This window comes from Spermophilus citellus, assembly GCF_964194105.1.
Source record: "Spermophilus citellus genome assembly, chromosome: 11".
Classification (NCBI taxonomy): Eukaryota; Metazoa; Chordata; class Mammalia; order Rodentia; family Sciuridae; genus Spermophilus; species Spermophilus citellus.
This window is the reverse complement of record NC_138192.1, coordinates 22,388,219-22,532,397: the sequence shown is the minus strand read 5'-3', so window position 1 is coordinate 22,532,397 and position 144,179 is coordinate 22,388,219. Positions and strand designations below refer to the sequence as shown.

Here is a 144,179-nt window from a genome sequence, read left to right as displayed (position 1 = left end):
CCAAAAACCTCTACCTGTTACAAATGTTTCCATATATACCACAATTCTTTAGGAAAAAAAAAAGAGAGAGATAAAGAGAAATGGAGATGAATTCATAAGTACTAAATCCCTCTTTGGCCTTTTATTTTTCTTAAGCCTTTCCTGCCTCACACTAGCCTATTTCAAATATTGACTTCAAGGAGAGGATGGATGAGAACAGCCAATACTGAGGGCTCAGGTAACGGATACTGCTCACCCGATTTTAGAACAGGTTAATTCGGATATTTACCTGAAATTCACTCATGGCTTTGTACACCTTATTCTCAATTAATCACACCAATTCATACCATGTACCATGTACCATATACTGTATACTTGTAGTGCAGCAAATACAGAGTAGCATGGAATTTTTTTAAAATTATATAGATAGAGAGAGAGAGAGAGACAGAGAGAGAGAGAGAGAGTGAGTTTATGATGTGCTAAACATTGTGCTACATAATAGAAATTTCACAATAAATAAAACACTGAGGAGAGGAGATAACAGGAAATGTGCTCTTCTCTCTCTAGATTGTTTAATTGATGATTAAGAGAAAAAGTCTTCTTTCCAGAGTACCTAATAAATGGTTATCACATGATGATCCAGATTCAGACTGATGGTCAAGAAGAAACCAGTTTGGTTTACAGGATTACTTGGCCAATGATGACTAAAGACAAAAGCTTGGCATTGACTCCATGATTTGTCCCTCCATTGCCCATGGCAAGCAACACTAATCAAATACAGCATTTGGTCACCCATTCCACAAATTTGTGTTGCATATCCTACGTGTCAACCCAAGCACAGCAAGCACTCCAAGTAACAAGATAAACAAAGTCTCTGCCCTCTTGGAGCTTCCATTCTACTGAGAGAATAAGTAAATACATAAGAAAGATAATTTGCAGTTATCAGAGATGCTAGGAAGACAATTAGGCAAGGAAAGGAAATAAAGTATGGCTAAAGGTTTTTTAGCTAGGGTGGTGAAAGTCCTTTGAGTAGAGGTCATATTTGAAGAGAAACTTGACCACTAGCAAGGACAAGCCATGAGAAATTGGCTTTCCTAACCCCTCCTCAACACAGCATCTAGGCAGATATTACCAGTTAACTGGTGACTGGACATCTTGGCGTTATGAATGAGCCCTGTGCAAGGTATGCTGGGAGATGTTGAAGATTCAGGTAAAAAGCATTCAGTGTAGCTATGGATAAATGTTAAACAACACCAAATATCACCAGATTAAAGGAAGACTGGAAATGCTTGGAATGAAGTCTTCTTTTACCCTTTTAGAATTCAGGTTTACTCATCAGTAAAATAAGGTGGTTGGACCAAATGATTTATTTTTGGCCCTATAATCACTAATTGAAAATGAAGGTAAAGGGAGGTTTGGGACAATTGGAGAAATATGATGGATTAACTAGAGTAGGTTCTTTGAGGAGAAGGTCATTCAAGCTGTCTAAGGAGAAAAAAGATATAGTTGTGGCTTCTTGGTAACTAGAAGAGCCACAATTAGCCCCCAGTTTTACCAACAGCTTCCACTGCCAAAGCAATTTTTCACCTTGAATTCTGTATGAAAACTAGTTAGTGTGATCCTCTCAGCCATATGCATATTCAAAATCACCATTTATTAGGTACTCTGGAAAGAAGAATTTTTCTCTTAATCATATTACAATCATCTGATCATTTCAGTACACAAACAGCTACACAAAGCAAATCACATGTTATAAGATAAAAAAGAACGAGTTCTTGGGGACTGATCAGAAAGAATTCACCTTTCAAGCTGCCTGCTGACAGAAGAAACACTTTCAGAGGCCATAGGGGAGAATTATAGGTTTGCAAAATAATAATGAGCCTGCCTTGAGACTCAGGTGTTTATTTAAAATTCTTGATTTTGCTTCATAATAGCATTAAAATAGGACCCAAGTGTATGAAAAACATCTTTTTTCTTTTCTTTTTTTTTTCAAGCAGTAGTTCAATTATTTCAGGTCCTCAGTCATAACACAGATACTTGTATGTTACTATGATATTGTGAGTTTGGATGATAAATGATTGAAATTCATTTTGCGGGTACAAAGTGCTTCATAAATACTTAATCTCCAGAGTGACTTCAACTTACAGTTTCTGACTCCATTTGGACTTCTCTTTATCCAAGTCACACAGGGTCCCTGTTCCATTTGTAAATATTTAATGCTCCAACTGATCCTCTTCACAGATTCCCCTGCTGCCAGTGGGTACTGACTTGCATGCTGCCATCCAGGCAGCCTGGAGAGATTCAGGACGAGTCAGGAATGGTCTGCTGAGTAATTTAGAATCCTAGAATAGTTACTGTTTCTCTGGTTTCCCATGCTCTGAGGCAAAGATGGAACTATCTTGGTGATCTATGCCTGACAATACAGATGGATGTTTGCACAGGAGGAGTCCCAGAGCACATGACACCAACGCAGCCCTCTGGGTCCACTACCTCTGAGACCATTAATTGACCACTTCATAGCCTCTACCCTTCTGCCAGGAGCAAAACAAGTAGGTGACCAAAGGCTTGCTACTCTGCGAATATACAAGAGATAGCAATGCAGATATGGAAACTTTTTCCCCCTCCCTGAACCAACAAGAATAAAGACACTTACTTAGCCTGCTTCTAGCCTGGAATCCAGAGAGTCTGGAAGGCCAAGCTGGCGTCCACTGGCCAGAGAATTCATGTTTAAAGGGAGCACAGTAACAATACTACTGTATTCCCCAGGTCCTCAATCTTCCCAAGCCAAATGAAGGTTTGTGTCTATCTCTTTAGACTGTAAGGTTGTGGTTGACTGCTGAATAAGACCAGGATTAAATCTTATCTCTGACTCTGTTTATGTGACCTAGCCCCAATACATTTGTCTGTGCAATGGATATAATACCTACCTCACAGAGTAACTGTAAGAAACAAAGTAATGAAGACTGTGAGAGCAATTGTTAAGCAATGGTGATCTGTCTCATTTATAAAGAATCCTTTCACTTGATCATCCAACTCAGTCCTCCCTCCCCTGCCGCACAGTGAAGGTGCTCACTAAACACTGGTTTTATTACTTGTTAAATTTATGCTGAGAACATGACTGTACTTGCAGTATAGCCCAAACCCTATTGAAAAAAAAAATGAGTTTTTTCCTATCGAAGATGAATATCCAAGACTCATCAGAGTTCCTCACTCATGAAATCTAATTGGAGCATTCAGTCATGCAATGAGAAAGGGGAAAAGGAAAAGCAGACACCCCTAAGTGCTAACAGTCTACGTACCTCTTCCATTATCTTAGTGGTTTAAGACAACAATCATCTTATTGTATCTCATGAATTTGCAGGTCAGGAATTTGGCACAGTTTAGCTGGGAAGTGGTTAATTTCCACATAGTATCAGCTGAGGTCAGTCTGTGGTGTTTAGATAGGAATGGGATGGACTCAAGGGTCCAAACCAGCTTCACTCAAATTTCAAGGGAAAGAGTGGCTTAAGGTCTAGGTTCAACTGGAACTGTCAACTCGAGCACCTACCCATAACAATGCCAACATGGTGGTCTTGGGGTAGTCAGACTTCACAGGAAGTTGGGGCTTCAAGAGAGTATTCCAAGAGGCCAAAGAAGGACTCTTTTTTATTGGTTCTTTTTAATTATACATGACAGTAGAATCATTTTGACATAATTATACATGTAAGGAATATAACTTGTTCTAGTTCAGACCCCAGTACCTCTTCTTCCCCTTCCCTCTCCCTAGCCCCTGCTTGCTTCCCTGTATGTAATACTTCTTCTGACTGAGGCTTAGAAGTCATGTAACATGCCAGGTGCAGTGGCGCACGCCTATAACCCCAATGGCTTGGGAGGCTGAGGCAGGAGGATCACAAGTTCAAAGCCAGCCTCGGCAACTTAGTGAGTCTATAAGAAAATTAGTAAGACCCTGTCACAAAATAAAAAATAAAAAGGGCTGAGGATGTGGCTCAGTGTTTGAGCACACCTGGGTTCAATCCCTGATGAAAAAGGAGAATTAGAGGAAGAGGGAGAGAATGAGGCAGGGAGAAATTGTGCCACATCCCTTCTACCATATTCTATCCATCAAGCAAGTCCTTGAGACTGGTCCAGATTCAAGAGGAGAGGAGTCAAATGTCACTGTTCATTGGAAAGAATAGCAAAGACTTTGTGGATATCTTTCATCTACCTCAATTCCTGAGCCTCAGTTCTGCTTTCTCGTAGAATAGACTGTGGATACCACCTGGGCCATCCTCTCATCTTCCAGTTTTAATTCCAATGTTTTCACTATGTAATGAGGAAGCCAAGGGTGAGAGATCCCCAAGAAAACAAAAAATTCCAACAGGTTGGATGTGAGAATCCCCTAACTTTTCACCACCACAAAATATCAGGCTGTGTTCAGCCAGCTTTGTTTTTTGGGTTGTTTGTTTGTTTGTTTGCTTTAACCCTAAAATGGAAAGATTCCTCCCAGTGCCTGCTTCACAGAGATGTCTACGGTGGATTGGAGGCTACCTGGAGATGGCTTCCCCACCAAATGCACTCTGTTATGAAGGCTTTCCAGAGGGCAAGCCTGTTGAAAGGTGAAGGGGGGTCAGTCTTCTCAGGAGGACAGAAAACTGAGCAACTGAACAGATTGTGTCCTTTTGCAGGCAGTAGCTTGTGTGCAAGAGGACCCACACCTTGTCAGGGTCCCCAAGACCTTTGTGTTCATCATTAACACCTCGGGACTTACAACAACAAAAGCCTAATTTTTCAAATGCTGCATTCACTGTGGGCAGCTGTGGTTTTGTTCCACATCATCATCACTCCAGGACCTCGACTGAGGAAGCAGCTTCTGTAGAGAACATTGCCAGTTGTCTTGGCAGAGGAAGAGCGAATGGAAGGATTCTTAATTCTTCTGTCAGAGGGGACACCTGTCACTTACACTCATGTGTGGCTGGTTAAAGCAAGTCGAATAGTCACACTGAATTCAACAGGGCTTAATACAGAATCCTCCCTCCACAGGGAGATGCCCTGTAGAGGAGGGTTCCACAGTGTTTAGTGACCATGAAAATAATCCACCATAGCCTGTTCTCTAGTCAGCAAATACACAGTCCTGCTATCATTTGGCTCTTAAGGGTCCCCCAAAGGTAAGGACTTGCTCCCCCAGGGGTGCTACTAGGAGGTAGTGAAGCCTAGCCACGAGTTATTACCTCACCACAGAACTAAAAACAACAGGGCAAACAGATCCTGGACTAGAACCTCAAAAAATGTGAGCCACAATAAACCTTTTCTCTTTATAAGTTGGTTATCTTAGAATTTGGTTAAAGTGACAGAGAACTGACGCACACACCTATACTTCTCACAAGAGAACACACCCCTTCTCCAAGAGACCACCCAAAATGTCTGCATAGGCAGTGCTCTGAGCTCCAAGTCCAGGATCTGTGCTGAGGCAGGAGCATCTCGATAGCAGCTTTGGAGAGACCTCCTTTGGGTGGGGACACTAAGAGATGATAAAACAAGTCATCCACTTCCACACATGGACCCGATATGCAATTGGAGTCAGGGATACAATGAATACTCCCATTTGGAAAAGGAAGCCTGGGAGGCACAGAGCAGTGACTTCAAAGTCCCTCCAAGCAGACATTGTGAGGACCCTATAGGAGAAGGGTATTCCCTGCAAGTGGGGAAGATTCCCCCCTCGGCCCCCTTGGTTCTTTTCCTGGAGAGAAACTGCCCACTCCACTCTGACCTATGGCACTAAGCCTGAACCATATCTAAAAGGAGAGAACATGTTCTCCTTGGGGGACTGAGCAGGGCTCTGATCATGGCTTTGACCTACAGAAGGTTGGGGGCCTAAGGTATTTCACATCTCAAACAGGCACAGTCTCTTTCACCCCAGCTGTAGGCTCTCCTGTTCATAAGTTCTCTTAAAATGTTAATTGGTTTCTTATGTTTCAATCCAGCCAATCCCTGTAGGACCATGAAAGAGAATAATAAAATAACTTTTGCTTTAAGTCCCTTAGTTTTGAATCAGTTAGGCAGTGGTAGATAACTAAAATAAAAAGAACCGCAAATGCCCAGGCCCAACCCTGGGGAAACACCTTGGCCACATATGGTCCTGGGGTCATTTTCCAGCTTTGTCTGGGTCTACAATCCAGGCTTCCCTGCAAGGATGGAGATAAAGTGCTAGGTGGCCAGCCTGACCCAAGTTGGCAGGACTTCTCTGAGACTAGGGGACTAAGTACATTCAAAACACCCAACTCAGAGCCTCTGGCAGGCAGTGACTATAAACTGAAATGAAAGCGCTTGGGTAGGGAGTTGAAGGGATAGAGATTTCGACACACACACACAAAAAAAAAAAACACAAACGTTTTGCTAACTTCTGTTTGAAATGTCTGTTAGAGGAAAGCTGGGGCTTAAAGCTGGGTGAGTGAGTATTCAGTGCATGCAGAATGTGGGAGCTTTTATCAGCAACAGCAAGTCCTTTGGGCCAGTAGGGGGCAGCACCGTGCCTTGAACTACAAACTGGTCTGAGCTTTAGGTTCCCAGGAGAGGGTGATGCCCCAAACCAGGTGATGCTGGGATTACAATTTCTGCAAGCAGTTTCATGGGGCCACAGCAAACAGAGACAGTGGACGAAGTAGTCATTTTCTCCTCATAAAATCATATTCCTCCAGTATAAAGTAATATCCTCTATTCAGAAATTGTTATCCCTGCTTTTTTGTCATCAAAACATCCTTTCTTTTATGAATGAAGGAGACTATATATAGTAGAGGTCTGTTTTTGTTTATTATTAATGTTCTTATATGGTCAAATAAATAATGGCAACATCCTGGTGTTCCAGAATGTTTTTAGAAAATTACTTTTTTCGGTTTGTGAATCAAAATTCAAAGACCTGTTATCCTAGGATGTCAGAATCAGGCAGGAGAGCAGATGGCCTTCACCTCTGATCCCCAGGTTTTCTGTCCTGCCACCCACTGCTCCTTCCTCACCCCCACACCTTGGTCCACCTGTAAACTCAGTGTCCTTCTGCTTTCTCCTTGCCCAGCCAACTCCACCTGGTTGAAACTTATTCTCAGGAAAGGAAAGACTCTGCTATGAGCACCTTACACATCAGTGAGAATTTGATGGCTCCTTTCCTGTCTCAGGAACACTTGCCTTCCAAGTCTTATCTCTGATTTTAGAATACAGGTCTGTTTGGCCAGCTCCAGGGCTCTCAGGCATCAGCAGACAGAGGAAGATACCAAAGAGGAAGGCAGTCAGCAGGTGTTGAAATCCTGCATGGCAGGGCTTGAAGACCCCACTCTGCTCTATTAGAAAGTGAGGCAGGGGACAGTCTCAATGCAGGCAGACAAAGTCCTCAGAGCAGCTCCAATTGCTTATTCTTCCTTCGTCCTTCTGGAAAGTCACAGATCTTCCTCACAACACTGTGACTTTCAGGTCCTGATGACAAAGAGCCTTCCGTCTATTAAAGAATAGTGCAGCCCAGGTAAGAGGGCTAATGCAAATCCTAAAGGGCCTGCTTTGGTCATAAACCAAAGGGGCACTGTCTGAAAAAGCATTGTGAAGTCCAGTAGTAATTTCAGCAATGATAATAGCATACAAATCAATAGGCCTGTGCTGAGACCTGCCACAGGGGCACCATGCCAGCATTATGGGAACATGAAGAAGGACAAGAGGTAGCAGCTGCCCTCAAAGAGCTCTGACAAATGTGCCCAAAATTCCAAAGTTGAAAAAGAATAACAGAGGCTTTGGGAAACTTGTGAAGGCTCCGTGAGCTGGACCTAGAATACCAGGTAGGGTTTTGACAGGGAAAAGTGAAGAATGAGGGGACTGTTTGGCAAAGATGTTCTGCTCTAAGGTCCCAAGTAGAAAACACAGGCTGTGTCCAGGGCACAAGGGTCATTCAACATGGCCAAAATATCAGCCATGTTTCAGAAACCAGGTCAAAAGGCAGGGCTGGGAGAGCAAGTGGAGCTGGGACTGAGCGTCACAATGTACCCCTTGATGGCTTGGGTGACTTTATGCCTCAGCAACCTGACCAGAAAATATGGATAACAGCCCTTCCTAGTCAGAGAATTAATCCAGAGGGTTTTTAGTTAGCATTCTATTTTATTGAACAAACTCAAGTGTGCAAAAATGAAAATTTTCCTCTCATCTTGCTCATTTTCTGTTCTAAGCCCAGGACTGCTGCCGTAGGAGGGGTCTATGCAACCCTCAGCGGTCCTCTCTCTGTACTGGAGTCTACAGATCTCTCTCCCCACCTGATTCCCAGGTATGACTCACAACCACTGCCCGCCGCCCCAGATCCCCGTCCCTGTCTATGTGATGTTCCTCAACTGCATTAACAAAGAACCACACACAGAGAGGCTTGAAGTAACAGAAACATACCTCTCACAGTTCTGGGGACTGGAAATCTGAAGCCACAATGATGGCAGAGCTCCAATACTCTAAGCTAGAAGGCTCTTGCCTCTTCTAGCTTTTGGTAGTTGCCAGAAAGTCTTGGTGTGCCTTGACTTGTGGCAGCATCACACCTATCTCCACCTCCATCTCCACATGGCCTTCTCCCACGTATGTGGCTGTGCAGTCAGATTTCTTTCTTATAGAGACCAGCTACTGGATTAAAGACCACCCTAATAAGGAATGGCCTCATCTCAGTTATATCTGCAAAGACCCTATTTCCTTATCCCACCACATTCTGAGGTTCCAGGTAGGCATGAATTTGGGAGGGCACTCTTCAACCCAGACACTGAAATCCCCCTGAGAACTTACAGATATTCCTAGCTGGTTCGGTGCCTCAGGAAGCCACCTGGACCTCTGTCTCTCTGCTCTCGGGCAAGGGAGCAGCCTTCTCCTACCTGATATCTTCACTCCTTCTGTGTTCTGCACAGCACAGGAGTCCCCAGACCCACAAATCCACCCCTCCTAAAAGGAGCGTGGCTGAAGGCAAAGCAAAGAACCCTCTGCTGAGTGGCTCTCCAGCACCCCATCTTTCACTACCCATACCATCATTCTGTTCTGTCTCTCAACCTTGGAAAGTTTGATTTATTTGCAACATGCTCTCCCTTAAATATGTGCAATTATGATTTGTCATGGACTTTACTTTTGTTCAGTCCTAAACTTCTGAAACTCAAAGACCTCTTTGCCTTTACTTTTCCCATGCTTTGCTGGGGAAATGGGGCAAGAGGTTTCATAAGAATATATTAGTAATATGATGATTAAAAATTTGAAAACAGAATTGCACCACCTCAACTGCCCAGCTCATTGAGCTTATAGAAGGATCTAGTATTGTCTCTGGGTGTGTACATTTCAGTAAACCAGGACGACCGAACAATCAATCATCCAGGTTTGGTTTACTTTCACTTCTAAAGACAGGAAAGTACCAGTCTAATCAGGACAACATGGTCACCAGACAGTCATCATTGGCTACTCCCTCAATTCAAGAAGTCTAAGCAACTGGGAAGTTATGGCTTAGGGCTTAGAATCCCAAAGAGCGGGACAAACCAGGAAGTGTCTCCAACAAAGGCTTTGTTTTACAAGGTAAGAGGCTATAATTTCATAGCATGCCAGCCAGGCTGTGCAGAGTCAGAAGGTAATGGACATCAAGTGTCATAAGACCCAATAGTCATTGAGGACTTTTATAAAAGGGGCTGACAGCACAGTCTCCCTCACACCCCCCCTTTTCTATGATTCTATCCTCCCCTCTACACGTGGCCCCCCAGCACAAAAAGGACCCTCTGAGTTCTTTCATATTCTGAAGAATAAAAACATTATAGGTTTTCCTTTGGGTTTTTTTCTGAGCAGCTTTCTTCTTTGATTGTAACCAGGGCAGGCATCAAATTCTATAATACGTGGGAAACCAATTTGGATTCACACAACCTAAAACTTGATTCCTGGTGGGAAGGTACCATCTGGTGGATGTTTGTGAAACTGCTCATGTCTGGCATTTGGGAATGAGCATCCATCGAGGGCAGCTTGCCTATCAGATGCCAGTGGAAATATTACCCTAAGTTGGAATGAGAGTTTGGGATTCAAGGCAGACTGATTCTCTGAAATATGTGGCTCTATTTTTAGCTTCCAAATGTATTTTATAAAGATCTACAGGAAGAGTTTGCAGGCTCCCAAAACAAAAAAAAAAAGTGATAAATGTTTAAAAAGATGGAAATGATAATTATCCTGATTTGATCATTACACATTGTGCACATGTATTGAACTATCACACTGTGCCCCTTTAATATGGGCAACTATGATTTGTCAATTAAAAAAAATTGTTAAGTGTGAGCCTACCCACCAACAGTTATTCTTAACCAATGAGAAGCATTGAGCAGAATCTGTTTTCCCAGTTGATATTTAAATGGTTTTTCACTGTCTGTTCTCTTCCCCCACAAACATAAAATTCTTACTCTTCTATGTCTATGGAAAATTTTTTAGGCAGCTTTTTCACTGGTGTGATCAAAAGACCTAACAAGAACAATTATAGGAGGGGTCATTTATTCCGGGGCTCATGGTTTCATGGGTTTCAGTCCAAAGATGGCCAAATCCATTCTTTGGGACCTGAGTTGAGGTAGAACATCATGGCAGAAGAGGGTGGTGGATGAAAGTGGCTCAGGACATGGCACTAGGAAGCAGAGAAAGACAGCTCCACTCTCCAAGGACAAAATATAAACCACTAAGACATGCCCAAATGACCAACCTTCTGCAACCACACCCTACCGGCCTACAGTTACCACAATGCTAATCCCTATCAGGGAATTAATGCACTGATTAGATTGAAGCTCTCATAACCCAATCATGAACTCTGAACTTTCTTACATTGTGTCACACATGATATTTTGGGGGACACCTAATATCTAAACTATAACAGGAAATTTATCTTTAAAAGTTGACTCTTGAGAAATCTAATCATACCTCAGGCACACTGACTCCCCGCAGACATCACACATGTTGTGGATGTTTTGTGAGGGTCACCTCCTCAGCTTTCCACAGCCCCTTTCTCCTTGGCTGTGCACCCCCAGCAGCAGGGGGAACAGGAGAATCTTCCATATGTGTGAGACAGACCACACCCACAGTCAGTTGAACAGGAATGGCCTTCTCACCCAAACTGGGCAGTCAGATCTTCACTCACCTGAGATTTGGAAACAGTATTCAGAAACCACAATCTAGAGCTGCCATGCAGTAGCCTTCATATTCTGCAGAACAGGCTCCTTCTGCTATTAGCCCAGGAAAGCAGCCAGGGCTGAGCTGCTGAGAGAAGGTACCAGCCTAGAGCAGGGAGTGATCTGGAGAGACGCTTTTACTTCTGCTCTGGAGTATTCCATGTCCTCTGGCCTCATTCTGGCCCTTGGACTTTAGGAGTCATCCTACGTTTTTTGTTGTAGTTTGGGGTTTTTATTATTATGATGATTGTAGTTAGTTATACATGAAACAGAATGCTTTTAAACTCATTGTGTTTTAACAGGAATTCTTCCTTACCACTGTAGCAGGCTCTGTGGTTACTCACAGTCTAAAACAGACACACACACACACACACACACACACACACAGAGAGAGAGAGAGAGAGAGAGAGAGAGAGAGAGAGAGAGAGAGAGATACCTGCAGATTCTGAAGCCTAAGCTGGCAATTCTTACAGAAATTTTTTTAAAAACTTCTAATAAAAAATTCAAGCAACTTCATGCTCTATATAATTTCTAAAATCAAAAGTGAGATAAACCAACCTGCTCCAAGCCCTTTGAAGGTTCTATCAAGGGAGAGAGTGGAACCTCTGGGGCAACAAAGAGCCAAGTTTCTCAACAGGAAGGATCATCTTTCATGATGCATAGGTTTGGGGAGGAAGTGCATGGTGGTGGAAAAAGGAGGCACTCCCCCCACCACCATTCAAAAGAGTCACAAGGTCAGTGGAATGAGAGAGAACTGAGCCAGGGAAGATCTCCACAATCAGGAGACCTGGGAAGGGGTCTCTCAGCAGAGATTAGCAGGTGGGATGTTTACTAAGTATCTTGGGGATGTATACTGGAGGAGAGGGACATGAGCAGGAGTGGGTCCAGGGAGAAGCTGAGCTATGATGCAGGCCAAGAGCCAGTCCTTTATATGCCCCCAGGGAGTTTTGCAGTTTTAAGGACCTATCTGAGTTGTCCATGTAAGGTGTGAAGGCATGTGTGGTCTTTGTCCTTCTGCATCAGTCATTGGCTGTGGGTTTCCCAAACAAAGGCCATAACCTGGGACCAGGAGGAGTACTACTCTGGAAGGCTTCTTGCTTACAGGAGTCTACAATAGGGTAGCAAACCTTTCCCTGTAAAGAGTCCTCAAATTGGGGCTGGGGAGGTGGCTCAAGCGGTAGCGCGCTCGTCTGGCATGCGTGCGGCCCGGGTTCGATCCTCAGTACCACATACCAACAAAGATGTTGTGTCCGCCGAGAACTAAAAAATAAATATTAAAAAAAATTCTCTCTCTCTCTCTCTCTCTCCTCTCTCACTCTATCTTTAAAAAAAAAAAACAACACTGATTGTCCTAATCAAATCCCTAGATCTTAAAGTTTTTCTCTAAGCAGGATTAAAAAGAGTAATTTTACACTATGTACAACCACAAGAAGGGGAAGTTATACTCTATGTATCAATAATATGTCAAAATACAATCTACTGTCATGTAAAACTGAAAAGAATGAATAAAAAAGTTTTTTTAAAAATTAAAAAAAAAAAAAAAAAAGAGTCCTCAAATGAAAATCAGTGGGGATCCCAATGTGGTCTTTACTTTCTTAGGTCTCATTCCCACCAGTAGATGGCATCTTTTTCCTTCTCCTCTTTCTTACTCTCATTTTTTTTTTTTTATTGGTCATTCAAAACATTACATAGTTCTTGACATATCATATTTCACACTTTGATTCAAGTGGGTTATGAACTCCCATTTTTACCCCGTATACAGATTGCAGAATCACATCAGTTACACTTCCATTGATTTACATATTGACATACTCATGTCTGTTGTATTCTGCTGCCTTTCCTATCCCCTACTATCCCCCCTCCCCTCCCCTCCCCTCCCCTCTTCTCTCTCTACCCCCTCTTACTCTCATTCAATAAGAAATTGACACTGACATTTGCCTAAGGTAAATTAAACCATCCCCAAAAGATTGGGACCTAGCTAAGGAATAGGAAATCATCAAAATCTGTTCCATTTCAACTTTGGCTCCTTTGTCCCTTCACTTTACTATACTTCTTCCTCTCTTTCTTGTTTTCTACTCTCTGTTCAGTTCCTTGGTTTGAGTTTTTCTTTTCTTTGAGGATAAGCAACAGGACAAATTCATACTATGGGATAAATGGTTGTTAACTATTTTAGTCAGCTTTTTTACTGCTGTGACTAAAAGAACCCTACCAGAACATCTGTACAGGAAGAAAAGTTTATTTGAGGGCTCATGGTTCCAGAAGTCTCAATCCATAGACAGCAGGCTTCATTTTTCAGGGCCCGAGGTGAGACTGAACATCATGGCAGAAGAGTGTGCAGAGGGAAGCAGTTCACATAATGATCACAAAGCAGAGAGAGAGAGATTCCACTCTCCAGGTACAAATATATACCCCAGATCACTTCCTCCAGCCACACCCCACCTTCCTCCAATTACCACTCAATTAATCTCATCAGGGATTACTTCACTGATTAGGATAAGGCTATAACCCAATCATTTCTCCTCCAAACCTTCTTGCATTGTCTCACATTGCATTGTGAGCTTTGGGGGGACACCACATCTAAACCATAACACTAGCCATTCCAACTCAATCCAATCATCTGCATTCTTGCTGCAGTCCCGAGGTTGGTTCATCACGACTAAATTGAGATGACTGTCTATCTGGTCTCTTTTCTCCATTTCTTTTCTAGTTCATCTCAACCACTGAAACCAAACCAAGTATCTTTAAATATCACCTTCTCCATGTCATCATCTTGTTCAGGAGAGTACAGTGTCTCCCCAGTCCTTTATATGCCCAGTTCAAGGACAAACAGCACTGGATCAGGAATCAGAGACTCAAGAGACTCAGTTTAGAGATTAAATCTCAGTTTAGAGATTAAAAGCACAAGCCTTGGAGCTCAACTGTGTGAATCTCAGCTCCACCAGTCACTGGCTCTGTGACTTGGGGCAGCACACTTGCCTTCTGTCTCAGTTTTTCTATCTATTACATAGAGATGAAAATAGCAACTTGCGGTGAGGTCTGGTTATCACTCTTACAGCACTTTGAACAGCGGCTACAGTTAAGTGCTTGCAGTCTTTGCTAGTGTTAACATGTGTGTCTGGTGCTCACTGAGAATCTGAGTGGTCTTAACTTTGGACAAACCACATCACTTTGCTGAGCAGGGTCCCCAAAGTCCTCATCTTGAAATGGAGGGATTACCAGATCAGGCCCAGTGCCCCTACTCACCCCAGGTTTATGATTCTCTCATCTTGAGCAGGCCATTCAAGGCCCATTCATCAACACATATTTCTACTATTTTCAAAGGCAGTCATTTGGGGATCACCCTCATATACCTTCTACTCCTGCCCAGCTTAGGACTGTCCCTGATCCCCTCCGTGTGTTGTCAGTCTTACCAGATTATCAGGTACAAGGTTCACTTTCATCTTTGTGGGCACCTCCAGGGCTGGCACAGCTCCTACTACAGAGGTGTGGAGGAAGTGTTTTTTAACCTCACTGATGCCAAGCTCAGAATGTTTGGGGCCTCTTTCCAGCTATCCACCTTCCCAGACTCTACCTACCCCTCTGGAAAGACTCCTTTACAGAGGCCCTAGAAACACTGGTGTTTTCAATTGCCAGTTTAATTGGCCACCAACTGTCACAGAGTGTGAGTTCCCAAAGGCCTGGAGCACATCTCCTCCCAGGGGCTCAGGCTGTGCCTGTCCTACTTCAGGCAGAGGCAGTTCACTTACCAAAGAGAACCAAAACTAGTGGGAGGGGAGACGGAAGGCTGAAGCTGGAAGGAGCCCAAGTGTCACAGCTTCCAGTTTCTGAATTATCCCAGCCCAATCTTCATTGATAGAATATTAGAGACTTATAAACATTTAGAAAAACGAGGATCTTGAGTACAGTAATCTTCCAGAAAGAAGACAACATCCTAGACATATTATGTTGTTATTTTGCATGTTAATGACTACAAGTAGTTTGGGTTAGACCAGGGTAAGAGAAGAATCAACAAACATCTTAAGGCCCACAGGAATGGGAAGGGATGTGCTAAGTGACATTTTTTTCTAGAGGCATCAATGATAAAACCTGTAATGGTGACTAAGACCACCACAACATGGAGGAGTAGGACCCCTTGACCAGTGTCCTCTACCTAAAAGCTTAGCAAACACATTTATATCTGTTTCAGATATAAATATATATTTGGATATATTTGGATCTATTGCACTGGGAATAGTGAGAACACTTGCTATAATTTTCAAAAACTGTAACATCCTGTTATGGTTTCGGTATGAGATGTCCCCCAGAGAGTTCACATTGGGCAATGCAGGAAATGTTCAGAGATGAGAGGATTACATGAAGCAAGCTGGAACCTCATCAGCAGATCAATCTATTTGATAGATAAATAATTTGAATAGGTTACTGGGTGGTAACTGTAAGCAGGTGGGGCATGACTAGAAGAAATTGGTCACTGGGGTATTGCTTTGAACAATATCTTGTCCTTGGTTCCTCTGTTCATCTCTCTGTCTCATCTCTCTCCCTCCCTCGCCCCCTCTCTCCCCTCCTTCTTGGCTCCCTTCCTCTGCCACATTTTTATGCCATGATATTCTACCTCACCACAGGCTCACAGCAAGAGAATAGCGAATCATGGACTGAGATCTCAGAAACAGGAGTCTGAAATAAATTTTTTCTCCTCTAAATTGCTCTTGTCAGGTACTTTGGTCACAGTAGCAAAAAGCTGGGACACGCATCACTTGAAGAAGTACTCAGAGCCAGATGTGGTGGCACACACCTGTCATCCCAGCTACTTAGAAAGCTGAGGCAGGAGGATCTCAGGTTCAAGGCCAGCCTGAAAATTTAGTGAGAACTTGTCTCACAACAAAATATAAAGGGCTGGGGATGTGGTTCAGTGTTAAAGCACTTGCCTACCATGCACAAGGTCCTTGGTTCAATCCCCAGCACCACCAAAAAAAAAAAAAAAAAAAAAGAGGTAGTCAGATTTCTAGCAACTTCAGTCCTCCACAACACAGCCAGAATTGTGAAGGTCAGGTAAAAACACATCATGGCATCACTGCCTCCCAACTGATGTGCACTCAAGAAGCATAGGGTATTTCTAGTCTCAGCAATCTGTATGTTCACAAGCATCATGTCAATTGCAAAGCCAATTCAATCTGCTGGGAGCCCCTTTTGTGCTAGAGATATAATTCTGGAAATGAATGTGAACAAGAAGTGCTGCTAAATTCAAAGTCTGGCATTTCCCACTTTCGCCTTGCCAACCAAGCCAGCCAATGCTATTCTCAATTGTTAATGCCCTATGCAGTCCCTGATTAATCAGATCAAAGGACATGTGCCCAGTGTCTCTTGTTAACACATCCTAGTTTGGTTCCTAACCTAGGGCTTGCTGCCATTTGCCACAAATACAATAGAGTGGTTACAGATTGACTCTTGGTGGGGGAAGAGGATTCATCTCTAACTTCTAGCCTGGAGCAGTTGGTAAAGGCCTCCTGTCTAAATGTATTGTTTCAAAGTCCAGACTTCTGGATCCTAAATGCAATATTTTGTAAACCATACACATTCCAAGTAAATATAGAAAAAAAAATCTCGTAGTGCTAGGGGATGTAGCTCAGTGGTACAGCATTTGTCTATCATGAAGGAGGTCCTACACTTAATCCCCCTGTGCTAATATTTTTAAGTCTATTGAGGAGCCTGGATCATGCTGAGGACAGCTAGAGCTAGATATCAATCAACTAGAGCCCCTCACCCTGGGCTGCCTCACCCACCTCTCCCGTTCTATTGATTTTCTAGAAGAGAACTGATCCTTTATTTCTTCCTAAGTTGAGTGGCTCCTCTTTCACTTTCCATCCCACCAACTCTGTTCTCTTCTGGGTACTTGAGTCAAAAACCACCCCCTCACCTCTAGGCCTGGGCTCACAGGCACCGTCATGGTTTCTCAGGTAAACAGCCTAGCAATCTGTTCTCAAACCCTTCCCTTAACCTTCACATTACCACAGGATTCTTCCTTTCCTTCTTGCCATACATATTTCTTGAGAACAGTAAGTTACAATGATTAGATCTGTCTCATCACTCTCTTTCTGCACAACTCCTTGGAATCTACTTTAGTTCCCATTTTCCTTCCAAAGTTGATCACTGAAAGCAACCAGTGATCTTCACTTGGAAAATGTAACGACCTTTTATTCAGTCTTCCATCTGTCAACTCTGCAGCTGTATCATTTCTACCAGTTTTTTTTTTTTTAACATCCTTTGCTCTTCTGATTCCCAAGATACCCCACTGCCTGTGATTCTCACCTTAATGGGGTGACCACCATTTTCCTATTTTCCTCTCCCATTCTTTCTTGCTTGCACCCCACATGGCATTCTCCAATATCCCTGTCCTTGGCTTATTTCCTTCTTTTACCTTTCTTTCCTTTCCCAATATCTCAACATTCACCCTTCAGGTATTACTGTTAATCTTCACTTCAGTTCTAAAGATATTATTAAGCTAGTGGTCTCTATTTCCACCTGCATAGTGAATATCTCCATTGTTCTCTTTCTTACATCCCTCAAAAGCAATAGGTACCAAGGTGAATTCATCATGTTCCCTTCTCCTTCAGCTACTGACACCAACATCCATCTTCACCCTCACCCCAGTCTCCTCCATTACCAACCAACCTAAACAACTCATCATTGCCCTGCCTCATCTTTTCCCAGGTCCATTTACATAGTAAACCACATCAATGCCACCTGTGCATTAGCTTTCTCATCGCCTCCCTGCGTCCATGCTCCACTCTAATTTAAGGTCCTCTGATCTTTTCTCAGAATGACTGCATAGCAGGCTAACTTAGCTTGTGTATTTCGTGTTGACTTTTCCCTCTTCTTTTCCATGAATTGAGACAAGAATCCTGTGCATTGTTGGCTCCAGAAAAAGGCTTCCTGGTTTTTATGGAAGAAAAGACACTTAGTGTCTTTGAGAGCAACAAGAGGAGAGAAAGGATACATTTGAAGTAAAGGAAGGAGGAGAAAGACAGACTTTAAAATAAGTGGAATACCATTCAACAACAAAAAGCTAATACTAAACAAAACTGAATGAACTATAGGTTTGTACAATATGGATAAGTCTTACATAATCAATGCTGAGAAAAGGAGGAGGATGTGAAAGTATTCTAAGTGATCTCACTATGAAATTCTAGAAAAGGCAAATAAATTTATTGAGCTACAACCAAGAAGAGAGGCTTTCTTGGGGTAGGAAGAGAGTTAGCTAGAAGGAACGCAGGTGAACTTTCTGGAGCAATGGGAATGTTTTTTCCTCTTGATTAGAGTATGCTTATGTGAATATTCCATTTCTCAAAACAAACCAAACTCTACACATAAGATCTATAAATGTTGCTAAATGCAAAGATTAAAAAGAGGTCAGAGATTGGGAGTAAAGGGAAAAATCCTGGAGTGACACTAAGGACAGCACTGTCAGTAGATCATATCAGTTCTGAGGAGAGGGCTGTATAATGTTTTGGGAAAATGGACCCCACCTCCCCCAAATGTCCTATGCTCTAAACCACAGGAGGCCACAGGGTTCAAAGATGTTATTGGCAACCAGGACAGAGTGGAGATTAGGGGTTCATCCCAAGCCTCCCAGGCACCTAGTAATCTTCTCAGATGTGGGAATATCCTTGGGAAGGTAGAAGTACCAACTAATGTTAAGACTGAATTTCCCATGAGCCCACTAGACTGGAACTCGAAACTTATCCTGAATAAAGAAATGGGCATTTATTGCACACCAGACTTGGTTGACTTGAGTCACCTACCACACAAAGGTAAACAATGTCATTTTTCTCCCAAACAATTCTTCCTACCCATTTATGACAAGTTTATCTTTCTAGTCGTAGTTTGTGTTGGGTCTTTCCCTGGTTAATACTTTCAATGAAAATCTATACCTTAACCTGAAATTCAAGGTCCTCTTCTCTCTGCCCTTCCAAACTCACTAGCCACCACTCCTCAATGAGGGAGGGAGACGTACACTACTTAAAAAACACTAGTGGCCCCAGACAGAAGGAATTGTTTTAAATGCTTCTCCTGTTGCTAGGAAATCATATTCTTCAAGACCATAGTGGCTCCACACACCATTTGGCCCATGTTCACCGAAAGTGAACAAACTAATACTTACTTCACCCAAATACAATTTTAAATGTTAATATTCCAAAAGTTGGGATTTGTTCTAGCCATGTTTTTCATAATAGCCACACACTGTCAACCCTCACACACATGTGAACCTGGAGAAGAGGCAGGACAAAACTAGACTTTGGGATGAGACAGACAGGTTTGATTCCCAGCTAGCTGTGTGTAGCAGCCATTGATGGCTGTGTGAGCATGTACCTCACCTACCTCTCGCAGAGAATCAGTTTTGTTTCAAGTGACCCTGCTCTTTCACATGGTCTCTAAGAAAAATTTTTTAACCTATTCAACCTAGGAAGGACATGTGTACAATTCTAGATACTGAGATGTGAGGATGCTTCTGGAAGGCTTGTAGGATTGTTTCTTTTCACCAAAGAACAGATATAACTTCTGCATTTCATCATGTCTAGGTATGAGACCCAAGGCAGTTACCACTGTCTTTAAATGTCTGTTACCCAACAGAGCGGAGAGCCTCAGAAAGATGGGGAAAACTGGGCCTCCCATGATTAATCAATCACTAAATTAATTAATCCTGTAACTACCTACCGATAAACTACTTTAATTTGAAATGACATTCTTATGTAACTAATTAATCCATTTGAATTTGACTTTTCTGTAACTTGCATCCTAAAGGATCTAACTCACACACTCTAAAACATTAATCAAGTCTTTCCTCTTGGTAACTTTAATTTTCTTCTCTATAAATGGAATGAGTAATTCTTCATTTACAATTTAATATAAAAGTGTCTAAAACATTACTTAGCACACATTAGGTGCTCAATATGTAGTACCTTCTCTCATTTGGCAGCCTCATTTTCTGGATACACTCCTTTAAATATATTTTTATTCATCATTTTTTAAAAACCTATTCATGGAGTAAAATTTAATCTTTTCATGGAAAAATGATCAAAACCAAGACTTAAGATCAGGACTAAAAAGTTTATTTTTAATTTAATACAGCACATTCAGTTTCTACCTGTCAGATCTCCTAAGAGGAGTTCAAGATACAGGTTGGAGAATTTCTGGCAACATCTCTAGTCCTGAAAATTATACTCATTCACAGAAGGATCAGAGCAGGCAAGACTTCAAAGTAGGTGTAGAAAGAGGCCCAGCCAGGAGAAACAACACCCTGAAGACATCTAGGTCAGGACCTCCTTCAGCAGACATATAAGATAGAGTTGTGGTTTGTCCTCTGAGCGTCCATATTGGAGTCTTGTCCTTAGTGTGGTAGTGTGGAGGTAGCAGATCTTGAAAAGGTCCTTGGGTCCATGAGGGCATGATCTTGAAAGGAATTAGTTCTCCTGGGACCCCTGAGTTATTTCTCACATCAGGGTTGTTACAAGAGCAATTTGAACTTATGCAGTCTCTCCTGGCTTCCTACTTGTGATTTGTCTTTCATGTGCAACTTGCTGTCCACAATGAGGTCTTCCCCAGAGTCAAGCTGATGCCAGCACCAGGCCTTTGAATCTCCAGAACCATGAGGTAAGTAAAAGTTTTTCATCATACATAGCCTGCTTTAGGTATTTTATTATAATAATGGGAAAAAAAAAAAGCCAGCTAATAGAGATGGTGACCTATAAAGCAATGAGTCTAGACAGGGGAAGGAGGCTGACAAAGACAGCAACAAAGGGAAGAAGTATCACCACCTCACAAAGATTTTCTTCTCCAGAATGTGGTTTTGCTCTTATTCCCAGGGACAAAGGGAAGTATTCAGTTTGTACCCAAACTTCTACCCAGGTTGGGGAACTCTAAGACTATTCCCCGATGTTTGAGATGTCTGAATCTTTCAGCCTCAAACTTGGGGACATGAAAGGTAGAGAACGTAAAGGTTTGCAGGCCTGTGGGGCTGCCAAAGCAAGAGTGGGCTACACATGCCTCAGAGAACTGTGGGTCCGATGCCTGTAAACAGGTCCTCTCTCGTGGGTTCACCATCATTATGGGAGCCTAGGCTGGCTCTGTTGTCAGCAGGGCCTACCTTACCCCAATCTGGCCATAATAAAACTATAGGATTAAAAGTCAGATTGGCAGCAACTCCCCAACCTTTTGTCCCTGATGGTGGAGTGGGGAGAAAGGAGGGGAAAGAGGCCAAGTCCTGCTGGTCTTGGTCCCAGTTGCTAGAAAAGCCCAATTGAAGCAGAGTTTGTGGTAAGAGACAATTCTGAAATGACTTGAGACTGCAACATAAATAACCCGATTAGACCACAAAACAATGAATGAAATGAATTTAACAGAGGATACTGGAGTTCACTGCCCCCTAGTTCCTTCATGAGTTAGTTGAGGGTGGAAGATAGAATATCCCAGGTGCATATGTCAAGGAGGTGCTCCCAGTTCATCAAAACAGAGGCCAGAGGAAAGAAGAGATAGGAACACAGGTAGGTCCTGTGTCACTAGCTCAAAACATAATGACAATTTTAGGGGCCAAGTTTCAAATGACAAAGCTTCAGAACTATATATTAAGCAGTCAGAAACTGAGAACTACTATGGAAAAAGTGCATGAGTAAATTTAGTATATGAACTATAGCAAATCCTTTTTGGCTACTCAGAAGGCTTTCTCTAATACTCCCTACTTCTCTATTACTCCCTCCTTATGTAGATTTTAGAAATAGGCACAGTCTCTACATACCTAAGTTTCAAATAAGGAAAAGTATTACTGGAGACAGAATGACAAAGCTAGAGATCTAGCCTTTGAGAGGCAGAGATTCCCACTTCCCTCTACATAAAGGGTATGGCCCACCTTGAGGGCACATTTAGTAAATGGAAGCTGCTTTTTCTGTGTCCATATTCAGATCTACTGATTTTCAATGGTTTTCCTGAGTTATTGTTAATTAATGGTTTATTTCACCATGACTAGCCAAAGTAATAGATGAACAAATGTAAATATGTAAAGGTTTGGAAAAATAAATTAGGTTGGAGAGGAACCGTGTATTTACTCCTGCACATTTTCAAACTGCAATGACACTCTATATTTCCTAAGAGTGACAGTTTATCACCTCTTTTAGTTCCTGTGCATCTATTTCATCTCTAATGATACTATTAACGGGGAACTTATTTGTACTTACCAAAAATTATGACAATCATATCTATCCATTGACATTTAGGTGACTGCAGACAAATGAAGCTATAAAAAGCTTCAAATGCACAGTGCCTCCTTGCCTAAGGGTAATTTGTGCTATATTAGGCAGAGGTGCAATTGCTATGAAGAGGATACCACAGACAATTTGTTAATTTTAAAATCTGGGGAAAGTCCCAAGGGAATAGCTAAAATAGAAGCTTCTTTGATTCAATGAGTAAAGTATTTACTGAACATCTACTGTATGCCCAAATGATGAAAAATTACGTTGAGTTAAATATGAAGCATAGACTTCACCCTCCAGGAACAGATAATACTTTGTGGAAGAAAAATGTCTACATGGAAAACCATTAAAAGTAAAAAACAGGATACAGTACAAGGATAAATGCTATATTGTATAAATATACACATGTATATATTTAAAGCTAAAATTAAGAATTATCAAATGGAAACAATCTTTTCATGGTTTCATATCTGTGAAAACAAATGAACTTAAAAGTAGTGAAAAATTATTAATGCAACTGACTTCTTGAATGTTTATAAATACTGAGTTAAAATCAATTTTTCTATCCTGTGCACTTTACATATAGAATATGCTTCTATTCTACTCCAATCAGCCTAAAACCTCCAGAAGCAAACCTGTAGAATGATAAAATCAAATTTTCTGACCTATGACTATAAGGGAAACTACACATAAAAGAAGTGTAGAAAGTGAAAGATTTGAGGGGTTGGTGAAATTTAAATGAATTAGCATTTTAGTAGTAGTAAATGTGAAATGTTGTGTTTGAGAACCCTTCATCTGAAGCTCTGCACTTCTTTTGGAAGTGGAGCCACTTCTCAGTGTCAAAGTGAACTACATAAAAAAGGGATGGTTTGCTTTGTTTTTGCCAACACAATTTCACAGAAGTAAAATGTACAAGTCTACAAACAACAAAGTTTCTCAGTGAATAAGAAAGCAGTAGTCACACAAAGGGAGTTATGGCAAGTTGTAGCATGTCTTTGGGATAAATACTGTTTCCAGATAACTTCACAGCTAATTTTATCTGTCTGATGAAAGACAATACAGACTCACACTTTCTCAGTATCAGCTAATTTTTATTTTCTCACGTTTATTACAAAAGGAAACATACACTGCCTTGCATTTTGTTTTGTAATGCTTAGGGTTATATCCAAAATAGGCTACAAAGTACTCTGTATCTCAGGTCTAGCACAAAGGTATCTCCCACTGTTAACAGATGATTAAAAAAAAAAAAAAAAAAAAGCAAGAAACAGCAATATTTCAAGTTCTTCAAAGAAGGTATATTGGATCCAAGAAAACTAGGATTAGGCCAAGTTAAGTGGTAGATCAGGAAGCCACAACAAAAAAGTTCCTTAGATGCAAAACTGAAGGCATGTCATTCTTCCTCAACTGGAAGAAACATTCTTTTAACAGGATTTCAACAGAAATTTATTAAACAAAGTTGTGCCTACAAAGGGAATTCTTCAAAGGAAATAGACCACTATACAAAAGGATAGCTTTCTGTGGTTTTTTTTCCTGTTACATGAACAATATGGTACTTTCAAACCTACCTCTTGCAAATTATGCTTTTATGAAGGGTGACAATTAAGTGTTTCTTTCTGTGTTATCCTACCCTAAGGCGTACATTAATTACTTTAAAAGGCATAGTCTATTGAGTTCTTGTTGCTCAAATAATGTTCAATAATTTGAGCTCAAATCTGTTCTCATTAAACAATCACACCCATTATGGAGAACATAATGAAACCATTTGAATAGAAACCATTCTTAACCCCACAGTACCCCTTATGTAAAGGGCTTTTGTGTCATAGGAACACTTTCTATTTCATCTCATAATAAAATGTTAACACACTGCAAGGGTTATTTATACATTGGCCTGGTGGGTATACGCCAGAAAATATATAATACAAAAACTGGTTGTTCACAAGATTGAAAGACATGGAACTAGTCTCTCTATGCATTTAATAATTCTAGGATAAACTTCTCATCTGATAAAGCAGTTTCCTCCACCAAATCATAATAAAGAGTTCATCAGTCAACATTTAGATTACTAGAAAAAACACATTCCTAAAGAGTATTCGCCATGGCCTATTTATCAGCCACGCTTGCCAAACAGGCTCTTCTCTCTCAGGGATTATACACAAGACACATAGAGGCAGTAGTGATGACAAATGTCAGTGAGGACCCTCCTATAAAAGATTAAATGCAAAATCTTTTTTGATTTCCCTCAAGTGAGAGCTCTACTTCTGGGGCTCCCACTTGAGGCTGGGAGCAAATTCACAACCAGCTGCCTCTAAAAGCCAGGGTTTAGCCCATGCCTATAATCCCAGCAGCTCAATCCCAGAGGATTGGGAGGCTGAGGCAGGAGGATCATGAGTTCAAAGTCAGCCTCAGTATAAACAAGGTGCTAAGCAACTCAATGAGAAACGGTCTCCAAATAAAATACAAAATAGGACTGGGAATGTGGCTCAGTGATCGAGTGGCCCTGAGTTGAATCCCAGTACCAAAACAAATGAAAATAAATAAAAACCAGGTTTAAAACCAAAGGTCAGAGGGCAGATTTGTTTTTGGTACAATGTGAGATACAGGAGGTTAGTTGTCATTCCAAATATGTGAGGCTATCTAAAATACTTTTGCACTGTCAGGAAAAAAAAAAAATTATTTCAGTTTTGAAAATAGTTAAGTGCCCTCATTGGCATTTAACCTCAGACAGCTTTTATCTGAATCTGAAGTGCCATTCCCCAAACAGACAAAAGCCTTGGATGAGGACATTTGTTAAGTGTTAGCTTTAGACTTCTGCTATTTAAGTCCATTTTGTAGATTTCATAAAGACACCCCTGGGAGAATATAACCACACACACAAGGGAGAAAAAAAATGCTATTTGAGTAAAGTAACTTTGTCTCATTTCTTTGCTTGCTATATAAACTGATATGGGCCCACATCCACTTACTTAAGGAAGTTAGTTTAAGCATTTCTGCTATTATGGCTCACTTCTGAGCTTAATAATGAGACCAAGCAGGAGAGCTGCTTGGGGAAGAAAATAACCTACTTAAAGATGTAAACAACAAGATGTGATTCTGCAATCTGATTTTGGGGTAAAAATGGGAGTTCATAACCCACTTGAATCAAATGCATGAAATACGATATGTCAAGAGCTTTGTAATGTTTTGAACAACCAATAAAAAAAAAAGGAAAAAAAAAAAACAAAGAGCATACAATGCTTGTGTCTCACACACCATAAATTCCAAGTTAGTTCCTGATACAATTTTATTGTAAGAAAAAAAAAATTATTACGGTAACTGAAGTATGTAGCAAATACTATCAAGAACTGTAAAAGCAGAACTTTAAGGATGAAAAAAGTCTTAGAATGTCATCTAATCCCTTATGTTCCTGACTCATGTTTATGACTTTGATCAGTTAAGAAAAAAAAGTTACTTTGAAATTTTCTGTGCAGAAATAACTAACCAATTTAAATTATTAGAACAAAGAGGAAAAAATAAATATCTTGAGTTAAGACTTCAATGGTCAGTTCTGTGCTAAAACAAAACAGCCACTGACTAAACACATCTGTGCAACCATGTAGGAGTCAATCTGAGACATATAAACTACAAAATTCATGTAGTTCTAGATCATATTGCAAATATGAAAATAAATAGTTCCTAGACTTTCTTTTCTGGGGAAAAAACTTTCATATATTATCAATGAAACATTATGTGGCCCACTTTGTGGGTGTCTCAAATCTGTATGATAAATTAAAGGCAATTGTATCAATATAATTTAAGAGAAATATGTCTTACATTTACTTGGCAATTAACTTTTCACCTTTTCAATTACCTGTATAATTAAAGAGAAAATGTACAAAATCCAACCTTAAAAAATTGTAGAGGGCTGGGGACATAGCTCAGTGGTAGAGTGCTTGTCTAGCACGCATAAGGCTCTGTGTTCAATCCTGAGTACTGTAAAAAAAAAAAAATTATTACAGTAACTGAAGTATGTAGCAAATACTACTAAGTACTGTAAAAGCAGAACTTTAAGAATAAAAAAAGTCTTAGAATGTTATCTAATCCCTTATATTCCTGGCTTTCTATATGCAACAAATTACTTCAGTTCTCATTTAGAAATTTTAACATTTTGCTATGGCTTAAAAATCCTTTTAAAATTAAAGAAAAACATCAGTTTGTTAACTATTTGCCTTTGCTTGTAGCAAATCTAACTGAAGTACACTCATCTATGGATAAGAGAGCAGAGAGAGACATCTAGTGGATGGCTGCTATTCCTACCTCTTGTCAAATGTCTGAAAAAAGTCACTTGTTATTTTTATGTAATAGGTCAAATGAAAGTAGTCACTTTAATACTAGAATCCTAATAATTGAATGAAAAACCTCCTAGTTGGGCTTAAGAGGTCATTTCCTTCTTAAAAGTACAACTACTTTATTTATGCTTCCAGTGCTCTAAGAAATAATGTCTTAGTTTCAACTTTCCATTTTATAAGAGAAACAAGCAGGAAAAGATAGTACTTTTAAGACCAAATAACTGTATTTGAGACATTCCAGTGGTGGATAAATTCCTAGTCATACAACTAAAATGTAATCTGAACATGAACTCACTAGCAGATCCTTTATCTTGAGATTATTAAGACATAAAAAGGCTAATCCATTTTTCCAAGGATCATCTTGAAAGGGGTGAATTTTAAGACAACTATAAATAGACGTGTAATCAGGATTATTTGTATCAAATTCGTAAACTATTTAAATAGATGTAACCATGCCTGTTATTATATGTAATATATATAATGTGCATGTATAGACAATTATGTGTATATATACACACATATATACACAAACACACAAGTGTATTTTTTTACATGTGTACACATCTTTTTAACAGGATTGTTAGAATCAGAAATCGCAGAAAAGGAAATAGAAATCAGAAATGATATTTCTGATTTCTATTTCCACAGGGTTTCTCCCCTCCCTGCCACAATACTGAGGACTAAACCCAGGGCCTTGCACTAGCTAGGCAAGTGCTATGTGAGCATCTCTGCCAAATTCTAAGCATTGTGTATTTTCTAACATCACAAACTTCATTTTTATTTATAGCCTAAAATATGCTTTCCTACTTATAATTTCTCACTTATTCACTGGAAAGTTACGCTTTCTGTATTAGTGAGATATGAAAAGAGGAACATAAATTTAGCCACAATTTGAAGATACATAACCAAATGTGAGACTCAAATATGCCCCTCAGCCTAGACCAGGCAGTTAGAGGTCCTACAGTCTATTTTGTTAACTGAATGTCCTTTTATACTGAGATCAGTGTCACATAAGGTCCAATCCAATCTCAGACTCATCCACCTTAGGTTTAGCTATTAGTTCAGCACTTCAGCCTAGAACTAGTCCGGTAACTTGATACCTCCTTTTAGCAGCATGAAGCACAATGTTATGAGCTCTCTCAAAAGAATGGGAAAGAGACTACGAAATGTTGCAAAACCAATTTTGAGGAAAAAAATTAATAAACATATGCTATTCAGAATAAATGAAACAAAAATAATTGCCAGTAAGTACTATTCTGCAATTACTTATGTCCCTTCAGCGAGTCACTTAAAATATTGAGTGTCCCAACTATAAAATGTGAGTTGTATTCCATGAAATTCTCAAAATTCTACAATGCTATGTTGGTGTCAACTGTGTAAACCTCATTTTAACTTTTAAGTCTTTCAACCAATGTTTGGGGGTGGGAGAGAGCCTCCAGCCTTATCTTGCATTCTGTTTTTAATTTATGTTCAAATGCTTGTGTCTCCTCCAACTGCTATTCAGACTTTATTTTTCCCTACCTAAAACATCTTTTCTACCTATTTTTCCGTCTACCAAAATATTCATGTTTCAAATCTTCGGTAAGAGACATCAGTCTTTTCCAGCAGAAACTGCCCTGTAACATACTACAGTCATCTCATGAACAGACATATTCCAACAGTGTGTTATGGTGCATACACGTGAGCACACACATACACAAAAGTCTTGAGATTTTCTTATTGCCTAACTCTTTGAACAGTGAAATTCTTAGGAATTTATGTGGGAAAAAAATTCCATGTACTTCCAAAAAGAAAAGACTTTATGGCTCCAATTTTATTATAAACTTTCTAATAAAAGTCCAAGATTAACAATCTGCCATACCATTGAATCTTATTGGAAATTTATAATTGAGTCATTACCTTTAAATGAATTGGTTTAAAATGATCTGGATAACAAAAGAAGAAAAAAATCAAAATTGATCAATAAAAGCCAGAGCTAGGAAATAGTAGCGTTTCTACTGTTCATGTTAAATATTAAAAAAAAAAAAATTTCAGAGCATTTCAATTATCATTGTAATGCTAATTGAGAGCCACCATTTCCACTAGAGATTTCTAAACAACTGTATTCCTAGACAAGGATTTACTAAAATAGATCTACTTCAGAAAAGTTATGGACCTAATAATCCTTCATTATTTTATGTATAATGTCAATGTTTTGAGGCAAGAGAGAATAGAAAAATTTGTAAAATTTTACTTTTTTGATAAATAGGGAAACTTTAAAGAAATAAAAATTGTATATTCAGGGAATTGAAAGTATTAGTTTCAATATGAAAATTTTATTGGCTTCATTTATTCATCTGTCCAGCACATTAATTGAAGTACTACTCCATACCAGGTAATATGTAAGGCATTTAAGAAAACAAAGCAAGCAGATTTACTTTCTTCATCTACTGTTGGGGGTAAGAACATTACTACTAAATAGTAAAAATTTCATAAGCACACAAAATGCTAATTTTAAACATAGCCCCACTTTGTAACTTTCACCTTACTTAATTGGGTTTCTAATTGAAAACAACCACTACCACCACCATTTTTATGAAGAGAAATTCTAAGCCTAGTAAGATATCTTAAAGCCTATCTGCAAAATCTCTCTCATTCCTGAGAGTGTCTTTTCTATTACGCTAGTCTCTAAGCTCAGGAGCACATGTTTATTCATCTCATCTTCAATCTTTATACCCACTGTTTAAAATCACATTAGACAGTCAATAAATGCCTCTGGGATTGGAAGCCTAAAACTTGATGCAAAATATTAGACAGTACTATTGAGTTTTAGTGTTTTAATAAAAGTTTAACTTACCTTTGCTTCAATGTTTTAGTTTTAAGGTAAAATAAAAATTAGTCACTAAAAAATAATGAAAACTGGAAAACAGTAAAAAATGATCATTTGCTAAATTAAAATAGGAAGAACAATACGTTTCTTCTAATTTGATTAAGTTGCCTTTTTCATAAATCATTTTTCTATTCCTACTCCTCCTTTAGTACTATGACCACTAAATTATTACAATCCTAAACTCAAATATGTTTCATTTAATTTTAGTTCCCAAGTTATCAAATGCGTCCGTTAAGCTAGATTATAGCTAGAATACCTCAAACAACCATATATTTTTAACCTTGGCGGGGCATTGGGGCGGGGGTGTCACTGAGTTGCTTAGCGCCTCACTTTTGCTGAGGCTAGCTTTGAACCAGATTCTCCTGCCTCAGCCTCCCAAGCCACTGAGATTACAGGTTGTGCCACCATGCCTGGCTTAACTTTTTTTAAAAAGATTCATCAAGACCAAAGGAAATTAAAGTTCTAAAAAATCATGGAGAGAAATATTTAGAGTATTGAAGAGTTATCAACAATTAGCAGAAATTCTTTTTCTCTTAAGTCTAAAAACTACTCGCTGACCTCTAACAAATCTAAAAAGTCTTCATAAAGGTTAACTCAGATTTGATATAGACCCAATACAAAAACAAAATATTTTCAGGACTTGGTATGAAAGTCCTGAAAGTTCTATATAATTTCTTAATAACAACTATCATTGGTCAACTATATACTAAGTACTTTTACATTACAATATATTCAATTTGAATGGGGGAATATTTTTACTCCTGGAATTTGCATTTATTTCAGGTTGTATATATTCTAGCTAATATATTTAGTGCCTATCAAACAACTTGAGGTTAAAATCTGGGTGCTAAAAGTTAAAGAAGAGACTTCAGATGGCTAACCAGAGTATTGGTAACCAGCGATTATAAACAACAAAAGTTCAGGAAATAGGGGTCACAGGAGACAAAATCAGACTAATAAGAAAAGCAGGAAGATACTGCACTTTATTACTGATAGATTAACCCAGAAGGAAGAAGAACAAAAACACTATTTACAATGGTACAAATAAACAACTACTATACAAATAATTTCCTCAGTAATTTAACAAATTAGTACTATCTTCAGGATTATCTGAAAGAATTAATTTCCTATCTGTATAGATATATTCTCTAGAACTTCTGTGTAGAAATTAAACAACAAAGGACATAATGGACTGTTACCTCTATATGTCACATTATGTCTGAAGATATTTCTAGAAACATCTCCAAAAGCAGTTGTTATGATCTGTTTACATAGCTTTGCAAACAAACCAAAAAGTCAAAGTGGGAAACGAGAGCAGATAACTGCTTTATCTCTTTATCAGAAAAAAAGGACAAATGTTAATCTTTTCCTCATGCTCTTCCTCCCTGTTCTGTTAGGATATTTGTCTTTTTTTCTGATGTTTAAAGATGTTTTTTATGTATTAAGGCTATCATCCAAGTAGTAATATTTTTCCCATTTTATTGTTTACCTTTCCATTATTTATAATGTTTTGAAATACAAAAAGCTTTATTGATAAAAAAAAAAAAAAAGAAAAAAAGGACAGATCAGAAGATAGTGATTACCTGCAGGATATGTCACATATTAATTAGTGTTTAAGGGTTAAATGTAAAACTTTGTTTACTTTTTTAAAAAGCAGGCATCAAGTCTGAAAATAAGTGTCTATTTAATTTCCCAGTGGCTCATAACTCCGGGAACTCAAAAAAGAAGAAATTAATAACATCTTTACCACCACAAATGAAGCAATGGAAAAAGCTAGGTTATATTCTTACAACTCATAGAAATTACAATATAATCCAAAATAACATTTCTATATATAAAGTCTCAGGAGTTCAAAGAATTTGTCCAAGATGATACTAGTATATCTGCCATGTTTTAAAAAACATAATGTTGAAGAAGCTATATCATCAATGAGTTGAATCAGAATAAAAATTCTGATCACTGGCCTTTTTGGTGCTTTTTTTAATGTCCCATGTCCATCCTGCTAAACACTGAGTCAGTATCACAGATTTTAGTTTATCTTAGATGAACTTCTACAAATTCACAACTGAAGTTTTTGTTAAGTTGAAAAAAATGTATACAATCACAGGGAAGATATTAAAACACACACACACATACACACACACACTAATACGGCTTCTTTCATTGTAGCTCACTCCTCTTAGGAGCAGAGCAAAAGAGACAACAAATAGGAAAGATTGGGGTTTTCTTGTTCCTACAAATAAATTTAAGCCTAAAGACAAGTTTTTGACCTTCATGTATTCATAGCAAATAGTTTAAAACATATGGTTTTGTAAACATGTCTTTCTAGCTTATCCATTTAATTACCTAACCATTCTAAGTAAAAATATTTATGACAATGCTAACAATAATTTACTGGGCCAGAAGATGAAATCTTAACTGCTTATTATGCTGTTCTGTATAAAAAGATTGTTGAAAAAGCAAAGTGCAGAACACAGTACACATTAAGTTCCTATTTGTGTAAAATAAAAGAGTTGTTTATTTCTACATGCACAGAAAATTTTAAGGAAACAACACATTCCTAACAGTATATGTAATGATAAGAAAATGAAATAGACTGAGTTGGGAAAGAAACTTATTTTCACTATCTACTCTTTGGTACTATTTCAATAGTGTTTTACAATGTCCATGAAATATTTTTTCAAGTAAAACAAAAAAATTGATAATAATTATATTATAACTACTCTAAGACATATAATCTATCCTTTACGCCCACACTGAAAGAATTAAGATTCAAAGAAATGACTAATAAGATTTAAGTTTCAAGACTTATTCTAAATAAAAACTGACACCTATTCCCCAAGTCTGTTTTTATACTAAATACAAGCAATAAAAACACTTTTATGTTCTTTAACTTTTGGATAGAGGCATTCTAAGCCTGTGTTTTATGAATAATGGCATTCAAGTATTCACTGATATTGCTGCTTAAATTCTAAAAAAAAAAAAGACTATTATAAATCTCCCATTTTATCCTTTTTACAAATAAATGATAAATTTAAAATTCCCGAGAAATTTTCTACCATATACATGATAGATTATTTAAATGAAGCCCACTATTTCTATAGGAACAAAAAAAAAATTGTATCAAATATTTAAACTCCAAGTACAATCACACTGCTTGTGGGGGGAAAAAAAAAACATTAGAAAAGGTAATTCAATTTTAATTTATTTTCATCACTTTTTCTTCATGATCCAGATATTTTAAAATGCAAAGAAAATTAACTTTCCATGATATATCAGGGACTGGCACTAAAAAAAAAAAAAAAAAAAAAAAATCAACTGCAAATGAGTTACACAGAAAATATCAAATGGAGATCCAGTTATCAAAATGAAAGCATCCAACATATTAAAAGTTCACAATTATTTGTACAGAGCACATTAAAAAAGTTAGCTTGCTAACCAACTGTTGTGATTTTAAAGAACTACTGCAGAGGTCTGAAGAAAATAGATTTATTAGTTAACTTAAAAAGAGATTAAAGAGCCTGAAACAAGTATTAAAAAGAAATTTGTGCCTTTATTAGAATGGTATTAGGCTTTAAATATACCAATTTTGGTAATCAAATTATTGTTTGTTTTTTTTTTCCTTTAATAACAAATGACACTAGAGAACTGCAACACTGGTCCAACAGCCTTGTCTTCACTTTTCTTTTAAAGCAAGAAACAGAATGCGAGTAATCAGAAAGCACTAGCAGGCATCAGTTAATCCAAGATACTAGCTTCTTAGTTCCAAAAGCACTTGCAAAGAAAACCACTGGTGGGAGAAAGGGGAAGAGGGTATGGAAACAATTCATAATAACTGGAATCCCTGCATACACCAAGTCTTATGAGGCTTTTTGAATTCATCCTTTACTTGGTCACTGTTTGTTCCTGAAATACTACAGTTTTTCTTTGACTTTTTTCCTCAAAGTATAAAAAGTATGAAATATAAACAAGCTCTTGCATTGCACACTTGGAAGTGTACAATTCAAGCATTATAGAGCTATCTACATACCGATAAATCCCATCAAATCTTGGATAATTCAATAATATACAAAATATCAGGGCACAGAAAGAACTAAAACCCACTTCTTTTTGTTACACATAAGATTCAAATATTCAATCTAAAGAAAAACACTTAATCATTTTGGCTCTCTTCTACATCTGCATGTTGATACACTTATTAAAATATTCCTGTATAATCATGTTTGGTCTTACTATTTCAAGTCAGGTTTAAAACCGCAAAACCAGCCATCCAGACAAAACAGGTAATGAGAAAGATTATCTCTTCTCCACTTCCCTAACCCCAATAACTATGAAGCCAATTACGACATGACTCCAAACACTGGATTGTGACGACAAATGCTAGGTCCAATTTCTTCATAATCCTTTTTGGTGTGGCATACTTGGTAGAACTCAGGCTGAAAACAAAACAAAAAATGTTTTTTAAAAAAAAATCAAAAATATACTAGTTTTCAATATGCTTTAAAATAGATGTTAAATCTAAAATGTTGACAAGTTCACAAATTCTAGAAATCATGATTTAAAATCAGCTATAAATCTGTATCAGAATGGAAAAGGGGCAAAAAATTCATGTTCCCCCACCATCCTAACATTTGTTCCTCCTAGGATTTTGAAATTTTTAGGAACGGCAAGTTGATTCTCAAATGTCCAGTCTGTTCTGCTGAAGCTTTCTCACATTATATTGAACCAACAGTTTAAAGAAGCAGCATCAGCCTATACAGTATAAACTATTTCTAGTCATATTATAAAAAGTTCGAGATCATCCTGCCTTTCTCACTCAAAGTATGATAAAGACAAACTGTTCCATGCTTTGTGTTACTTACTTTGCCAGTTACAAACCCAAATAGCTCATATGGCATAACTGAAGATGACTAAAATTAAGGCAGAAAGTTTTAAATGGTTTTAAATTCAAAGTTGTACAGTTCTTCAATAATTCAGATTAAAACTCCTTCATTTTAATAGTCCATGTACTATCAGTACAAAACACCAACATTTACTGTAATTGATATTAGAATAACTTTCAGTGCACTTTAAGGACATTTTGATTTGGGGACAGGATTCTTAAAATAATTCTCTGTATTCAATTTTGAACATCATACATCCCAAGCAATGAAACATAATATCTACCTTAATGTTTTTAAATATATGAAAAGAAAAAACAATGACCTTTGGAAGACTAAAGGTTTAAAATACTCCCCCTACCAACAAATCTTAAAATACAAGATAAAATGCTCACTTTAAAATAACATCGATCAAGTTAAAAATAAATTCAGGAACATAAAACTGAAATGTCTTCCAGTTTTAAAAATACTATGTAAACATGTATACAATTTTTTAAATTTTCTGTTATATTTAGATAAAACTTAAAGGAATTTGCTTTGTTCTTCTATAAGTACCTTGGGTTCTTTTTTTTTTTTTAACATCTTTTTAGTAGATGGACACAGTACCTTTATTTTATTTTTATGTGGTGCTGAGGATTGAACCCAGGGCTTCACAAGTGCTTCACACTCTACCAACTGAGCCACAGCCATAGCCCCTTGGGTTCTTCTATCTAAAAAAATTTACAAGTAAGCTTCATCATACTCACCGTGGAAGCCAGCATTGATCCTCCAAACCAAACCGCGTATCGCTGCATGTGGTGTGTAATAACTTGTACGTCAATAGGTTTTGGCTAAAAAAGACACAGTGAGATCATTTCAATAGAAAATTCAGAAAAGAATTTCTGTATTGTCATTTAACCTTATAAGTGCTATAAAAATAATATTTATATTAAATGCCTGTTACGTGTTATAAACCAGAAAAAAATAATTATTTATAGAGAGGAATGTTGAAAACACTGTTAAGAGGCAGGGATGAAAACAGGATAGAATGAATGGAGAGGAAATAATAGTATACACTTTATACGATTTTTTTGAACTGTTAATCATATTTTATTGTTTTGAGTTGTATATTTGAAAAAAGAATTATATGGTCAGGGTTAATAAAATGACTCTGTAAAAGTCAAATAAGTCTTTATCAACCTACATTCAGTAAGTGAACCAATACTGACTTTAAGACTACCTTTACAGCAACTTATACATTTTATGAAGCACCCTTGTAGAAGAGTCTGGAGGCTTCAAACACAAAGAAATGATATATACTTTTAGAGATGGAAATGCTAATTCCTTGGATTTGATCTTACACATTGCCCATATGTACTGTTTTACCACAATGAACCTCATAATATGTCCAATTCTTATCTGCCAGTTAAAAGTAAAATTCTAAACTACAATTAAAAAGCTAAAACTTTAAAAGGAATGTAATTCTTGGTGCAAAAAAAAAAAGTACAACAGAAATAAACCAAGTCATTTTTAAAAAACAATCATACTGAAGTGACAAACCCAAGTAACTTGTGAATACAGGATTTTTATTTTATATCCTCAGGTGGGTCAGTGGGGGGAGCAAATATTGAACTCCAGTGAGAAGGCTAATAAGTTTCATAGTGGTACAGATTTACAATTTGAAAATTATTATATACGTATTCCATACTTGAGCAAAAACATAAAATGTATTATGGATAATAGAGTTAGGTTTTTCACTATCAGGGTAAGGTCTTACAAATGTGGAAAAGTAGAAAGTAAGAATAAACCCATTGATATTCTGGAACTGAAAGACACATGGGGGAAAACACACACACACACACACAAAGCTCAGTCACTGAGGTCTAGATGTGACACCTTGGTAGCAGTGAGCAGCCCCAGCATTCAATTTTGGTTTCATAATAACATTTCCCACTAAAAAAGGGAATCCTGTGGGAGTTGGGGGAGGGCTGATTTCAGGACCAGAAAAGAGAAAGCACAAGATCAACCTAAAGCATCCTGCTTGCAAAGGAAAGGACAGACATGCATAAAACCTGGTGGGGCTACATCACAAAGACAAGAGAGTCATTTGAATGGTTCCTATTGTTCCAAACAGAGAAAATTTGAACATCAACATTAATGAACTAACTAAATGACTCCATAATGCTACTGATGATATAGTAATAAAAAGAGAAATCAAGACTTCATACAAGTAGGGATGGGCTCCTCCTAATAACAAAATGGAACTGAAAAACAGAAGGAATGACAGAATTTGTGAAACACCATATACATTTAAAGTTAAATGATATTCTATATCCTAAAGGTATTTTTTCTTTCTGGGTTTATAAGGAGTAACTTGAATTTAGTATAAATATTATTTTTATATAGTACATTTAAGGTTAAATGATATAGGCTAAGGTTAAATAATATTCTATATACTATGAGGCAAGTACTTCAGTAATAACAATTTAGGAAAGAATCACAATGGAGGCTATAAATAGTCATTTAAAACTGGATGCAAAACAGAATAATTACATAGTCTGAAAGTGTCTCCCCATAAAATTATTAACTTATTAACTGCCAAGTTTTCAATTCTGTGCACATAATAAATACTTAAAGATTATTTCAAAGTTACTATAAGTCATATATTTGCTGTTCAATATAAGTTTGTATAGGTGTTTCACATCTGGAACGATGGGACACAAAGGGTTTTAAATAGAGAGGAACAATAATAACTTCACACCAGGTGTCATGTCCAGACCTCATAACTTCATACTAGAAACCCGGCAGACACACTTTTAACAAAACGACCAAACTTAACACATAGGACAAATAAAATCATGCGTCTACTGACACAATGCACTAAAAATAATACAATATCCCCTCTTAAATTATTGCCAAAATCATGGGAAAACATCAAATAAACCCAAATTGAGGAACATTCTACAAAATAAATAAGCCTATTCTTTAAAAACTGTTAAGGTCGTGAAAAACAACAAACACTAACTATTGCACATTGGAAGGGCACAATAATTAGTGACACAATTTGTGAAACTTGCTTCATGTCTACATCTAGATTGTTCATATCGGCATGATTTGCATAATTCTCAGTGCAGAGAATTAAAATATACTGGTAAAACTTATCAACCGTGTGTGTGTGTGTGTGTGTGTGCGCGCGCGCGTGTGTGTGTGTGTGTATGTATTTGGGGGGGTGGGGGAAACAGAAAGATAGGTGGGTAGATGGAAAGGCATGCTGGATGAGTAGGTAGATGGATGGACTGGTTGGTTGAGAAGGAAATGCAAAAACAAAGTCAACATTTTAAAAATCTATTATATGAGCAGACTGCCTAAACAGTAAAAGCATGCCATTATGGTGATGGAGCTCAAAACATACTTTTTTTTTTTTTACTACACTATAAGGGATAAGTTTATTTATGATAATCCAAAGTTTAGGTATTGAAGACATCTGTTATGTAATTTTTTAATAAGAAGCTAAATGCTAGAGTGTTATATTTTACTTTTAAGACATTTGTAATGTTTGTGGTACTCTCAGATGAGTACCACTCTCTTCATTCTTGGAAATCTTCCAAATAGAATAAAGTGTGTTTTATATAGCAACTTATCCTCTGAATCAATGTTTTGCTTCAATATTTAACAAAGACAACACAAAAATATTTACTGAAAATTTGTCTCAGAAATATAGAAAGCAGACATCTGAGAATTTAAAATTAATTTTGATATTTTTATATCAATCCCAAAGGTCCAAGACATGTAACAAAGAAAATTTGGGGAGTCACCAATTTAACTGAGAACTATAAGCTTGCTATGCAGGAACTAGAGTCAGTTTGCAAAAGTAAGTTTGGCCTCTCAAATGAGCATTTCTTTGAACCCTGCTTCCTTTACCGGCTATAAAGATATTTTAAATTCTTTGGGGCCAGGGATATGGCTTATATCCTTAATTAGCATATATGGGTCAGATACCCACATTGCTCTCCTCACCACAAAATGTGGATCCATAATGAAATTATTTATATTTTGAAAATATATACATCTACACACACATCTATCTCAAAGCTATCATTAAGAATATTTTCCAGAATTACAGATAATATCCCAAAATAATCAAACAATCAAATCATATCATGGACATGAACCTCTAGTATTAAATCCATTACAATACCAGACATGTTTCTCTTATCTTTCAAAATAAGAGCAAAAGTTGGCAAGCATTTCCCATACTCATTACAATAATCAAAGTACCCTCAAGTTTCCCACCATTATTGAAAAAACTAACCTTTAATCTACCACCACTCAATTCTTCACTCAATTTCAGTCTGGCATCTACAGTTCTTTTCAAATCTCTTTGCAAGCGACGTCCAAAGTCCCTGAACATAGTTGACCCTCCAGAGAGGACAATATTCTAAATTATTGGAGAAAAACAAATAAATGACCTTTATTAAACAAAAAAGCTGAAGGTAAACATTATTAAAATTCAAGTGCATTCATTTCAAGAGAGGTATTTAATATTCAACAATGAACAAAAAATTTAAAGTTATTTAAAAATGTCCTTAAATACCAAATTTGCTACAAATACTGACCTTGTAGAGAGGACGTCTAACATCAATAGGACAATTCTGAATCACTTCATCTACAACTTCTGAGATAGGTTGTGTAAAGTCTGGATTAGCAAACTGAAAAATAAGTAAGTTTGGATTTATGAGAGAGCTAAGATTATTACTATAAATATCAAAAAAGAAAGAATCCCATTTAAAAAAAAAAGACTTAGAAACTATAAATTCTGTTCTGTAATAGATGCAAATAGGGGCTGGGGATGTGGCTCAAGCGGTAGCGCGCTCGTCTGGCATGCGTGCGGCCCGGGTTCGATCCTCAGCACCACATACAAACAACGATGTTGTGCCGATAACTAAAAAAAAAAAAAAATTAAAAAATTCTCTCTCTCTCTCTCTCTCTCCCTCTATCACTCTCTCTTTAAAAAAAAATAGATGCAAATAAACATGTTGAAAACAGATTTCTGAAGAAATGCAAATAAAACAATGGTGTTATGTATCATTTCGTAACCATATTAAACATGTAAAAAGTCATACATACAAAAGATGGTAAAAATGAGGAACAGAAACTCTTATATACAGTTAAGAGAATACACATCAATATAAACACTTTGGAAAACAATTTGGCAATAGCTAATAAAATTTTAAATGTACATAACTGCACTTCTTTAGAACAAACCCTGGAGAAACTCCCACGCGTGTAACACTATTACCTAAAAACAGCTTCACTGCAGACTCACTTACAAAAGTGGAAACTGTAAATCCATCAACAGAGGTTGAAATAAATTTACAGTCTATTCTCATTATTTACAAATTCTATATTTCATTTGCTGACTTGCTAAAATTTACTTGTAACTCCAAAATCAACACATGAAGAACTTTCACAATCTGTGCACAAGCACATGTATAGGACAGTTCACTCAGTTTGCTCTAAATGTCATTTAAAGATATGCTCACATGCAGCAGAGAACAGTTTAGATAATTATTAGATGGCATGAGAAGAATTTTATTTTCCATGATTACATTTGTGACCTTGGAACACCTTTTTTGACTTTCAGACTATGAAATCTTAAAGAGCCTTCAGTTCTCAAAACATTATGTTTTAATGATCCCATAGTGAAATGTTAACCAGAGTACCTGGCATTTGCTATATTAGGAAAAAAAATATTTCTCTCTCCCAAACCTGAACAAATTATTAAGAAATTTTAAATTTCTTATTGGTGCATATTAACTATTCAAGAAAATATTAACAATTTGACAGAAAATATTCTGTGCTATTTTAAAGTTTTTATCTTTTCAATTTATTAATACAGAACTTGTAAATTCTCCACATTGCCTTGTTCATCACACTCTTCAGTATTTACCTAAAACAGTAAAACAAATACATACATAAACAAATTAACCTTCCCAGAATTCTTTCCATTCTTGTAAGATAGTTTATCTGCCATATTATTCAGTACTTTAATAAGCCAAACCTAGGGTCTCTAACATATTTTTAGGCCTTTTCTTCCATCTTCAATGAAAGGGCTCAGTCCTGCCTTCAACTCGTCCCTGATAGGTTATAAAATATTGCTGTGGAGAATAGAAGAGACTATTAAAGAATTACCTTTTCTCGCTAAAAAATTGTCAGGAATAGTGAACAAACCAAATAAACATAGTGATCCAAATATGTCCTACACCTGAGAATTTATAAGTTTAAAACTTGGGACAGCTTCAAAATCTTATTTCCTTTTTTTTTAAAAAAAAAAAAGAAAAAAAAAGGCCAGGTATGGTGATACACACCTGTAATCCCAGCAGCTTGGGAGGCTAAGGCAGGAAGATCACCAAGTTCCAAGCCAATCTCAGCAACTTAGCAAGACCCTGCCTCAAAAAATATTTTTTAAAAAGAGCTGAGGATGTGGCTCAGTGGTTAAGCACCCCTGGGTTTAATTCCTGGTACAAAGAAGAAGAAAAAAAAAAAATCAAAGTGCCAAACCCATTCCTCCTAAAACAGTTGCTTTTAGTAACTTAGCAAAATGAAGATAAATTTCTTACTTTTTCATAATTTTATCTTCAGTATTCAAGTCCTGGACAGTTCAAATGCTAGTACTTCCATATAACCCAAAGAAAATGCCAAATAAGTGACAAGGAAACTAGAATATAGAAGTATCTAAAACTATAGGAAAAAGAATCTTAAAACTCACTTGGGAAGTGACATAGTTCATATGATACAAAAAAAGGGTCTATTCTGGGAAAATAGAGAACTAAACATATATATCTGATTTTCTGTCCCAAAACTCTACTGAAAGAATTGTGAAAATAATTCTTTATAAAAAGACAAAAATCTAAAAAATATAAACAGAACAAAAAAAAAGGAAATACAGAAACAAAATTTGGTAAGCTAGAAAACAGATGCATAAGATGTTGCGCATCCTCCAAACACTTAGGAAACCATCAGTGATATATAAGAGAAGTCAAGGAGACATCATCAGTGATGTGAAACAAGAAATCAGCCATTTTATATCACAAATTCCTCCAAAGAACAAACGGCATCTGGTAGCCAGGAAAGTGAGGTGGTAGATAAAAGGCAGGGACAAAAATTGGTTGAAAGTCTCTGAGATCATTAAATAAAACCCCAGATGGTCTCAAAGTAAGCCCACTAAATGCCTCCTCCTCATTCAAGGAGAAAACTTAATTATGTTCTCTAAAAGGAAGAAAACTCTGTTTCCCTTTAGAAAGTATGTCTGAGAACAGAGAGGGTGGGTTTAAGTGAAGATATGCAGCCTACTGCTGTCAAAACCACACACACACACACACACACACACACACACACACACACACACACTAGCCCTCTTTTCCTATTTGGCTGCCAACTTTTATACTCTAGACAGGAGACTTCCCTAGGAACCCCAAAAGAGTTAAACACACATATGACATTCCCCTAAAGAAAAGGCTATATAGTTGACAAGTCCCACCTACAAAGCTCAGGTCTCCAGTCAAGACTTTAGAGTCCCTTCCTAAGTAAGTGTCATGAAAGTCTTTACCACAAAAAATATGGTAACTGAAATACAGAAAAGGCAACTTGAATATAAACTATGCAACTTAAAAAAAAAAACTATGATTAATATCCTTATAAAGCCAGAAGATATGAGAACCATGAAATAAGAAGAGAGTAGCATAAAAATTTAGCAAAAGTCTGGGCTGGGGAAGCTCCGAGAATTAAAATGGCTGCCAGAAAGGGGGGGAAAAATTCACACAAAGGCTGAGTAGGTAAAGGTGCAGAAATTACCTTCAAAATGCTAGGGTACAATGCAAAGATCCTACAAGCATCTGCAGAAAAAAATATTAAAAAATAGGTCCTATACATAGAAATCAGAATTTTTTTAACTTCCAATGGCTTCAAAATCCTGAAGGAAAATTATTTCCAATTTAAGATTCTAACTCCAATATCAAGCAAGTATGAGGACAAAATAAATACATTTAAGACATGTAAGGTATCTTAAAAATTTTCCTCTCCCATCCACCTTTATTAGGAACCTTACTGGCAAAGAATCTCCACTCAAAAAGAAGTACAGCGTATGAATGAAAAAGACGCAGGATATAGAAAAAAGGAATCCACGAGAGAGAAGAAAAGGAATCCCTGGAACAATGATGAAAGAATATGAGGCTCTGTATCAAGTGCAGAAAGAAGCAGCTTTAGACTGGGTCATATTATGTATTCCAGAAAATAGATGAAAAAACTCTATGCTTCTGAATAGCCTGAGAAGATATTTCAAATCAAATAAAAACTGACTAACAACTAAAAAGTACTTGAATTGTAATATAATCAAATAGTTCACAGTATATAGGCCATCACCAAACAATCTTCTAAGAATAAAAAAAGGAGAAAACATGTAAGACACTCCTAATTTTTGCTAAAATTTGCTTAATTATTTAAACAATGTACATACACATAACTCACTTTTAAAAAACAACTTCAGGGGCTGGGGTTGTAGCTCAGTGGTAGAGCACTTGCCTAGAATGCACAAGGCACTGGGTTTGATCCTTTGTACCACATAAAATAAAGGTATTGTGTCCATCTACAACTAAAAATATTTTTTAAAAAAATTTCTTACAGAAGAAACTGCTTTTAAGGAAAGTAAACCTATGGAGAATAAAATGCTTTAAAGTTTATTAAAAATTTAATGAAGGGAAAATGTATACCAAATGATACAGGCTATTTAAATTAATGGTAAAATGATATAAGAAACCTTAGTAGCATGATAATACAGTTAACTATCTGATTCCTAAATAATATGATACAGTCAAACATACTTTATTATATATCTAATGTTTCAAGGCTTTACGCAGTCAGTATATTGTCTGCATGTATGAATATGCAAAAAAAAAAATACAATCTATCCCACTATTATAATGTACCAATAAAAAATAAATTAAATCTTAAAACTTTTTTAAAAAGAGCCAAGACATTAAGCAAAGCTCATTTGTCAAAAGCAGTCCACTCAAATGCTTCATCCTTTGAAGCCCAGATTATCTCCTATTTTCTATACTATTATCTATCTTGTCATAATCCTATTCTTCTGAGAACTTGATTCAGAACATTCTGCAATTCTTTAATCCCTAACCTCAAGCTGAGGTTTTAATATCTTTTTCCAATACTTCAACTATAACACAATCAATTTTTCTTGATTCAAGTGACCCTGAATCCACTTCTATTGTAACCACTCAAATAGGGAAATGTGCCCCATAGGAAAATGTGCCCTAACTTCCAACTCCATATGGTTTATCTTTCCACTGATCTTGAATCCCCCCCTAAAATAACAAAAGAATTAAAAGAAAAGGTTAATGTACAAAGACAAAAGAGGAGGCAAAGAAACAATGAATAAAAAATTTCAATCCTTCTTAGAGAAAAAGGGAATATTACAGCCTAATTGTTGCTATAGAGGCAAAGTGGTAAAGAAGTGAAACAATTCACCTGTAGAACTTTCCAAAGCTCAGGGATTGAAGGTATAAGAAACCATACCATACATGCCAAGTACAGTGTTTCACACCTGTAATCTCAACAGCTTGGGAGGCGGAAGCAGAAGGAACTCAAGTTCAAAGCCAGCCTCAGCAACTTAGTGAAGCCCAAAGCAATTCAGTGAGATTATGTCTCTAACTAAAATATAAAAAAAGGGCTGGGGATGTGGCTCAGTGGTAAAGCACCCCTGGGTTCAATCCCTGATATAAAAACAAAACAAAACAAAAAAACATACAAGTAAGACTTTTAAGAAAATTCAAAAATAAAAATTATTGAGTAGTAGTTTTCATAGGATATAGAATAATACACTTAATAATAACTAGGCAGTTATTATTTATAATAACTAGGCAGTTAAGTCCAACCTCAAGGAATAAATGAAAAATTAATGAATAAACAGAAATAAGAAATAAGGGAAAAACTTGGGAAGAGCTGAATTTTAAGAGATAAAGAATCACATTTTTATACTTGCCTCAAAAGTGAAAAAGTCAGATATATAATATTATAAATACTATAAAATGATTGATTTACCAAACAACAATAATCTAACACAAGGGACAGGCTGAAGGGAAAAAAAAAAACCCTACATAAAAATTAACTTACATAAAAGGAGATTAGTAGTAACACTGGGTATATTAAAAAACAACAATACAAGTAAGTATTTGGAAATCTAGATGTGATTACCAAGAGTAATTGTTAAATAAGCACTAGTGAATATTCTGTAGAACGTAAAGGAGTTAAAGGGTTTGACAAGTTTAAAATATTTTTGGTTTAAACTTGCCAGTGTTACCTGACCTTTAAAACTATGTGCATACACCTTTTTAATTATTTTTTTATGAAACTGTAAAGAAAATGTGTCATCTGAAATCTTAAAGCTCCAGTATACTAGTCTGAGCACAATTCCTTATCATTCTAGTGCTCATTCATTTGCTGCCAATTTATAATTATATGCCAGTCCATCATGGTCTCCAATCCCTGCCTGCATCCTTCACTACCTCTAATTCTACCTTCTAGATTCACTCTGTCATTCTCTGTGCTATTAACATTAACTCTGTCATGTCCTTTTGCTCTGTTCCCATACTGACCCAAGAGACAGGAACTAGTACATGACTGCAAGTTTGGAATACCAAATCTCACTACAGTGAGTAAAAAAAAAAAAAAAAAAAAAAAAAATTACTGTCCTACTATCATTAATATGCATTCAACAGTCACCCTCTCAATTTCTCTAAAAAAGTGATTATGAACATTATTATTTTCTATCATCCCCAATCGTATGCCCAATCTCTTCTCCCAATACATCAGCCTGATTCCACTTCATGGAAAAAAATAAAACTATGAACTATAAATGACAAAATTCCTCAACTGGCTACCACTCTTTTAACCATGTCACTTCCACATTTTCCTGTACTCACATCCACTCCTTACCTCCCATCACTGGAATAAAACCCTTTCAAAAAAATTCAAAACTAGTCTCAGACTTATTTTCACAACTGACTTCTTCCTAGTTTCCAGTACCTACTATCCTTTCTGTTCAGTCCAGAAAGCCCACAATGCTAACTTCTAAACCTTTACCTCTCAAGATGCACCAAGCTGACTCACACCATTTCATTGAAACTATTCCTCTAGAATCACCAATAACCTGAATGCTGAAAAACCCACATGCATTTCACAAGTGTCTTCTAATATTAACTCATGGAAACAAATAGCACTATTCAAACTTCGTCCTCAAAATAATTCACTTCTCTCATTTTTGTAACTATCACCCTCTGTAACTGTCAGTGTTCTTTGAAGGTTCCTCTTACTCTGCCTATCCATAAAGTGCTGGGTTCACTAGGGTCAGATTCTTTACCTTCTTTGACTCTGCACCTTTCCTTAGCTAATCTCTTCCATTGTGCCACCTCATCGTGATAAATTCATGTCTATCCTCACCCCAGGACAAATACCTTTAGTTCAAAACCCTCAGAACTAAAGTGTCAATTTTTAAACCTCTTTAAAGATGTGTATACTAAATTCATCTGTTTCTACCTCACCTACTCCTTCCTTTTCAGCATTTGCAATTTCTTTGGATGGCACATCTAGTTGCTCAAGTCATAAACCTCATTCATAATCAGATTCTTCATATTCTTTCTCCCCTCATATCTATAAGCAATTATTAAGTCATATTGACTATTCTTTTCTCACTTTACTTGACTATTATCTCTTTTCTCACTTTAATTGACCTATGGTCATTATTTATCTGAAAAACTACAATAAACTCACTGGTTTCCAAAACAATTCACACCTCTGTTCCAATCCATCTAACCCAATGCTGCCAGAGTAACCTAATACTGTATATTAATCTGTGCCACTTCCATGCTGAAGATTTCTGACTATGAATTCAGCAAACTCCCTTGAAGAATGTATTTGTCATTTACAACCTAGTCCACAAAATAGCTATCTGGACCATCTCCTACCACTCTGTTTCTCTGTAATTATTATTATCATCTAGCTCTTTCATGTCCTAGACCTCTGCTCAGCTTGTCTTCTCTGCCAGAAATACATATTCCTAACACACATGCCTGACAAATATCCATTCTTAATCAACTGGATCTCCCAAGCAGACTTAGATGCTCTCTATTCCTCAATATTCCCCTCAATATTGTTACTGTGTTTATTCAGCATGAAGAACAGTTATTTTTTAAGTGTTTAAATCACACTTAAATGTTTAAATCACAATATTCCCTCAAAAAACACATGCATTCATTAAAGCAACTATACCTATTTAAATAATTTATGTCATTCTTTGACTTTAATAAGCATAAGATAATTTTTTCATCTTTGAATACCCAATGATTAAAGTTAAGACAATAAAAATTATATCCACTTAATATTTGCTAAGTGAATAAACACTTAAAAAATAACTGTTCTTCATGCTAAATAAGCACAGTAACAATATTAGTGGTTTTAATAAAGTTAAATTTCTGGTACTAAATTATTAAAATAATTTTATTATTATTAAAATCACTTATTTCATTTCCTTAATATAGTCTTTATGTTACTAAGATTTCATAGAGAGAGACTGTTTTGCTACTAAATACTTCATGAGAGTCAAGTGAAGATTCTTTGCATAATGGTCATTTTACCTTAAAGCAGTGTTTTCTAGAATCTTTCCAACATTTTAAATGATTACAAATAATTTAAGAGCCTCTTCATTTCCCATGCTCTCCCATGAATCCCATAAGCCACTAAAAAAGAAAGTTTTACTTTTTCCAAATGTGTTTTAGAAGAAGTTTTTTTTTCTCAAAAAATATAACTCACTATATTTTAGTATTCTAAACAAAGTTTCTGAGATTAATGCTCTCTGAATATCTTCCAGTTGATTTTCTGCTGAATATTTCAAAGCAAATCCATCTTCCAAAAAAACCTTACCTCTGGATGAAAAAAGATTTCAGGTCCCAAGAATCTCTCATAGCCAACATCAATGGAAAATTCTTTCTTTGAGATAGCATTGATTCCAGTATACTGCTTAATCCACTTTGATCCATCTGTGTCATACTTGTTAAACTCTTTTACCAAATCTGGGCAGACGTAACTATAGCGTTCCTTAAAAAACAAATAAAGAAACAAAAGTAAGTTTTCCTATTGCTTTAGGGAAAGTACAAGGATGGCATATAATTAATAAATGAGAATCAAATGAAAAAATAACTTCAGAAAATAAAATTAGGGAGCAGAAATAGAAAACTATTTTGTTAAGATATTAGATGTGTAATACAAATAAACAGCTCATCTATATTTAATATGACTTCACATATAAACAAAATTAAGACTTGCAAGGCTAAAGAGTCAAACTACTATATTAATGTTACCTCCGGAAAACATTAATATTTTCTATTTCAATAATTATCAACTGTGTTCTAGAAAGGAAAAACAAAGTATACAAAGAGAAAAATAATTAATAATTGCTACCATACAAATTAGTTATAGATTCTCAATATCCAACTGGAACAAAACCAGATTTTTGTACTAAGTAAATGAATAAAGAAAAAAAACGATGAAAACATGAACTACTCTGTTTTGCTATTATCTGCAGGACTGAATTACTGCATATCTGGTTATATGTCTTAAAGTTTCCATCAAAAATATAATTCAAAAACATCTCATTTACAATTAACAAACTCCTGACTACTAGCCTTATACGTTGACGGTTAATTTTAGGTGTGTCAACTTGACTGGATTTAAGGATAAGCAGAGAATGGGTAAAGTACTATTTCTTCATATCCATCTATGCGAGTGTTTCCAGAAGACTGGTGTGTGACTTGGTAAATTGAGTGGGGAAGGTCTGTTCCCAGTGGGTATGTGTATCTGGAGAGGTGTGTTTGTGGGGGTGTAGGGGGGAGTTTCAACATTCAGTTGGCAAGAGGCCCAGATAGAACTTAAAAGCAAAGGAAAGACAATTTCCTGTCTCTCCTGTGTTGATGGGACACCTCTTCTCTATTGCCCGAGGACATCAGACACCAGGCTTTGGACTCCAGGGACTTGCATCAGCAGCTCCTCTAGGTTTCCAGGCCTTTGGACTGGACTTAGAGTTACACCATCAGCTACCATGGTTCTGATGCCTTTGGATTTGAACTGAGCCACACAACCAGAATCTAAGCAAACCCAGTTTTCGAACAGCCTGTTGTGGTACTTCTCAGCTTTCATAATCATGTGTACTAATTCCTCTAATAAATCTCCTCTCATATTATCTGTATCCTACTGATTCTCTCTAGAGAATCCTGAATAATATTCATACATTTAAAATAATTTACTTATCAAGAATTCTATCCAACATAAATACTAACATCATTGTTAATAATTAAAAGACAAAGTGAAAGAATACTACAAAACGATGGAATCTCCATACTGCTTTCCATAGTGGTTGCACCAATTTGCAGTCCAACCAGCAACGTCTGAGTGTACTTTTTCACCACATCCTCGCCAACATTTATTGCTGCCTGTATTCTTGTTGACTGCCATTCTGACAGGAGTGAGATGAAATCTTAGAGTAGTTTTGATTTGCATTTCTCTAATTGCTAGAGATGTTGAACACTTTTTCATATATTTGTTGATCAATTATATTTCTTCTTCTGTGAAGTGTCCATTCAGTTCCTTAGCTCATCTACTGATTGGGTTATTTGGTTTTTTAGTGTTAAGTTTTTTGAGTTCTTTATATATTCTAGAGATTAATGCTTAATCAGGAGTGCATGTGGTAAAGATTTTCTCCCAATCTGTAGGCTCTCTCTTCACATTATTGTTTCCTTTGCTGAGAAGACGCTTTTTAATTTGAATTCATCCCATTTATTCTTTATTTTACTTCTTACACTTCGGGAGTCTTGTTAAAGAAGTCAGATCCTAGGCCAATCTAGTGAAGATTTGGGCCTATTTTTTCTTCTATTAGTTGCAGGGTCTCTGTTCTAATGCCTAAGTCTCTGATTCACTTTGAGTTGATTTTTATGCAGGGTGAGAGACAGAGGTTTAATTTCATTTTGTTACATATGAATTTCCAGTTTTGCCAGCACCATTTGATAAACAGGCTATCTTTTCTCTAGTGAATGTTTATGACACCCTTGTCTAGTATGAGATAACCATATTTATGTCTCTGGTTCCTCTATCCTGTATCATTGGTCTACAAGTCTATTTTGGTGCCAATACCATGCCGTTTTTGTTACTATAGCTCTGTAGTATAGTTTAAGGTCTGGTATTGTGATGTTTCCTGCTTCACTTTTCTTGCTAAGGATTGTTTTAGCTATTCTGGGGTATCTTATTTTTCCAAATAAGTTTATTGATTGCTTTTTCTATTTCTTTGAAGAATGTGATTAGGATTTTAATAGGAAGTGCATTAAATCTGTATAACACTTTTGATAGCATGGCCATTTTGACAATATTAATTCTGCCTATCCAGGAGCATGGGAGATCTTTCCATCTTCTGAGGTTTTCTTCAATTTCCTTCTTGTATGTTCTGTAGTTTTCAACGTAGAGGTCTTTCACCTCTTTTGTTAGATTAATTCCCAGGTATTTTGTTGTTGTTGCTGTTTTGAGGCTATTGTGAATGGAGTAGTTTTCCTAATTTCTCTTTCAGTGGATTTATCACTGATGTATAGGAATGTGTTTCATTTATTGATGTTGATTTTATATCCTGCTACCTTGATGAATTCATTTATTAGTTCTAGAAGTTTTAAAATCAGTATACTACAGTAATGCAGCTACGTCAATGTTTATAGCAGCTCAATTCACAATAGGTAAATTATATGGAACCAACCTATGTGTCCCTCAATAAATGAATGGATAAAGAAAATGTGGTATATATACTCAATGGACTGTTACTCAGCTTAAAGAAGAGTGAAATTATGGCATTTGCCAGTAAATGGTTGGAGTTTGAGAATATCATGCTAAGCGAAATATGCCAATCCTACCAAACCAAAGGCTGAATGTTTTTTCTAATATGAGGATGCTAATTCACAATAAAGTAGAGGGACACTAGGGAAGAATAGCATTACCTTAGATTAAGTAGAGAGAAGTGATGAGAGGGGAGGGGAGGGGACGGGATGTGGGAATAGAAAAGATACGAGAATGAAACAGACATTATTACTTAATGTATATATGTGACTACATGACCAATATGATTCTACAACATGTACACTCAGAAAAATGAAAAATTATATCCCATCTATGTATGATATATAAAAGTGCATAAATGTATTCTACTGTCATGTATAACTAATTAAAACAAATAAAAAATTTTTTAAAAAGATGGAAAACTTGATAATCTTATATGAAGTCTTTCCCCAAAATCTGGAAGTAGGAATTAAATGGTAATTATGTTCCTTAAAAAACATTCAAACTGAACATCAGTTTTCCCTGGAATAAAATTCCATCCCTAGTAGCTTTTTTGTTTTGCTTTATTTTAATATCAAAAAATTTCCAAAGTTGAAACAGCAGTGTGCACATTAATTTTTTATATATTGGTTACCAACTCAGGGTGACTTCTAGAAGCCATTTAGTAATTTCTTTATAATGAAGAACTTCATTCACCTTCATTGCTAAGGTTTAAAAAGCAAAGAAAATTCCATAAACACACAAAGAGGCAAATAAATGAGGTTATTTTTGTGAAGGCAGTTTTGCTTTTACATATTCAAAACATAACAGATTGACTGAAATTTCAATTATATTGGCAAAGAATAAATTTGAAAAGCAATGCTGAGTATTTTGATAGTATGCATGAAAAATTGATATAATAAAGAAGTATGTAAAAAGAAAATGAACAAAATAACTTATACAGCCTTCACATCTTTCTTTTGTTTTATACCTTTTGAGTCAAACAATGTATTTCATACTATAGTCCAATTAATGATATCAAAGTTATTTTAACAGCAGAAAACTGTTTAGGATTAAAATGAAGAATTCAACGAATACATTAAGACGTAATAATTCTATAATTCATTTTTAATAAAAGGAATGATCTCAAAAATGTATGTTAAAGTCATTTGTTGAAACATCCTATGTTAGGGGGCTGGGGCTGGGGCTCAGTGGTAGAGCATACACCTAGCATGTGTGAGGAACTGGGTTCAATTCTCAGCATCACATAAAAATAAAATAAAGGTTAAAAAAATCCTGTTAGTCCTCTCAAATATGAAATAGGGAAATAATATGCTATGAGTTTATAATCCTCAAAAATTTCCTTGCAAGAAATACAGAGATAATAATTAACAGTATTCATAACTAATTGACAAAAGATTTTTTAAAGTGTTGTTCCTCACTGAGAATTTCCTTCATGCTAATGTCACACATGTGATTTTAATTTTTAACCAAATTACACTTTTGTTACTACAGTTTACCTTTACTGCCTTTGCAGTTTCCAGGGATTGCTCTGGAGGGATGCCTACTTCTCGGTCTCTCAACAGCTGCTGAATAAAATATGTTATATCTCGTCCTGCGATTGGAATGTGTTTAATACAGCTGCCAATCACATACCCTTCAGCCTAGATGAGAGGGAAAGATACCAAGTTTACTTTCAGTGTCTTGAGAATTATTATAATCTAAAAAACAAATCATTAAAGAACAATTTCTTAAGTTGATATATTTGCATACTCAAGAATTGCTTTATCACAGAATTCTTCACCTCAGTATTCTCAACTACATTCATCATACTGTATCATAGAATTTATAATACCACACAGAAATTATGAGTACAAACGGCCAACAACTTAGGTTTATTCTTCAATTGACAGTGGTTTATAATCCTGATTAAAATGAGTCAACATTAGCCATGGTGCATGTCTGTAATCCCAGCAGCTTGGAAGGCTGAGACGGGAGGATCTTGGGTTCAAAGTCAGCCTCAGCAGAAACAAGGAGACCCTGTCTCTAAATAAAATACAAAATAGGGCTGGGGATGTGGCTCAGTGGTTGAGTCTCCCTGAAATCAATCCCCAGTTTCCCCCAACAAAAAAAAAAAAAAAAGAGTCAACATGGTTTAAACAGTAACCGTGTATCAGAACATTTTATATCTTCTATAAATTCAGAAAAAAAAATATATATATATAGTAATTATATCACCAAAACACTGATCATTAACTTAAGTGGTCACTGTTTTCCTGATGAAGCACTCAATTCACAAGCCTAAGGCAGTTCACACAACCTCACAGTGCTAAATTAGCTAAATTCTGTAGAACAAACAAATGCACAAATATACTGATATTACTCACAAGTATAACAAAATGTACAAAATTAAATTTCAGTACAAAAGAACATTAGGGGTGTCTTAACAGAATACTAGGCATCAGATTTATCCTTTCAACTTAAAATAGAAAATTAAATACATTCTATTAAATACAGGTTTTCAGACATTAGACAACAAGCAGAATAGTGTAGTGATTCCTACTAAGAAAAGGGAAACAAACAAGGTGAATGCTCTGCTAATGTCTGGGAAAGGAAGACCCACACAGAGCTTGATGGTGTCAGGGATACAGAATTTAGAGTTAGGGGAAACCAAGGTGGCTAACATTTGTCAGTCATGTTACGGAACTTAAGGGAGTATCCCATTTCAGATGACTAGTTAATCAGTATACTCATGTGAGAAAATCATCAAGGACAAAGAAGAGGAGCAGACAGAAGGGCCTCCAGAACTCACACATTACCAGAATAGTTCATGTTCCCCCTAGCCAGAGCTTAAAGACACTCCCAAGCATAGGACATCATGTAGTGTTCAGAAAGGTATTGCCTCCAAAACAGGGACAAATCAACCCTAGACAAAAGCCTCTTCTGGACATAGTGCCATTTAAAAGGAACGCTTGAAAGGACCAAACTGATTCCTAGTAACTGTGCCCCAGGCTAAGGCAACAGGATGACAAGATTGAGGCCACACACTGGGCACTTATTGACCCCGTCTCAAAACAAAAAAAAAAAAAAAGAAGAAGAAGAAGAAGAAGAAGAAGGGGGGCTTGGAATGTTGCTCAAAAGTACAGCACTTGCAAGTACAGAAAAGAGGTGACATAAAAATATGTGAAGAAATAACGAACACTTTCCAAATGTGAGCTGAGCACAGAATTCAAGACCAGCCTGGGAAACACAGCAAGGCTCCACCTCAAAAAGGGGGAAAAAGAAATATTAAAGGACACAGTTTAAGAAGAAGAAAAAAGTAATAGATGGAAATCTGGGCGTTCACAAAGGTATAAAGAATACTAGAAATTAGTATATTAAAATGAGAAAATAAGAAAAAAATTATTTTTCCAAAATCTGTTTTAGCTATAACTGACTAGTTATTATGGGCTGAATTTTACCTTCCAACCACTTCAAATTCTTTAGGGTCTTTAAAGAAGTCATTAAGTTAAATTGGAAGTAATTAGGGTCATTTCCTTTAATAATATGACTTGTGTCCTTATAAAAAGAGATTAAGACACAGATACATGAAAGGGAAAAGACATATAAAGACAAAAATAAAAATAAAAATGGTATCTTTTTATAAGTCACAAAGAGAGGCCTCATTAAAATCTAACTCTACCACACACCTTGATACTGGGCTAACATTTTGTAATCTAATTACAAAATTTTAATAATCACAACAAAATTTAAGGCATGATACCTAAAGTTTTTAAAAAGTGATATTAATTCAAAACTTAGCTTTGATGTGTTATTTTATGTTCTGTCCAGCAATTTTTAAATATACTTACCACAGGAATAACATGAGTGACACCATCTCCACTGTCTATTACCGTACCAGTCAATGTCCGTTCTCCTACTTGTCTTGAGGTCCAGGATGCAGCTAAGGCAAGAACAGCCTTAAGCAAAATGCATTAAGACAGGTAAAAAATAAAAACAAAAATAAGAGTTATTAGTAAAAAATAGTTAAATGGAGAACTTTTATTTAATTTTAAATGTAGAATTTGTAGAAAGAAAATACATAAATTTTGCATTATGCAATAAAATTCATTGAGAAATTTACAGATTTATTTTTGTTTTAGGAGCATATTTACAAATTTTAGTGAAAGTAACTTTTCTCCTAAAGTGAAAACATAAGGAGCAATAATGTAAAATACTATAGTACTAAAGTACCAGAACTTAAAATATATTCACATGGTCTAGCCAGTTACAAACCACAACGGTAAAAAGGATACAATCATCCAACCATCAGAATTAGCAGTAAATAAATAGCTGTAAGTAAGTACTGCTCTTAAAAACAACAGCTTTGATTTTGTTTAAAATGCAGCATACATTTAGAACTATGTAACAAATACTTTTTAAATGCCACTGCAATATTTGCTAAGAAGCAAACAACAACTATATTTCACCAATAAAAGAAAATGTCAGGGGGGGGAATAGTAAGCAAAGGTGACAAGATAGCATTTTTCTATTAAAACAAACAAGCCCTTGGCATAGCAACAATTCTTTTTAAAAAATTATTTACAGGAAAAACAAAACAAACCAAAAAAAAAAAACTACCTAACAAGAATTTTTAAAGGATTCTTTTTTTAAAAAGTTCAAAAATTAAGAAATTATTAAAAGAACTAAAAAAGGTCTTCAACTCAAGACTGAATGCCTTACAATAAAGTCCCTGATAAAGTATACATAACTCCTTAAATACTTTTAGCAATAAAGCATAAAAGGCAGCTTATTACCTTTATGGGCTGCATTAAAATTAAAAAGTTCTTTGCTATCCAAGCCAAAATAATCATGCCAATAATTATCATTTACTGGTACTATCTACCCTGGAGTTTTAAAAACTCCAAGTTCAATCTCAGGAAAAAGTGAAGTCAGACAGACCTCAGCTCATATCAAGCATTTAACTCTGAATGAGCTACCTTTAAGTTTTAGGTTTTTTGCTTCTACAAAAAATAGAGCACAAATAAATATAACTATTAGGGATGATGAATTGATATAAAGCACTTGTGATATGTCAGGTATTACATATGTTACAGAATTAAAAAACAAGAGGAATGTCCTAATACTGAGGGGTAAGAGAACAAAGATAAATGAACAACTTGTGATGAAATATTATAAGTCTTCATTATATACAAGATACAGGGGGGGCACAATGAGTAAGTCATACCTAAAGGTAAACTAATTAAAAAGACTATGATGGCCAGGCATAGTGATGCATGCCTATCCCAAGCAACTTCAGAGCCTGAGACAGGAGGATCACAAGTTTAAGGATAGCCTCAGCAACTTATAAGACCCTGTCTCAAAATAAAATTTTAAAAGAGTTAGGGATATACTTCAGTGGGTAAAGTGACCTTAAGTTAAATCCTCAATAGCCCCCTGGGGGGGGGGGAGGGCTATGATAAACACAACGTTACAAGGATAAGTGAATCGTAAAGTTCTGGGTATGGAGTATAGGAGGATACGCTGGATAAATATTAGTTTCCTTATTTCTGTTCTATAAAAGCTCTTGAAATATCCAAAGACCATTAATTTACTTACTTTAATAATTCTCCTTTTCTGACTAAATAGATCCATTTCCTATAATATTGTTTATAAATTAAACTCAGGAGAGAACTATGGTATGCTTCTGAGGTTATATTTAAGCTTTCATAAAAAAAAGAAAAAATTATGTTTTAGGAGCAGAGTAAACCAGATTAAAATTTAAAAGTCAAACTTAAAAAATAGAATTTATTACCTGCACAGCAATGTACAAGCCTGGTACATTGAAGGACTCAAACATTATTTCAGCAGTATATTCCCTGTTTTCTGGAGTATTCAGTGGAGGTTCAGTCTACATTGAATTGGATAACATTTTGAAGAAATGATATTAGACTGTCCTAATAACTTTATAGATAATTTTTAAATGATAAATGATTTATATCAAACATAATACGTAAAAGGCATTAAACTCATAGGTACAAGATACAAAAACCAAAGGAAAACTACAAAAAATTCAAACAAAATATTATATAAAAGTAATATGGCTATTTACACTTTAAAAAACTGAAACGCTGTTATCACCTCACTCAAATAGATTAAACATTGAGAAGAAAGGTGGGGGGACAAAGGGAATGAGGGAGAGAAAAGAAGAGAGAAAAAGTAAAGGTGGACAGATCAAATCATCTTAACACAGTACTGACCTCTAAGCAAACAAATATCATGGTACTTGTTAGTGGGAGAATCCCTATCTAAGTAATGTTTTAAACAGAACAGGAGTTTTGTCTAAAACTGTAGCAAATAAACTGAGATTCCATGGACTTAATGGAAGAACTTCCTGGAAAAATGTTATATTGTTACATAACCATTAAGAGTATCAAGTAGAGATGTTTACACAGTTCTCCTTTTTAAATTATGTAGATAGCATAGGACATTCAGAAACCTCATAAGTTAAGTCTAGATCAGAACACATCCTCGTGAGGCAAGAAAGAATTTTGGGAATAGCACTGGCAATCATGGTCCTCATGTTTATATCATGGTTCTCAAGCTTGACACTAGGTATACCTCCAGTACTTACGAAAATGATTTAAAAATCCAAACCTTTGCAGTATCTCAAACATTTAAATGTAAAAAACAAAACTTTTAAATTTAAGAAATACAGAAAAATTCTTTCTCACTGTAAGATAAGGAATGATTCCTTAAATTCAAAGAGTCCAAATTACCAAAAGTCTTAATGACAAAACTCAATTACAAATTAAATATTTTTCTGTTTTGAAAGTCACTATAAAGTAAAAGACAAGTAGACTTCTTCCATATGTAAAGCCTTTAACAGGTAAACTCCTTGTTCTATTTAAACTCACATAGAAGAAATATGCAACTGCATTAAAAAAATTAAAGATTATTTAGTATATATAAAATTAAACAAACTAAAAACAAAGATAATTAAACTCCAAAAGAGAAAATTTCTATAACAAAATATAATCACAGAACCTCACAAAAGAAAATATGCAAATAGCTAATAGGCACATGAAAAAGTCGTCATCATTAGTCATCAGAAAAATGCAAATTAAAACCAAAATGAGAAGTATTATACACCCACAAGAATGGCTAAAATTAAAGACTGACACACCAAATGTTAGGTAGAATGTAGAAGCAATCAGATCACCAACATATTGTTGGTGGGTGTGTTAAAAGGTACAACTTCTTAGAAAAAGTCCAAAGAGTATCCTACAAAACATGCATCGGACCTATGATACGGCAATTCCATATGTACATATTTACACAGGAGAAGGGAAAACATGTCGACAAAAAGACTTATAAAAGAATGCCCACAATAGCCAAATTGTAATAGTCAAAAACAAGAAACATGCTGAGGGAAGGAAATTCTACTAGAGAGCACATCTTCACTGATTCCATTTATATGAAACTCAAATAAAGTCAAAATTAATCTCAAACTAGAAGAAAAAAAAATAGTTTGCCTCTAGGGCATAGGGGGCAAAAATTAACTAAGAAAGGGCATGAGAAAACTTTCCAGGTTGACAATCATGTTAGATATCTTAATAAACATAAAGATGTATCCAACATCAAAACCAAAGATAGAACAAACCACATCATGCATCCAAGTCTAGGAAGTTAGTATTTCAATAAATAAATAAATAAGAGAAAAAACATATGTGTTTAAATGAAATAACTATCAGGGGAAATTTTTTAAATGTTATTTATTTATTTACTTTAATTATTTATTTATTTATTTTGTAGTTGTAGATGGACAGCATGCCTTTATTTTATTTGTTTATTTTTATGTGGTGCTAAGGATCCCACTCAGTGCCTCACACATGCCAGACAAGTGCTCTGCCATTGAACTACAGCCCCAGCCCAGTCAGGGGAAATTTTTTAAAAAACAAAAGTATTTTCCTCTGAGGAATACAAATCAAGAGGCGAAAGATGTGAGAGAGAAAAAGTGCTATTTCTTTGTTTTAAGTCATATAAAAGCATTTGATTTTTTTAAAGCTATGAACTTAAAAACCACCATTTTGATAAAATGAAAAAGGTTTAAAAATTATTTTGTATTTTTGCTTCTGAGAAGAATCAAGGAAATGATAATCAGTCTATTTTTAAAATAGGAAAGGACCATAGGTTTATTACTTTTTTTGAAAAAAAAAAAGAAAGTACCTCAAGTTTCCAACATTTTTCTCAACATTACATACTGACCGATCATAAAAATTGCGTATTAATTATCAAAGTTCTTAAATGCCTATACTCTGGTTTTGGACAAACTACTACCCTACTGGAACCAGTAATTAGATGGTCTTAAACATGACAGTTTTATAACAAATCCTTTTAGATATGACAATTTAACAAACGATAGATAAAGTATGTCCTGGTGAAACAGGTATGACATAAATATTCCCAGTGTTTCTTCAAAACTTTCACCAGTAAAATGAATAATCTGTACTTACCAAAAGAAAATAATGGTCTTCAGGTTCTGCCCTTAAATATTTAAAGATCACTTGCTCCATAAACCTTTCCATCAAGTCCCAATCTTCAACTATACCATGGCGAATTGGCCACTTAAGACAAAAAAACAAAACACATTATATTAAAACAAAATTATATAAAAATTATTGAAACAAAATTACATAAAAACAAAAAATTATACTAAAAAATTAATGAAACTGCTAAAAAATACTCCAGGGAATATTAGATCATTAGTGGATATTAGTATATAGTTCCTTAGGTATGCTAATGATGCTGTATATCATCCTTAGGAGGTAGATACTTAATTTAGAGAAATAAAATTACTTCCATAATGTATATTCAGATGGTTCAATAAAAACAATGAAGTATATCAAATGTTAAAAACTGTTAAATCTAGATGGAACGTTGCTGCACTAGTTTTTGAGATTTTTCAATATTTTGTAATGAAAAATCAGTCAATTTAAAATTAAGCCTATAAAAATCACAGTTTATCATAATTTCTTCACTACTGTTAACAGAAAACAATTTACTTGTAGCTACTAAGTTCTGGATAATGAAAGTTTAAGGTAGATATACACACACACATTTCCATTTTTTTCCTATCCCCACCGTCATCACTGTAGTTCAAGTCACTAACATCCCTTGCATTAGCTACTGTGCAAGTCAATTATCTCATCTTTCCCAGAACCATGCTTACCTCCCCCAAATAATTTCTCTTCACTGTTCAAAGCACTATAAAATTTTCTTTATAAATGCTGTCTCATTAACCTTCACATCAATCATGAATAACTAATTATATATCCACTACCCACATGAATTTAAATGGAACTCAAAAAGGTTAAGCCATAATTTAGGAGTAGAGTTTACATGTCTGTTATCTCAGCTATATGGGAAGCTGAATCAGGAAAAATGGCAAGTTCCAAGTCAGCCTGAGTGACTTAGTGAGCCTATGTCAAAATAAAAAAATAAAAGGAAAGAGATATGGGGGTACTGAGCAATGTAGCTCAGTAGTATAGCACTTGCCTAGCAAGTGTAAAGCCCCACTCCACCTCCCCCGCAAAAAACAGTGAATAATATCACAGAGCTCTCAAAAGCAGCATTACCAAAACTCAAGTCCAAACAAGATAACTTAGTATAATTAGTCATCTAGTAAACCTACTGATGTTGCACACAAGGTGAACTCGTTATAACAACAATTTCAACATTCTTTCCTGGTCTACCTGTCCAGCCTCCTCACTTCTTTCTATTTCTCCACACTTCAGGCATGAATTAGTTTTGGGCTTTGGTATCCCTCAAACTTTACAGCCTTCTTAGATACTAGCCTATATGCCCTTAGGCAGAGACTTTGCCTGCCTAACTCACCCAGCAAATTTCTATTTTAACTCTTTAAGCCTCAGCTTAACAATTTACTTCTCAAGGGCTTTTCTGAATGTCCAAAATAGGTTATTTACTCCTGCAATATGTGCCTACAACATCCTGGGCTTCCCTTTTCCTAACCTCCACAAACTTGTAATAATTTTTTCAATATCTCCCTTTCTATCAAATTGTAAAAACCTTCAAGTCATGAAAGCAATTTTTCTTATTTATTAAAGTATTCTCAGCACTTGGCAAAGTTGCAAAGATTTTGATACATTAGGTAGTCATTCATTAACAAATAAATTATGAGAGAAGGGAAGAAAAAGAGTACAAAAAAGGAAAACTGAAAATTAGGCAAGATCAATGTCAAAGAAAAAGATGATAGTGGTCAAAATAGTGTTTATCTTTTGCAAGGGATGAAGTAGTAAGTGTGGGAGTAGACACAAGAAAAGCTTGTGGGTTACTAGATTTGTTCTACATCTAGAAACCGTTAGGATCAGCCATAAAAATTCGAAAAAAGATTATAAAAAGACAATAATAAATAATTTATGATTCAGAAAGAGGGAAGGAAAAGGATAGGAAAGGAAGATTAATAAAAAAAAAAGGGGGGGGGGTACAGAGCAGTATTTCCAGGGCACATAAGCTTCCAAATGGAGAGAAATGGCACAGACTGAAATAAAACCAGGAGGGAAATATCTCTAAATGTGGCAATGTGGAAATGAGAGGAAGCCAATCCATTGAGGACCCTGAAACCCAGTGGGCATAGCAAAGTAAACACTGCCCAATTAAATAGGTTAAAATTTTCCCGGGGTAGAAGCAAGAGCAGAGTTAAAGCATCAGGAAAGGAAGCCACAGGGAAGAAGAAATTTAATAACTGAAAATGAAAGACAAAATAAATCAATGTTCAATTGAGAGTTACGACAAAATCTCAGAAGAAAACAAAGTGGCCAGCCTTGAACATTCAGACATCATTAAAGAAAACAAAATAAGTAACCATTATCAGAATACACAAGAACTCTGGGACAACGTTAAGAGACCAAATTTAAGAATCACTGGAATTGAGGAGGATTGTGAGATGCAGGTAAATCAAATGGATAACCTCTTCAGGGAATTAACAAGAGAAATTTTTCTAAATCTTAAAAATAAGATGGAAATCCACATACAGGATGCATTCAGAACTCCAAAAAAACAAGATCAAAAAGAACTTTTCCATGATATAATACAATTAAAATACCTAACATATAGAAAAAGAATAGAATATTAAAAGTCTCAAAAAAAAAAAAAAAAAAAAAAAACAACCACATCAGGTCATATTTAGAGGCAAGACAACAGAATCACTTCTCTTTTCTTTGCACAAACTCTAAAATCCAGGAGGGCTTGGAGTAATGTGTTCCAAGTCCTGAGAGAAAATAACTGTCAACCAAGATGGCTACATCTAGCAAAGCTATCCTTCAAAATCAAAGGAGAAACAAAAAATTTTCCAAGATATGCAAAAACTAAAGGAATTCATGACTAGTAAGCCTAAGTGCCCTTCAGTGGATGAATGAATAAAGTAAATATATATATATATATATATATATATATATATCTCATACACACACACACACACACACACACACACACTACACACAGTGGAGTTTTATTTAGTCATAAAGAAAAATAAAATTATGTCATTTGAAGGAAGATGGATGGAACTTGGACCACTATATTAAATGAAATGAGCCAAACTCTGAAGGTCAAAGGTCACATGTTTTCTCTCATATGTGAAAACTAGAGAGAAAAAGGAAAATAAAGGTGGAGAGAGACAGGGATCTCATGAAAATCAAAAGGCAATCAGTACAGGAAATGAAACCCGTAGGTGCAGAAAGGGCGAGCAGTGGTAAGTGCTGGGGAGTGATATTGGTCAAATTATATTGTTATATAGTGTGGCTGTATGAATACATAACAATAGATTCCATCACATGTACAACTATAATGCACCAATAAAAAATGTGGAAAAATAGAAATTTTTATAGTTAAAGATGATGAGAGTATTAGGTCTGTAATAAAAGTTAAATTCCAAAGGGCATAATCAGTGAACTAATTTTTAAAAGAAAAATGTTATTTATTTATACAAATCACAGAAACATACCTTTGTTGCATATGTAGGTTTTTCTATTGCTTCATCACCAATGAAGAAGTCTAGGTCATCAACACCTTTCATGACCCTCCTTTGAGCTTGATCACCTACTTTTGCTGACTCCTTAATAGCAATACCTTTAAAATAAGTTATTTAAACATGTCAAGAAATTCATTTGCTTCAAATAAGATAAGCTTTTACATTATACTTCTTTCATTATAAAGTATTACAAAACATGACCTAGCATATGTAAATTATCAAAATAAGGCACAGAGGTCATGAGAAACCTGTGACAAAAATCATTTTCCACAATGAAATCATAACTTCCACTCAAGAGGCAAAATAAGTCTCAAATGTAAAAGCCAAAATTCAAAGTATTAGTGTGATTTTTTTAATCTTTTTAAAAACTACATTAAGATCCACTTTCATTCTGAATAAAATTATAATCCAAGTTCACATATACTTGATGAAGAATTAGAAATTAAAAGTGAAAAATACCAACAACAAATGAGAAGAAAAAAACTGCAGGGGGAATTTTTTTAAAACAAACTTTTCTTCATATCTCCCCCCTATTTCCTATTATCATATAGTAATTTAGATATAATAGAAATCTTTTAAACTTTGATCACATATACAAAAAGATATTTCAATTAAAGTAAAGAAAAGCAATTCTATCCTTAAGTATACACAAAAAAATAGGTATGAATAAAACAAAAAAACAGAAAAGTACCACTAACCTACAACCTTTAGACATATTTAAATCAACTATTTGATCAGGGTCACCTAAAATCCACTCCACAAATTTAAAAAGTACTCTCACATAATTGAGTCCTAGAAAACTACACGAGAAAAAGAGTGCAAAAGACAGATAGGTTTGTTCTGGAAAGTAAAAAAAAAAAAAAAAAAAAATCTATATGTATATAAGCTCTAAATTCATTTTCCCTTTTAGGGACAATTTTAACAGTGTATTTCTCATATATCACACATTTAAAAATATCCTCACTACTCAATGACAAAACAGTTCAGTATGCAATTAAGATTAATGATCCAGTTTGGGGTAAGCCTAATAATTTAACCTTATTCTCAACTTCATTGATTTTTGAGACTTAGGAAGCTTCCAGTACTTTGCATAATCATTTTTCCATTTCCTTGTTTTTATAAAAGAACAATACCAATTAACTGGATTAGACAAAGGGAAGGGAGAGGGATGGGATTAGGAAAGACAGCAGAATGATATGGATAACTTTCCTACATTCATACATGAATACATGACCAGTGTAACTCTACATCATGTACAATCAAAAGAATGGAAAGTTATTATACTCCATGTGTGTACAATGTCAAAATATACTCTACTATCATGTATATCTAAAAAGAACTAATTAAAAAGAACAATATTAAAAAAGATATTTAAACATAAAAATATTACTATGAAAATTAGTGGCACTCCCCAAATTAAACTGCCTAGGAGTTAGCGACACCAAGCAATGGCTCAAAAGCTTTCTTATCTGATGTGCAAAAGTCTTAGTATAGCAGTAAAAGAAATAAATCAGAAGTGTTAACTCTGTAATGTACAAAAATGGGAATTATTTGAAAGTGAAAAATACAAAAGTGTGTTCAATGAAGACAAGATACAATCTATGCTAATAAGAGCTCTATCAAATGTGATTTTTTTAAACTACTGAAAAATAGTTTAAAGTCAGCAAAAGGTAAAAAAAAATAGAGAAGAACAAAAATGCTCCATAGACAATGTACAAGAACAGTACAGTTTTAGGATATTAGAAAGCAACTGAGGTTGACATCTCTAAAGGTAAGATGCCATCTTTATGCTGAAATATGTGCATTCACCAGGGGTGTCAACAAGCACCAGTCCTGCAAACAACCACCAAATATGCAAACCAAAGGACAGTCTTTGCAGATTCATTATAGAAGATATACCACTTAATAACCAGAGAGTTACAGTGATTTCCTCAAAGCAGGAAAGTGTTTACTCATCAGCTTGTTCATTTTTTAATTTAAGAAAATATTTAGTAGATTTTGTAAACGGACAACTAAACAGAGAGCTGAAATAAAAAGGTCAGAGGTGCAGAAATAAGACATTTATAACCTGGCAAATCATACTTTTAAAGACCTGAATCTTATAGATTGCCAAAAGTGATTACTTCTTTTACTTTGCTTATTAAGAAATCTTCAAATCAACTAATTTGTGGATTAAAAGAAATACTTACAAGAAGGGATGATAAACTGTGGTTCTGTATTTCCAGCATATCCTAATTTTGTATATCTGCAAAACAAAGAGATTTATAAAGTTTCCCTAATATTGTTAATAAGTATGTTAATTCTTTGATTTAATTATGTTAATTTAATGAGATTTCATTGTAAATAGTACACAGAACTCCATAGTTGCAGTTCACTTAACATCTCTGCTTGCAAAATCATAAATGACCATAGTTTTCTTTGATGGGGGGAATGGGTGGTAGGGCTGAAGGCTAAGACACTAGGCATGTACTCTACCACTGAGCTATATACTCTGAGGCCAAATGGCCACAGCTTTTGAAGAAATTCTATTTCAAGAAACTAGTTCTGTTGGAAATAGTAGTGCATGCCTATAATTCCAGTGACTCAACAGGCTGAGGTGGAAGGATCATAAATTTGAGGCCAGGCTGGGCAACTCTGCAAGACCTTACCTCAAAAATAAATAAATAAATAAACAGGACTGGTTATGTAGGTCAGTGGGAGAGGACCACTGGTGTCAATCCCCAGAATCAAAAATAAATATTTTTTAAAAATTGATTCTACAGGGATATTGGTACCTGTGTGAAATAATATACAAGAAGATCATTTGCTACAATCTTGCTTAGAACAGCAAGACTGGAAAGCACAATAAAAGCAGAACTAGTTATATATGCTGAGGTTGTTCCACAGAATATTACAAAGCTATAAAAAGCAGATGGAGGAAGCTTTTAGGTACTGATATGAAACAATCTCCAAAATGTATTAACTAAACAAAAGCAAGGTACAGAACAATGTCTTAAGTAGGCTCTATTTGTATTTTTAAAAAGGGAAAGGGTAAGAATATACAAAATACATAATTATCTAGACACAGAACATTCCTGAAAAAATATATGAGAGATCAATAATTTGAGCTGTCTCCAGAGAATGGAAACAGGTAGGTGACAATGGAGAGAAATATTTTTATTGCATCTTATCTCACACCATTTGAATGTATTGCTACTAAAAAATTATAATTTTTTGGATTTCTATTTTTTCAACATTTTTATTGGTGCATTATAGTTGTACATAATAATAGGATTTGTTGTTACATATTCATACATACACACAATATAACAATAGAATTTGGTCAATATCACTCCCGGCATTTCCTCCACCTCCCTGCCTCCCACCACTTGGTCCCTTTCCTCTACTAAACTGCCTTTGATTTTTAGGAGATCCACCCCCATCTTTCTTTCCCTTTTTCCTCTCTCAAACTTCCTCATATGAGAGAAAACATAATGAATAACCCTTGACCTTCTGAGTTTGACTTATTTCACTTAATATGGTGGTCTCTTCTTCCAATCCAAAAAATAAATATAATTTTTAAATGTTTTGCCCACAGTGGATTCAGCCTATATTCTTCTCCTCCTCCTTTTTTGATACCAGGAATTGAACGCAGGGGCACTCAATCACTGAACCACATTCCCAGCCCTATTTTGTATTTTATTTAGAGACAGGTCTCACTGAGTTGCTTAGTACCTTGCTTCTGCTGAGACTGGCTTTGAACTCACGATCCTCCTGCCTCAGCCTCCTGAGCTACTGGGATTATAGGCATGCGCCATAGCACCAGGCAGCCTATATTCTCATAATAAATTAACAACAAGCAGTATATTGGGGGCTACTTAAGAAATAGCTGGATACTTTGGGGCTACATGGGGAAAACTATCCACCATGAGCAGGCTTTAAAGAAAAAGTAAGAATATTTTATATTATTCCATACTCAAACTCATTGCTAAATAATAGGAAGGTAAATTGTGATATCATTGCACTTTAATAATATCTGCAGATTTTTTTTTCTAATATAAAAAGAAAAATCCCCTTGAGCAATGAAGTTTAAGAACTGAGTGTGAGTGCACCTGTTGGTGGGGTTGTGAATTAGTACAATCACTATGCAAATCAGTATGGAAGTTCCTCAAAAAGACTAGGAATGGGATCACCACATAACCCAGCTATACCACTCCTGGGGTATATTAGTGATACATGCATACCCATGTCTACATAGCAGAACAATTCACTATAACCAAGATAAGGAATCAGCCTAGGTGTCCGTCAAAAGAAAAATGGACTTAAAAAATAGAACATAGGCTACACAATGGAATTTTATTCAGCCATTAAAAAAGATTAAAATTTTTCATTTACAGGAAAATGAATACCAGTTGAGAGTATTATGTTAAGCAAAATAAACTAGACTCTGAAACACAAGGGTTTTAGGTTTACTCTCATATGTGGAAGCTAGAGAGAAAAAAGAGGGGAAAGGAGGGGAGATCTCATGAAAATAGAAGAGAGCCCAATGAAGTTGAAGAAAGGGTCCAGGGGAAAAAGAGGAGAAGAAAAATTAGAGTACTAAAGAATGAAACTGATCAAATTATATGCACATTCAAATGTTACAATAAATGCTATTCACCCATATTATATATAATTATAGTTCTCCAATAAAAGAAATTAAAAAAAAAAAAGAGGGGCTGGGGTTGTGGCTCAGCGGTAAAGCACTCGCCTAGCATGTGCGAGGTGCTGGGTTTGATCCTCAGCACCACATAACAATAAATAAAATAAAGATACTGTGCCCAACTACAACTAAAAAAATATATATGTATGTGTATATATATCTCACCACTAAAATGAGGGGCAAACATACTGTTCAAACTGTGACATTGCTCTACTGACTAAACCTTCAAAGTCTCCTCACTATACATATTAAAAAATGATAATAGGGGCTGGAGATGTAGTCCAGTGGTAGAATGTTTGATTAGCATGTGTGAGGCCCTGGGTTCAATTCCCAGTACTATAATAAATAAAATATAAGCAAAACTTCTTTTTAAGGGAAACAAAAAGTCCCTTTAATATTTGATTCCTAACAATCTTTCCAGTTGCCCTAGATACCACATTAAATTTTCTAGCCACACAAACTGTTGAGAGCTTCTGAAGAGTTCAATTTATTTCACTGCACTGTGCCACCTAATAACACTGCTCCTTATATGACATGCTTTCCTTCCAACCTTGAATGCAACTGCTAAACCCTTACTCATCCTGCCAAATTCAGGTTCAGTTATCAATTATCTCTACATAAAAATATTCATAACTTCCCAAAATGGATGCCTGCCTCTACCCTTATAGATGCAATTATTATTTAATAATAACTCCTGAGTCTTGATTCTCTCATCAGTAAAACTAGAAAAAGTTAACGTGAGATTGTTCAGAGTATTAAACAAAAGAAAAAAGTTAAGCATTTATCATAGCACCTGACAGTACACACAATACATATTAACTGTAATTATGTCTTCCATCCATTCTCTCCAATTTTTCCATTCCTTTCACATTCACACAAAAGCCATGCAGGTACCTTAAATTTTAAATGCTTGTAGTTTTGATACAAATTTTTTTAAATTTTGAGACAACATCTAACTATTTTGCACAGGATGGCCTCAAACTCCTGATCCTTGTGCTTCAGTCTCCCTTGTAGCTGAGACTACAGGTTCCTACTAACATGTCCAGCTATGAATTACCTCATTATCATAAGTCAGTGTCAGTCTGTAGGATTCTCAGATCATAGTTTCTATATGATATATTTGTAATACCCTTTCATTACCAAATATTGTTTTATTCTTCCAACTCAGAATCTCTTATTAGTGCAAAGCCTTCGGGTGTGGAAAACACAGAACTTCTATAATGGATGGAGGTCAGCATAATTTAACAGCTCACACTTCAGTAGTTCTGAAAGTCAAGAAAAATTACTCAAATGCACAAAAATGACCATGATATGACACAAATAATCTGTTTCTACTGAATCCGTGAAAATTAGCTGTAACCTAGCTGAAATAAAGAGTACAGGATCAAATTTAAAGAGTACCCAAAACAGTGCAGGCCATGAGGCAATGACATGAAGTGGGGCTAACAATATACTTGGCTCCCAGTTAACAAAATGAAACTGAATATATGATACCCAAATAGATGCTTGTTTAATATAAAACAATCTGTGAGAAACAGAAACAATTTTAATTCATCTTACAGGAAATAGAGCAGGATTTCAGGATTTGGGGAGTTAGGCAGTGATTTTTAGAAAGATATTTTGTTCTCCTTTATAGGATTTCTAGAGGGAAAGCACACATTATCTCTAAACTGAGCCCTCCGAGCCCTCTTAAAAAAGTTTTCACAACAACATCCCCCAGATTCCTCCATGAAGTCTGTCCTGGTCATTTTAACTTATAACACATTCATTCTTTCAATAAAATCTTCTCTCAACCACATGCCAAACACATATACAAGCATAACTGTTACTGCTATGTGCATTACATGATACCAAGATATCTGAAAGACCATATTACAGTAGTAAGTCTCTTAAGAAAATTCCATATAAGTAACTAACCATATTGGATCAACATATTCCTAGTCCAATTCAAATTCCCTGGGGTGAGCATAATCAAAACAAATATGCTCTTCCTTAAAACTCAAAATTTTAAAAATGCATACAGAATTTAACTGTATGGATATACCATGCTTCATTTAATCATTTCTAATGTATTATAAATAAGAGCAAAGTGATTTTCCAATCTCAGGAAACAACTACGAAATATTAACTACCTATCATACATTAACTAATGTTTCTATTACCTTGGGTTTAAAACTTAAATAATATCCCCAAAGAAAAAACTTTGTAAAGTCTGTACATGCTGATTTTACAGACTGTTAAATTATAGTATTTGATGATGACCATAGAATAATATTTTCACCCATTCTTAAGAATTAAGAGGGAAACCCAAGAGCACTTAACCACTGAGCCATATCTCCAGCCCTTTTTAAAATATTTTATTTAGAGACAGGGTCTCCAGAGTTGCTTAGAACCTCAATAAATTGCTGAGGCTGGCTTTGAATTCCTGATCATCCTGTCTCAGCCTCTGGAGCCCATAGGATTACAGGCTTGTGCCACTGTGCCTGGCTACTAGTTTACATTTGAAAAGCTCTTATTTGGAAGTATTAAAAATATTTAGTATTTAATATCTTCCCTAATTTATATTTTGTTTTTCTTATAGTCATAAAATATGAAAAAAAACTATAAATAAAGTTTTAAAGCAAATTTTATGTAGCTGTACCCTATCCCCTCCAGTTTATTTGCATGTGCTCTTTTAATATTACTATTTTTTGTGTGCCCAGGTCAAGTTTGAGAATATGTTATCCAAGCTTGTCCTTTTTGACTCTGTTCTGCAGTTCCTTTGTATTTTCCTAGGCTCTTTACCTCTCATCTGCCCATTTTTTTTTTTAAACTTAAATCCTTCTTATCTTTTCAGGTATGTGAGCATTAAGTATTTTTTTATAAACATTAACATTCTTTTGAGATTTCTATAGTCCTATTCTGATTTTAAATACTTACAACACACATTTATTCTCTGAACTTTGACTCATGTTTGAGTATTTTTAAAACTCAAAATTTTTCAAAAATTTGAAGTTTGCTGATCAAATAAATAGTGATTCTAGAAAGTGATATTTCTATTTTTTGTGCTCTCTCTCCTGGAGAAGGTATGATTTTTGATGATTGAGCCTCTCAGACTCATTCCTCATATTTTTAGGATATGATTTTCTCTATTTCTTAGATCCAGAAACCAAATGCTTTTTATACAGTCTTAAGTAATTTGTTAAGTAATAAGTATAGTAATATATAAAACTTCATTTATAGTTTTTTTTTCACATTTTAGGACTATAAGGAAAACAAAACAGGGCTGGGGTTGTGGTTCAGTGGTAGAGTGCTTGCCTATCATGCATGAGGCACTGGGTTCAATCCTAGCACCACATAAATGTAAAATAAAGATATTGTGTCCACATAAAAAATTAAAAAATAAATATTAAAAAAGAAAAAGAAAATATAGGAAAGATATTAAATACTAAATGTTTTTAATACTTCCAAATAAGAGCTTTAATACTTCCAAATGTAAACTAACAGCCAGGCACAGTGGCACAAGCCTGTAATTCCAAGGGATCCAGAGGCTGAGACAGGATGATCAGGAATTCAAAGCCAGCCTCAGCAACTTATTGAGGTTCTAAGCAACTCTGGAGACCCTGTCTCTAAATAAAATATTTTAAAAAGGGCTGGAGATATGGCTTAGTGGTTAAGTGAAAACTAGCTTCCATTAACCTAAAACCTATTACGTTTTACTCTTGAAATAACTGCATATTATCCTCAATTAACATATTTCCATGAACTCTCAAAATTTTGACAGTCATCATTAAAAAATAAACTTTTTACAAGCAGATGGTAAAAGAGTTTGTCACTTTTTCTCTGACTAAAAACGTCTGTCTCATAATTGGAATCTGGTATCTTGAACTCTTTAAATTGCAATTTAAGAATGTAATCACTTCCAACTAAAAACTTGTTTTAAATTTTTTATATTAATGAAAACAGACTTCAAATCAATTAAATGTTTTTCATAGTATTTCTCTAGGCATGCATATGGACTGCTCTCCTAGTCATAATATTTTTCAGAATATGAAAAAATGCCAGTGAAACTTTTTTACCCTTACCTTTCTAAAAAGAACTTTAAATTTATAAATCCTGTCACCATGTTTTTACAAAGCCCTTGAGTTTTCTCTTTAGTTCTCAGTATCCAAAAAAGTCATTTTTGAATGCAACTTCAGAAGACAATATCAGAAAATCTTTTTTTAAAAAATAACTTCAGAAGACATATATACCAGATTATACAACAAATCTATAAAAAGGCATTCATTTAAAATCTCTTTCTTCATCTGGCTCAGCTGGTAAGAGTGATTGCCTTGCATGCACAAGACCCTGGGTTCAAACCCCAGCACCAGAAAAAAAAGAAAAAGAAAAAAAAAAAAAACACCCTCTTCCTTCCCTCAATCCCTTTTTTCCTCCAAGTAGTCTTTAGTAAAAACTTTTCCTTTGGATAGCTAATACATACTCTGATCTCATTTCCTCCTATTAAGATTTTAAATGGAATTAAAAGGCTTAGAATTTTAAATTTGCCATCTGGATCTCGGCATAATTGCATTTTACGGAATTCAGAGTTGGGACCAAGCTATTTACGCATATCAATCTACAGATTCATGTAATTCCCATCAAAATCCACCAGTGTTTTCCAGAAAAATATAAAAATTAATCCTATGATTCATGTGGAATCTCAAGGAGCCCCAAATAGACAAAATAATCTTGAAAAAGAACAAATTTGGAGATTTCCCACTTTCTGATTTCAAAACTTTCTACAAAACTACAATAACCGAAACAGGCATAAACACTAATTAACATATACACTAATGAACAGAATATAGAGCCCAGACACAAATCCTCAGGTTTATCATCAAATGATTTAACAAGTGTACCATACTTATTCAAAAGAGGAAAAAACATTCTTTTCCAAGAAAGGTGCTAGGGAAAGTGCAAAAGAATTAAGTTAAATCTTTACACCATATACAAAAATTAACTCAAAATGGATGAAAGGCCTAAACGAAAGAGCTAAAACTATGAACAAAACTCTTGAAGGAAAACAGTGGAAAGCTTCATAACACTGAATTTGGCTGTTTTTTAAATATGACAAAAGTAAAGGTAAGAAAAAAATAGATTAATTTGATTTCATCAAAATCAAAGATTCTAAGAACAAAGTGCAAAGGTAACCATGGACTAGGAGAAAAATTTGCAAATCATATATCAGAAGAAGATTAATATCTAATATAAACAACTATAATTCAACAAAAAAGCCCAGTTTTTTAGGTTTTATTTTTTCCATATTTTTATTGGTACCTTAGAACACATATATAATGATAGTATTCACTGTTATGTATTTTTTCCACTGTTACATATTTATACATGCTCAGCATATAACAATATAATTTGGTCAATAACATTCCCCAGTATTTTCCTTTCCCTCTTCTTCTCCCTCCCCCAGTTCCTTTCCTCTGCTCTACTGATCTCCCTTCAATTTTCATCAGATTTCCCACCACCACTTTTCTTTTCCCTTTTTCTCTCTAGCATCCACATATCAGAAAAAATAGGAATTTGGCTTATTTTGCCTAACATAATGTTCTCAAGTTCCATCCATTTTCCTGCAAATGACATAATTTCATTCTTTTTCATGAGAAAAGTCCAATTTTAAAAATGGACCAAGGACTTGAACAGCCATTTCTCTAGAGAAAATATACAAATGACCAATAAGTAAATGAAAAGATGGTCCCCATCATTAATAATTAAGGAAATATAAATCAAAATTACAATGAGATACTCTTCACATTGGCTAGGATGACTACTATCAAAAGCACATAAAGTATCAAATGTTGGTGACAACATGAAGAAACTGGAACTCCTATATGTTTTATTGGTAAAGTAAAATAATGCTGCCCCTGTAGAAAAACAGTGTCATGGTTCCTCAAAAAACAGAATTACCACATAATACACCAATTCCACTTCTGGGTATATACCCAAATAATTGAAATTAGAAACTTGAACAACTAGTTGTATACCCATACTCAACATTATTCACAACAAAAAAAAGGTGGAAGTAATCCAAGTGTCCATCAACAGGAGAATGACTAAACAAAATGTGATATATACATCCAACAGAATATTATTCAGCCTTAAAAAGGAAAGAAATTCTGACACATCTGTAACATGGGAGAATCTTGCTGACATTAAGTGAAAAACTACTCACAAACAACTATATGATTCTGTTTATATGGGGTTTGTAGAAAAGTCAAATTTACAGAGACATAAGAATGACAATTACCAAGGACCTGAAATGAATGAAAGGAGGAAGAATTATTGTTTAATGTTTCACTTTGGGAAGATGAAAAGGTTCTAGGGATGGATGATAGTATTAGTTGTTATATTTAACCACTGCTAAACGGGACTCCAGATAGGACAGAGGAGTGGGAGGGAAAACAGAAGGGGCATGGGGTTAGAAATGATGGTGGAATGTAATGGACATTATTATCCTAAGTACACATATGAAGACACAAATTGGTGTGAATATAAGGGGTTTTTTTTTATTTTGTTTATTCATTTTTTACATGATGCTGAGGATAGAACCCAGGTGCCTCACATATGCAGCAGGCTCTCTGCTACTGAGCCACACCCCCAGCACTCAAACATAAGTTTTAAAAGAAAATGTGAGATAATTTCTAACCCAGGAGTAGGGGAGGCTTCCAGACTATAACACTAGAAACTCCAAAAGATACAACTTTGTGAAAATTAAAAATTCCTTAAAAAAAAAAAAAACACTAAAAATAACCAAAAAAATGACCAACAGAAAAAAAATTATTTTTACTCAGAAACAAAGTTCATTTCTTTACTATATAAATACCTTAGAAGTTGATGAGCGCCAAATAGGAAAGGAAGAGATAAAGAAAGAAGTTAAGGCAAAAGACACCATTTGTAGAAAAAGAAATAAAAAGCTATTAAATGAAAAGATGCTCACTCTGTGAATTTAAAAAATGCAAATGAAAAGTATACTAAGGCACTTTCACACATTGCCAATTAGAATGCAAAATGCTATAGCCACTACGGAAAACACACACCATCTGGACCAGCAATTCTACGTCTAGGCATATTTCTAAGAAAAACAAATACATCTAGCTATGCCAATGTGTATACCTATGTTCACAACAGCATTCTTCATGAAGATTCAATGGTGGCGGCACAACAAATGTTTACTAACAAAAGAACAGATAAAGAAGGGTAGTTCATTCATATAAATCAAAATTATCCCACTAGTGAAAAACCAGGAAAATGTACTCATTTTCCCAGGAAAAGACCTTCAACAGAAGACAGTCTGAAAATGACCCAAATGTTGCAATTTTACAGTGGTGACATCAACTATGACTATTACAATGAAGTAAAGAAAAATACACTTATATTTAATAATATAGAAAGCATCATCAGAAAAAAACAAAATTATAAAAGAAACAAATGGAAATTCCTTAGGTGGAAAATGCAGTATCAGATGCGTGTTTATGTATATACATATAGATATGCATCTATATATACATAACATATATATATATATACACACACACACACACACACACACACACACACACACACACTTCTGATATTGTGTGTGTGTGTGTATACAGACACACACACATATACATAAAAAGCACTGAATGAGCTTATCAGTAGAATGGAGGTGATAGAGGAAAGAACTAATGAAGTTGAAGGCAAATCAGTAGAAATTATCCATTCTGAAAGAGAGGGAAGGAAGAGGGCCTCCAGAACTGAGCAGACAATGAAAAAATGACATATTTTAGTCCCAAAAGTAAAAAGAAAGAAGAAATGATGCCTAAAAACTCATAGTTTAATAAAAGAGATTTCTGAATTTAAGAGACTTAAGAAAATCTTAGCCAGATAAATACAATGAAAATCACAGGCACATTATACTGAAATTACTGAAAATCAAATATTAAGATTTTTACTTTATATGCGGAACCTAAAATAGTCACACTTAGAAAACAGAATATAATGATGGCTGTTAGCAACTAGGAGGAAAGGGATATGGAGAGAAGTTGATCAAAATATAGGCTTTCAATTATAACATGAATAGTTACGAGAGATCTAAGGCACAGCCTAGTTAGTAATGATGGACTCATACTTGAAACGTGCTAAGAAAGTATAAAGACCTTAAGTGTTCTCACCACACAAACAAAAATGTAATAATGTCAACTAATGGATATGTTAGTTTGATTGTGGGAATCATTCATTACACAAGGTATGCTTACTCAAAACACCATCTTGTACTTCTTAAATATATACAATAAAAAATAAATAAAAGGGAAAAAAAGAAAAAAAATTGTTCCATTTGACACATTTAAATAGTGATTCCCCAACAAAAATCTAAAGGTCTAATGCCTTCCAACTTTCTACTTCCTTAATAAATGGTTTGTATTTGTGTGTATTTTTTTAAAAAAAATTTTTAGTTGTAGATGGACACAATACGTTTATTTTTTTTAATGTGGTGCTGAGTATCGAACACTGTGCCTCACACTTGCTAAGCAAGCTCTCTACCACTGAGCCACAATTCCAGCCCCTTGTATGTATTTTTATATTGCTTTTAATTACATTTGTGTCACCAAAATATAGCTCAAAAATATTTCCAAACTTACCTGTGTTGTGTAATGTCTACTCTATGCCAGGAAATCATATTTTGTGGCTACCTTGAAATATCTCAAAAATACAATCACATCAAATTTTTGGTGTCAGTTATAAAAAGGGAAACATATATATGTGTGTAAAGTGGAAATATATCAATAACAATAATATTATATAATACTAGAACATGAATAGTTTTTCTCTTATAGAAGAAAAACACAAGAAATAGTAAATAGCAGTTATTGCCAACTCACAAGATGAAGGGAAGGAAAAATTTTGCTTTTTACATTTACATCATTCTGCTTTAAATGTTCTAACCATGTAGGTGTACTACTACTTTTTCTGAATGGGTAATATCCATGATGAAAATATTAAAAAACAATTCACAAAAATATAACTAAAGGGTAATTTTCCTTACCATGTGACTAGCACCTAGCCACCGAGTTGCCAGTCCAACATTCAATCACTATGTATTCTAAAGATATGTAATACATAGACATAAATTTACATTAACTTAAAACATGTCACTGGGCTTATTTAGGAAGTCAAATTATGAACCTATTTTACTTCTTTATACTTCCCTATATGGAAGAAACAAAGTGCTGTTTTATAAATGGCTTAAAACAAGACACCATAAACTGAAAAAGGCAAAGTTATCCTATGAAATTTTATGAAACTTATAAGAACTGGGAGAAATTAAACCAAAAAAAAATGTTCCTCTGTACCCTACAGAATCAAGATAAAGCTTCTGCACTATTTCAACAATAGAAGAAAAGAAAACTATACAATACTGATTTTGGCTGGGGGTGAGACTTAGAAAATGCTCAGAGATGGCAATATAGAGATTTCAAAAGCACTTTTAAAGCTATCAAAGCTTTGATGACTGAAAGAATAGCAGTAGAAATGTAATTAGGTTAGGTAAGAGGGGAGGCCTGAACTGGCAGAAATGAATAGTAAAAGATAAATGAGTTTTATCCAAGAAATAGTGAGTCTGTCACAATAGTAATTGACTCTAGGGTGGGGGAAGTGGATTTGGAGATAGTCATCAATAATGCTCTCTTGCTCTTAAAAAACAAAGAGATGAAAGAAATAAAGTATTAAGCAGTAAGCTGATAAGAATAGCTGACATGTTATTCATTGTATATTTCTAAAAGAAATCCACTTGCAGAAAAAGTGTTTTTAAGTAGAAAAACCAGTTACAATTGTAGTATAGAAAGCACTAGCAAAACAAAATTGAATATTATTTTTAATTCTGAGAATTCATGTTTACTTATTAAAAGCATACAGTTCACAAGGTACTTTTACTTAACACAAGGGTTCATATTTTTGCTTTGCAAAAAAATATCTCACAGCAAATAAATTATTTGAAGGCAGCAGACTGCTATTAATATTAAATCACTAAATGGAAATAAAATTTTTTTTAAATCCCATATCAAAAATAAACTGGAATAACAAGGTATAATAAAAATTATATCAAAGAGAAACAAATAAGTTATTACATGGAATACAGCAAATGCCACTACAGCCTACAAAAGGGAAGAGTAGCACTAGAATGAAAGATACCTTAATGATTTAGCACAACCTATCTTTGAAAATTTAATACCATACTGAAGTTGAAAGAATTCCACCCCAATATGATCTTGATATATCACAAAAATAAAGATCATATAAAATTTTTGCAAAAGATACAATTACCAAATTTTAAATGAAATTAAAGTCCCAATTAATTAAATTAATCCCAATATGTACTTCCATATCTAACTTTCAGCTTTGCCACCCTTTTCTTCATATTACACCGAAACTCAAAAAGGCAGTCTGGTATTAAGAACTTTAGGAGACCTTCAAGGATACATAAAATTATAAGAGGTTATGAGGGGCAAGGGGGAGGGAAAAAAAAAAAGGGAGAGAATTGAACAACAGCAGGGGAGGTAGAGAGGGAAGATGGGAGGGGAGGGGAGGGGAGGGGGGATAGTAGGGGATAGGAAAGGTAGCAGAATACAACAGTCACTAATATGCCATTATGTAAAAATGCGAATATGTAACAGATGTGATTCTGCAATCTGTATTTGGGGTGAAAATGGGAGTTCAAAGCACAATTTGAGTCTAATGTATGAAAGATGATATATCATGAACTATGTAATGCGATAAATAATCAATAAAAAAAAAAAAAAAGAACTTTAGTTAAAGAATGTAGTGAGTGTTCCAACAAGCAGTGGTGCAGGGCTTTAATCCCAGCTACTAGCGAGGCTGAGCAGGAAGACTGAAAGTTAGAGACCAGATTCAGCAACTTAGAGACCCTGTGACACATAATATAAACATGGTTGGGGATGTAGCTCATTTGCCTAGTATGCAAGGAGCCCCAGGTTCAATCCCCAGCAGGCCAAAGAGAGAGAGAGAGAGAGAAAGAGAGAGAGAGAGAGAGAGAGAGAGAGAGAGAGAGAGAGACAGACAGACAGAGACACAACATAGTAGCTAATTCCCAGGAAAATTTGCCAAGTAGACTAAGACAATATTAGCTATAAAGAGATATATTAATTGCTTAAAAATTCCCTCTAATATTTTCTCATTGCATTGAAGTAAATGTTTAATCTGCCACAAAAAAGACTCTTGAGTGGAAGAACCTGGACTCTTCTGTGTCAGCACCAACATCCTCCAGTCCTTTCAGGCCTAAACCTTGAAATCTGGGGAACAAATAAGCAGGTAGCAAATAATATGGACCTTAGAATCAAAAAAACAAGTGAAATGTTTGTTCCACCACTGACTACCCGTGATCATACACAGTCTACGATTGCAGACATGAGATCATAAACAAATTCACAATGCATAAGTAATGATACTAAAACTATGAGGTTATCATTGGAATTCTAAGAAATAACAGTGAATGGCACTAAGTATTCAATAAATATTTTCCTCCCCTTATGATTTTGTCTTTATCTAGAGACTTCCTTATAACCTTCAGTCCATTCCTATCATTATCCTTTCAAAAACTCTTAGCAATGTTTCCCCAACCCTTCTGCTGCTACACCAGGCCAACTACCACTACTAAAGACATAGATTAAAGCAGTCAATATATGCCCCATGAAAGAAGCCCATCACAAAGGCCACAAATTGTATGCTTTCATTTATATGAAATGGTCCCAGATAGGCAAATCCACAAACACACAAAGTAAATTACTGTTTATTAAAGATTGAGAGAAGAGGAAATGAAGATTAACTGTTAAGGGGTAGAGGGATTTTGCGGGGTGATAAAAATGTTCTAAAATGTAGTGTGAAGATGACTGAACAGTCTTGTGAATATACTAAAAACCACTCAATCATACACTTAAAGGCAAATTTAATAGTATGTGAATTGTATCTCAAAAAAAGCTGTTTAAGATTGACTAAAAAGCTTAATCCAGAATAATACTGTATAAATTCAACTTTTATGATTCTTAATAATATACACAACCTAAATTCATTTCCAAACCATTCTGTCCCATTTAAAATTCTTCTAAAATAAGGCAAGATAAGTATAAATGAAATAACCTACTTTTATCCCACAGCTCCTAACAAATATCTCAATCCCAAGTAGGGCAATTTCCTAACTAAACCCTCACCCAAATATTATGAAACTCCTTCCTGACTTCAATTCATCAATAAAATATTAATTAGGCATTATTAAATAGTATGAATGAGGCTATTAGAGAATGAACAGAGACATTATTTCTGCTATCATGACACTTTTAATTTACATCTTATAATGTGAAATCTTCTTCCCCTTTTATCTATCATTTCCTATTTATTGGTTTTCCAAGGATCTGATCAAGATCATCTCCTTCATAAACCACCCAAATAACACAGCCCTTATTAACTTCCCCAATTAAATACTCATAAGTCATTCTTAATTATTTCACATATATTAATTTTATCTCTGGAACTAAAAGCCTCAAGTCTAAAATCAGGCCTTAATTTTCTGTATATACTACAGTGTTCAGAACAGAACTGAGCGCATGTTCAGCACAAAACTGAAGTGATTACTTTCAATATTCCTATGTGATAACTGTAACTACAGCTACCATTAAATGATTTTAAGATTATTATTTTGCTGTAAGTTGCATGTTATTTCGAACCTTCATCAACACCTATATAAACAGATGTTCTATCTTTTTAACCCTGGGCAACTATGGCTCAGAGAAGTAACTGCTTCAAAAAAACCAGTAAAACTAGATTAAAATTCAAGCATCAATCAACCTCCAAAATCAATGTTTTACTTTTGTTTTAAGTTTGAGTGGTAACTTCCAAAATAAAACAAGAGAAATAATTGACAGTATAGGTTATCAAACTAGCTAGATGATATGTGGCAAGCAATTTACACTCTGTGCTAGTTTTCTCATCTATAATAAGGGAAAACAAGTACCTAGTTCATATGGTTAGGTATCTGAAGAATTAACATATGTAAAGCATTTAGAACAATGACTGGCAATATAATACACACTGTATTAACTTGGCTATTATTCTTATCATCATGAATCAACAAAAAGAAGTCTAAAGGTACTTTTCTTCTCTCATCATGTCTACAACAGATCATGTCTTCACACTGCCTATAAGATAAATAATCAGAGTGAGAGGAGAATTCAATAACCTCCCTCAGTTCCAACATATCTTACAAATTTAATTCAACTTAAGCACTTATTAAGCACCTACCATATATCAGGTTCTATAAATATGTCACTGTCTTGTATCATTGAACATTCCAGTCGAGGAACCACCTAGCATCCTCAACTCCAACCTTTACTTTCCCCACACCACTTTCTTTCCTCCCTCTGTTCTCTTTATTGGCATATTAATCTTATTTCTACCTATCAATATTTTACTCATTCCTGAAGATCTGCTTTGATTATTATCTCCACCAAGAAGCTTTTTTCTATCTTCCCTGGAAAATGCTGATTTCCTTTCCCAGGATTCCAAAAGTTTTACCTTCAGAACATTTATGATATGGCCTAATATTGTACATATACATGTGAGCTTCCTAACAGCAGGCACTATTTCCAATATGTCTTTATGTTACTCAGCACCACCAAAAGTATTCATTTACATAATTGATACTTACTAGATAATTACTGAAGACTAATTTTTCCAAAACAAACTGGATGCATAAACTATTTCTTCCCTTCCTAGTTTTATACATTTATAGACAGACGAGATATCCTATTATCTTCTGAAAACAAAAATGAGTGCAGCTCAATTCTTTAAATTCCAATTCTAGCTTATTGAAAAAAATCTGTAATTTCATTGCATTTTCAAATGGGTCCTTACTTTACAAAATATTCCATAATTCCAAAATTACTTACCATACCTTTATCCTAAGGAAAAATCCTTTATTATTCCTATCATCAATTATTCTTCAAAATAAAAACAAACTGCTCTTTATGGTGAAAACTTAAAAACTCACAAGATTTCACACTTTTGGAAAAGAATCATGTTAACTGAAACTGACAATTAACAACAGATCAAGCAGTTATTAAAACAGAAATAAGAAATTTTAGGCAACATAAAGAAAAATAAGCAATATACTTATTTCCTTATCCCCACCTATAATTTTTTTCTGCCAAAATCTAATTCTATTTCTACTCTGAGGGACAAACCACTGACTAAATCTTGGTATGAGACAAAAACCACATCATCCTATATAAAAGGAAACTGATACTAACCTATCACATTTATGTTAGCTACTATACAACACAAAGGGTGGCTGGGTGTGATGGTGTATGCCTGTAATCCCAGCTATTCCGAAGGCTGAATTACATCACATTTTTTCAATTATTTCTTTTTCCCTTCCCCCACCCCCATCATAGTACAGTAATCTTGTTAGTTGTATCCAAAATTTTCACATAGCCACAAGTTACGTTTTTCTTATTTCTTCTCATAGTTTTCCCATCAATTTTAAAACCTGCTTCACTTAAAAAAAAAAAAATCAAAGTACTGTTTTATTTAACTATCCTGAAACATGGTAGGCAGGCCATTCACCAACAAGACAAGAGCAATCAAGGAATATTTTCACCCCCCGTCCCAAGTAATGAAGTAAATGCTAAGAAAGAATGTCTTTTAAAAGATTAATTTCCAAAAATCTATATAGCAGTTCTCACTCCCTTTGAAGGGCATATTGGAAGCAATAATATTCCCAACTAGTCTTTTATATGAATAACAAATTAACCACAAAAAGGCAAAAAAGAAGACTCTAAAACTCTTTCCTTTGTTCCATCATCTACTTTTTTATTACAAAAAAAAATTAAGACTTTCAACAGAAAACACACAAGCTTTCACTAAAAATCTGTGTACTTTTTAGATAAAATACATCCAAGTAGGTCATGTATTCCAATGATAACAATCTTCTTCATCCTATTTTAGAAAAAAATTCTAATAACCCATGTGTTTCCTTTAATCCATATAATCATTATTTTAGAGCCAACTATCAAGTCCTGAGTCTAATAAAGAAAAATTACCTTTCTCAAAGTGATCTGAGTTCTATTTTTTTGACTTCCATTTGTGTTTATATAGTGAAAAATGACTTTTTATAATGCATCAGATTACTCATTTTCAAACTGCAGCTTCAGATATGTCTTCATTTTGAAGTTACATATAACTTCCAAATATATCTTTCCTAAATTAAATTGCCCTGAATTAATCAGCAAATGACAGTTTTATCACATTAGATACAATACATACCCTTCACAGTACTGAAATGGCCAATAAAAAATTCTATATCATCTAGCCTGCATTTGATGATACAGGTTAATCAAATCAATAAACTAATCACTAAGACCCCCTATATATTTCATATTTGTACTAACTATGTAAATATGTAGCAGCAAAGATATTTATTTTTTAAAGTATGGACATTTTAAATGAACATTCTTAAAAACTGGGCTAATAATTTAACCAACCTTGTTGAATACAATACATCCCAATTAGAGACAGTATAACAGTGAGCTCTGTAAGGAGACTACCTCAGAGTTCAAATTACAGACCTACTATTTAAAAATACCTCAGTTTCCTCATCTTTAAAATGATAATTATATAATGGTACCTCTTCATAGGGATTCTGAAAAGCTAATATTTATTTCAAAAACAAAACTTATAGAGGGACTAGAAATAACTAATTTTTACATATTCCATTTAATGTCTTTAAATAAATGAAACCCAAATATACAAATCTCTGAAACATTAACAAAGCATATTTTTACAAAAAGCATTCGCCCAGCTTGGCGGCACCTCCTTTCCAACTACTCAGAAGGTTGAGGCAGGAGAATCAAAAATTGGAGTCCAAAAAAAAAAAAAAAAAGGAAGAAAATTTTAAAAACATATATTATGTTAGTCCAGCTACTAAGATATTTGCAACTACTATAATTCATAAAAAATTTAAGAAAATTCAACAATAGTATCAGTTAATAACTAGAAACAGTCCTGGGAAGACATTTCTCAACTCTGAACCTGTTTCATTTGTAGGTGAAGTGAATTAAATTATTTCTCAAAAATCTTTTTTCAGCTCTATAATTTTATGTGAATTTCCCCTAAATCACTAAAGGAAGTTTCACAAATACACAATAAATACTATTTTTGCACTCTCAAAGTAAATTAATTTTTAAAATGCTTACAGAAGAAAAGTGTATTATATTTAATTAAAACACCTTCTAAAACTCAAATAAGCAAATACTATTGTAGACCAATACAAAAACATAGTTTACATTTTTACAGTCTAAAACTAATATTAAACTATAAAATCTTTAACAACTTAATTCCCCTTTCAGGACTTTATCCTCCTGGAAAAAAAAAAAAAAAAAAAAAAAAAACCTAGTCTCACTAAATACAAAGAAGGTATAAAGACCCATTTTCTCAAGAATATTTCATTTTCACAAAGGGCAAGTAACTTCAAGCAAGGAGAAAATATTTATAGATGGACTATTCAATATCAGAACAGATGAATATTCTTCTCAGGTATCAAGAGTGGGCAGAAAGAAGGATAAAAGGTAAGACAGACTACATCTTCCTTTCTTAGTTGCAAGGAATAGGTAAAAATAACTGGAATTTAAACCAATAGTTTGGGAAAAGTTTTTGAAAAAATTATTTCAAAACAAAATTATTAAAATTATACAAAATGGTCCTTAAAAAATTATGTACCATTTTGCTATAATACAAATCAATTATCTTTTGTTTTATGATGTAAAGGACCTCAAAGTTATAAAACAACCAACACACAAATCAGCACAAAAGTAATATTAATCATTATCATACTTTAAAGAACCAAATTTAAAACTTTAATCCAATAATATCATCTTATCTTTCATTGTTAAATAATTCATGGATATTTTAAGTGCTTGGTAAGCTACAGCACCCATTGTTATAGCAATATTATTACTTAATTGCTTTGCTCTTGCTTCTTTTTTCTTGTGGCTAATACAGATAGTGCTTATGGCTATTACAGATAGGTAGTCTCCCGGGGGGGGGGGGGGGGGGGGGGGGAAAGAAGAAGAAGAAACAACAGCTGTAAGTTCCAACAGAATTACAGGGGAGCATTCAAATACTTTTAATAGTTAGTGGATTTTTGTTGCAGGGAACATATTGCTTGAAGCTACATTTTAGCCATTCCACATATCTGCCTATACTCTTAAGCATTTAACTGTTTCTACATGTTGGGGGAGATGGAGCATGCTGGATAAGAGGGAGTCATCCCTACCATGAACTTTCCTCTTGATGAAAAGATTTTGCCTCTTAGAAAATGGGATGAAATAGGAGATGGACAGCATATACTGATGACTCACCACAAGCCACATGTGCTCACTCATTGTGATGCTCAAGAAGCTGAATCACACATCCAGGATATATTAAAGAAGGAACAATGATATTCAATCTTTTCTTTTTCTCTTTGAATTCTCATTTTGTTAGCTTCAAATTTATAAATTATAATGATAAATCCCCAAACTCCATCTTCATTCCTGAAGTTCCTATATTTTTAACTTTCTCAAGGCATTTCCAATTGTAGAACATTACAAATTCAACAAATTCCAATTTTACTCAGCTTTTTAAAACCAACTCCCTTATTGTCCCAATCACTCAAGCTTACAATCTTAAAATTTTCGTGGATGCCTATTTACAATTCAAGAATTGATGTCCAAGTCCTGACTATACCTTCTTCCCAATCTCTCAAATTAGCAAAAATATTCCAATGGTACAAAGAAATTTGGTAGACAGGCCAAGGACACAGGGGATAAGAAAATAAGCCAAAGACACTGTGTTCCTTTCCTTATGAACTTCAATTCAAAACAAAAGGGAGCCAACTGATTATAATTACAATATTACGATGTATTTATTGTGTTTTTTACTATGTGCCAGGCACTGTGTTGAAATATATATATACACATACACACACACACACGTTTATACATACAGTTATACCATGAAAAAAAAAGTAAGATAAATACTATGATCTCCAAATTAGATGGGGAAAAAAAAGACCTGCTGAGTCTGAAATTTACGAAACCATACAGCCAGTAAGTGACAGAGCATAGTTCTTTTTCAAATCATACTTCTAACCCCTTTGTTCTCTCATTCATTCATTTGTTCATTCAATAAAGGTATGAGTTCCTAATATGAAACAAGTCCTATAACTTCATCCCAAATCTCTTCTACATTTGATCCTTCTGCATTCCATTCTGGAAATACTCTTAAAAGCCCTACATTCAACATTCACTCCTCTACTTGAAGATTTTTATTCCCTATCGAGTACAACTCTTTTGCCATCAAAGCTTTACTGACATATAATACCTGGTACATAGTAGGTGCCCACTAAATGTTAGTTTCCTTTTACAATACATAATCTAAACTTACAGTATGTTATTACACATAGAATTCATATGAGAGGTGAGTGGTGTAACATATCACACTGAAAAGGCTGAACTATAAGCAGCAGCTGCTCCTCCCCTTCCAAACCATACATACATGCTTTTCCTTCCATTCACTTATCCAAATCCTTTTAAAAATTACTCAAATTCAACATTCACTAACTCAATTTCTTGACTTCTTGACCATAATGATCACTTAACTAGAGTTGAGGGAATTGCTACTACTATAGAAAAGTATGTATCCTAATATTTGATTAATTTTAGTTTTCTACCATCATTTAATTTTTTAATGATTTTAATTTTTGTTCAATGAAAATTATTGAAGGCAGACTACACTAGATGTTTTCATTATAATTCCAAAACTGCCTGGCCTGCTACAATGTATACAGTAAGCCTTAATTTGACAATATTCCTTTTTTAATACCTTTACAAGATATCCTCAAATTACTAACACTGCTCCCTGCCTTTATAACATCATAAATTAATTCCCTGACTTGAAATCAAAAATATCTACATGATTCAAAACTGCCAAAGGCTTAGCCTCTAACAAGAAGTCAGAAGTCACTCTTACTTTATTTGCTACAATACCTTAGGCAAGTAGCTTAACTTCTCTACACCTAAATTTTCTTGTCTATAAAATAGAAATAATACTTCTCAAGTTGATGTAAAAACAGTAATGAAATAATATAAACCATTCAGCACAGTGTGTGGCATAACTCTTGCTACTAGCTATTATTATTTTCTGAGGAACAAAACCTAAAAAGTAAACTTTTTCTAGAGATTAATAAGCAAGATATCAAATAAATAATCTAGGAATTCACATATTCATAAAAAAATTAAGAAGGATTCTGTCAAATTCAAAAGGCTAAGATTATTTTTATAAGATCACTCTAATCAGAAATCAAAAGAATTTACCAACAAAAATAAAGCAATATGTATAGTTCTAAAAATGGGTTCAGGCACCCCCTTAGTGTAAAAGAATCAACACAGGGTCTAAATACAAAACAGATGCAAGAAGTACCTTCAACCACCTGTTAACTAGATGACACTACAGTAATTTAAATTCTCTAATTCTATTTTTTCACTTGTAAAATGAAGCAAAAATGGAAGGTAAGATAAATAAAAAGCCTGGCTACCAGGTTCTCCACTAGTGGACCTTTCCCCTCTAAGCTTAAAAACTGAAATGTGTTTAAAAATAGGGCTGGAAGATTCATTAGGTACAATATATACACAATCCAAAGTGAATATAGGTTTTTAACACAAAATTGGTGGGCAAGAAAGACAACTGGACAGGAAAGGAGAAAGATTTTAGCTACATAAGATATTACTTCTCAATAAGACCATGTCTGTTACATTGAACGGCATGAAAAACATATCTCATCAAGGAATAAGAATTTCTATGAATAAGAATTTCTATGAATGCATTTGTTAACAAGATACAATGACTGTTTCTAACTATGAACATGGCTAGAAAATAGCATTATTATTAAACACTATATATAGAACTCATGTAAGAAACATGAACTTCACATGCATCCACCCCACTCATTTCTACTGCTCTCAAACAAGATCATCCTTATTTGTACTAAATTATAAAATGTGGTCACAGGATAAATTAAATAAGCTCTTCATCCACAAACTCCAACCAAATACTTATGCTTACGTTTCAAGACTGCTAAAAAGTTTAAGTAAACTACGGAAATCCTGTAATTCACTCTTCATCTGAATATATCTGAAACTGTATTAAGGCTTTATTAACCTCTGCTATTATAATCAATGGAAGTAATTTGCCAATACAGTGTTTATCAGGGATAAAGAAAAGACATAAAATGGAAAAGGAAATTCATAGTCCAAAACTCTATAACCAAGCTACAACATAATACAAGTACATAAAGAGTTCTCTTACTTGACTTGAATACTGGAGAAACTTGAGTGACAACAGGCAAAACAAAACAAGGTAAAAATTTTTGCGAGCGTTAAAAATTTTCTGATGTTTTAAAAATTGCTTTTCTCACCACTGTAACTTAGTTTTTGTTTGGTGCTGGGGATTGAACCCAGGGCCTCACACATGCTAAATATGTACTCTACTACTGAGCTATACTCACAGCCCCTATAATTTAATTTTTAAGCAATCATTTCTGTCATTGGGAACCTATGTGTCCAGATTTTATTCAGCAATGCTTTTCCAACACAGACCAAAAAAGCGCAAAGATTTGGTATTGATATGAAGTATTCTTTCTAAATACTTTCCAAAATGAGTATTATCTTTAATGACTTGAGCCTACGTGTTGTTTTATGCTGAATTTTGATGGAGGATACCTAATTTAAAGTTAAAAGTTCCACGTTTTCTAACCAAGTTTAATATGAATAGATGGCCATGTTTTGGGCCACATTTAGCCTAAATTATACAAAGAAATTAAATGACCAATCTGACTTACATTAATTTTTCACTTAGATTAAGTGGGTAACTGTAAATAGACCTGAGAGATGCATGTATTCTCTAAAGCATAGAAGAATACACAAACTACAGTTGCACAGTTTGCATGTAGGGACCAGACTATTTTGGAATGTAAAATCTAATGTTAGAGACATTTACCTCTGGTTCAATCTCTGGGACATACCCTCTATGTGCTAAATAAAGCCAAAGGTGTGTAACTCTAGGAGCTTTTCATTTTTGGAAAAAAAAAAAAAAAAGTCCTTTGAGAACAAAATAAATGAGACTCTTAAGAGGGAATTTCAGATTGTGACAGTTGGTAAAAAATGAGGGCAGGAGACTCCTATCAGTTTCATTCCTCTCTAATGATTGTCCACAACAATCTCCTTGTGACGTGAGAACAAAGTAGCAAAATAATAAGGTAGTAATGAGATATTAAAACAAAAATATCCAAGGTATAGACTGAACCCCTCTCCACATTCCTCATGGTCACTCAGTATGTGTTTTAAATCCAAGGCTGCCCTTTCAGAAAAGAGATAACTTATGGCAGTTAGGATAGATAAGATATCTAATTGACTAAAAAATAAAACTCTTAAATGGAAGAAAAAGAAGACAGGAAAAAAAGTAACATCCTACTTATGATGCTACCACTTTATCTATCAAGGTGATAATTACACCATATTTTTGGTAATCAGTGATTTTTAAAGCATTAATTATGTAGCAGTATTTATCACTTTAATACAACACATAGAAGTCCTACCTCACACAGGTGAAATCTAATTTTTAAACTAACCCTAAAATAAAACTATTCAACAATTATACTAAGAAGGGAGAAATGAAGGGGAAAAAAAGTATCTTTTCAAGGAAAAGATACTGTATGAAATGAAATTAACTTTAATAAAATGTTCACCAAAAAAAAAAAAAATTCCAAGGCTAAACTACCTAGTGCTTTCCAAGAGAAAATAGCAAGAAGTCATTTGTTTCCCTCTGCCAGTGTAGGATATTAGTAACTGCCACACCAACATAAAGTTATGAGAATGAAGATTAGAGAAATTTCACTTAGAGCGAATAGTGAGGGAGAAACCATCTTTTAATAAGGATAATACAGCAAGTAATAAAGGGGTGAGGGGAGTGGGAGATGGAATTGGCCAGGAGTGGAGTCGCAAAGAGGAGGTGGGTGGTCAAATGAAAGCCCCATTCTAGGTTCCCATTTGCAATTTCCTCCAGCCTTAAAAAAATTCGGAGCACTTTGGGGATTAGAGAGAGATAATCAACATAGGTTCAACTCCCACAAACATCCCACTTCCAACTTTCTAATATAAAGATGCCATTCAACATTAAAAATATGGACAGTCTATTCTGAAGACAGTGTGTTCTCTCTAAATGTCTTCTAATATAAAAGGAACAACCACTCTAAAGGTATTCTTTATTAAACTAGACATCTACCAGAAAGAAAAATTTGAAAATTAAACACATTCCTTTATTCCTCTACACCTTCCTTCTGCCTTCAAGATACCGAGACTGAATGAATGTGTGCAACTTAATTTTACAGGGGGCTATCCCTTTCCTCCCAGTGACACACACGAAAATTTTTAAGTTCAAAATAAATTGATACCTAGCACATATAATTACCCTCTTTGCAACCTGCTAAATTTTGAAAGTTCTAACAAGATGTAGTTCACGTTGGAAACCCAAAACTACCTTATAAGGCTATAAAAGACTGAAAGCAGGAAGCGGCTTTGACAAAACTAAGGAAGTTGCAGCGCGCTTGCTCACTAAGGGACTTTTTTGAAGCAAGAGAAGTAACACATGACATCTTTCTCTCTTGAATTAAAATGTGACTTGATTCACCCGGTAAAATCGCAGTGGGAGATGGAATTGGCCGGGAGTGGAGTCGCAAAGAGGAGGTGGATGGTCAAATGAAAGCCCCATTCTAGGTTCCCATTTTCAGAGTCCCGATTCTTCCCTTTCCCCACCCACACCCTGGGCAGAGTGTTGTCACAGCAATTTTGCAAAACCTACAAGAAGCGCTTCTCTTTTCTCGGTCCTCTGCCAGCCAGTCTCCGCGCTCGGTCCCCTAAGTCCCCAAGCCCACAGGCTGGAAGGGGCGCGGAGGAAAAGGAAAGCCAGGTGGGCCGGGCCCGGCGACCACCACCAAGGCGAGGAACACCGGGAGGCAGCGGCCCCACCTCTCCACGCGCGGCGCAGCCCACCGCGGTGGGGGAAGGGCTGGGAGGGGTAGGGAGGAGGAAGCCGCTCAATGGGGGTCCTCGGCCTCGCGCGCCCCGCTCCAGCCCCACGAGGGTCAAGCCTGGATACCTGGAAGGCGCTGGCCCCCGCCCCACTCCTTGCAAGCCGTACCGCCGCACCATTCATCCCCAGGCCTCCTCCCGCCCCCGCCATTTTTCCTTCCTCCGCCTCAGTTTCCCCACCCCAGCCCGTCAGCCCCCTTACCCCGTGCCACAGTCCACCACACAGGCCGGCAACCGTCCCGCCATCTTCCTCCTCGCCTGCTGCTGCCGCCGCCGCCGCCGCCGTCTGCTCCGTGCTGGTTGGGGCCAGGGACTGGCGGCAGGAGATGGGAGCTATCTGACCATCCACAGCCCGGCCGCCCTCTCTGTCCGGGGGGAGCTGGGAAGCTGAAGCAGTAGCAAGAAAGCAGCAGGCTGGGTCAGCGGCTACCACTTCCGCAACCCAGGCAGGCAGGCAGGCAGTCCCCGCCCTGCCCCGCCGCGGCCTCCTCCCCCCCCCCTCGCTTCCCTCCTCCTCACTCCTGCCCCCACCCTACAACTTCTTCCCCTCACGCCGCCTTTCCCCGGGAAGCCAAGATGGCCGCCGGTGCCGACGCCCCGGCCAGGCCAGGCCCAGGCCCCCAGCGCTCCCCCTTCCGGCTCCGAGCGGGAGGGGCGAGAGAGCATGCGCAGTGGGGTACAGCCGCCGGCCACCGCTCCGGTCCCGGCGTTAGCAGAGTCCACTTCGAGTTTTCCAGGAGGGTTGAGGCGGAGAAGTCAGTCCGAGCTCCCAGTTCTCCTTCCGAGGCTGCAAAGGGGCTCTGGGGCTCAAACCTTCGTCTTAGCTTCAGTCACTCTTGTGCTAGGTTGAGGAAGGAATGGAAACCTTACCCGCAGCCACGAATGTCTTCTCCAGAACAGCCTAATTGGAAACATAGTCAGCGGCATGTAACCATTCTTAGAACTTGAGTGGTTGCTTCTCTGTGTGCAGAAAGAGCCATATCAGAACGTGGGTGAGCAGTCGGGGAACACATGAACAAAGGCTTTCGCCTTGGTTTCTCGGCCTTTGTTCTGACGTTTTATTCAGTTACACTTTTTCCTTGTTACTTTAGGTTCTAGGCTTCACAAGAGGGTAGGGCAGGGCCGAACCCCCAGGAAAGGCAACCCTCTCCAAATTCCATGTAGTTTACACAAATAGACCTTTATTCAAGGTTTCTGGATAAAGACAAAGATTCCCCGCTGTAATAGTGAGAGTCTACAATTAGTATAATACCAGCGATTCGTGGTGGAAAAAAAGAAAAAAAAAATTTAAAGTTACACACTGGAAAGCCTAAAGCAATGGTTTTCAAACTAATGTGCATCAAACTCCCCAGGAAGGCTTGTTAAGACACATTGCTGGGCCACTTCCCCCAGAGTTTTGTAATTAGTCAGTCTGGAGTGGGGCCTGAGAATTTGCATTTCTAAGAGGCACATCCGTTCCCACTTTAGGAACATGGAAGGTTAATATCTTACCACCAGGCTGATCTTCTCATAAACCTTCCTGAATTTGCCAATGTGAGAGTGAAATAAAAATACATTTTGTAAAAAAGTTCTTTATTCAGTTGAGATCACATAATCATGGTGTTAGGCTGACTGGGGGATGGAATGTAGGTTTTTTATTTATTCATTTAACACAGTATATTGTTCACCTGATAGAGCAGAGATGTGCTAACCAGAAAAATGGCTAGAGTGTGAAATAGATAAGGTCTCTGCTCTCAGAGTTTACCTGTTAGACAAATTGTCTTAAGAGCCTCAGAGAACAGTGAAGAGACCTGTACAAAATGGGAGCAAGGAGTTGGAGAGTGGAAGGGAGATATAAGATAGGACAAGCTGTTCTGACCAAGTGGCATTAAAAAGCTAAGGCCTAAATAATGGTAGGAGATAAGGGAAGGGTTGGGGAAGAAAGGGAGTGCCCCCCCACACACACTCCTAGAGGACTTGAGGGAGAACAAGCTTGGCTTCCATAAATTGAAAGACCCAAGTGGTTAAGGTGAAGGAGCCAAGGAAGATGAAATAGAAAGTCAAGCCTGAGATATGAGAAAGAATCAAACAATGCAGAAATCTGTAGATGCTCTAAGCATTTTAAAGTTTATCCTAAAAGCAACTTGTAACCATCAGAACAGTTCAGGCAAGAAAATGTGTGGCTTCTTTGTTGAGAATAGATCCAGCAAAATCCAGAGTGGATCATACATTGCGTGTTCGGGATAGATATATGTGAAGGAGTCTCAGGGGCAACCATCCACATCAATTAGTGTCCAGAATAGCCATAGTTATTCACACCAAATAATCTTAAGACTTTTTTCTGAAGTTTTCTTCAGAAAAGTCAAACAGAACATTTCTATATTAATCATTGTTGGTTTCCCCCTTACATTTTAGAAGATACTAGATGGCAATTCTTTGCTGTCACTTCCATTATCAAGTAGTTAGGGGGTCAATAGGGGAAGTGTATATTTAGGAAAATTGGCTCTTACAGATGGTTGTGGCTTCACACAGATAGAATAAATGGTTGTTTTCTGCAGTTACAAGTAGTTAAATCAGGAATGGAGGATTTTACCAAAGTGGTGCCAGAGACTTGAATAGGTTAGAAACTTGAATTGGTCACTGGGAGCAGCCTATACTCCCCTTCAACAGTTATCTGGAAGTAGTTAAATTAAGGGTCAGAAACTTGAGTGCTTCTAGGTCCATGTTAGTGATGAGTGGAGTGAGCCCTAAGAGGGGTATGGTGATGTTGACAAGCCACACTGTAACAGAAGGCTGTTGCCTTTTGAGATTTTGGGTTTTGCACCCCCATCAAAAGGAATCTGAAATCTGTATTTCTGCTTTGGTAACTGTGATGGCTTAAATGTATCTCCCCAATGTTCATGTGTTAGATATTTAATCCTCTTGCAGCAGTGTTGGGAAATGGGGACTTTAAAGAGGTGATTAGACCATGAGGGTACTACCCTCATGAAAAGATTAATGCTATTATTTCAGGAGTGGGTTTCTTTTTTTTTTTTTAAAGAGAGAGTGAGAGAGGGGAGAGAGAGAGAGGGAGAGAGAGAGAATTTAATATTTATTTTTTAGTTTTCAGCAGACACAACATCTTTGTTGGTATGTGGTGCTGAGGATCGAACCCGGGCCACACGCATGCCAGGCGAGCGCGCTACCGCTTGAGCCACATCCCCAGCCCAGGAGTGGGTTTCTTATAAAGATTGAGTTTGGCCAGCTTCCTTCGCTTTATCACCCATATGATGCTTTCCACTGTGTTATGACACAGCAATAAATCCTGTACCAGCCACTTGATCTTGAACTTTCCATCCTCCAAAACAATGGTAAATAATTTGTTCTTTATAAATTACTCAGTCTCTGGTATTATGTTAGAGCAGCACAAAACAGACTAAGACAGTAAATCATTCTTGTCTGCAGGATTTATTTGACCTGTGGGCTGTCATTTTGTAATTTTTAACTTTAGAGGCTATATATGGTTTAGTTGTATGTTGTCTTCAAAGACATGAGGAAACCTTTTATTACTGTTTCTTTCACATAGTCAAGCCTCTTCTGTGTTTGTAAAGACAGGATCTACTCAAAGCATTTGGAAGATTCCAACACTTGTTCCTCATACTCTTTTCTTGCTTAATATTCCTACTACTTCCTGTTCGCTGCATACCAAATTGGTCAGCCTCTGAGCTACTGTAATGGCCCAGTCTTCTTTAGCTGCACAGGACCTTCAGATATACATGTGACCAAAGCATTTCTGACCATTCTATTTGCATATGCACTCTTCTTGTTCTTTCCAAACACAGAAGAGGATGTCAGGGTTAAGTGTCTTAGAGGTTGTCTTGATAAAAGTGAAAAGGAAAGCAATGGTAGACTAAAGGAGATTGTTTAATTATTCTGCATTCATTGCTCCCTAGTAGTACCTCAATTTCCAGGTCCACTGGATACTTGGTTCTTATCAGTTTTCAAGCCTGGTTCTCAACCTTTCAAGCATATACAAGTCTTGCAAGATCCTTCCAATAAATATCCTTTGGCCAGTTCTCATTATTTGCATGAAATTTAAGAATTATAAATGATACAGAAGTCCAGAAAGTTTAAATGATTTTCTTATTAAAGTAACTGAGAAACGAACCCAGACCAGACACATAGTTATAATACAACAGCATTCTTTCATTTTGATAAATATACTAGTTACCAGTTACCCTAAGATTATTCTTATAATATTCTTAGATTATTCCTATGCCTTTAGCCAACTTAGCAAATTCTTTGGATCTTAAAAAATATCCAAGAAAATCATGTCACTCAATCTTCATTATTCTAAAATAAGAAATATTCTTTTTTAAAATTAAGTTATATTCTTACTACAAGGATGACTATTTGCAAGTTAGTAGATCAATGAAACCCCTGGAGAGCATTGATGAAGAACAGACAAATTAACTAGTGAAGATATCCATACAGCCTAGTGTTCAGAAGGAGGGTATTATGGTGTAGATATGAAGTAACCAAAAAAAAAAAAAAAAAAACTCCTGTGTTAATACAGGCAGTGAAATGATTCAATTATGAGAGCCATAACCTAGTTAGTCCCTCCTATTTTGAATGGGCTAACTGGGTGGTAACTACAGGCAGGTGGTATGTGGCTAGATATGTCACAAAAAGCATGCCCTGGAAGGTTTCATCTTCCTGGCAGCTCCTCACCCCTACCCCACCTGCTTGATCACCACCAAGAATGGAGCAGTGCCCATCGTCCACACTCTTTTTCCATGATGTTCTTCCTCACCTTAGGCACAGAACAATGGAGTTGGCCCACCATGGACTGAACTTCTGAAACCTTCAGCCCCAAATGAACTTTTCCTCCTCTTTGTGGTTCTTGTCAGGTTTTTTGGTCACAGTGGCCAAAAGCTGGCAAACAGAAATTGGTACCAAGAATGGGTTGTTTCTGTGACTAACTTGACCATGTGCTTTAGAAGCCTTTGGAACTGATTTGCAGGAGGAGTTTGGAAAGGTTTGGAGATGCAAGCTAGGAAAGCTTTAGAATGTTGTAAGCAGAATTTAATGGGTGGTTCTGGTGGGAAATCAGAATATCAGAATGCTTTTGAGGTTTCAGAGGGGAATGAGAATTCTCTTAGGAATTGGACTATGGGCCATTCATGTTATATTCTGGTAAAGAACTTGTCTACATTATGTCCATGTCCTGAAGCTTTCTCTGAGGCTAAATTTAAAGGTGATGAGCTAACTAATATGGTGGGGGAAATTTCAAGGCAGTGTAACATTCAGGCACTAGCATGGATATTGCTGGCAGCAGTTAGCCAGATTCACTGTGAAAATCAGAAGCAGAAATCAGAGAAAGGATTTTTAAAACTTGCAGTTTAGAAAAAAAAGTACATGTAAAATTAGAACCAAGGAATATGTGGTAGTTAAGGAGATTACAACCATAAAAGAAATGCTAAGCACTTTACACAGAAATAATAGAAAAGATGCTTTCAAGAACACATTCATTGCAAGTTTAAGGACATAAAAGAAAAAACTCCTTTAAAACAAGACCATGGGGCATGGCTCATGCAGGAGGGTCTAGGAAGTAGTTTCACTATGCTCAGTCACAAAAGCACTTAGGCCACTGCAGTTGAGGCCCAAGGATGCCCAGCTACTTACTACCCAAGCTGATAGCAGAGCTTGGTATCATCTACATGTGCTGGCTCTACAGGAATGAAGTATGCTGAAGTTAGGGGTTCATGGAGGCTTCCACTGAGATTTCAAATGATAGCCTGGGAGGTGTAGAAGGGTTGGAATCCCTGTGGGCTGCCCCTATGAGGGAAATGCATGAGTTGTGAAGGTACAACTGTAGCTGAAATGGAGACCCCAAGAATTAAGAAATGTCAGCAACATAGACTGTCTGCAAAGGAAAGTTGCTGGTTGTGGAGAGAACCAAGCTAAGAGAGAGACCATGAGCATTGTAACCAACAAGGCCAAGGGGGTGGGATTTCCCAAGCACTTTGGAGAGCACATCTTGTTGCCAGGTGTCTCTGATGCTGTAGAGGCATCATGGGACCTATTTGCCCAGCTGAGCTGGGGTCTTGTTTTAGTCCCATCTCTTCTTTTTATTCCCCTGTTCCTCCTTTTTAGAATAGGAATATTTGCTCTGTGCCATTGTATACTGGGTATTTGTAAATTACTTTTCATTTTTATAGGAACGTATAGTATAGCCAGGAATTTGCCTTGAGTCTCAGGTAAGACTTTGGACATGGACTTTTGGCCAATGTTGAAACAGTTAAGACTATGAGACTCTTGGAGATGGACTGAATGCATTTTACACTGTGAGATGGACATGAGTTTTGGGGGGCCAGGCATGGAAGTTATGCTTTTGATATAAGGTGCCCCCAAAAGCTACTGTCTGTCTCCTGTAAAATATGGGAGCTTAAATGATTCGGTTATGAGAGCCATAGGTTGGTAGCTATAGGCTGGTAGGGTATGGCTGGAGGAGGTGGGTTGCAGGGGGTATGCTTTAAAAGGTTTATCTTCTCTGTTACCCCTTCCTTTCTCTCTCTCTTTGTCTTTCCTGGCTGCCATGAGCAGAAAATACTCCTCAACCACACCCTTCCTCCATGATGTTCTCCCTCATCTTGGGACAAAACAATGAAGTCAGCCCACCATGGACTGAACCTCTGAAATTGTGAACCCAAAATATACTTTTCATACTCTAAGTTGTTCTTATTAGGTATTTTGATCACAATGGAAAGAAGCTGACTAAAACAGAAGGGCTGTGAATCCTGGCTTCTCTCTTCCCAAGTTTTCTGATCTTAGACAAATAACTTAATATACAGAGAAAACTGATTTTGGAATCAAGGGGCTTGAGTGTGAACTCTTCCACTTACTCTGTTTCTTCATCTGTAAAATTGACAGAAAAACAATAGGGTTTTTATAAAGCTTGAATTGATTTTAAAAACATTATAAATTATAGAATGATTAGAAGGAATGTGGCTTAATTCTAGAGTAATGACTGTTGTTCATTACCTACTCATACAGACTTAAACCTCCAAAACCTGTCCTCTTCATAGACATTATCTTGGGGCTTGTGTGTTTACTCTTTTAAAGCAACCACTGTGCAAAATAATTTTAGAAGCTCTCCTCCATGTTTGCCTGCCTTTAATTCTTTTTTCATTGGTAGCAGATTTTGACACTTTATAAGTAGATTTAATTTTTGGAATAATCAGAATAATTTCTTAGGTCAAAGTAGCATAAATAAAATGATTGATTTATGAGGGCCATGATTTTTTATCAAAAGCTTTGTGACAATAAATAAAGCTGATTTTCATATGTGACTTATAAACTGCCATCCATGATTTTAAATTGAAATTTGATGGCAACATCCTTGAGTACTATGGATCGAATATCTGTGTCTCTGCCAAATTTGTCTGTTGAGATCCTAACCTCCAAGGTGATGATATTAGGAGAAGGAGCTATTGGCTCTTCCCATATGAATGAGATTAGTACCATTATGCAAGAGGACACACACACACACACACACACACACACACACACATCTCCCTTACTTATTTTGTTTTATTTTATTTCACACGGAAAAGTTTTAAATACAGGGCCCCATACAAGGTAGGGAAGTGTTCCACCACTGAGGTCCCCCACTCCTAGTCTCTTCTTAGGTTTTATTTTGAGACCGGGTCTCACTAAATTGCCCAGGCTGGCCTTGAACGTATCCTAACACCTCAAGCCTCCTGAGCAGCTGGGATTACTGGCATGTGCCACCACATCAGCCTCCGTTGCCCTTTTCATCATGTGAAGATACAATGAGAAGATGGCCATTTATGAGTAAGGAAGCAGGACCTCACCAGACACGGAATCTGCCTGCACTCTGATATTAGACTTTACATCCTCCAGAACTGTATGAAATACATTTCTGTTGTTTGTTGTAGTTTGTTTCTTTGTAAGTCTATAATACTTTGTTGTAGGGCTGGGTATATAGCTCAGTTGATAGAGTGCTTGCCTCCCATGCATAAGGCCCTGGGTTTAATCCCCAGAACCACAAAAAATAAAATAAAATACTTTGTTGTAGCAGCCTGAACAGACTAAGACACTAAGATAAAAAAAAAATTCACTATATTTTGAATTTCAATTGAATATATTATAGCATGATAATATCTGAATAATGTTTGAAATGAGCCGAGAGTCTATGGGATAAAACCCCAGTCACTTCCTTCCTACAAGAATGAATAGTTACTTAAAATGTGATTCAATTTGAAAGAAAATAAAAGACACACACACACACACAAATATATCTCATTTCATATAGGAAACCAAATTTCCAGTGTACAATAAAATCTATTTTCCTTGTTGTGACCTGCAAAGCCCTCCATGTTGTGGTGCTCACCTCCCTCTGCAGTCTATTTAGGGTCTCCTCTTCTCCTTGATGCCTTTTTGCTGCTGTTTACAATACCAGACGATTCCCACCTGCATATTCTCCCTGGACTCCCCCTTCTCCATCATCTCTTATTGTTGAGTCAATTGCATCCTCAGAGAATCCTTTCCAGGCCACCCAGTCTGAGATGGCCTGCCTTACTCTCCCCTGTCACCATATTTTAATTCTCTAGGGGAAATGTCTTATTTATTTACTGGTTTATTTATTTATTGTCTATTTCTCCCAGCTACAAAATATACTCACCAGAATTTGGAGAGATTTGAATTTATATTTAGTATAAGTATTCAATAAATATTTATTGAATAAATGAATCAAATAAAAATAAAACTATAAATGTGTCAGAAGAAAATGTAGCCCAGGTGCACTTTACCACTAATTACATTCCCAGTCCTTTATTATTTTTCATTTTGAGACAGGATCTCACTAAACTGCTAAGGCTGTCCTTATAATGTTTGTATAAGCTCAAGGTGAAGAAGAATTTGAGTAAAAGAAGAAACCCATAGTCACTAATGACAAGATTTGGTTGCATAAGCAATTAAATTTATACTATCCAAAGATTTTTTTTTAGTTACAGAAGAAAGTATTCAAAGAGAAAAACTATCCAAGGCTAATAAGTGTATTGGAAAATGGAAAAAACAATCATTGCTTAATGTGTAAAATTATCATACCCTCCTGGAAAGTTTTCCAGCAGGACCTATTAAAATATAAAAAACATATGTTAGAATTAGAAATTCCATTTGGTAAATCCTGTAGAAATAAAAATATTGATGTTGAAGAGAAAAGATTTTGACCATAAAGAATTATTTTAAAATCAGAATATTTAGAAATAGATCCTTGGTTCCAAGTGCTACTAAGACCAGGTAACTCTCAGGACTTCTCTTAAATCAGAAGAAAACAAGGCTAGATCTTGAGGGGCAGTTAACAATCTATTCCATATATCTTTTTTAACATAGACAGTTACAGAGTTTAGAATGATACTTATGCTTTCTCTTTAGTGCTGGGATTTTATTTAGGTACCAATGTACCCAGCTAAGAGACTGTATTTCTTAAATCTCCTATATAGCTGGGTATGGTACATGGTTAAGTTATGGCCAATGAGATGTAAGTATAAGTAACTGGATGTAACCTATAGAATATATCTGTAAAAAAGGCTGATTTACTTCGAAGAGCCATTGTGCTTTTACTTCCACCCTTTCTTCCTGCCTGGAAGCACAGATAAGGTGTCATTGTCTTTCTTATTAAAATGAATAGATATTAATTTTGTAACTTAAAAGATCTAATGAAGTATCATCGGAAATTGCTAAAAACTTGCACAGACTGAAAAGTCAATGCAAATGCTATAATATAAACATAGGATAATTCATTCTAAGCAAGTGTTGTTTCAGGGGTAGACCACTAATAAGTATTAATATCTAAATCTAGAAAATCAGATTTGAGAGGGAACACACAAACAGTATGTTACAGTGACGTTCTTTAATTGTAGATGAACTGAAAGTCATGCATTAATATGATGACCTTGACTTGCTGGTTTGGAGAGAGAATATTTCAGGAAGTGGTTCTTTGATTTTTTTCCCCCCTACAGTTTTGTACTGGGAATTGAGCCTAGGTGCACTTTACCACTAAGCTACCTTCTCAGTACTTTTTTATTTTTCATTTTGAGACAGGATCTCGCTAAACTGCTAAGGCTGTCCTTAAACTTGCAACCCTCCTGCCTCAGCTTCCCAAATTGCTGGGATTATATGCATGCACTGCCATGCCCAGCTCTTAATTATTTTTTAAATAAAAGGGATTTAGAGGCTGAGGCAGGAAGATTGCAAGTTCAAGACCAACCTCAACAATTTAGCAAGACCCTGTTCAAAATAAAAATTAAAAGGATTATAGATGTAGCTCAGTGGTAAAGTGCCCCTGGGTTCAAATCCCAGGGCCAAAATAAAAGATATAAAGAAGTGCTTTCTTAGTTCTTTGAGATTACAGTGTGGCCCAATGTATTCATTTCGTATAGTGTGACACAACATGTTGATCTTATTAAAACTAGTTCTGTTTTTGTAGCAGCTTGGATTTTTAAATATTTTAAATATTCATTGCTTTTTTCCCCACTTCTGTCTCAGCTATTGCCATTCTCTTCAAAATACATATTTAAAGAATGTTCAGTCTTCTCTAAAAGAAGAATGTTTAGTCTTAATCTAAAACTGTGCAATTAGTTCCAATCTGATGAGAAGAAATGGATTGTGAGTGTAACTTTTTTTGACACATTTATTTTCATCTTTTGATAATTTGATAACTTGTGGCAGTTCTAATATTTCTGGAACAATTCTCCCAATTATAGAAGAAGCTATTAGTGACAATATGATAAATTAAAATTATTTGATTACTTTGAATTTATCCAAAATGATGTTGATCAAATTTTCTCCACCTTTCTTTCCCCTGCCTAGCCCATGATGCACAGCCTGTGTCATGACTATATTTATGTCCAAGGAGTGATGATTCTTAAATAGCAGCTAATTGATCTAATAGAATATCAGTTAGATATTCTGGAATATTTCAAGGAATAATAATTTTGCAAATGGGACATAATAGTTCCCTGTCTTGGCAAATAAGGAGACTGGAGTACAGAAAAGTGACTTAAGATCTCACAACAAACTAGTGAAATATTTCTACTTAAATGTATCTCCAGCACTTCATAGAAGGTATAAGCTTACATTGAAAAATTCACTCAGGACTTCTGGAAAATATTAAATTCAATGATGTTACCAAATCTGGCATGTTGTCTTAGACCTATGTTTAGGAATGTTAAGGAGAGTGTCTTTCTCAGTGCTCCCAACAATGATGGAGGGACTAACCCTCGTTGGCTGACTTGGATGGGGTGTCCTTCCTGATCAACTAACTCTAGTTGGACAAGCTTAGATCATAAGCCCCACCCTTACCACCAACCCTACCAAAAGGACCACAAGTACAGAAGAAGGGGAGGGAGGTCACAAAAATAAGACAATTGTTTATACCCAAAGAGAAACAATGAATGTAAGGTAAGCAAAAACAAAAGAAGTCTATTAAAAATTCCATTTACTTCATTAGAAAAAAACAAATTACCAACACCAAGGAAGAGGATACTGCCAAAGGAGAAAAAAGAAATGTACAGAACAAAATGGTTGACTTAAAAAAAATGTTGTATTATGTGTGTACTACATTATATCATTGGCCCATAAATGAACACAAAAGCAAAAGAAAAAGAAAAACATTGGAGATTTGCCAAACATTGCATTAATCTAAATGTTTAATGAGCCCATCAATCCAGTACTGGGAAAAGCAGTAATTACCTTTTTTCCAGCAGCATTTGTGTATTTTGATTTCTGTGTCATCTCAAATGTTGATTAGCTTGTGCTAGTTATACTTCATAGTATTTTATTGGAAGGTATATAATTATTCAGCTCATAAAGAGAAATGACCTCATATACAACCAATTCTTTATCATAGTGTAACTAGCACTCTGCTCATTCATTTATCCATTTATTCATTCATTTATTTGTTATGTGCCAGTTATGACTCAGGAACAGGGTGGACACTTAGATTAAGGAGATGAGTAATTTGCAGCCCCACCCCTGGAAGAAGTCAAAGTGCAATAAAGAAAACAGACAAGTAAAAACTAAAGTACACCATGAGCAGGGATTCCTACAGTACTTTAGAAGAAGGAGATGACTCTGCTGAGAAATGAGGAAAGGCTTCAAAAAGGCAGCATACAGAATGCTTTCCATCATGGGAAAGGAGGTGAAAGGCAATTCAGGAAAGAATGACACGTGGAATGGCAAGAGCCCTGGGTCTTTAAGAAAGGAGTGACAACTCTGACTATGTTATAGGGCATATGCAGCAAAAGAGTCACATGAAACCTGTGTGCTAAATCTGAACTTCAGCTTGTAGTTCCAAAACCCTAGTCCCCCAAGTAGAACCAGGCTGCTAGTTAAGAGCCATCTGGAGAACTTGTTAAAAATACAGATTGCCCAGGCCCCACTTCTGAAATTTTAGTTCAGGAAGAATCACATAAAGAAATTTTCCTATTGATTCTGGGCACATCCAAGTTTGACAACCACCATGTGTGTGTGTGGGGGGGGCAATAAGGATCCATCATAGCATACTGGGAAAGAGAATAACATATTTTGGAAAGAGAATTCTTTTGCCAGTGGAAAGTTGCATTGGAGCAGGTCAAAGCAGGAGATGGAGAGACCTGATAAGAGACCATATGATAGAACACATCAGAAGTGGTGAGCTCCTGCATCACAGTGAGGAGAGGGGGCCTGAGGAGGAGGCGAATGTTTAGGCATTTCTGAGAAATGAGAAATGAAATCCACAGGACTAGATGAGGTCTTTGATGTGGGAAGTGAAGCAGGCTGGATTCTAGTTTGTAAAGGGTGCCCTTGAGAACTGGGAGTTGTAGGCAGAGGTGTGGCTGTGTGTACAACAGCAAGGTGTTAGCTCAAGGTGGGGGTCTGAGTTGGAGCTTGCCATGGGGTGAGGCTAGCCAAGATCTGGAGGCTCAGATCTGGGAACTCTGGAGGCTAGAGACTTACTGACCATGGCTCACCTGGGAAGACCTCTGGTTTGTAATACTCATGGATCCCTACCAATAGTCACTCTGCAGTTAGGTTTCTCTCTAATTTATATAACTCCCTGAAGCCAGGTACTATGTTTTAAATGGTTCTTAATGCCTAGCCTAGTTCCTGCATGTATTTAATGCTCATTAACAATCTTTAAGTGAATGTATTTTATTAATTGCCTCAATAATTACAACTAAAACAGACCCATTATATCTGAATACTTCTTTGGCTTATTTTTTTGCAATAATTATATAAATTTGTGTTTCTGTAATTCTACATGCTTCCATTATTATTTTCCAAAATGCACATTTTTGTGATAGATAAAAGAGCAAGCAAAATGCATTTATTTCTTCCAAACATTAGTTACTGCAAGATGCCTGTGTAATTAGTGAAATAGGCATCTCCTACAGATTTTAATTTAGATTTCACCAAAAAGTGCTTGATTAATAAAGAAATTATTTTTAAAACCTTCAATTGAATTAATTAAAGATGAGGAATAATTTTCAATTCAGTTATCCAAATAAGCTTGTATGGATCCAGAGAGATTATTTTTAAATAGTGTTATGATCACTTCTAAAGTATCTAGTTTACTCTCATGGTGCTACACAAGCACCAAAGCAGTCAATACCATGAATGATAAAATTGGGAAGAAAATGTAAGGCAGATTTTTAAGTTAATCACTGTATATATGTCAGTTCTGTTGATAGATTAAATGATTGCTTCTTTGTTTATTACCCATTATCTTTGACTTCCTTGTACGTAGGTGCCCTCTGAGTACCAGACAGGAACATCCTATTTATTGTGATTTCAAGTCAACAGAAAATTTAAAAGCTATAACTTTTCTTTATAATTTCCTCTCACGGAAAGGGCAGTGGCAAGTAAGAAAGCTAGTATCAGCCATTCCAAATTACTACTTCTAAGCAGATATGGGAGTTTAGATCCCCCCACAAAAGAAGTATAAAATGGCAAGATTATTGGCAAAAACTAAGAAAAAAAAATTTCTCATCTTTTTTGGATTCCCATATCATACATTTTAGGCTAGTTATGATTTTTTACATAAGAGTAATATAAAAGCCTGCTGACTTTGTTACTTCCCTATGTATGTTGAAATTCAGTTTCTTTGATATAGCTTAATTATCCTGAAAATCTGTAGCTTTCCATTTCCTCTTATCTCCAGGAGACTATTTTAAACTTCTCTACTTATAATTTATGACGTGTACCTGTTAGTCCCATAGATTGACCTCACTGCTTCTTATGAACATCTACCTTGTATGCAATGGCCACCACATGTCAATGGCCTTGCCTAGCCGTTAGTTTTGGCTTCTCTGACCTGCTTTGACCCAACACCACACTAACTAACTTAATGGCCTGGTCATTTGCCTGTGTGCTTCCAGATTCATTCATGCTTTGCCCTTTTCATGCTGTCTATATAGCATACAGTTGATTCCTGCTAGCTCTATTTTCTAAACACATTTCCCATACCCCAAAGGAATCAAGCCAATGAAAGATAAAAGTTAACCTTGGGAGAAAACAATATATGCCCCTCACCTATCCCTATCAACCCATTCCTCTCCACACTATAATTTGATTTTGGCAGCTTCTTCACAAGGCTGACTTTGCTCTCTGCATTTGTGGCTGAGGATTCTGTTAATCATGCTTCAGAGATGTCTTCAGCCCTATAGATGGGTGGTAGAGTCTTGCTATTATTGCTGTCATCTGAAGTGACCCCTTCTTTCTCAGTTTGACTTTTCAGCTCTTCTAGCACCTTTGTATCTTGTTCCTGGTATTAAATGCCCTCAACTGAACACCTGCTGTAGTCTCTGATTTCTGAAAGGACCCCATCTCAGATACTGAGGTGAGAGTACCTGGCCAGTTTTTAGGCAAAGAACAAAATAATAATCATAATGACAAAATGTAGGTATTGCAAGGCTTGTATCCCATAATGTTCAGTGAAGGGATACCATTACTAATGAACATGTCATTGAAAACAGAACAAAGAAGACAGAACCATTTATATTTTATTTAAAACCACTTTCATTTACTTCTTATCTTCATTCTTTAGCAATCTCCCCTCAGAGAAGAATCATGGGAAATGGAACAGAATGTACAAAGAATGATGCCCACACTGATCCCCAATAGTACCAAGTGGAGTTGCTTTTACAAAAGAAAAATGTCATCATCACTAGAATAAGTTTAAAAAAATCCATTCCACACTGCTGGTTCTCTAGGACCCCTGCTGTCTTCCCACCAGAAATTCTCTCTTGCTCCCTCTGCATTAACTTGATCTTTCCATGACACAAAGTCATGTAAAAAGTCAAATAATGTAGTCAAGTCATGTAACAAGTTAAGCTTACTACAAGGAAGAGTCCAGGACAGTTTTCACTGGCCTAGATTGCCCAGGAATGACCTGTGCTTTGAAAAAAACGAATGCTTTATATAAGATTGAGGGTACTGTTTCATTACCTGGGGCAGAGTTTGGTTCATCATGTCTAATTTCTCTAACAATCCTTTCTGATATTGTTAAAATGGGATAGAACTATCCTTTAACAAGACTATGTGTTAGACTGCTTGGACTGCTCTAACAAAGTATCACAAACTAATGACTTAAGCAACACAAATTTATTGTTTGACAATTTGAGAGCCTAGAGGTCTGAACTCAAGATGGGATCTGTCCTCTCCGAGGACTGTGAAGGGCAATCATTCCATGCTTTTTTCCCAGCTTCTGCAGGTTGGCTGGCAATCTTTGGTGTTCATAGACTGCCACAGTATCACCCATCTCTGCTTTTATCTTCACCTGTCATTCTCCCTGTGGGTGTGTCCATAACATATTCAAATTTCCCCTTAGGAAATTCAGGTGCAGTATTATGCACCGGTAGTCCCAGCACTTGAGAGTCTGAGGCATGACGATTACATTAACCCAGGATTTTGAGACCAACCTGGGAATCTTAATGAAAAGTTGTCTCAAAAAAAAAAAAAAAATCCCTTGGGCTGGGATTGTGGCTCAGTGGTAGAGCACTTGGCTAGCATGCATGAAGCACTGGGTTCGATCCACAGCACCACATAAAAGTAAACAAAATAAAGATATAAAAAATATTTTTTAAAAAATCCCTTTGTCATAAGGATTCCAGTCACATTGGATTAGTGCCCATCCTAATGACCTCTTTTTAACTTGATTTCTTCAGTAAATATGCTATCATCTCCAAATAAGGTCACAATTGGAGGTACAGGGGTTAGGATTTCATTACATCCTTTTGGGGACACACAACTCAGTCCATGATCAGCCATTTATACAAATAAACTCACTATTTCTGAACGCTTTTTTTTTCCCCATATCCATCTATCCACTTTTCTCCACCATGTGCTTTGGCAGATCTATGGTCAGGAAAATATATGGTGTACTCATTCACACTAAGATATAAATGACCAAAGCTGCCTTTGTGTATTTATGACATACAATGGTCCACAAGACTATAAAACAATGATATGAAAGTCATAATTTTTAATATGTCGCCCCTCCTTAAAATGTCTGAATTTTAACAAATCATAAGGAATGATACTTATTCCTTACTATAACATAAATGGTGATGGGAGGGGAGGGGAGGGGGGATAGTAGGGGATAGGAAAGGTAGCAGAATACAACAATTACTAATAGAGCACTATGTAAAATTGTGGATGTGTAACCGACGTGATTCTGCAATCTGCATTTGGGGTAAAATTGGGAGTTCATAACCCACTTCAATCTAATGTATGAAATATGATATGTCAAGAGCTTTGTAATGTTGTGAACAACCAATAAAAAAAAAAGATGAAAAAAAAAACATAAATGGTAGCAAATTGGGGGTTATGAGTAAAAACTTACTAATAAACCCTTGATTGTCATTGCAATTAACATAAAAACTGCCTTTTCTTTTAATTGCAAAATAAATTTGAGTTCCAGGTTGATCATATAATGATATATGCTCATAATTTTCTCTCTCTTTTTTTGAGCTAGAAGTTGAATTCACAATGTCACACATGAAGCATACGTTCTACCACTGAGCAAGACCCCCAACCCCTGCTCTTTATTTTTTTGAGATGGAATCTCACCATGTTGCCCAGGCTGGTCTCAAGCCTCTGGGCACAAGCCATCCTCTTGCCTCAGCCTCGTGGGTAGCTGGGACTACAGGTGCATGTCACCACACCCTGTACACTCAGAATACTCTATTAAATACTACATAAATCTGTTCTTTAACACTAACAAAATAGACAAATATTCATGAAGGGAATGCAAACATGGTAGCTACTGACATCATTAGTATTATTTCATAAGTGATTCAGAAACTATTAAATAAGCAAATTATTGAAACCACACAAACCAAGAACAGCTTCCTTTCAGATCCATGTCCTTCAGAAATGCAATTAGGAGTCATATTTACACACAGTATCTAATTTTTTTAAGCTCAAGAATGTAGAATATGATAACACAATTACCACCTTTAAGAAAAATTTAAATCAAATGGGCCTAAGAACTGAAAAGCATAACTTGAAAAACTTGACTTCTTGTGCTATGATCTTAAATCATATTCATTTTTCATGGGAGTTATAATCTTTTTTTTATATTGATTAATTGTAGTTGGACTTTTTTATATTGATTAGTTGTAGTTGGACACATTATCTTTATTTCATTCTTATATGGTGCTGAGGGATTGAACGCAGGGCCTCACATGTGCTAGGTGAGCGCTCTACCGCTGAGCCACAATCCCAGCTCCTCATGGAAGTTATATTCTATAGTCACTTTGAATACTGAATCAGCAAATACCGAACCATTTACTGCTAAGGAATATACACGGTTAGGTTCCTGCAAGCTTCTGGTCACATTTTTATTAAGCAAGTACATAGTCTTGTTTTCTGTGTTTCTGTTTACAGATGCTTCATTTAAAATATTTTATCAATTTATTAACATTGAACTCACAGCTGATAGCACTGTAATTCGTGCCTAAATGAAACTTATCTAACACATATTTTTTCCATAAGGCTCATCAAAACCATCTAGTGGTTAGGATCACTAGACAGCACTTAGCACTATGGTTAGGGGCCACATTAAACAACAAAATTACCATCAAAAAGAACAAAAACCTGAAAAATATGGCACTTCTGTAAGTATCAAAAAAGTGCAGTAACCTACAGTGAAGGCTAAAACAAGGAGGCAGACTGTACCCTTGTTCAAACTCAGCCATAAACACATGTGATCAGCAATTCAAATTTTTTCCTACTCTGCACATATCCTCAAAAGATTGAAAGGTGCTGCAGGTATTGATTTGGGAGTTACAAATAAATTTTAGAGCAGGAGTATTCACAAATACTGAACCACAAATAATGAGGATTGACAGTACTTCACCTTGACTTTTATTGCCCATATGACAAAAAATGTGTGTTGGGGGGGGTCTTTATTTGTCTGGTAAAATAGGTTATTTACATTTACAGTTCATATTTGTGATGTGAGACTTCAAGGAATGTTAGATAAGTATAATTAATATCCAAACCCTGACCTTGGACAGAGGGACTGGATTTCTATATGTCTCAGTTCATTATTCATAAACTGACAGTCTTGGAACATATATTTATTCATATATCTATTTCTACACACACACACACACACACACACACACAGGTTTTTAAAAGCTATTTTTAGGACTTAGGGAACAATTCTCACATTTAAATATACTTAAATATCAGGAAAATAGATAAGAAATAGTACTCCATGAAAATATTGGATAGCCTTATTATGGGATATTTTTTACTATTTTTTTACACATTTTGATTTTTCAACCACGAGAATGTATTAAAAATAACTCAAGTTGAAGAGGAATATGGAGAGGGAGGGACAAAGGGAAAAGGAAGGAGAAAAAGAAAGAGAACTCCAGGCATTTCAGGTTCTATATGATAGAGGGCAGATATTCTAAACTTGGATCTATATACTATACTGTATATATTGTATATAGTATTTATATACTATTTAACCACTAAATCAAAAAAGTTTCCATATTTTTATACTGTATAAATAAGCTCTTATATTTATATTCTTACAAATTGTGTACTTATTAAGCACTTAATGGATACCAGGGACAGTTGCTAGTATATTATTCTCTTTTTTTCTTATTCCCATAACAGTTGCTAGTATATATATTTTTTCCTTATTCTCATGGACTATCAGTGGACTCACATGAAGTGCCAATATTAAACCATTTATACTTACAAAAAATGTCTATGTCTTGTGGTTGATCTAATATTAATGTCCTCATTTTAATGATGAGGAGAAAAGCTGAGGCTGCCCACTGACACATGCAGTTGGCAAAGAGACTTTTGACCTGAACCCAGAGTTCCTGATTTCACTGAGTAGTAGGTGTAAATTTCAGACTATAAAAGTAAACACATGATCCAGGCATGGCATAGTGCCTGCCTGAAATCCCAGCTATTTTGGAAGCTGAGGCAGGAGCATCACAATTTCAAGGTCAGCCTGAAAAATTTACTGTAGACCCTTTCTGGAAATCTGATGAACAGGGCTGAGGATGTGGCTCCATGATAGAGCATTTACCTGCCTGGCAGGTGGGGAGGCCATGAATTCAGTAACCAGTACCACACACACAAAAAAGCAAATGCATAACTTTCTTTTTCTAAAATGCCACCACATTGTAGAAACTTGACATCAATTAACTTGAGATTTTCTCCCCTCACCACTTCCCACACAATCCAGAATATTTAGGTGGTGCCTCTGGCCCACACCTGGTTCTTCCCAGGTGTTCCTTGTTCTCCCCAGGTGCTTCTTATTGGCAGGCAATGGAGGTCTACTTTATAGACCATCTTTTCTGAAACTACTAAGGCTCTCCTGGATCCAGACAATCGTCTAGTCTCAGGAAGGAGAGAAATCTGGCTCTGATTTACTGTTGTACTTCACAAACTTTGAGTCCCTTCAAGGCATTGTCTTTAAATTCCAGAATCTTGATTTTGGGTTTTCTAAATACTCTTTTCTAAGATGCTTCTTTGCTATGGTTTCAAAGTTTATTTTGACATGAAAAAAAAAAAATCAGGAATCTGTGTCTTCTTTTGTTCGTTCCTTGAGGCGATAAAGCAATAAAGGGAAAATAACTAGTTATTGGAATAGTGAGAATGAGGGGAGGGGAAAAAATAACAGGAAGGAGCCTAAGGACAGATGAGAAAAACAATAGTTAATGTACAAAACACTGTCCTGCCACATACATTTGCTGTTCTTTTCTTAATACAGCTTCTCAGGTAATTCTCAAACTTGAAAGTGTCTAAGAAATTGTTTGAGGTTAAAATGCATAGTCCTCACTTTATTTGGAGAATCCTACATTGGACTAGTGGAAACAGGCTAATATATAAGGTTATGTTAATGTCCATTTGTGAACAAGTCCAAGGTGAAGTCAGAGTCTGCAATCTTATAAAAGAGAAGGAAATATTTCAGGCAGCTGAACCAGAATTTTTTTCCTCATTTTTTAATTGGCACATTACAGTTGTACATAATGGTGGGATTTGTTCTTACATATTTGTACATTCACACAATATAACAATATAATTTGACCAGTGTCACTCTCCAGAACTTCCATCTCCCTCCCTTCCTCCTACCTCCAAATCCCTTTCCTCTCTTCTGCTGTTCTCCTTTGATTTTCATGAGACAACCCCACCTTTCTTTTCATTTTTCCTCTCTAGCTTCCACATATGAGAGAAAACATACAACCCTTGACCTTTTGAATTTGGCTTATTTTGCTTAACATAATGATCTCAAGTTCCATCCATTTTCCTGAAAATGGCATAATTTCATTTTTCTTTATGACTGAATATAACTCCATTGTATACTTATACCACATTTTCTTCATAAGTTCATCCATTGATAGGCACCTAGACTGGATCCATAGTTTAGCTCTTGTGACTTGTGTTGCTATACACATGTGCATTCATGTATCACTATAGTGTGATGACTTTAATTCTTTAGGATAAGACCCAGGAGAGTAATTGCTGGATCATATGGTGATTCTATGCCTAGTCTTCTGAGGAACATCCATACTGATCTCCATAGTGGTTGTACTAATTTACCATCCACCAGCAGTGTAGGAGTTTTCCTTTTCTCCACATTTCTCCAGCATTTTTTGTTTTCCTTCCTTCCTTCCTTCCTTCCTTCCTTCCTTCCTTCCTTCCTCCCTCCCTCCCTCCCTCCCTCCCTCCCTCCTTCCCTTCCTCCTCCTCCTCCTCCTCCTCCTCCTCCTCCTCCTCCTCCTCCTCCTCCTTCTTCTTCTTCTTCTTCTTCTTCTTCCTCTCTCTCTCTCTCTCTCTCTCTCTCTCTCTCTCGGTACTGGGGATTGAACCCAGGGGCGCTTTACCTCTAAACTACATCACCAGTCCTTTTATTTATTTTGAAACAAGGTCTCATTTAGTTGCTGAGTCTGGCCTTGAACTTGCAGTCCTCTGGCCTCAGCCTCGAAAGCCACTGAATTACCGGCATGCACCTCCATGCCTGGGTTATTATTGTTTATATTCTTGATGACTGCCATTCTGACTAGTGTGAAATGAAATCTCAGTGTAGCATTTCCCTAATTGCTACTAATTTCTAACATTTTTTTTCATATATTAAGCTGAAATTTATTTTTCTACCAAGAATTGAATTAACAATCTAGCCCTGTTGAAATAGCAAAGCCCATTGGAACGATAGCTCTGTGTCCAGTTTGCTTGGCCTATAGTAGCAGTTTCAGATGTGGTGCTAGGCCATTTGTAACCAGACTCTTGTAAGCCAGAGTTCCATCAAAATGGCCTGACAGCTGGGTGTTATGATGCATGTCTGTAGTCCTAGCTACTCAGGAGGCTGAAATAGGAAGATTGCTTGAGCCTAAGAATTCAAGGCTAGCCTAAACAACATAGGGAGAAAAACAAAACAAAAATGGCCTGGCAGATCAAAGGAGAGTCAAGCAAACTGTAGTGCCATGCTACATGTAGATTGCAAAGGAGAGGAAGGAACTTGGGAAACAGTATAATTAGAAGCGTTTTAAGCTCTCTAGTGGGAGGAACAGCAAAATATTCTATATTTGGAATGTCCTGGCAACTTGAAGTTCTAAGGTGGTAGGGGTAAGGGAACAAAGAGAAGGGAAGAATAAAAGAAGGCTCAGACATCCAAGGGGAGGAATTTGTTCAGATAGCTTAACCAATCAAAGAAACTGTTCTAGACAAAAGAATAGTAAAACATCTCTCCTAAGTAGTACAGGGAGAGATATGATGTAAGAGAAAAAAAAAAAAATGAGAGAATGTGGAGAGGGGTTTGCCAGGGCAGACAGAACTAAGATGGAAATAGATTGAATACCTATAAGAGATGAAATAAAAAATTTTTTTTGGGGGGGGGCTAAAAAATATTTCACAAGTACAAAATCTCTAGGCATGCTATTAATGTTTGATTTAGATTATACAGCTTTGACGTTTGCCATATATCTTTCTAAGAAAAAAAAAAAAAAAAACTTAAAAGGGCTACCTACCCAGCCCCTTCCTGGACACAGTTCCATGAAGGATTATGGAGCCTCATATAGTCTCAGAGAATTTCCTCTTCTGGAATCTAATTTTGCTTTTTACCTGATCCTGCCAAACTGAGAAAATAAACATGAGTTGTTTCTTCCATACGAAATAACTCTCAAAACCACACTAGTCCTTAACAAAGAGGCAAAAATAGCAATGTTTGAAGTTTTTCTGGTAAAAGCTTTCTTCTTATACAAATAATCCTTCCCAGTTGTATAGCACTTTATACTTTTAAAAATACTTTCAGATGCATTACCTTATTTGAATTTCAGTGAATTCTAGCCATAAAAGGAATTTTCTATATTATGGGTTTTTATGTACTGCTTTTTCTGCTATCAAAACCAATAAAATGTTTGACATGGATAATTGGTTTCTTAAAACCTCAATACTCTCAACTTTTCACTGTTTTCTCTTTAGTTTTCCCCTTTTTCTATTTATAACTAGAGAGCATTTTATGCTACTGCTCAGTTCTCTTGATTCTGCCAAAATTACTCAGCTGAGTAATATCCCAAGACCTAGAAAAAGTTTCAGTGGTGATAAATATCTGGCCTTCTACGTTAAAGCTGTCCTGGTCATTCACTGGTAGTTAGAGATTAACTGAGGGCTGAAGCCGTGGAAGGCCATTAGGGACTATCAACCACTTTAAAAGCCAGACTAAGGCTTGGATTCAAACCCTGGATTTATCATTTAATAGCTATGTGGTGTCCTCTGTAAACGATGACATCTACTTGTCCTCACTTGTAAAGTTTCTAGGTGCAGGAGAGTTCCTGTCTTACAGTGGGCATTGAATGAGTTTTATGTCTCACAGAAGGAAGACTGTTGAAGAGAAGAGTCACCCACAGTTTAGGAGGTAAGGACTGGACTATATCTTCTTGATGGAAGTGGAAATGGGAACTTCTTGAACCCTGGGGCCCTTGTATGCCCTGCTAAACTCTGACCAGCCACCACACTTGCCAAAACCAGACAACTTTCTGAAAATAAAATAGACAACACACTTGGGCTAGTCACCTGCACACCAAAAATCCCAAATTATCCTCAGCTGTGCACAGCAGATGGCCCCAATTAGTCCCAGAATTATGCAACAGCAAACCCAAACATTGCTAGCCAATTAACATCATTCAGGCATTTTACTTTCCTAAAATATGGGATAGAGAGTTTTGAGTGCTTTGGCTTATAGAAAACAAAAACAAAACCCATACCCCTTTTCTCTAAACCTCACTCCAGAGTGTTTTCTAGACCTTTACCTATTTCTGAGCTAGGGTTCTCCACTTGGCAATAAAGCTTTTCCACTCAGTCTCAATCTTAGGTCTCTAATACTCATTATTTTTCTTTAACAGCAAACAGAAAGAACTTATTTCTTAGTCTTGGCAGGAGACATGGCAATTATTCCCCTATGGGAGAAAATAAAAGAAAGCCCCAGTGAACTTGCCATGATAGCTATTGATGCTCTGCATAAAAGAGAACAAAGCTATAAGAACAGTCACAAGGTTGGAATAAGTTGCTTCAACAGGCCAATCAATCTCTCTGACTGGCCTGATTCAGTGTCAGAGAAGCTATACTGAGTATTTACATTGGCCAAAACTGCATTGGAAGCCAAAAAAATGAAAATAAGTAAAACATGGTCCATATCCTAAGGGCTTCAACACCTCATGGGAGCTGGGCGTGGTGGTGCACACCTCTAGAATCCCAGTAATCCTAGAGGTTGAGGCAGGAGGATTGCAAGTTCGAAGCCAATTTGGTGACTTTGTGAGAGCTTGTCTCAAAATAAAATATAAAAAGGGCTGAAGGATTAGCTCAGTGGGTAGGGTGCCCTTGGGTTCAATCTCCAGTACTGTCAGAATAAACAACAACAACAACAACAAAAATATCTAAAGGGAAAAGATAAACACATAATGTAACACATCATGATATTGGTTGATACTGAAAAAGATCCAAAATGAAAAGTACTCCGGAGGAGTATTCTGGTGAGTGGTCAATTCTAACTGTGGAATAAAAGAGAAGACTTCACACAGGGGAAATACTGATGTTAATTAGGACCTTCATGTTGGTTCTAGCAAGTAGTTATTCTGTGAAAATGAAACAAATTATGGAGTTTACTGACAATTCAAATTTATCCTAATTCTTCTATTTTTATTAATCTTTTTAATTTGTACATAAATATTTATTTCACAAATATGTAATAATGATATGTTATCTATACCCAGGTTTATGGATGTGTGTGAATTTATGTATATATAAAATAAATTTATCTATACATATATGTATATGAAATACTATGCTTTTGTAACTTGTTTCTGCTTCTCTAGTATAGGTTCAAGTGCTTAAATGCTTGAAGTTGTTTTTTCTGCTATATATTGTAGATACGCATGGTGATTTCTTTTGCATAAACTAAAACTTGGATCACTCTCCATTATACACTCATGAACTGTATAATGTCATTTTGGTCAACAATAGGCTGTATATGATGGTGGCTATTCCATAGCCTATCTGTGTATAGGATACACCAGCTAAGTTTGTGTAAGTATATTCTATGATGTTTGCACAAAATTACCTGCTGACAAACATATTCCTATTGTTACGTGACTACATATATTTGTATATGCATGTATACTTCCTTTTACATGAATTCTAATACTACCTTCCTTTCTTCTTTTGCAAGACTTCCATCTTCATTTTCCACTCTGTGCTTAACCGTGCAGATCACACTTCAGAGAAGAAACACACAGGAAGAAGCAACCAGGATTTGTATACTGACCCTGCTTGTAGCTTCTGCAGAATGTGTGGTCAGGATAAATAACAGAAGCAGATGGCTTCTTACATTCAAACACTTGGTGAGGGGAGGGGCAAGAATCACAAAAGAAAGTGCAAAGGTAGAAGATAGGAGGCAAAGGGAAGGAAGCTCAGTGGCATAAACATATAAACCCAAAGGCATCCATTTTCTTTCTTATTAAATAGACTTTATTTTTGAGGTGGGGGCTGTGCTGGGGATGGAACCCAAGGCCTCACTTGTGCTAGGCAAGTGCTTTACATTGAGCTACATTCCCAGCCAGACTTAAATTTTTTACAAGGGACTTTTTTTAAAGTCACTGATAATTCCTATATTGCTGTATAATAATTCTTTTGTTTCTGTATAGTCCTTCCCAATTTTACCTGCCCCCCAACTCCACACACACACACACACACACACACACACACTCACACACACGGGGGGGGGAGGGGGGCGCTGGGGAGTACACATACGATGTTTACTTTGTTTTAATCATAGTGTAATATACAATTTGGTATGCCACACTTAAAATTCAACAGTTTCATTAATATAATTCCATTAATTAGTGAATATTACCATTTGATATTGTGTCATATGCCTACAATTATAAATTATACTGCCATAAGAATAACAAGTATTTTCAGCCTAAATGGGAAGGGGATGACAAGGAAAAATTAGAACATAAAAATTTAAAGGAGAAAATGTAAACACAGAGGATTTGGAAGTTACCTTTAGGAGCCAGTTGATTTGACAGAATTAGTTCTTATTTCTTGTAAATTACTAGTGTATGTTTTAGCTCTACAGAGGTAGGTAGGCAAATCTGTTCATGGGATTTTTTTCCCCTTTAAATCTGAAGATATTTATAAATGATAAAAATGCTAGATGATAATCAAAACACATATGTACCTAGAATAAATTAGGCCCAGAGTCATTCATATATAGGGTGTTAAAGGAAAAAAGGGATGGACGTGACCTGTGCACAAAGACTTTTTTTTTTTTAAATATTTATTTTTTAGTTCTCGGCGGACACAACATCTTTGTTGGTATGTGGTGCTGAGGATCGAACCCGGGCCACACGCATGCCAGGCGAGCGCGCTACCGCTTGAGCCACATCCCCAGCCCTGTGCACAAAGACTTATTCTTCAATTTTTTTTTTTCTTTTTAAAGATGGGGGTCTTACCATGTTTCCCAGGCTTGTCTTGAAATCATGCACTCAAACCATTCTCCTACCTTAGCCTCCTCAGTAGCTGGAACTGCAGGCATGCACCACCACACCCTGGGAAGATTTGCTTATTAATTGGTTGCCGTTTCTATTATAATTGCAATAATATCCTGTACTTGTATGATGCATTACAGTTTGAAAAGTGCTTTTGTGACCTATATAATAGAAGGGACTTGAGGCAAGCTTCCAACAGGGCTGCTCCAGTACTCAAGAGTGGGCTTGTAATGATGAATAAGTAAATTTCTGTGACTTAATCTCAGTAGCTGGGAAGGGTGCTTCCTGGAATAGTGCAGAAAATAGTCTTTGTCCTAATCAGGGAACCTTTTCAGGTGACATTACTTGGAACTTTCTTCCTGGTAAAGTAAAGGGAACAGGATAAATCCTTTCTTTTTGGATCAGCTTGACCCAGAGACAGTTGAAGAAGGGACAACATTAGAAAGGTTGAAGCAGAGAGCTCCAGCAAATATATTATTAAACAAAAATGCTCCTAAGGGCTAATAAGAGAGCAATGCTACACATAAACCACCTCTGTTCAGTAAAGACAGAAGCACTTTTCAAAGTGCAAACCTATTTGCAAGTTGCTGAACTGCATGAAGACTTAAAAGTAGGAACAGGGCGACATGAAAGATCACAACTCTGGGCCCCTCCAGTGCTCTCTTTTCCAGGGATCCTGGTGCACATTGCCAAGTCTCAAAATGGTCGATGCAGGCAAACTATAAGACAAGCATGAGCCTTGAGTCACCTTCCCTGATTGTCTCCTTCAGGCTCCCTCATCAGTGTGACAAGGAAACTGAAAGACAATATCCTCCTCACCTTCAGCCTTTCACTTATTTGCACAGATGGCCCAATCTGAAATCCGTCCTGGGGCAGAATTAAAAACAGTTTTCCTAATCCCTTTCTTTGGTGTGTCCCCTAATTCCCCTTAAACCACAAAATTATTCTCTTTGCCCCTTTACAGTATACTTCGTGCCTTGTGAGTCATGCTTCAGGAAATTTTTTTTTGCTTGCTTTACAGTAAGCTTAAAAAACCCAAGAATTTAAAAATATTAGTGCTTCTCAATTCCCAATGGCTTCCATTTTAGTTTTGAAAATGCCATTGTTAATATATAATATTTATGTAGGCAAAAGTATGCCAAAATATAAAATCTTGGGATAGAATGGTAAGTACTGAGTTAACAAGGGAGGCTATAATATAATAATAAACATTGAAATAAAAGAAAGTCTGTAATATACTAGGTGTTAATGGATTAAAAATATTTAAGAGGAGCAAATATGTTATAATATTAAGAATTTAAAAAGTTGAGTGATCTGTGGATATGTGTTCCTTTGTCAATTTCTACTGTTTGTATGCCTGTGTTTTTTCACAATTTTTAAAAGATATCATTGTTAAAACTTCCTATTGCGTTTTGCTGACCATTTGAACTATTTTACATATATTATTGAAATCTTGCAGAAAATAGCAATGAGATAAGTTTGAAAGTGAAAGGAGAGGGAATCTTTACAAAGTGGGGAGTTGTGGGAGACAAGTTGCAGTTAACAGAACAGTTAAGTTAAACAAAGGTAGATAAATTACAGAAGTTACAAAGAAGAACTAAAGTGAGTTACCTAAACAATAGAGGAACTAAAAGTGAGACACCCATCCTGGGAGGGAGGAGGGTGTAAGTGAACTAAGCTCTCATCTAACAGAATAGGAAGGAAGTCCACAGATCAGATAAAGTCTGATAAATAAAGAAGTGGCAATATGACTGTATTATTTAGAGATAGGGAAGTAACCACCCAGAAGAATTTTTTAAAATGTAACTGTAAAAAAGTTAGACTTTCTCTAGAGTTTTAGTGGAAGGCAAAATGATGTTGTAGAAACAAGATGTTGTAGCAGCAAAGCATCCTTACATTCCACAATAAACTCTTCAACCTGAACTACATATTTGTTGTTGGTTTTTTTGTTTTGTTTTTTGTTTCTTGGTACCAGGTATTGAGTCCAGAGGGGCTTAACCACTAAGCCACATCCCCAACCCTGTTTTATATTTTATTTAGAGACAGGGCCTGAGGCTGACTATGAACTCTCGATCCTGCCTCAACCTCCTGAGCCACTGGGATTACAGGTGTGCGCCACCACGTGTGACCTGAACTACATTTGATTACAAAAAAAAAAAAAAATTTAAAGGGGAGTGTATAGCTCAGTTGTAGAGTGCTTACCATTTATGAGGCTATGGGTTCAATCCCCAGCAGTGGAGGGGGGAGGAAATAGATATATATCAATAATCAATAGTAAGATTGTTAAACCCAAGAAAATAAAATACTCTTATCTTTAATACTCCAGCCTAATTATTTTTCACTTCTTGAGCTATTTTGCATACACTATGATAAGTTTTATACCTCTTCATCTTTTAATTGGTATTCTGAAATTATCCTTTAATTGCTTTCCTGTTTCTTTTCTTCCTCTTATTTTTTGCTATTTGCAAACATTTTAGAAATTATTTCTCTATACTTAAGTTTGAAGATGATTTTTTTCTTTTATGGGAAGCTTGTTTCTGATGGACTGTTGGGTGAAGTAAGTAAGGCTCCTACAATCAACTGGGTTTAAAGTGCCTATGACAAATGCATACAGTCAGAAATTAGAGTCTGGAGCCAAGGGAGGAGAAATAGAGAGTAACTAATGGGTTGTCATTGTCTTTTAGGGAGGGGTGATGAAAATGTTTTTGAATTCAAGAGTGGTGATGGTTACATCTCTTATGAATATATTAAAATCCACTGAATTTTATACTTTAAAGCAATTAATTTTGTTATGTGAAATATCCTAGCATAAAAATACCTTTAAAAATACTGAAAGGAAACAAAGTAAAATAATAATTATTGTTGGGGCTAGGGTTGTAGCTCAGTGGTAGAGCGCTAGCCTAGCATGGGTGAGGCATGGAGTTCGATTCTCAACACCACATATAAATAAATAAAATAAAGGTCTATCAACAACTAAAAAAATTTAAATAATAATAATTATTATTATTGTATTAATACTTGTGGGTATTTTTTCTTTTTTGTGGGGAAGTACCTTGGATTGAACTCAGGGGCACTGGACCACTGAGCCACATCCTCAGCCCTATTTTGTATTTTATTTAGAGACAGGGTCTCACTGAGTTGCTTAGCACCTCGCTTTTGCTGAGGTTGGCTTTGAACTCTCGATCCTCCTGACTCAGCCTCACAAGCTGCTGAGATTACAGGTGCAAGCCACCATGCCCAGCATGTGGGTATTTTTTCTATCTTCTGTTTTCCTAAAATTTGGTAATGTGATAATTTCATAATTTAAGTAATATCATAAAAGTAGCATTATTAGCATTAGTATGCAGTATCATCTTCAAACATCTAATTTTTTCTCCTAGTTCCATGATACTTTTTATTTTCTCATACATGTTAGAATGAATAATTGTTCACATTTTAATCTGTTTTCTTTGTAATTTGGATTTTTGTGTTACTCTGAGAAAGGGTTTTACTCTGTGGGTATTATAAAATCATTTCTGTGAATTTTATTCCTAGTAATTTTACAATTTGGTGTGTGTGTGTGTGTGTGTGTGTGTGTTTAACTGAGGGTCTCACACATACTAAATACTTGCATTACCACTAAGCCACACCCATAATTTGCTTTTTTATTAAAAAATTTTTGAGTCCTTGATCTTTCTGGAATATAGCTTATTATATGGTATTAGAGAGAATTAATGTCACTTTTCTAATGAATTAGTTGTCAAACTAATTATTTTAAACACTAATTTAGTATGCTACCTTTGTGAATACACATGCATGCCTACACAATATTCTCTAAATATTTTACATATATTTTTTTTAATTTCTACAGTTTCATTTCTCTTTTTTAAATGCAAATTAGTCTCTCTCCTATATCCAAGTTTGGTTTCAGAAAACCCCACTGTAGGAGAATTCATTGTTACAGAACTTAGGCCTTTATGAGAAAAACTAGTTTAGGGAAAGCAATCATCATTAAACAAAGGAAAAAAAAATATATTTTTTTTCCTTAGACATTTATTCAAAGAAAACATATATTTGGCACACAGTCTGCTTCTAAAATTAGTAATTAATGTCCATTTACTCTTTCTTTGGGGGAACTTTCTAGAAGTTCTCTTTTATGGAGTTTCAGCAAGAAGCATGATGATTTCATTTTATAGAACATAGTGTTCATGATGAATCTTTTTATCTGTTCATTGTGATCACTACGTTACTGATTTTTTGACTTGACATAGTTGTCTTCTACTATTTTCTCTCAAAATGATCCGAAAGAAAAGATGGGAGTTAAATGGAAATACATGTTTGATGTCTGAAGCTGTACAGATCTACTTCAGATCTGGTTTGGCCACAGAATGTGTGACCTTGGGCAAGAAAGGTGACTTTTATAAGTTAGGTTTCTCCATCTACAAACTAATGAGAATGCTAGTAGCTGTGTATCAGTTCACTTTGCACTGCTGTAACAGAACACTATAGGTACTTTATAAGGGGTAGAAATTTATTTCTCACAGTTCTATAGGAAGGAAATCCAAGATCAAGGTGCAAGTAGGTTTGTGTCTGGAGAAGGTCTGATTTCCTCTTCCAAGATGGTGCCTTGAACGCTGCACCCTCCAGAGGGAAGAAATGCTATTCTTCACATAGCAGAAAAGCAGGAACAAAGAGAACCCACTTCCACAGGCCCTTTTATAACAATATTGATCCATTTGTGATCCTCCCATTAGACCCTTCCTTTCCAAAGCTGTTGCACTGGGCATTAAGCTTCAAACACATGAAATTGGAGGGAAGCAAAAGATTCAAACTATAGCAACCTGCTTCACAGGATTATTGAAAAGCATGAAATGAGTTTGAACATGTGATATCAGTAGCCCAATGCTTGGTGATAATTCATGTTAAATGTCCGTCAATATTTATTAATGAGATATTTATTAATATCATTTCAATTTCACTACAAAGAAAAAGGCTTTATTTGTGTGACTGGAGCAGGGATGTTGTGAGGATACTCACGAAAATAAGGACTTTAGGAACTTAGGGAGACATGAGGAGAAGCTATTGAATCAGGTTCTTGGGCACTGAAAATCACTTAGGAATTAGAAACATCCAGAAAACAGTCACTAATGTGAGTCATTCTTGCTTCCTTGGCCAGGTCAAGAATTCCATGAGTGAGGTGATTCAGCACGCCTCCGTCTGTGCCACAGCATTCCAATTGTGCTAATTAACTTCTTGACTTTCTGAGGAAATTCTTTCATTTCTACTTACCTATGACTTCTGTTTGTTCATGATTGATTGTTCTTCTTTCTGATAACTTGAAACTTCAAATTATTTTGTCAGTTCTACTTAAATTTCTAAGAGGTAGTGTCTTGTCTCTGTAGTATTCCTACTTGCTAAACCACCTCAGAGGCCAAAAGCCCATCTAAATACTGGTCACTGTTAGATCATGTGTATGCTCTTGGTTCTAGTCAGTCAAGGTAGGAGAACTAGAGGTTAGGGAAGGGTAGGCAAAGTCATGTAAAACATGTCATATAAAACGTGACTGCCTTCTCAGATAAGGTATTCAGCTTCATATTTTCCCCCATAAGGAGCTATGTGGTGATTGGATTGTCTATAAGCTACACCTTGGGCAACTTATCGCAAATCTACTCAACAAAGCTGCCAAGGACTGTCTCACTCTTTCCCCCCTCTATTCATACGAGTTGTTTGATTAGTTTGGTTTGTTTTAAAGGGAAGTAATCTAACTTGATCTAATTTATGCAAAAATGGCAACTTTAGTGGCCCAAAATATCCAGAAAAGGATTAAAAGGTGAATACCCAAATTCAATCTTTCTTTTCACATAATTGTTTTTTCGAATTACACCTCATTTCTTTTCTTTCTGATTCCCATAAACTGTGACTCTAAATTTGAATAACAAAATGCCAGCTAATGAATGATCTAATCTGTTTCTGACTCATATAACACTTGGTTCATATGTGTATGGCTTGTTTTTACTCCTCAAGTCTTTCTTTGAATTTCTTAAAGATTTAAACTATAATAACCTGCTTCACAGGATTGTTGAGAAACATGAAATGAGCTAGAACATGTAATATCAGTAGCCCAATGCTCAGATTCTTAATGTTTTACTTCCTTTAATCTCAGGATCCATGTTTGCTGCGTTTCTGTTTGCAACTAAAAGGCTCAGGGGTCACTCCAGGAAAACTGGGCTAACTGGGCTGCGCAAAATAATCACACAAGAGACACAAATACCTTTTTCTTTGGGGTCACTGTGACAGCTCCTCTGACCTTAAGGGTCCGCAGGAAAAGAGAGAGAGAGAGAGAGAGAGAGAGAGAGAGAGCACGAGCACACACATGACCAGCAGGAAGAGAGAGAGAGAGAGAGAGAGAGAGAGAGAGAGAGAGAGAGAGAGAGAGCGCACACACACTGACCCCTTTTATTGAGGAAAAGCTATTCAAATGAGGCAAGGGGTCAGGTTTCAGGGAGCTGAGTCTATCTTCATGATGTCCACTGTCAGCAGGTTGACTGACATCTGGGTAGGCCACAACCAAGGGCACAGTAAGAGAAGGGGATACACACAAGGCACTTCCATGGAAGATTCTATCCTAAACAGGGCAAGGGGTTATATTACAAAGGAACAGGTGAGCGTAGCTCCACCCATGGGGCTGTAGCAAGACACACCCATGCATAAGACACCGACCCTCGAACCCAAGAAGGGTGGGGAAAGCTCTGCCACATTTCTGTGACTGAGCACCTCAGCACCCAGCCGAGGAGTGTGACTCAGTCATGTGCAAGGTTGGTCTCCTACACATGTTGTTTTCCTTTTCCATTTTCTTCTGTCTTCAATAGCTTAGGCACCTTAGACTCCTATTTCTTTCTTGCCACTTTGTCACTAAGTTTATTGTTTTCTACTCTATAATTTCAGGACAAGGATAGTTCTGTTGGTGTAGGTAATCTTGTGTTTCTTTCCTCAGCAAAATTTCATCTTGTCAATAGTGTTCTTTTTCTTATTCATTTTAGCTTAATCCCCATCATTTCCTAAAATTCATCTTCATGTCTTTTTCTGATTTCTTCTGTTACCTTATTTTTATCCTTCTCTTTCTCACATAGAATTAGTTAATTTCCCTGTATTTCAAAGGGGACTATCACCAGATACTGTCTGTATGAGTTTGCTAAGGCTGCTATGACAGACTTTAAATGACAGAAATTTATTTTCTCACTATTCTGGAGGCTAAAAGTCCAAGATCAAGGTATCAACAGGGTCATTTTTTTTTCTGAGACCTTTCTTTAGCTTTTAAATGACCATCTTGTCCCTAAATCTTCACATAATCTTCTTTCTGTGTTCTACTTTGTGCTTCTCATGAGGACACCAGTCATTTTGAATTAGGGCTACACTAATGACTTCATTTTAACTTTATTACCTCTTTAGACATCCTAACTTTAAATACAGTCACATCTAGAACCTCACCATCAGGACTTCAATATCTATTTGTTTTTCTTCCCTAGGTAGTTTCCTGATTCAAAAAGCCTCATGGTGATTTGGTTCTTCTAGAACTTGTACAGAAATTATTATTCTTATCACTCTTTGTTAATAAGCCATGTGCCCAAATGTGTCATAGCATCTGTTGTTTTGCTGTATGAAATTGTTATGAAGGATTTGTTATTAATTTCCTATATTCTGTTTTATCTCCCAAATAAGGTAAGTTGAAGATGAAACACATGTCCCTCTCTGAAATTCCGTAATATTTGGTACAGCACTTCATATGCAATAAATTCTCAGTATAAAATTTGATACTTTAGTCGATGTTCTCCCAATTTAGACTTTCCTACACATTCAAACCATCTGAAAATTTGCCACCAGTTAATTTTTTTCAGTCAATTCTTAGAAATGTGGGTTTTTTTTGGGGGGGGGGGGCAGGGGAAGAGGGCAAGGGGAGGTACCTGTTCTATAAGGTTCATAGTAACCAAATCAGGTAAGATTAGGGCGACGGTGGAAAATGTTTGAGATTAGGGTCAACTAAGATTACCAGTATAACTGATAAGGCTTATGATTTAAAGTGAGGTATCCCCTTAAAACTCTGGTTTCTGCAGAAATAAATATTCAGAGCAAAATGATTGAATTGTGAAAACTATAACTTAGCCAGTTCATCCTAATTTGAGTGGACTAGCTGCATGGCAACTATAGGCAGATGGGGTGTGGCTGGAGAAGGTGGGCCACTAGGGGTATGCCCTAAAAGGGTACATCTCACTCATGGCTTCTCACTGCCCCCTTTCTCTGCTTCCTTGCTTCTATGAGGGGTTTAGCTTTCCTCTGCTGGGCCCTTCTCCCATGATATGTTGCCTTACCTTGGGCCCAGAGAAATGAAGTCAACAATCTATGGACTGAGATGTCTGAAACCAAGAGCCCCAAATACACTTTCCTCCTCTAAGTTGTTTTTGTTGGGTACTATGGTCACAGTGATGCAAAAGCTAACTAAAACAGGAGGGGTTCTTCAGGAAAAGGTCTCTAATAAGACGATGGTCAGGGAGCAGGTAAGGGTATCAATTAGATTGTCGAGGTGTGTGAGGGGCACAGCTCACTCCCAAGTTGCAAGTCTGGCTTCTATTGTTGGAACAGGGAGAAAGCATTGCTCAGGGGACAGCACTTGGATGAATCTGCCTCCTCACTCAGTTTGTGCAGGAGCCCTTTTCACTGAATGCTTCATGTCAGGGTACATGGTGGAGTAAATGACCTATGAACAAGGTTTCATCTTCCTTACTGGGGAAAAATATATAGAAGCCAGTGTTTATTTGATCCGAGGGACCTCTGCCACTGAGCTACATCCTTAGTCTTTTTTATTGTTTTATTTTGAGACAGGACCTCTTTGAGTTGCCCATGCTGGCTTCAGACCTGTGATCCTCCTGCCTCAACCTCCTGAAGAGCTGGGATTACAGGACTGTGCTACAGCACCCAGCCTCTCCTGGCTCCTTGATCTTGGACTTCCAGCTTTCCAGAACTGTTAACAATAAATTTCTGTTGTTCTTAAGTTACCCAGTCTAGGGTATTCTGTTACAGCAGCCAGCTAGACTAAGACAATGACCAAGGTCCCTACTTTCTTGCTAACTTTCAGCCAGGGACTGGCTTAGGTTCCAAGAGGTCATCCTCTGTTTCATGCCAAGTGGCTCCTCCTCTCAAGGGCTGTTTGATTTCTTCTGCACAGGCAGGTACGTCTCCAAAGCTTCACCTTTTCCTAGGCAATTAGGCTGGACTCACCCAGGATCATCTTTTGGTTAACTCCAACTCAACTGATTAATAACCTAATCATAACAGTGATCATATTCAGTTGTGCTGCCCAGCACTAAAGTTTGGCTGGGGTGGGACAATTATATGAGCATGTATACCAGCAGGGGGAATTCTGCCTACCACTGTAAGTTATCACTATTATTCCCATCTTACAGATGTGAAAAACTGAGGCATAGTCATTCAACCAGTAAGTAGCAGAGTTAGTGTGGATTGCCAGGTGTCTTGATTCCAAAACCATTGCCCTAATGATCTTTACCAGCATTAATGTTTGGCTATTGACCCTAAAGCTGTTGAGTAATAGGACACTTGCATGTTTGAGGTTTTTCACATAAATACTTCCTTCTAGTCCTCTTGATTGAAAACAAATTCATCTTAGCAGATAGCCATTAAGGAACCAGAGTACCTCTCCTTTTATCTTCTTTCTGCATTGAGCTATACAATGTGATCGTTTAATTCATTTGCATTAAAAAATTTTAAAGACTTCTGCCTATAAAACAAATGGTTTGAAAACCATATGTAGTTGTAGAAGAAGCATTAAGCTCTGAAGACAGGCCAGGATTAGAGTCCCAGCACTGCCACTTAACTCAAAGTAACCTTGTCTTGAGTTGCAAAAGTTTTCTGAATCTGAATTCCTTATCAGCATATGGCAGAAAACATGTAGAGCTTGGAGGCAATAATGAATTTGAGGGCATTGTTATATTCCCAGTCTCAGGCACATAGGAATTGCTCACAACACATTTGTTAAGTGATTTAATATCTTATATGGAAACTGTCAAACCTAGCAACCTCTTAATAAAAGGGAGTAAATGGTGTTGTTCTTGCAAGCTTTATTTTTCTTTTTGTGTCATGCTCAAATGCTACTTGCGTTTGTAAAAATTTCCAGAGAAGATAAGTTGGGGAGGGTGTTGGAATTTGTATAGGGGAAGTTGAGAGATGGTCCACGAGAACTTTATTTTGACCAATAAATTTTATAATGCTTACAAGGAAAATATATTTATATGTTAATTAGAAAAAAACCCAGAAATTTTATCAAGTAAGTTAAAAGCTTCCCTTATATCAGCCCACAAATAATTTCTCCACCAACTTGGGGATTTTGTTAGTCAGTTTTTCATCACTGTGATCAAAATACCTGACAAGAACAATTTAGAGGAAAAAAAGTTTATTTGGGTCTCACAGTTTTAGAGATTCAGTCCATAATCAGCTGACTTCATTGCTCTAGACCTGAGGTGAGGCAAAACATCATGGTAGAAGGGTGCGGCAGAAGAAAAGTGCTCAGCTTGATTGCAGCCCTGAAGGAGAGAGAGAGAGGTATCCAGAACCAGATATAATCCCTGAGGGTACGCACCCCAGTGACCTACTTCCTCCAGCCATGTCCTACCTACCTATGGTTACCACCCAGTAATCCATTCAAATTATCAGTCTATCAAATGGATTAATCAATTGATTAGGTTTGAGCTCTCATAATCATTTACCTCTGGACATTCCTGCATTGTCTATCATAAGCTTTTTGGGGGACACCTCATATCCAAACCTTAACAGGTATTTATCTGTGATCCTATTCTTATAATTCTGCCCCCCACCCACTACATATATCTCCATAACAATCATTAATTAATATATTTTTCCAGCAAATAAGCTGTCACGAATTATATAACCTATTTTGGCTGGAGGACTCTATCTATCTATCTGTAAAAACTTCTTATTCAGCAGCTGCCTCACCCTGTAATTTAAACCCCTTATCTTATCATGTTCAGAACCATTCTGATTAAATTTATTTAAGCCTTTTATCTTATCTCATTGTGAAAGACTTTGGTTACCACATCTCTTTTTTCTAAGTGCTGCATACATAGAATGTTGTATGCAGCCTGGGCATAGAGCTGCCTCTTAAATCTGCTGCCTCAGAGTTATTCTTTTTATAGCCATCAGTCAAAAATTTTTTGCCTGAAAGAAAGGACTCTCCAAGCCTGACTTAACCTAGTGCTTTCTTGCTTTCAGCTCCTTTACTAGAAGATAAACTCCTTAAGAGTGGAGCCTAGCCAGGCCTGGGACGTTGAAGCAGGAGGATCTCAAGTTCAAAGTCAGCCTCAGCAAAAGTGAGATGCTAAGCAACTCAGTGAGACTCTGTCTCTAAATAAAATACAAAATAGGACTGGGGATGTGGCTCAGTGATGTAGTACCCCTGAGTTCAATTCCCAGTACCAAAAAAAAAAAAAAAAAAAAAAAAAAGAGTGGAGCCTAAGTCTTCAAACTGTTGATGTCTCTTTCCCACAATAGTGCCCCTTGGTGATGCTGAAAATGTTTCTGTTGGATGAATGAAAGTGGAGTTCTGATTTTATATTTTAAAATTAAACAAACAAACAACAACAACAACAAAGCAAACTACAGTTGATTCAGCCTTTACTTTTTGTCTACAACAAATAGAGGTTGTGGCCAAGAAGCAAATTCTCATTTTTTGTGATAACAAATCTCCAGTCAGCTACTAATTTTCAAAAGTATCTCTAAGTAATCTCTGATCAAGATCTAAAAAGGTTAATATTTTGACTTCTGTGAGCCAGATGCTTAACCCTATTCTAAAGTCTACCTTGACACAACTTTTGTTGTTTCCCCTCTGTTAATTTGACTCAAAACTTCTTCAACATCTCCACTTGCTGTTACGGAATATACTGATTTTATAGCTAATTTTCAATGGTAAATAAATCATTATTTCGGAACATCTTATTGGAGATATGTCAATGTCGTGTCAAGAATTTTATTTATTTATTTATTTGAGGAGGGTGAGGGGGTTATTGCTTAGTAAAGATCATTGACTTTGGAATTAGACTTAGGTTTCTAATTCTTGATTTGCCATTTAGTAGTTTTATGGTTGTGGAGTGCTATTTCACTTTTCTAAGCCTCATTTTCTCATATAGAAAATTAAAAGGAAAATTTTGCCCAAATAACTATTATAAAGATTAAATAAGAAAATGATGTTAAGAACAGTCTAGAAAACAAAAACAATGAGTCATTCCTCCTGCTTTTACTGTATGTCATCCATCTCTGTGTGTTTCTTATGCCATCCTCTATTATTTAATTGCAAACCACAGTGATGTAAGTTATAAGTTGTATGCTTTTTAATGTTAATCAGTCAACCAGCAAGTTTAGTATTCTCACTACTGGATACTCTGAGGAACTCAGAAATACTGTACAAAATGTATTTGTTAAAAGAAGTATACGTAGGGCTATACATACATATGTACAAACAAGGACTCTATAAAGTTAGAATAGCAAGGTTCACAGTGTAAACTATATATCAGTGGCTCTCCACAAGGATGTACCCAAGGATGGTGATTCACAGGTACATACTCTCCCATTAAGCTCAGTTTCTGATTCAACAGGATTAGAAGAGAGTGTAGCATTACCATGGAGGTAGCTCTGAATTCAATCATTTTTTTTAAAGTAGTAAATTATTAGCAAATGTTAGGCCTTCTACTGCTATCAGTACATATGATTTGACTGAGGTTGAGAAATGGGTCAAAAAATGGCTTTAAACTAAAGACCATCAATAAAATGCCTGCAAGATCAGGCTGATGAAGGGGTGAGTAAGTCAAATGTGAGAACCCACAGCCCACAGGAAGCTGTTTGGAACACTTTGCTGCACAGAAACACACACACAAACAGACACATTCTAAACATGCATGTACTCCCTTGCTCCAGCAAATTGCAGGACCAGCATTGCCAACTCCTCTAGCATTTTTAAAAAGGCAGAAATCTGAAATTTTATGTGAAATTTATGGATTTTAATATTGATTCAAATAATTTCAAAACAATATAAGATAAATCAAGTGCATCTGCCATTTACAAGAGCTATAGGTTATTAGTTTGTGATTAAACTTACGGACTAAATTTTGTTTAATTGTGTCCCTTTGTAACTAAAAACATGTTTTGATGTTTCTTTGAAGTTCTAGGGCTTGAACTCAGAACTGCGCAGACTGGGGAGTCAAGTGCTGTACCACTGAGCTACATCCCAAGGCCTTTTTAATTTTTATTTGGAGGCAGACTTTGCTAAGTTGCTTAAGCTGGCCTCAAACTTGCAATCCTCCTGCCTCATCCTCCCTAGTGGCTGGCATTATAGGCATATGTCATCATGCCTGCAAAAAACATGCAATCCAGCACACAATTTGTAAATTATATACATGTATTCAAAACCTATAAATTAACATATGTCTTTTTCTTTTAGGAAAGAATAAACATAAATAAATGTCCTCATACTTCCCTAGGGCACCCTAGCAGATCCTCATGGATGTGCAGCAGTATGGAGTGTACAGCTTAGACCTGGGTGCTGTGGGAGTTGAAGGCAGAGGGACCTAGAGAAGTGAAAGTCTAGTCTCTCCTACTCTCTCACCACTGGCACTCAAATTCCTAGTTCCTCTCTCCAAAGCAGCTGCTATGAATAGTTTGGTTTTTCTTTTCTGTGAAAAATAGCAAGCCCTTGACTCTCTCACTTAGCATTTCTTTCTTTGAAGAAGTTTCAAAAGAGCGTCTATTTTTATTTTTTGGAGAGGGGGAGGGGTACCAGGGATTGAACCCAGGGCTGCTTAACCATTGAGCTACATCTCCAGCCCTTTAAAAATTTTTTTTATTAGAGACAGGGTCTCGCTGAGTTGCTTAGGGACTCGCTAAGTTGCTGAAGCTGGGTTTGAACTCACAATCCTTCTGCCTCAGCCTCCAGAGTTGCTGGGATTACAGATGTGTGCCACCATGCCCAGCAATATACTTTTCATTATGTACAAATTTATTCAAAAGAATTTTATTAGTAGCCACTATGCATGGCAGGACTTGCTTTAGGGGGTTAGGGATAAGTGCAATCAGAAGTAGACAAATCTAACTGCCCTCATGGGACTTTACATTCTGTGGGGTGAGGAAGCCAATAAACAAGCAAATATTAATATGTACATAAATGGCAAATGTTAATAAGTGTTTTGAAGAAAAATAAGTCGGGTGAGTTAACAGAGAATGACAGGTGGATAGTGTGTGGGGAAGGAAATGCAAAGAGAGGCCTAGGCAAGGTCTCTTGGAGAAGATGACACTAGAGCAGAGAGCTGAGGGAGGGTCGATCCTGACAGATGTCTGGGGAAAGCACTGCATGCAATGAATGGGTCATGAGTTGCAAAATCCCTGAAGTAAGAATGCACTGTGACTAGATGAGACAGAACCTGATCACATGAGGGTGTGAATATCCTACTAAGGACTTTGGTTTGACTGAATGTGTTGAAAAAAACCCAGAAAACTCTAAGGGTTTTGAACAGAATGGGCAATGTGATTTATTATTTATTTTTAACTGGATTACCTGGCTTGCTATGTAGACAAAGGGGTAAAAGCAGGGAAGGCATGGAAATAGTGGACAGTCCACTGTTTGAGGGTCCTCAAAAGAGGATGTTGTTCCTAATGATGCCAGTGGTAGAGAGTGATATATGGTTGCATTCAGGATTTTTTTGGAAGTTAGACACAGTAGAGCTTTCTGGTATATATGCATGCATATATTTATGATTGTCACTCCCCCCTCCATTTACACAAATAATAACTTGCTGTGCTTACTTTTTGCATCTTGCTTGTTTTTCACTTAATATTAGACAGGTTATTGCACTTTGGTCTGGATCAGTGACATTTATCACTTTCTTTTCATTTTTTTCTTTTGCATTCATTTTTGACTAAATTAACATGCACAGAGTTTTAAAAAGCAAATAGTTCTCCAAGACTTACTGTGAAAAGCAGCAAGCTAACTCTCATACCACTACACCTACCACTTCTTCCTTTGGAGACTCCAGTTTCATTTCTTTTACCTGGTTGTTTTGGTATTTGTCTCCATTTTCCAGGACAGCATTCTGGAACTGTTACTTCTTAACTGACTCATTTCAGATAATGATCTTTGATTTATTACTCTGGAAAAGGACTATAAGCATAGGACTCAGTGGCTAAGTATTAAATTCTAGCTTGTTAATTATATTCCTTCAGAATTTGAAAGCCTTTTTTCTTTGCTTTGTAGCTTTCAATGATGAAGTTAAAAATTAATCTAGTGCAATCATGATGAAACTACCTCTGAATATCTGACATAAAAAGACAAAGCTTCATCTACTGCTTGGCCTTCTGTAGGAGAGCTATGCTGGCCAGGCACAGTCTTTCTGGGCAGGCTTGCTGAGTCTCTCCAGGGATTCTAGGAAACATGGAGTTCGGGGACTGGTAAACTTGCAATAGCTTCAGTGTGTTGTCGTCACCTTAAGAGTTGTTGTGGCTGGGGATGTGGCTCAAGTGGTAGCGCGCTCGCCTGGCATGTGTGCGGCCCAGGTTCGATCCTCAGCACCACATACCAACAAAGATGTTGTGTCTGCCGATAACTAAAAAATAAATATTAAAAATTCTCTCTCTCCCTCTCTCTCTCTCACTCTCTCTTTAGAAAAAAAAAAAAAAAAAAGAGCTGTAGCTACTTGGTTGATCAGTCAGAAGTGTGTTTAGTGGAGTGAGTCTATCTCTAGTTGGTTGATTTCCTTTCCTTCCTTTCTTTCTTAATTTTCTGATGATTTAAAAATTAAATATTATTTTAATTGTATCAATGTATTGGGCACAGTGTGACAATTTGAAACATATATACAGTGTATACTGATAAAATCAGGACAGTTAATATTTCCATCTCAAATTTTTAAAAATTTTTGCCAACAGAATGGGTGCAAATCTTTACCACAAGTACATCAGAAAGTACATTAATTTCTAGGATATATAAAGCACTCAAAATCTTAACATCAAAAAAACCCAAATAACCCAATCAATAAATGGGCCAAAGAACTGAACAGACACTTCTCAGAAGAGGATATACAATCAATCAACAAACATCTAAAAAAATGTTCAGCATCTCTAGCAATTAGAGAGGTGCAAATCAAAACTACTCTTGTAATGCCAGATTCGTGGGACCCCAATAGACCTCCAGGAACTGAATCCGATGCAATCACACAAGAGTCTTTATGGCAAGCTCGAGCCTGGACTCACAACCGTTCCCAATGCAGCGGTCCCAGGGAGTGAGTCCTGGTCCTTTGTTCAGTGAGATTTTATAGGTTTTGGGGGGATACTCTATGCGTCACAACATCACACAGCAAATCATTCCATACGGAGGGAAAATCAAACAACAACTCTTAACATTGATTAGCACATTCAATGGCGGGAACAAGTTGGGTAGGGGTGATTGGTTAGTACAATAGGGGGATTCCTTTGAACTGATTGGTTTAGGCCACGAGGGGTGTATGTGCTAAACTACATGGTTTTCCCACATGTTATCAACCACCATAAACTACTGGGGGTCATCTGGCATCCCGGGTATTTTCCCTGTCTCATGCTGATTGGTGGTTGCTAGGGGTGGTTGCTATGGGTCCTCACCTAGACTGACTGAGTCAGGAACACCTGGTGCCACAGGTCTCTCCTGTTATTTATAGACAAACAACTCAGCAGGGTGGGTATGTGCTTAGAAGTGCTCTGTGGGTTTTTCCAAGGACAAGGGTCATGCCCCTTTCCTTGGACAGGCTTTGCTCTGAGGTAGAAGCTGGTTTCTCAAAAATGGAGTCACATCATCTAAGATCTTCTTCTATTTCTCTCTTTGGGTTCTGTAGTTTTCCTTGTATAAATCTTTCACCTCTTTTGTTAGGTTGATTCCCAAGTATTTTTTTTTTTGAGGATATTGTGAATGGGGTGTTTTTCCTCATTTCCAGTTCAGAAGATTTGTCGCTGATACACAGGAATGCCTTTGATTTATGTTGATTTTATATTCTGCCACTTTACTGAATTAATTTATTAGCTCTAGTAGTTTCTTTGTAGACCCTTTTGTATCTTCTAGGTATAGGATCATATCATCCACAAATAGTGATAATTTAAGTTCTTCTTTTCCTATCTTAATGCCTTTAATTTCTTTTGTCTGTCTAATTGCTCTGGCCAGTATTTCGAGAACTATATTGAATAGAAGTGGTGAGAGAGGGCATCCCTGTCTTGTTCCAGATTTTAGAGGGAATACCTTCAGTTTTTCTCCATTTAGAATAATGCTGGCCTGAGGCTTAGCATATATAGCTTTTACAATGTTGAGGTAAGTTCCTGTTATCCCTAGTTTTTCTAGTGTTTTGAACATAAAGGGATTATTATTATTTATGCCACATTTAAAAAATGTGGCATTTATACACAATGGAGTATTACTCAGCACTAAAAAATGACAAAATCATGCAATTTGCAGGGAAATAGATGGCATTAGAGCAGATTATGCTAAGTAAAGCTAGCCAATCCCTAGAAAACAAATGCCAAATGTCTTCTTTGATATAAGGAGAGCAACTATAAACAGAGCAGGGAGGAAGAGCATGAGAAAAAGATTAACATTAAACAGGGACGAGAGGTGGGAGGGAAAGGGAGAGAGAAGGGAAATTGCATGGAAACGGAAGGTGACCCTCATTGTTATACAAAATTACATATAAGAGGATGTGAGGGGAAAGGGAAAAAAAATCATGGGAGAGAAATGAATTACAGTAGATGGGGTAGAGAGAGAAAATGGGAGGGGAGGGGAGGGGGGATAGTAGAGGATAGGAAAGATAGCAGAATACAACAGTCACTAGTGTGGCAATATGTAAAAACGTGGATGTGTAACCGATGTGATTCTGCAGTCTGTATACGGGGTAAAAATGGGAGTTCATAACCCACTTGAATCAAATGTATGAAATATGATATGTCAAGAGCTTTGTAATGTTTTGAACAACCAATAAAAAAAATGGAGTCACATCAGTTTCTCACTCTAAGATTTCAATCTCACTCCAATCAGAATGGCAGCTATCAAGAATACAAACAACAATAAGCGTTGACGAGGATGTTGGGGGAAAAGCACACTCATACATTGCTGGTGGGATTGCAAATTGGTGCAACCAATCTGGAGAGCAGTATGAAGATTCCTTGGGAAACTTGGAATGGGACCACCATTTGACCCAGCTATCCCACTCCTCAGTCTAGACCCAAAGGACTTAAAAACAGCATACTACAGGGACACCGCCATATTGATGTTTATAGCAGCACAATTCAAAATAGCTAAATTATGGAACCAACCTAGATGCCCTTCAGTAGGTAAATGGATAAGGAAACTTTGGTATATATACACAATGGAACATGACTCAGCATTAAAAGAGAATAAAATCATGGCATTTGCAGGTAAATGGATGCAGTTGGAGAATATAATACTAAGTGAAGCAAGCCAATCCCAAAAAACCAAAGGCCGAATGTTTTCTTTGATATGAGGATGCTGACTCATAATGGTGATGGGTAGGGAGCATGGGAGGAATGGAGGATCTTTAGATAGGGCAAAGGAAGGGAGGGGAAAGGAGGGGGCAATGGGGTAAGAATGATGGTGGAATGAGTTAGACATCATTACCCTAAGTACATGTATGAAGAATGGTGTGAAAATACATTGTGTACAATCAGTGACTTGAAAAATTGTGCACTATATGTGTAATATGAAATGAATTGCATTCCGCCATCATGTATAACAAATTAGAGTAAATAAATAATTTAATTGAAAATTTTAAATTTTTTGATTGACACATAGTAATTGTACATATTTATAGAGTACAGCTTGATATTTTCAATGCATGTATATATGATGTGTACTGATCAAATCAGGTAATTAACATTTCCATCTCCTTATTATTACTTTGTGTTTGGAGACTTTAGCTCCTCTTGTCTAGTTATTCATAAAATATATGGTAGGTTATCATGAACGAAAACACCAGAGCATATTACTTCCATCTACCTGTGTTTGGGTACTCATAACTTAACTCTCCTCATCTTCCCTAGCCTCTAGTAATCACTATTTTACATTCTGATTTTTTTAACATCCTCAGATGAGAGCTGGTTGACTTTCAGAAACAAGGGCCTATTATTGATTAGTCAGCTTGCAAAAAGAAAAAAATAAAAATAAAAACAGGTTCAATGAAGGGCATTATCATTGATCAATTTAATTTTTTTAAATCCAGTTTTGATTGCCACTTGTTATATGACTCTAGGTCATAACTGTTTTCTAAATTTTCGGAACATTTTTATTTTCCCTAATTGCTAATTTTGTGTATATGACCTAGATATTATTTTTTTCCTCTTTACAATCTTGCAGAATCTTCTCTTTGTCATAACATGCGAAATTTCACAATGTTGTACATTAACCTGGGATTGTTTTCAGTTGGGAAAGTTTTGAGTCTGGAAATTCAGATCATTTACTATCTCTTCTTCTTGATTTTCTCTGTTTTCTGGGCTGTATTTTTAATGCTAAAATTTCTTGACTAGTTACCTACTTGTCTTATATACATATTCCATTCCCTTTTCTTTCTTTCTTTTTCTTTTTTTGTTTTTTTAGTTGTAGATGGGCACAATACCTTTATTTATTTTTATGTGGTGCTAAGGATCAAACTCAGTGCCCCACATGTGCTAGGTGAGCACTCTACCACTGAGCCACAACCCCAGCCCCCGATTTTCTTTTTGTTGGAAAAATTCCTCAACTTTGTATACTCAGAACTTTCTGCTGAAATTTTTCATTTTACTAAGTACTTAATTTCCAAAACATTAATGTTTTCATAATGTAACATTTCCTTTTTGTTTATTTATGAATCGATACTGTTCTTATTTCATAGTTATAGTGGCTTCTTTTTGTGAAGTTTTTGACATTTATTTTATCTTTATATCCTTAACATTACATGTTATTATTTTATTTTCTTTCAGGTAAAACCTTTTTGATATCTTGTAGGCTTTGTATCTGATAACATTAAACAGTGATTTACTGAAAACTCTTGAGGATATGTTAGTCAGGCTGGTCTGCCCTACACTTCATTGTGAGAGCATCAGGGTGGGCTGTTCAATGCAGTAACCTCCAATATCATTATCCTTCCAATGTCAGGTCTTTTTATCATGTACAAGTCACATTTCCCAAAGATACCTTCCAGTGTCCTGCCTAGAGGGTGAAGGTCTGTCTTTTCATGTCCTGGGCCTGTAGGAGGAAAAGATAGATGTGTCATGTGGTATCTTGGTAATAAGTGTGAATTCACTTCATGCTTTATTTGTAGTAAAATTCCTTCACCTTTAGTTGTACTGGTGTTCTTCAACTGCATTTATTTTATTTTATTTTATTTTTTTGCCATTCTGAAGATAAGCCATCACTCTTCTGCCAACTAAGGAAAGAACAGTTTCTGGGATGCTGCATGGATGTGGGGAGGAATCTAGGGATTCAATTCCTTCTAAAAGTAGACAACCTCACAACACCCCTGATTTAGTTCATTTTCCTTTTACCCTTACTTTCACAGGGACACGGTGAAATTAGTTTCCAATTCTTTGAATATCCTATAAGTCAGATGAGTTCTTAGTTGTCTCTACTACCTAACCTGATTCTTTTTTTTTTTTTTTCAGATCTACTCACTCTATCAACAGGTAGTCATTGGTCTTCCAGCTTCCAAAATTGTCTCTTCTCTTCTAGATAGCTCTGGATTTATTTTGGATATCAACCTTAAAAATATCGCCTTGCTGGTAGTTTTAGTGGAGTTTCTCGAAGGCAAGAAGATAGACGTGTACGTGAGATTTCCTATTTTTACACAGAGCTTGGTTTTCATTCTCTACTTATGTGAAGTGTGTTAATGACTTCATAATTGAATCTAACTCATAATTTGTTTGTGATAGATCTAAAACTTGTCAATGACAGACAGCTCTAATTGCAATAGGCTTAAAATAATACCTTTCTCCTAAGGAACACAGAGAAGGAAAGGGAAAGTAATTTGGCACTAACCCAGGAAAAGGAATATTCAATTATAAGTCAAGATTAATATGCCTGAGAATATTCTTCCCAAGCATTTGCATGCCCTTGCTAAGTTGCAGATTGAATAAGAACCTTAATAAGAAAATTCCTAAGCCTGTGCAAACTTGTGGGAGAGGTGTAGTCATGAATAGTCTCACACCAAAATCTGCCAAGGCAATGAACACTATGTAATTCAAAATTTCAGTGTTTCTTTCCAGATAGTAGTAGCTCAAAGCTGAAAACATATGTGCTCACGAATCTTTGTCAAATTAATCACTTCCCCTGTTGTATCAAAAATTTAATACAGGCTTCTAAATGACCAACTACTGTGGTGATCTGTTTACTAATCATATGATAAATTACAGCCCAGGGACATTGCTGTTGTTCCATAAGTTACAGTTGCTCTGTAATTGCAGTCATATTTTCCAGACTGCTCACCTGCAGCCTTTTAGGGATGGCCAGCTTCAATATCCAAAGCCAACCCAGACAATGACACACTGTAATGCCACAACGTCAAAATAAACAAGACAGTCCATATAGTCAGCTGTTCCTAGTCAACTCTTCCTCCTGCATCTGAAATATCTCCTTTCTCTGTGCCTGAAAACATGATCTGTTTTCCTACTCCAATAAGCTCCAGTGCTGGGTAGTAGATCAGGGGATACAAAGTAGTAGATATGTACCATGAAGAGATGAAGAAGTCTAGAAATCTACTGGAAGATAACACATAAAACAACTCACACAATGGAGTCTTGATGGGAAAGCTTGATTTCTCACCCCAGAGCCAAGCCTTCCTTCCTTTAAGCTCATCTTCATTAGTAACAATAAAAACATATATGGAACCATGATTTAGATACAGCTTTCAGTAAAGAGGGATTGAGTCATTTTAACACATGCTGCCAAGGGATGCAAGAGGATGGAAGTGAGAAAAGACCACAGGGGAAGTCATGATTTTCAGGAGGTGGCAGAGTCAAGGGAAGACTTTCTTTTCTAAATGCTGGTAGAGTCACTTTAAAAACCTCTCTCTCTTGCTCTGACTTCTCTCTTGACCTCCCTTCCCATGTTTACAATTGTGTACTGGACATCTCTGCTTTACATTTTCAGACTGTCAACTGTGACGTGGCTAAAGGTGAATGCATCATCCCTCTCCCCAGTCTTTAAGATCTGTTGTCCCTAATGCTGTGCCATCACTTTCCCAAACATTCACCTCAGAAACTTAGACAACTTTCAACAGTGACTCCATCTCTTTCTTAGTAATGCCTAGAACAGATCCCGACCCATCCTAGCAATGCAGTACATATTCTCTTTAATAATTCTGAGACTCCTTCCTCTAATTCTGTATCCCTTTCTTTTCTTCTCTCTCTCTCTCTCTCTCTTTTCTTAGCTCCCTTTTACCTTCCCCAATCCATTCTCTTCCTTCAATCTCCCATGTGACTGGTTCTCTTGGCCACCCATCTGAAGAGGCAGTGGGAGAGCAGCCACACTGAAGAGTTAAATTATAACTGATCCCATAATGGTGCTTCACACATTCCATATTAACGGCAAAATGTTTCTAGTCAGCAAGAACAGGGAGACCTGACTGCAATGTTCTTAATGCTGTTAACATAACTGAGAAAGAATGTGTGGCTCAGATGGGGCACTGGTATGCAGGAAAACACATCCAAGGTTAATGCCAGCAGCCAAGTTTGTTCAGGATGTCTCCCTGTCATGAATATTTTGTTGCATTTAACTACTCTAGAACCAAGCCTAACCAACCTCTCAATTTCTGGCAATTCCACACTGTTCTGTCAATTATTTGGGCTCACAAGACTGGCTTATTCTAGTTCCCCTCTTCTCTAGCCTTTTTAAATGCCCTTGGTCTCTTTAAAAAACAAAAGACACACAAACAAACAGAAACCTCTTCCTTCCTCCCACCCAACCATAATTTATCAGGAGCTCATTAAAATGCACCCAGATTAGTCCTTTAATTAGATCCCTTTGCTTCTTACTGCCCCTCCTCAGAGTTCTGCTGGAGGCCACCGAATTTCTCAACCTGGTGCGCCTTTCATTATGTAATGACTTAAGACCCAGCCTCTGACAAACACTACTGTGGGGGTTCAGGCAGGTGGAGTTTCCTACTTGCCCCTGAAAAGATTATACTCACACTGGCCACCCCCACCACCAGGGTACTCACATCAGAGCTATACTTCAAAATCATTTTTCCTCCTTAAATCCTGGCTGATAGCCCGCTTTACATTGACTCTCTCCCTGGCTTTCTTTAGGCTCAAGGATACTGAGGAGAGATGCATTTACCACCGAATGAGGCTCACACTTGTGGATTCTTCTGCAACCCCCTTGCAAACTGAAGATGTAATTTTTTTTTTTTTACAATCTTGCATGTTTTTTCCCTTTTTTCTTCTTTTTAAAAATTTTGTTCTAATTAGTTTTATAGGACAGCAGAATGCATTTTGACGCTTTGTACAGAAATAGGGCACAACTTCTCCTTCCTCTGGCTGTACATGATACAGAGTCACACCAGTCATGCAATCATACATGTATATAGGGTAATAATGTCCATCTCATCCCACCACCCTTCTTACCCCCACATTCCTCCTCCTCTCATTCCCCTCTGCCCAATCCAAAGTTCCTCTGTTCTTTCCTAGCCCCTCCCCATTATCAATCAGTATCTGCTTATCAGAGAAAACATTCAGCCTTTAGTTTTTTAGGATTCGCTTATTTCACTTAGCATGATATTCTCAAACTGCATCCATTTACCTGCAAATGCCACAATTTCATTCTTCTTTAAGGCTGAGTAATATTCCATTGTGTATATGCACCTAATTTTCTTTATCCATTCATCTGTTGAAGGGCATCTAGGTTGGTTCCATAGTTTAGCTATTGTGAATTGAACTGCTATAAACATTGAAATGGCTGCTTCACTGTAGTATGCTGATTTTAAGTCCTTCGGGTATAAACCAAGGAGTGGAATATCTGGGTTAAATGGCAGTTCCATTCCAAGTTTTCTGAGTAATCTCCATACTGATTTTCAGAGTTGTTGTACCAATTTTCAATCCCACCAGCAAGTTATGTGTGTACCTTTTCCCCCACATCCTCACCAACACTTATCGTTGCTTGCATTCTTGATAATTGCCATTCTGACTGGAGTGAGATGAAATCTTAGAGTAGTTTTGTTTGCATTTCTCTAATTTGCATTCTTTTTTCTTAAAGAAGGTTCTCCAAATTATAAAACCCTCAAGTCCCTTACAAGCAAGATTTATCCTTAAATGTAGGCATTTAGTTATATTTTTTTCTTGAAGTATTTTCTAATTGACTAATTATAACACACTTCCTTTCTTAACTATGAGTTCTCTGCTATATTGTGCTGCTGTATTATGCTGTATAGTATATAGTTTGGTTGTGGTGGTGTCCACAACATCTCTGCCCAAAATCACTTCTGCTGTAACCTAAATGCATGGCCTTTGGGCAAGTTTTATGTTTTAACTTTGCTAAAAATTCATTTCATTTATGTTAAATGGGAATGATTATGGTGAAAACCACATTATGACTTTTTGGCAACCCAAGGCATCTTTGCCTTCATGGGTCCCTTTCTCCATTAAAAATTTATACTGTGTTGGTATAAAGACTAATATAATAATATAATTCAGGAAAGATTATAGGATTATAGTTCTTTTTCCTTCTTCTGATTCTAAAGTAAACTGAAACATTTTGTGAGCCCTTTAAATCCTAAACCCTATGCATTGTTCCCAGTGAAGCTAATGGATAAATTGACCCTGATTAAAGTCCACATAGAGAATTTTAGTAAGTAACAAATGAGACAATGTGCATAAACACTTGACATGTATTAGGTGTTCTGTGGGTGTTGGCCATTATGTTTGTTGTTATCATCTCAACAAATTCATGGTGAATAACAGAATATAAAGGCTTATACAGTGATTTGAATAGAACATATTTACACTAAACTATTTATACTAATGGAAGCTGAGAATCAGTGATTTAATTTCCTTAAAGTATAATATTAATTAAAGCATGCCTATGTTTTTAGACTTGGTATCCACCCTGTATTTTCAAGCATTTATCACCTGCTGACTAGGTTCTCAGATGTCTCAAACTTGGACTTCTCGGCAGGTTTTTAGATACTATATTCACAGACTCTATTTAAGAGATTCTGACTCAGTGGCTGTCAATGGGGATCTGAAAATAGGCACTTTTAAAAAATATTACTCCCATTGTGATTTTGAAGAGCAGCTATTTGTTGGAAACCACCACATCATGGACAAGCCAGTTCAGGTCAGTGAAAACTGAAAAAGTGGCATACAGGGACTTCAGCTAACTTCTTCCCAAATGTTGTTAATAGCCATCCCTGCTCATTGCAAATAAAATAGCATTACTTTATGGAAATTCAGCTTCAAGACAAGGTCCCTATCTTTCCCTTCCCAACCAGAATGTTTTTTAGTGAAGTCATTCTGGAGTACCAGAAGAGATATAACCCATATTGTAGCATTCAAAGAACTTACAGGATATATACAAGCCCAAACCAGGGGAGCATACATTAAGGACCAAACAAGCACTTTGGACATTAGCATTCATTCAAAAAAGGAACCAACCAATGTAGGCTGGTTGCTGGGAGAGGCCTCACAATGAAGTGACAGTGAAGAATGACTTAAATTGAATCATGCAAAAAGTTGAACCATGGGACATATTGTGATAGGAAAAGAGAATGATGGGCTGGGGGTGCGGGGGTCTATGGATAAAACCGGCTTTGCCATTCACTAGCTGGGTGCCTTTGAAAATAAAGATATGGAAAATATAAACAAAAATCTTACTTCCATTGTGATTTTTAAGAGTCTAGACAAAAGAAATTTAACATGAGAATATTAATGATTGGAAAAACATAATTTAAGGTAAAAAAAAAATTAAGAATAAAAAAGGCCGGGTGAACTGACATATACCTATAGTTCCATGTACTGAGGAAGCTGAAGTATGAGGATCACATGAGCACAGAAGTTTGGGATCAGCCTGGAAACATAGCAAGACCCTGTCTCTTAAAAAAAAAAGAAGAAGAAGAAGAAGAAGAAGAAGAAGAAGAAGAAGAAGAAGAAGAAGAAGAAGAAGAAGAAGAAGAAGAAGAAGAAGGGGGAGGGGGAGGGGGAGGGGGAGGGGGAGGGGGAGGGGGAGGGGGAGGGGGAGAGGGAGAGGGAGAGGGAGAGGGAGAAGAAGGAGAAAGAGGGATAAAACACTATGATACGGAATGCTCGGTCCTTACTACCCATCAGGAGGATATATCATCCTGTATTTGTGTGCTCTCAGAAAACAATATAAATGATAGTCCATGAATTGGGAGAATTAACATATTTCTATCAGATAATGAGGGATCAGGCATATAAAATATTAATAAGAATAAAAAGAAACTTACTGAACAATAATAAAGGGAATATGAAGTGCAGAGCAATAAAGTAATTCTCCCAGTGTCATGGAATAAGTGATAGATTTACACCCAAGAAATCTGTTTCTATTGTCAACCCTCCACTAAAGTGGCATGTAGAAAGATACAGCTTTAAATTCATTTACATAAAAATGAAATATTAAAGATAAGCCAATTAGACCATCAATGTTTAATTCAAGAAGCTAAAGAAAGAATGAATTCAAAAAAAGAAGGAAAAGTTAAAATAACAATAGAAATACACAAGAACAAAAATTGACACCAAAAGCTGGTATTTTGAAAACCTAATAAAACCTTAAAATATGCGAGGACTGTGGGTGTAGATCAGTGGTAGAGCTCTTGCCTAGCATGCAGGAGGCCCTGCATCCCATCCCCAGCATCTCAAAGGCATGGGGAAGGGGTAAGTCAATGGAGAGAGACATTCACAGAGAACAAAAATATGAAACAGATGAATGAAGAAGTTGGCATAGCTAGAGAAAAATATTTTTAATATTATAAATGAATAGTATAAATTTTTTTGCCAACACATTTGGAAATTTAAAGAACTATACTATTTTCTAGAAAAAAAAAAACAAAAATATCAGTTTGTCAAGAAATAAAAAATTAGGTTTGGGGATGTGGCTCAAGCGGTAGCGCGCTTGCCTGGCATGCGTGTGGCCCAGGTTCAATCCTCAGCACATACAAACAAAGATGTTGTGTCCGCCAAAAACTAAAAAATAAATATTAAAATTCTCTCTCTCTGTCTCTCTAAAAATAAATAAATAAATAAATAAATAAATACAACAATACTCAATAAAGAAATGAAGGTTGGTGAAGAATCTCCCAAATCTTCTTTGTATTTACAAAGATAGA

At 36.2% G+C, this 144,179-nt stretch overlaps 1 protein-coding gene across 1 annotated transcript; it reads right to left on the bottom strand.

Moving 5' to 3' along the window:
- Positions 1–32,206: 32,206 nt before the first annotated feature.
- On the bottom strand, positions 32,207–90,807 carry ACTR3 (actin related protein 3). The gene is made up of 12 exons (XM_081261898.1): positions 90,450–90,807; positions 64,555–64,610; positions 62,339–62,463; positions 58,833–58,943; positions 56,132–56,227; positions 54,189–54,296; positions 51,858–52,001; positions 47,413–47,586; positions 39,039–39,131; positions 38,735–38,860; positions 35,190–35,273; positions 32,207–33,999 (listed from the first exon to the last, which is right to left on the bottom strand). The coding sequence occupies exons 1-12, from the start codon at positions 90,491–90,493 to the stop codon at positions 33,904–33,906; spliced, it is 1,257 nt and encodes a 418-aa protein (XP_081118024.1). The 5' UTR covers positions 90,494–90,807; the 3' UTR covers positions 32,207–33,903.
- Positions 90,808–144,179: the final 53,372 nt, after the last annotated feature.

What these genes read in the sequence shown, in the direction of transcription:
- ACTR3 (XM_081261898.1), bottom strand. Translation starts at nt 90,493, where the DNA reads ATGGCGGGACGGTTGCCGGCCTGTGTGGTGGACTGTGGCACGGG. An exon ending in AAGACCATTATTTTCTTTTG is followed by an intron (nt 56,228 to 58,832) that starts GTAAGTACAGAT and finishes AATTCAATGTAG; the next exon opens with ACTGAACCTCCACTGAATAC. An exon ending in TGAGTGGTGGTAGATTAAAG is followed by an intron (nt 35,274 to 38,734) that starts GTTAGTTTTTTC and finishes TGTCTTTTTTAG; the next exon opens with CCAAAACCTATTGACGTACA.